At 37.8% G+C, this 133,865-nt stretch overlaps 4 protein-coding genes across 7 annotated transcripts; 2 read left to right on the top strand and 2 right to left on the bottom strand.

Moving 5' to 3' along the window:
* The first annotated feature begins 27,591 nt into the window (after nucleotides 1–27,591).
* On the top strand, nucleotides 27,592–44,626 carry CALB1 (calbindin 1). Its single transcript, XM_021543189.3, has 11 exons — nucleotides 27,592–27,771; nucleotides 28,040–28,116; nucleotides 32,504–32,578; nucleotides 37,222–37,305; nucleotides 37,394–37,450; nucleotides 40,342–40,419; nucleotides 42,629–42,684; nucleotides 42,781–42,820; nucleotides 42,908–42,961; nucleotides 43,093–43,164; nucleotides 43,579–44,626. Exons 1-11 carry the CDS (start codon nucleotides 27,690–27,692, stop codon nucleotides 43,690–43,692), a joined length of 789 nt encoding a protein of 262 aa, XP_021398864.1. The 5' UTR covers nucleotides 27,592–27,689; the 3' UTR covers nucleotides 43,693–44,626.
* A 6,494-nt stretch (nucleotides 44,627–51,120) lies between these two features.
* DECR1 (2,4-dienoyl-CoA reductase 1) lies at nucleotides 51,121–65,364 on the bottom strand. The gene is made up of 10 exons (XM_021543188.2): nucleotides 65,282–65,364; nucleotides 62,350–62,552; nucleotides 61,374–61,431; nucleotides 61,133–61,219; nucleotides 58,599–58,746; nucleotides 55,192–55,291; nucleotides 53,869–53,941; nucleotides 51,785–51,931; nucleotides 51,405–51,467; nucleotides 51,121–51,312 (listed from the first exon to the last, which is right to left on the bottom strand). Exons 1-10 carry the CDS (start codon nucleotides 65,345–65,347, stop codon nucleotides 51,253–51,255), a joined length of 1,005 nt encoding a protein of 334 aa, XP_021398863.1. The 5' UTR covers nucleotides 65,348–65,364; the 3' UTR covers nucleotides 51,121–51,252.
* A 2,033-nt stretch (nucleotides 65,365–67,397) lies between these two features.
* Nucleotides 67,398–91,165, top strand: NBN (nibrin). The gene is made up of 16 exons (XM_021543183.2): nucleotides 67,398–67,549; nucleotides 69,076–69,209; nucleotides 70,678–70,823; nucleotides 72,123–72,282; nucleotides 72,690–72,793; nucleotides 76,978–77,095; nucleotides 77,374–77,564; nucleotides 78,663–78,763; nucleotides 80,263–80,395; nucleotides 80,841–81,104; nucleotides 81,392–81,860; nucleotides 83,790–83,861; nucleotides 85,077–85,232; nucleotides 86,230–86,343; nucleotides 87,338–87,387; nucleotides 89,033–91,165. Exons 1-16 carry the CDS (start codon nucleotides 67,519–67,521, stop codon nucleotides 89,058–89,060), a joined length of 2,271 nt encoding a protein of 756 aa, XP_021398858.2. The 5' UTR covers nucleotides 67,398–67,518; the 3' UTR covers nucleotides 89,061–91,165.
* A 6,192-nt stretch (nucleotides 91,166–97,357) lies between these two features.
* On the bottom strand, nucleotides 97,358–113,720 carry OSGIN2 (oxidative stress induced growth inhibitor family member 2). Of its 4 annotated transcripts, none has more exons than XM_021543187.3 (7): nucleotides 113,673–113,720; nucleotides 109,733–109,822; nucleotides 109,095–109,249; nucleotides 104,469–104,605; nucleotides 102,687–102,878; nucleotides 101,923–102,014; nucleotides 97,358–99,962 (listed from the first exon to the last, which is right to left on the bottom strand). In XM_021543187.3, exons 3-7 carry the CDS (start codon nucleotides 109,159–109,161, stop codon nucleotides 98,915–98,917), a joined length of 1,536 nt encoding a protein of 511 aa, XP_021398862.1. In that variant the 5' UTR covers nucleotides 109,162–109,249; nucleotides 109,733–109,822; nucleotides 113,673–113,720; the 3' UTR covers nucleotides 97,358–98,914. The 4 variants fall into 4 exon arrangements, with proteins under 4 accessions (XP_021398862.1, XP_021398860.1, XP_021398861.1 ...); XM_021543185.3 differs by lacking the exon at nucleotides 113,673–113,720 and adding an exon at nucleotides 112,034–112,194; XM_021543186.3 differs by lacking the exon at nucleotides 113,673–113,720 and adding an exon at nucleotides 111,688–111,746.
* Between the last annotated feature and the right edge of the window lie 20,145 nt (nucleotides 113,721–133,865).

Below are 133,865 nucleotides of genomic sequence, written 5' to 3' on the forward strand. Positions count from 1 at the left end.
TTCTTGTTTATAAGAAAGTTTCATGCTGTGTATATCAACATATTATCAGGGTCAACAAGGGCAGGAGCCAATTTGATTTACAAACTCACCTCCTGCTAAACTAGGACTTAAAGCAAGTGGGCTTTGTCCTCCAGGTTCAAGAGCAGAGCCTTTGTCTCCTATAAACTTCAGTTCACTTTAAATCTTATCAGTTCAACTGTGCAGCAGTTTTCTGAGATCCCTTTTGGACCTGAAAAACTACACATGTAATCTCAGGATTCAGGGTGAAAGGCTTGAAGTAATCTAAATGCGAATGACAGAGGAAATCCTTTGCTTTAATCATCATCCAAAAGTTTTCACCATATGCTAGACAAATTTCTTCATCTTTTTTGGCAAGTAAGTAGGTTAAAAAGTAAGACCCACAGATTTAGTATCCAAAAAAGTTCATTTAAGAAGTTTGCATTATTTTAGTAAAGAACAGGAGCTCAAAATAATTGCCTCCTTTGCATTCTTGCTTTGGAGATAAAAATACTAGAAATCACACACAGTGCTTAGACTTAAAAAATTTCATAATTAAAAAAAAAAAAGAAGAAGAACTGGACTAATTTACTAGAAGAAGAAACAGTATAGCCTTGGCCGCTGACCAAAATGCCACCTTCTATTGGACTACCTTGCATATGTAATGCTTCTCCCCTACTCTTTTCACATCCCACAACTCTGATGATGGTGCTAACCTAAACTTTGGATATCATGCTATGCCTGCAGTCTCTGTAACTCTTTTAATACTGCAGCTGTTTTTTACCCCTGAAAAGAGACATTAGGGCGGGGAGAGAAAAATGCAAACACATCAGGTTCCTGTACATAAACCCTGAAAACTTTTTTAGCAGTGTAGCATGAAACTTTGTGTTAGAAGGTGAGATGGAAATCAGCCTTAGCTGTGAAGATTAAAAGCAATCAGGGTGTTATATCTTCCAACAGCTGTTGGATTCCCAAAATCTTATATCAAGAAGGGGCATAAACAACTTGGTACTCAGCTTCCCTATCTCATTGTGCTGATTTACTTTCAGGATGTAACAATTATTTTACGCTGGGTGAATGTGTGCAGATTGTGGAAGTATTTCACTCACAAATCCCTTAATAAGACATTGCATTCCCCAGCATATTGCCTTGTCCTGCATCCCATCCTGATTGCACATGCTTCAGCTTGAGAACAAAGCTGGAGCCAAAAAGGGAGCTTAACTTGTATTTTTCTCATTGATACTGTGTTTAAAACAGTTATCCCTTTTAGTGTGAAATTTCCACTGAAAAGAGGCTAATGAGTGAGTAAGAACATACATGCAGTTACTGCCTGGATGCATAAATTCATGTTCTCTATTATAAGAGCATTTCATTTGTTGATTTATTTCCTATTTGATTATTCCAAAGTGGTCTCCATCACTTTATGATTTATTTCTTAATAAGAATTTAGGGAGTCATATAATTTACACTCTGTGTAAGATTCTATATAAGATTCTAAACATTCTAAGCAAGGGTCTAGCTGTGTTCCTTAATGCCTTACACACGTTTTGCTGCCCAGGATCAAGGTCTGCCTGTGCTAACACCAGTGTGGGAAACTCCTGAGGAGGAGGGTAGCCTCCCATGCACTCCTGGGTCCCTGTGGGCTGCACAGATGACACAGCTGATGAGCTAATCACAAGTCATAGTTTGCTTCATTGTTTCAGCAAAGCCAAATGTCCCTGCACTTTCAACCCCTTTCTGGCCTCCTACTTGCCCTCTCTGGTATCAGCCTTTGTCTTTTTCCTGAAGGAATTCTTCCAACTTTCTCTTATGTGTGGGACCATAGTGCCTATTTTTCATCTGCACGTACCCTCTGGACAGCTGAGTTTTAACACCCATAAAGTGCTCCACAAAACTGCTCCCAGTGACAAACTCAGCATTTCAACCACTTTTCCCAAAACCAAACCAAGCAGGAACACAATGTATTACACCAGAAGAAGAGCACATCTTATTTAAAGTTTAACCACTCATCTTCTAACAGAGACTGAAAGATGTATTGCACTACAGCCAGCTATGTTTACACTAGAGTTATGCCATTTCTTTATCATGAAGCAGACTGTGACCATGGTGTTAAACAGCCTCTAAGACAAACTGTGTGTGGTCATGGAATTTGTGATGTCACTCTCCATCCGCATGGAAAGGAACATCTTACAGAAGTTGAAGCATTATCTTGTAGTAGTTTTAAGTACTGCTAACAAGAACTGGGTGTGAACCAGTTAAGGGACAAAGGGTTAGTTATATACACATCTATATGTTTAAAGGGGAAGAAAAACTTTGATTCTGCTTATCTGATCTCCACCTGCTTTCCTTGAATTTTTCACATGGCTGTGTTGAAGCAGGAATTTGCTGTCAGTCCTCATTAGAAGGCTGCACCAGCTAGTACATGGAAGGCATATGGTTTTTTGTAGTAGTACACTTTCTCCTGCTCCCTCTCTGCAACCAGATTGCTAATGAACTTACTGCTTATTCAGTTACAGGGCTCCTCATGAAAAGCTGGGAGGTGTTTATGGCTCCAAAGGCTCATAAATGAGAATGGTAAAATTATTCCTGCTGACTGTGCAGCAGGGCCCTGAGAATTAGAGCTAGCTCTAATAATACTGCCCAGACATCTCGTGCTTCCAAGTTAAAGAACAAACTACTTAATTGAAGCAATACAATGTCCAAGATAAAGCATAATATCCCTTAAAAAGGAGTTTCCAGTAACTTGTGTCCTCAGCAATAAGTAATTTACATGTACTCATAATTCTACTGTATTACTTTTTTGTAAAGCAGACCACTGTTGTTTTAACAGCTCTTGTTCTTGATGAAGACATCTCTACTATCCCAATTCTACTTTTTGGGAGGGATGTGGAGACATCTTGTGCTCCTTAAATTACTAACTTTTCTGAAACAGGATACCTAATAAATCAACATTCAGACATGATTTCTGAATGTCACTACCCTGACTGAGGGTTTTGCAGATCCACAGAGTTAACTGTAGTTTTGCTTTAAAATTTAAGAGCCCAATCTTCATGTTTAGCAGTGTTACAGACTTAGACTGTTCATGTTTTCTTAAAGGAAGGCAAATACACTAGTAGAGCACAAATGAAAACTCCCACTGTACACTCATAGAGACTGAAGACCATTAATTAAAAATCATGTAGAACTGATTAATGTTTCACACAACTGCAGCTGCTGCAATGTGAAAAATATTGCCATATTTTTCAAACCTTTCTGGAGGTTTGAACAAGATCAATTAAATCATGAGGCAGCAAAATATACTTAAATCTCTGCAGTTCCTTACATTTACTTGTAACACCTCAAAGTCAGTATTAAACAGGATTCAATAGGCTGCCAAGAAGTATTTAAATCATAGATTCATAGAATACTTTGGGCTGGACAGGGCTGGCCAACCTGGCCTTGAATGTTTCTAGTGACTGGGCATCTACCACCTGTCTGGGCAATCTCTTTTACCACCCTCATTGTAAAAAAATTCTTCTTTTTTCCAGTTTAAATAGACCCTCTTTTAGATTAAATCCATTACCCCTTATCCTGTGTGAACAGGTTCTACTAAAATGTTTGTCCCCATTTCTTTTTTTTTTTTTTTTTGTGCCCTTTAAATATTTAACACCCTCAATAAAATTTCCCCATAGTTTTCCCTTCTCCAGGCTGAACAGTCCCAATTCTCTTACAGGAAAGGTGCTTCGTCCCTCTGATCATCTTCATGGCCCTCCTCTGGTCCCACTCCATCAAGTCTATGCCTTTCCTGTGCTGAGGACCCCCAAGCTGGACACAGTGATCCAAGTGGGCACAAGGGCAGAGTAAAGAATCATCTCCCTTCACCTGCAGACCATCCTTATTTTGATGCAGCCCAGGACATGACAGGCTTTCTGGGCTGTGAGTGCACATTGCTGACTCATGCCCAGCTTTTCCTCCACCAGTATCCCCAAGTCCTTCTCCACAGCTCTCCTTGCAATCCCTTCATCCCACACCCTTTATACCAAAGATTGCCCTGATCCAGGTACATCACCTTGCAATTGGCCTTGTTGAACCTCATGACTTTCCCAGGAGCCCTCTTCCCAAGCTTGTCCAGATTCCTCTGGATGGTGTTCCATCTTTCAGGTGTGTTGACTTCAGCACTCAGCTTGGTGTTCTGCAGACTTGCTGATGGTGCACATGATGCCACTGTCTGTGTCACTGATGAAGATATTAAACCGTATTTTTCCAAATAAAGATCCCTGAGGGACATCCGGTGTCCATCTGGACATTCAGACTTTGACCACTACTGGCTGATGACCATCTAACCAGCTCCTAATCCAACAAATAGTTCAATTTACAAATCCATCCCTTTAAAGGGAAGGATGTTGTGGGGACCACATCTAATGCCTTACAAAAGTCCAGATAGATGACATCTGTAATTCTTCCCTTGTCCACTAATGTAACCACTCCATCATTAAAAGCCACCAGGTAGCTCATGCAGGATTTGTCCTTGGTGAAGCCATGTTTTGGTCATCATTTTGTTCATAATCAGTTTCTTGTAATTAAGAACATCCTATTGCTATGAGGAAGGTAAAAAAAAAATGTTCTACCTATCTGTTATTTGTCTTCAAACCATAGTCCTTTAACCTGTTCCTAATGGAAGTGACTCTGTGCAGCATTTTGGGATATATATGTGGATGACTATTTCCACTGAAGTAGTGGGACTTATGAACTGTAATGCATCTGTATGAATTGTGTGGGGCATGGTGGTTTTCCCATCCTTGGAAGTGTTCAAGGCCAGGTTGGGTGGGATATTGAGAAACCTGGCCTAGTGGAAGATGTCCCTGACCATGGCAGGGAGGTTGAACTAGATGATCTTTAAGTCCCTTCTGCCAAAGCTTTTTCTATAGTTCAATGTATATATATGATTTTAAAAAATCATTGCTGTTGCACATGGCATCTGGAATAGAACTCATGGTCTTAATATTCAGAATTCAGTAGGCTTGATGGAATAGCTCTTCACCCAGAATAAGGAGGCTACAAGCATGGCACCTTCTGAAAAGACCCATTTATACAAAACCAAAAAAGGAAATTTGAAAAAAGGATTTTGCATTTCTTTAAGCCTTTTTAAGAGTGTTAGAAACTCTGGACTCATTTTTTCCAAACAGCTGGGGCAAACTCTCCAAATCCTGCATTCCAAGCCATACAACAGCACTTCAAAGCCTTCCCTCAGCATGCATTAAAATGTCCCATTCACCAACAATATGCTTCAAAAATTTTGCTTTTAGATCTTTTTTTAAATAGCTTCAGGATGTGTAAAAGATTTGTGTTTTTTCTTATGTCGCAGAAGGATGTTTGGATATGGTAAATTAACTTCTGCTTCTAGTTCTCTGTTGCCCCTTGCTGGGATTAGAATACAAGATGCATGCTGCTGGCGCTTGACTGCTGTTGTAGATCATTCAGTTGTTTTCCTTCTTCACTTCAAGTTACAACTAAAAGAGAACATTTGTGAGAGAGGGACTGACAATGGCTAACATACAGGATGTGATATGTCCTGAAACCTTCTTACCTGTATTTTCAATGTCATCCTTTGAGGTGATCCTCTAAATCTAGAAAAGAATAACGTGAAAATAGCACAGAGCTGAAAAAGATCTCCTGGACACTGAGTCTTTTTTTTTTTTTAATTTCAGGCAGGGTGCCACATAAACTACCCTACTGAGACCTGTACCTGCTCTATTGCACCATAGTCAGCTGTCAGGCACCATCTCACAGAGCCAGCATTTCTCCCTTGCAACACAGTAAATGCCAAGTTTAAAGTCATAGGGATAGGAAGATATTTTCCTAGAAAAATAAAAAATTACAAAGGCATTGTGTTGCTTTTGCTACTGAAAGAGTTCACCAGGCTAACAAAAAAACCTAGTGCATTACTTTCTCCTCAAAATAAAAGTAGCAAACTGCAGGAAGAAATAAACATATTAATAAGGCCAGCAACAGCTCAATATCCAGAGCAGAACAAATCAAAGGGAGACAGTAGCACTGTTGAAGAGGAGGATTACATTTCTGCCACCTGAATAAGATGGTGAATTCAATGTGAGCCTGCTTGTTGGAGAACTGCAGAGAACCTCAGTGCTAGATCTGCTGGGATCACCTGGGATAACCTTGGCCAGTGCATCTAAAAGAACTCTTCCACCTGACTTCTGCTAAGTGCCCTACAGCAGGTGTGAAGTCAAAAGACATGTGGTCTCCAAACAGTGCCTCTAGATAATGAAAAATTTACTCTCCATTCAAATTTGTTTGAGGGTCTCCTCAGCCAGATGTGTCAAAAGTCTTCTGAACTTTTTGATAATTAACATTATGCATAGAAAAACAACTGGAAATGTTTGCAGACACACAGTCAAAGTGGGGTCTTTCACTGAGTTCCCAGTGAGCCAGGGTCAGCTTAGGGTTGGGGACTTCAGGGGCTGCCCACAGGGCCAGGCAGCCCCCAACCATCCCAGTACCCCAGCCAGGGAGCAGGGCAGCTGGGGCAGCCCCAGCCATCAGGCACCTCCCTGGGCAAGGCACAGGCTAATATGTCCTCTAGCAACATTCAGGAGGTCACCACAAGAGCAAAGGTGTTTGTGGGCTCTGCCTTCACCTTTCCCTCCATTCCCTTCTAAATGGCTGGGCCAATCCCTGACTGCTTCTCTGCAGGCTTGCAAACCTACTCTGAGGAAACACTGCAGGAAATGCTTCAGATGAGAGGAGGTGGGGTGGAAAGCATCACTCAGTGGATTCTACTATCAAGTCCTGCTTTCTCAGCCTCTTCATGCAGCTGAATCACTATGTAGCAGCAGCTCAGCTGGATTTAAAAAGCTCCCTGAGGACCTGAGACAGGCAAAGAGACCTTCACTGAGCTGCTCTTTGCAGAGCTAAGCTGAGGAGAGCGTGGGGTTGATATCCAAAGTGGAGTGATAAGAGATACTCATTGGTGAAGAGGAAGGATGCTAAATAGCTTATTTACAATATCACTTCCTCTTGACTTGCAGATGCTATCAATATTTGTGCATGTGTGATATGCTTCTCTATTTCCCTAAAATTATGTCCATTTTCTAATAAACAGATTTCATACAGTTAGAGAGAGATAGCAGTTGGATGTTCTGCCAGTACAGGGCACTGCTCAGTGATTTGGGACTGAACCTTGCTCAGTCACTTGTGAAAAGCAGTCTTAGACATACTGAACCTGGTCTTTTTTGCTACTATTAGTTACCTGGCAGAGAGTTTACAATTGTCCTGGTATGTTTGCCCTGACACAGTTTGATTCTGGACACCTCTGTAAACTCTGGTAATCAAGTATTGAAAAGAGCATCAAAGACACAAATTATTTCTACTCTGAAACTGCCCCAATCTTTTTAATTTGCTCTTAGACCAGCAGTAGTAAAACTAAGATTTGTTACAGAGATAATAGGAATTTTAGCAAGCCATCTAACTGAATCCTTTCAGGAAAGACAAAGTGGCAGGGCACAACTGAATGGCCCAATTAACCTCAGCATAATATCTTCAATTAGCAATATAAAAAGCAAATGCTAAAATTTCCTCATCTAATATCATTCAATCCTCTGCCATGATTACTTATATTTTAGAAATGACCAGAGATGAGATGCAGTTTATATAGTAATTCATGAAGCTTTTTTTTTTCTGTCAAAATAACAGTGGCAGAAAAAAATGAAATTTGAAACTAGCCCTCACTCTAGGAGAAATTCAACTTTTGGATATAAATAGCAGCAATACCTGCCTAACCTAAATGCTCATTTTCTTTTAAACTAGTTTAATTTAAGCAATAGAAGTTACACTTACTTTTAATGGGCAGCAGCTGTTCATTAAATTTATAATGACATTTGGGTACCCTGGTGATAGACATTCAGAAATATCATATACATAGAGACAGAAATTCATTAGTAGCACTACTGAGATGGCTTGGAAGTGAAATTAACTTGAAAAGAGACACTTGTTTCACCTCCATCTGCAGTTTGAAAACCTAGAGGGTTATCTAAGGCATGTAAATGCATCACAGAGTAGTATTAGCCAAAGCCCATCCTATAAAAAATCTGGAAAATTTGCACTGTGAAGACATACAGACATGTACAAGTTTTCTAAAAAATTATCATAGTACTACTACCACTTAAATATACATTGGTTTCACTTTCATTTATATACAGAGATATACAAATCTAATGCAGAGTTTTATATATTACCACCAAGGCAGTGGTAAGCGCATTAGAAGTTATGTATGTGATGGTATTTTCCTGTCAGGGAACTGCTCATTTCTGATGGACCCTGGCTCTGTCCTTCTGATGATAGGTGGATTATTTTTAACAGCTTTAGTAGACAAAAGAATTGACCCACACATTATGAACTAACACAGAAATTACAGAACTCTAGTAACAAAACAGTTTTAGTCTTTTATGAATGCTGTCTCTTGGTCTATTAATTATACATTAAAATCCATCTCCAATCTCTTAGCTTGAGTCTCTTCTTCATGTCAACTCCATTTCTCCTCTCTGAAATTAGTTCTGCTAGGATCTACCTGTACCATCTTACCTATACATATAAGGTAGATGCATTACAGCCCAGAGAACTTAGCAGGGGATCAGGACTAAAAATGTTATTCCTACTTGCATAAATAAGGCAGCCAAGGTCAAATAAAGCTGCATGTATGGACTCCATGGCATTTCAAATAGTCTGCAGTGAGACCTTTGCAACCTTTTTTACTTCAATGCGATTGCCAAATGTTATCTTTTGCATTTCATTAAGCAAGACTGTTGATTATACATAGGAATGGACTAGAACATGACTGAATTAGAAGAAAACTTGTAAAGTGGCAAACAAAGCCAAACAGCAGCTTTGTTAATTTGGTTCAGCAAGAATTGATGAAACAACCTCCATCTGTATTATTTAATTGTGTGGATCAGCAGGAGCAGATTTATAGAAGGAAAGAGTCTGAGAACCCAACATCCACACAGTAACTCTCACAGGGTTTTGTTTTGCCTTTGGCTCCAGAGCAGATCTAGTCCAGTCCGACAGACTGAAGACCTGTTTGTGGTTGCAAGGCATTAGCTACACTACTAGAGAGCATTTTCCCCTTCAGTTTCATGCAAAAGGAATCCAGTTCAAGTTTCACATACATGACAGGAACCAAAGCATGAGCAAAGACATTTGTTTCAAAACAGTCTTCTGATACAACATAGTGCATTAAAGTAAATAAAAAGCATATAAAGCAGGATTTTTTTAATATATAGAAGTGACAGCTCACACTGGAGCTGCTCTGAGTACTGCATCTGAATAACGCTGATAATTTAGAAGCATTATACCCTCACATAGTTCTCTGTGTATCATTCAAATTTTTTCTGTTAAGTAAGTCCTCCTGAGGCAGGAAACTCATTAGTAAATTCTTTGCTGAAAGTAAGGCTTATGTAAGTTGAAGAAAAGCACATTATCAGAAGAATGTTTTGATTAATTTGCTGTTCATTAATGATACACCTCTGTAGTTTAAATTCTCTTTTGAAGACAACTATAACAATTATACACAGATGTATTTTTGTAAGAAACTAGTGTTCTGAGAACATTTAATCTAAATGTTCAAACTTCTAACAAATGTTTGGTCTTTGTTTACTTCAGGTCCCCTTTTAAACTCTAGCACACAGTTGCAATATGACTGGTAATCTGAGGTCCCAGAAGGCTTCTTTCTGCTACAATTGCAGAGCCATAAAAAGTCTTCCTGGTGTTAAAAGGTGACCAGGTTTGTGTGTCTTGTGAACCATGAATCAGAGGTAGAGAACATATATCAGCTTTAAACAGAAAACTTACAGTAATTACTTTTTCCAGCAGGTCAACTTGGGTGCTTACTATGATGTACCTTAATCTGGATCATGCTTGCTTTACTTCCAATGTCATTGCAAATCCAAAATTTTGACCCTATTTCCTTAAGTGATACGTGGCTTTTTGTGACCTTTATCAGAATACCTAGCTTGTGTGACTGCTAAACTGGAGATATCTTTCTTTTTATCGTATTAAAAATTAGTGTTCATTGTGATCAAAAATAGTGTTTATTGTGAGGAAAAATTTAAAAAATAAAATGTAGTAGCTTTGCATTTTTTTCCCTGGGAAAAAAAAAAGTTTAAATGAGGGCTTTCTTTCTGTATTGCATCTGTGCACTTCTCCATTTTAAGGGGTACTGTGGTGATGAAGACATCTTGAGTGTTTTGACAACATCGACTAGCTACAGGTGTTATATCACTCCCAGTAAAAATAGCTGCCCTAGTAACAACACTGTGCCAAGCTGGTACTGGGTATTTATATTTGGCCAACATAACCTGCCACTAGATAGGGTGCAGTGCTACACTTCACTGCAGTGCTGCCATGTGTGGCAATAGAAAGGCCCCTTTCATTCACTTATTTTTTCTAAGGGTAAAGTGACACTGTCCTCACACACTGGGTGTATTTGTAGATCCCCAAAGAGCTTTATGATGCTTAGGATGAGAACATGTCTATAAACATAAGTAGGCATACTCTCATTTTCTCCACAGTTTGTAATCCGCCTAATCTTTTCAATAGGTTTGCCCAGAATATTTTTCTAGCACTTGGTTTCAGCTAAGCCTGGTCTGCTCAAAAACCTGCTCAAGGTTCACTCAGCTGCTGAGCAAAGATTAGCTGGAGTGACTTACCAGTTAATAATTGATTAAAAGAAAATGGCTCTTCCTCCCAAACATCATCTCACTTTTCCAGCCTGTAACATCAGATGAGTGGGAGTTGCAATGGTCTGCTAACACTGCTTCCATTCCTGTTTCTGCTGGAGCAAAGAGGGCAGAGTCCTGACCAACAAAAAGACATCAGAAAAACAGCATGGTATTAACATCTCTTGATCCTTAAGGAAAACAAGGGGCCATATTTCAGGCTAACAGCACAACATCTGCCAAAAATCTTCATGGAGCAGTTATAAACACAAATGGGTACTTTGTGAGCACACTTCAACCAAATAACTTGAGTGAGCAGGTAGTTTTCCAAATGCCTTCCCAGTTTTAATCCCAAGGCAGAATGCTGTGCACAAAACAAGCAGTCTAATTGCATTACCCTATGGAAATGTGTCCCCAGGGTCCAATGTTCCCTCTTCTTTCTCTAGTACCCCAAAAATTACTCCTGTTAAAACCAGAACTTGTTGCAGAGATAAAAAGAACTTGAGGAGCTGTGTCCTTACATTTTCACCAAATAAGAGGGAAGAAGTTCAAAAGCATGATGCACAGAGGAAGTCAATAGGAACATCATGGAGCTCTGTGGAACATTTCTTCCTGCCCTGCTGTTAAATCAAGTTAAATATTTATTTCATTTCTTTCTCTATAGACAGAAAAGATCTGAATGCCTTCAGTTTTGAACTATTGTTATAAATACCAGCAAAGGGCTAGAAACACAAGGGATCTTAGACAGCTGTCCTCTAGCCCTCCAATGTATGGCCCAGAGAGGGAGCCTGCCTGGCTTACTCAGACTGGCAGTAGAGCAGCATTTCTAAAGAGACAGGCAAAACTGGTAACCCAGAGGAAAGCCAGCTAAGTCATCAATGCAGAAAAGTCCCCAAGAGGTGTCTTAAAATCATCTCCTTTAGCAAATGTTAGCTCAAAATCTCCTCCTATACAGTAAGCACTGAGGTCCTCAGGAAGACAGAGTTGGCCTTTCGGGAAATGGTGTTCTGTCCTGACTGCAGGAGTTACACCGGGTGCTGGTTAATGCTGAACTGGTGCCACAGTGCTTGTGAATCTTGATGAAGTTTATTTCTTTTCTAAACTAATCATGACACAACCCTGTCATTCAACCCTTTGATGGGGATCTGCTTCCCCCGTTGGTGTCTGCAGCTGTCTGAGATGCAGAGATCTGCATTTAGCTTCTGCACCAGGGTTGAATTCTGAGCATGAGAGGGCCCTGTCTATGTATCTATCCCCATGCTTCTTTGTGGCCTGCAAAAAAGGCATCTCCTTCCTGTCATAAAAGCCATTCATTTTTTACAGAAGAGGGGAACAAACCTTTTCTCTGTCTAGTAGTTGAGGAAGTTTATATGAGAAATAAGACACCTGAGAGTTACTATGGGGCATATATAATTTTCAATAAAAGATCACCACAGAAAATATGAGGAGTTAATTTTCATAATTATTCAGGAACTAAAATGAGTTGGCTGCATAAAATATTTCACTTTTAGTATTTACTGCAAATAAACCAATTTTGCCTCAAAGTGCAGCACTTCACACTGACTGCCACAGCTTACCCAGCTTCCTTGGTCCCAACTGGAGCCACAGGAATGGCTCAGCTTTCTTTGCATGACACTGAACTGCATGGCATTGAACTTCCATTGCTTCTGCATAGAGGAACTTGCTCAGAATGGTTTTGCTTCCCATCTGAGCCACCTCACTGACTCTAACAGTCCTGCCAGCTGACATCTCCTGTCCTTGCAAAGAAAAGCAGGTATGCTTCATCAGAAGTGAGACCTAAATTCAGAGTATTTTTGTTCTGAGCAAATAATACAGGAATAGTCATGAGTCTTTTTGACTCTGCAGCCTACAGTCAGTCAAGTAAGTTCATTACTTTAAATACATATAATAATTTCCAGAAGAATGCAGTGAAATTTTCCAGAGGTCTTGAGAATGATTAGGGACTGTACAGTTTTGGAAACAAACCTTGTGCTTTCAAATAAGGTTTCTTATAACCTTCCATATTACAGAGCTGTCTTAGCATATCAAGGGAAAACAAGGGGGACTTTAACAAAAAAGCATTGTCAACTCTTCCAGTTTTCCCACTGCATTTCTTTAATCCATTCAGAAGAGACTGACCTTTTTTCTTTTGTATTGGTCTTCTATTCTTACTGTATTGCACAACTGAAAATCTGACATCCTTGGCGTCTCAGGTGTTCATTTTCACCATACTGCTCCAAGAAAGAAAATTCATGAATGGGGAATTGAAGCACCAGAGATCCAAAGAGCTCCCAGAGCCATTCAGGGAGCACTGAGTCCAGACCTCCTAAGTCTAACAGCAGGACCTCAGCTATTCAATCATCCTTCCTTTCAATTGCACCATTTACCTGTCCAGAGATCATTTTCACATAAGTCTTTTTAATTTAAAAAATACGTATATTTTCAGTGTATGTTCATAACAAGAGAACCAGAATATTTTTACTGAATTATGTTCATTCTCTATCAGTTATTTATGAATACCTGATCTGTCTCTCCTTATTCAATAAAACCAGTATGTATTAGTTTAAATTAATGCAAATAAGGACCATTGATTCCTCTGACCCCTTTAATTCATTAGCCAGGCTGATTAGTTTTTTAGATAAAGCTGAAGGGAAAAAATATACCCAAGGTGAATTTTGAAACAACTGTGTCAAACTGAAACTGAGCCTCGAGTGATCCTTATCTGCAAACTACAGGATATTTGTTCCACTGAACGTCAGAAGGATAAAATCTGTCTAAAGTCTCATGTTAGCAATGGACAGCCACTTAAGAGCCCTGCATCTGAGAACAGGCTTTACTTTATTGACCATAAAAGTAAACAGTGTGTTTTATCATGCTCCTACTTAGGAAGCAAAATACTCTGAGATGGCAAATTTCTAAGTTTTCCATACTGTAAGTATACAATTTTTAATGGGCCTTTGTACTTTAAGTACTTTAAGTACTTTAAGTACTATGTTGAAAGACAGTCCTCAGCACAGACCTTGTAAAACACATCCATTGCACCAGTAAATGTTCTGGCCACCTATTCTGATCTTTGCCTCCAGACTTGGGAGCTGGGAGCTGGACTGAGGCAGGGGTGAACATTCTTGCAAACCAAGTGGAAATTTCCAAAGTGCTCGGTCTGGTTGGGGCCACCCAGTCCCCATACTCACAGCCCCTAAATGCTGGCTGTGATAATGGGGTATTTTAAAGCATTTCTCCTTAGAATAGGTATGTCTCCTTTTAAAGTGTAAAGAACACATAAGAATGGGGCAGCCACAGATAGTACTCCTTCTCTTTGGACAAAGGAACATGCATCACACAATTCAGTGTCAAACAGCTGCAAGGACAGGATGAAAGAGAACCCCAGCCTGGAGTACCCCACCATATGCTGACTCATGGGCAGAAAGGAGAGGGCAAAACTGCTCTTTGCAGTTTTGGAGATGCAGGAAGAGAAAGGGGAGAAGCACAAATCCTGGAGCAAAATAGATTCCTCACCAGGATCCACAACAATTGGAGTGCACTGAAATCTGGAGCAATTGTAGTAATGATTCTCCTCTCCTAAGCACAACATTCCCCTCAGCAAAGAAAGAGGGATTTGAGGGAAACAAATAAAGAAAGGTGACATCTAGGGCTGCACTAGCAGGTGTCACAAGCTTGGGACAAAAGCACCAGGACTTTATATCTGACATTCAGCAGAAGACCTGACAACCTCTGAAGAGAGAATTGAGGCAGTGGACCCATGTGTCCCAGCTTGATGGTTGCCTTATGGTCATCCACTCTACACATCAGTACACATCATGGCTTACATTCCTTAGTTATTTAGCTCTGAATCACCCATGAAAATGGGAAAATATTCCTTGAAAAATTTACCCGTGGTCTTTATATACTTGTTTTCAAGTGTGAGTCATAGAGTCAAATGCCTTCTGGATTTTTAGGTTTGCAGAAGAAATTAAAGACAAGAGATTCCTGTGGATAAAGAGAATCTGTCACATCTATGCCATACCCAGCTGTCAGCGCTCAAGCCTTGGTAACAGGGTTATGAGCAAGTAAAACCAGCATGGAAAGAATTCTGTGTCCTTCATCAGATGCAGGTCACCAGCAAGAAGTTAACTTATACAATAAAAATTTAATTCAAACCTGTATTAAACAAACTGGAATTTTTCATGTCTAACGTAAATAATGTAATGTATCTTAGAAGACTGATTAATCCTTTCTTGCATTTCATATTGCCCAAGTGAACTATAAAATAGTGTCCTGGATGGTTTTAAGAGATACCTTTAGAAAGAAATCTGCACACCTGGGACAAATCTGCACACCATTTTCAATACATATGCATTTCAGGCTTCCCTTAAATTCCTCTGGAGAAAGCAAGATTCTTTTCTTCTGGGTCAGACTCTTGCTCTGCAGGCAACATTTGTACTAATATCTTGTAAAACAAAGTATTTCTAAGCTTTGCCTACATACATATGAAGAAAAGTAGGGTGCATCAATTTTGGAGGCATATTTACCACAGGTTCAAAAATCATCAATACTGACCCTACATGTCTTGAAGCTGTAAATGTCAAAAAAATACAAATCACAGCAACTAACATAAAAGTGATTTCCACTTACCACACTTTTCTGAATACCCTTCATTTATTAGATTATCATCTCTATTCTGCAGGAGCTAGCTTTCCCTCCCAGAACCACTTTTTTTTAAGAACAGGTGGGAACAAGAAATTGCCCAACTCATTTACAAGCAACTTAGTCACTCATCCAACATCAACTGTGGAGTACCATGCAGTGAAAAAAATTTAGGTTTCAATGCATTAACACAAATATATAGCTACAGGACCTATGGTGCTGCTCATCACTTTAGTGGGAAGCACTTAAGTGGCTTTAATGCCCTCTGGCTGGGTGTTCGCCCTTTTCCTAGTCTTCCCTATATGTCCTGTCCTGGTCATTAGAGATACTGAAGGATTTCTCTAATTACTGAGAGTAATTTGCTCACCTGCCCAGCTGCCTTGGTCCACCCAGGTGCCATGGCAGTTATCAAATGGATTTTTCTCAGTATCAAGGGTCACCCCAAGCTGGGGATCATCTGAAGGCCAGTTAATCTGATGTTAGGGCTGCTTTGTGTGGGTGATACAAAGCTGATCTAAGGGAGTGTTTGGACAAGAGTATTTGGGACTCCTTCCAGTGGTGTGAGATTTCTTGGGCATGGTGACCTAGTACTGGTAACGAGGTGCCTTACTGAGCCAAGACTGCAGGAGCTGGTAAAACAATTTTCTGCTAAAGCTTAAAGGACCTCTCTCCTCACCTTCTCCTAAATAAAACCCTGTGGGAAAAAAAAAAAAAGGAAAAGGAGCAACTAATTTTCTTGTTTTCTAACACCACAGAAACTGACACGTTTGAAAGTTTTTATTGTGTTTTTTTCCCCCACAAACTAACAAAATAAAAAAGACTGCAGAATATTTTCAGTTATGCACAAATGTTTGCTTAGAAAAGAAGTCAGGTCCAAAGTAAGATAGGAAAAAAACCAAACAAACAAACCAGAAAAGCTGATAGTGGAGACTGAAACCAAGGTACATCTCCCAGACTAGCGCTCCCTGACAGCTGACAGCATTTGCATGAGCAGTGATTTAAGTCATATTTTTATAAGCAACACATACTTAAAGGCATTAGAAAGATTTCAACATCATGAAGGAGAACTACTAAAACAATTGCACCAAATTCCATTTGCTGGTTCCAGATACTTTTACGTGCCAATATCAAATACTTATCAGTGGTCCCTCTGTAGCTGATTTGCCTGTGCTTTAAAGAAAGTGACTGTATAAAAACAATATATGCTACTAAGAGCAGGAATGAGAAATTTTACCTGGTAAGGACAACACCTTCTAACAAAAATAGAAACCTATATTTAGGTTCTGTTACTTCATGCCTGGTTAATCTGGAGAGCATGTCCGGGAGAGCAACTGGTGTTAACCAGTCTGAGAGCGTGATGCCTGCAGCAACACAAACTTGTTAATCTTAAGTTTAAAATAGATCTTCACAAGCAATTCAAGTTAACTATATCTGATCCAACTAGTTTTATCTTAGACTAGTCACTTCATTTCTTCTCTTCTCTTTGGGGCTGGGAAAATTTGATACAATGTCTTGATCATTATGTAGCCTGCCCTGAATTGTTGATGCCATATATTTGTGGAATTTCCAAACTTATAGCTTCAGGTCAGTGGAGTTAAATGAAAAATCAGACACCTAAATATGAATACCATTCAGGCACAGTTATGCTTGTTTCAATGGCCCTTGCAGTTGTAATCATAAATCAGCTATGGTCCTGCTAAAAAAATAAATTATTCCACATAGGAAATTCACTGCCTTCCATCTTGAGCTACAGCACACACCATAAAAAATCCTAAAACTGATAAGGATGATAATCTTTACCACTTTCAGGAAAAAATCTTCAGGAAATGATGGCAAGCATCTGCTGCTTCTAATGCTTAATAGTATCTGTGTGTATTTGAGTTTTGGAAAGTCATACAGTGTGTTCACAGGTGCCTAGAGAGAGACTTTGGAGACAGATACAAATCTCTGAACTGTATTGCCTTTATCAGGCAATTTGACTAAACAATATGTATTATTCTCTTGCCAAACTTTCCTCCTCTTAGGAGAAAGAAAGAACAACTTGACAAACTGAGGTGCAGAGCATTACATTTTTACTTGTTTTGTTTCACTTCTTAACAACTCTGGTTCCAAGAACAGAAAATCACATTGGGCATTCACTTAGCTCAGGGCAAAGATCCTGCTTGAACTCGGGCTGCTCCATGGGGGTCACCTTGGTGGGATTTCCTGGGCCATGTCTTCAACATGCAAGTGACAGATACTTTCTGGTTGCCAGCAGTTTAGCAGCACCCTATTGATGCTTGCTTGTGCTTTGCTGCCTTTTAATGATACAGAGAGAGAGGAGATCATGAATTGCAATTACCGGTGCTCTCCCCATGAAGAAGTGACCATGAAGAAAGCTTCCGCCGACTCTGCTGCCTAAAGAATCCAGCCTGCCCACTGTGTCTCCTGTGAAATCAAAGCCTCCTCCCACTTTCTTGAATTGTATCTGCTTTGTACATTAGTTTTAAGAACAAATGACCTTGAAGCTGTATGTGTAGCAAAAGGGAAGAATATGAGTCCTGTGTAAGAAACTAGGTAAGTATTATGGCTTTTATATCAACATGCAAAATATCAACCAGCCAGACATACACATGTGCATTGCGAACTAAAAAAAGTCCTGCCCTGGCATCCAGGGAAGATGCAGCATGCAGTAGTTAAAAATACATATTCAGGTTACTAGAAACATTACGTATAAAGAAGAAAGATTGATCCCACTCTAAGAACTTGGCTTGTCAATGAAAAATGTATGGTGAAAGAGATTGTTCTAAATCTTTAGAAACAGTACTGGAAAGGGTCAGTGAAGTTAGCAAACTTTTCTCAAAGATAAAGGCTCTATGTGCTTTAGAATCTGAAGAGCAGCCATGTGAAACACTCCTAATTCCTCCACTTATCTGTACACTAGAGAATATCACAGAGAAGAGGAAAAGAATCACCGCAAAAGGCATATAGGATATTCATGAAATAAAGGGAACAATAAAGTTTGGCAAATCAGAATGACATAAGAATGGCAAAGTAGAATAAGCCTGCTTATTCCCACAGTGCAAGATTTTGGTCAGACAAGCATATACTCCATTACCTACATGCAGGAATTGAATGCAGCTCACTACCAGAAAAAATATTTACTTTCTGGTGTGTCTGTCCTTTAGTCATCAGAGTGACTTCTAGAAGCTACTGGAGCTGTCTGCATCAGAACAGTTCATCTCCTTAGCTATGGCTGGATAGAATCACGCCCCCCATACAGGTGAAGGGAGAAGAATAATCCTTTCTTGGGTCATCCTTCAGGTCTAACTCAGGCTCTATCATGCTGCAGCAATGCTGGCGTTAAAGCTCACAGGTTCCACTATTTCTCAGTTGGTTTATTCATTTTTTTGTGGCTTTCTGGGATATTTTTCTCTGTCCATTCTGGCCACAAATTCATATATTTTTTTCAGGCTGTTTCACACTCATTTTGAGAGTGCAGCTTTTATCTATCACTCTTGCCTTTTCCATGCTTTTCCATAGCACAGAGGCAAGTATTTCCTTACCTTCCTCCAGGCTGTGGGAAGAGTAGGGATGTGATGAGAAGCAAATGGACAGACATTTCAAAATAGTCATTTTGAAACTGAGTGACTGATACAGCCAGTGAGACTGGCTGTATCAATTGCTGAAAATTTGTGGGAAACCTCTGGCCACTATTCACATTCCCAGCAAGTCTGGGATAGGTTCACTGCAGACAAATTTACATCTGAGAGCCAGCCGAAGCACCTGAATATGTAGGATTCCCATGCTTCATGTGAAGAGCCCTACTACAGCTAATGGTGGAACACAAACTAAACCTATGTAAAAATCCTGCTGGTGGGACTGTGGAAGACACAAGGCTTTCTGGAAGTGTCTCTATGATTCTCACACAAACTGATGTGGGACTAGAAACCTGGAGCTAGGTCAGTCTTGTGCTGCAATTGGTGAGACCAAGACTAAACCACCTAAGCAAGTAAGTTTGTGCCCTGAAAGTAGAGATCATTTAAGTATGAATGGCATATTTTTCCTGTATGATTGAGTGCAAAATGTCATTGTTTTTGCTTGGTTCAGAGCTATTTAAATATAGGATGAACTTTTCCTGATTTGAGTTGCTTCCACTTGGCCAAACTGGCAACGCTGCTGGTGGCCACAACTAGTCCTTAGCTGAGAAGAGAAAGCAAGCTCTTCAAAATCTTTCCCTGAAGGTACTAAATGCTCACATTCACTGATGAGAAATAATGCAGCAGGTTGGTCTGCACAGCCCATACACTTCTGCTGGCTCCCACAGCAGCAGTGCTGCACGCGGGATGGTGGGAATGGCCGTGCAATCCAGGTCGATCTCAATCAAAAAGTAACAAAGAACTTAGTGAGTTTGGAAAGAGGACAGTGAGGCTAAAGTTGTAAACTGATAACAGGCTGGTCACACTGTACTGTTGTGTTGTGAAAGCCTAATGTTTAGCTTCTGTTTGCTTTAACTTGCTAACATTTTCCATTCTCTGGCTGTTGTAAATGTCATTTCTTTCCACAATCATGAGGTGAGGCCCTGATCTTTGCTCAGAAAAGGGTCCAGCTTTTATATCAAACCTTCTAATCATAATTTTACTGCAAACCTTGGACAATTTTGATAAGTGGTTATGTTATGAATTGTTGCAAGGAAAGCTTCTAATCTTGAACTTGAGTGCAGGCATGTAGAATGGATCAAATTATGAAATAAAACAAAATAAATGCTTTTTAATGTATCATTTACAAGGTTCCAAGAAGCCGCTGTTCTTATCAGATGCTGCAATCATTTCCAGGAGCTACTTAGAAGAAGCTGTCAATTCCCTTCAAAAGTAATAAGGCTAAGAGAATTTAAAAAGGGATTCCTTACTAAATTTCTCTTTTTGAAATTTGAACTCATCTACAAAGTAAATTATTTAAATTTCTAAAGATCTTTTTTCTGTTTTTTTAATAGATCAGAGGGATGGAAAACAGTGTTCTGAAGTCTGCTTGCAGAGTGAAATATTCTATATTCTTTAAAAAACTCACATACATATTTTAATCTGTGGATAATAAAGAAGATAAGATGGTGGAAATATGAAATGTATAATAAAAGTTAAACATAGAAGAATGCAAAAATCTATGTAAAAAGAGCTCATATAATTTGGGAGATAAACAGCACATAGAAGAATAACTCTCCCTTTGATATACAGAATAACTAGGCACCGACCTTTAGTGAGAGCTGTTAATAAGAATGGAATTTAAAGATGAATTATAGTTATGGTGTTTGTGTGGAAAAAGTAAGCAAAGTTACATGCCTGCTTCTGTAAACTTCTAGTTGCAGTAATAATTGATCACACATATTTTTGTCCATACCAAGAGCTCACAATGCTTTGCAGCAGCATGAAGTGACTGAAATTTTTATTACAATGGCACTTATATCATTTTTGCTGAGCTAGTTTTGAGTTCAGCACAGTTGGAAGATGAACCTGTTCACCTTATAATATTGTTTGCTTTATTTATTGTTTTTTCCATATTACCCTTTGAGACTCTTACTGTGTAATTTTATGGCTTTGAAGTTGTGTGGGTTGACCTATAACTGTAATAAAAGAATTTGGAATGAGATAACACAAGTTTTTCCATTACTTACAAGAGGCTGAAGCTACTTATTAAACAACTTCATATTCTGTAACTTTGCTAAGATTAGTGCTTTTTCAAGCAGCTGTTATGTTGTGGTAGACCCTTGCAGCACACAGATTGTATGGGATAGGCCTGTGCTGTGAACCCAAACAAGAAAAGACTATGGTTTATGTTTTTAATTCAACCTTTATGAAGAACACTGCATTTCCTGGTTACAAATTAACAATATGCGATCATCCTACATAGCTACTGTGGTACACAGGTTGTTTTTCTCATGATTCATGCTCTTCTTTAAGAGCATTGAGTTCAGCTCAGATGATGCAAAGAAAACAGAGGAATATTTGTCTCTCATTCTGTCCCCAGGGCATTGACCCACCAAACTACTCAACATGGATCCCATCACATCTAATATACCCCTAAGTTCTATGCCTTTGGTCACACAATCAGCTTTTCCTCCAAGTGGAATAGTGCCCTGTGGATGTGCCTGGGCTGCAGGGCAGGTGTGCCCAGAGTGCTCCCCACAGCCCTGCTCCCCCACTCACCAGGACAGCAGGACCTGTGGGTGTACTATTTTTCCTTTCAGCTGTCAGCTCAAGTTTCTTTGCAAAAAAAAAAAGAAGTCAGTGCTCAGGAAGTGAGGACTCTGGGAATGGGGACCACTGACACACACCCAGCTCTCCTCCCACTGCAGAGCTAATGCTGCCCTGTAAGCTAGACAGTCTGAGTTCTCCAGGATGCAAAAGTCCTAAATACTCTGTAGGAGCTCTAAAATCCTCCAAAGAGGCAGGCAAACCTTCTAAATGAGGATGCTAAATTTCCAGCTGTCTTCCAGTAAAATGTCTCACAAGGCAGATCTCTGAAAGCTTTAGTAACTACCACCACTATTAGTAGCACTAACATCCCAAATAAGTACTTGCTAGACAATTAAACTCTGCTGAATTTGCTTGGAATTGCATGCAAAAATTCATTATCCAAACACTGGAACAGAAGAAAAGTCCAAACAAAAAGAAAATAAAAATCCAGTCTGTCATATAGTAACAGAAGCCACTAAAAATCCCACAGAAACTCACTTAAAATCAAGGTGAACACTGATGTTAGTGAACACTGGATTAGGCTCTCACAGATAGCACTGGGTCCAGTGACCTGCAGCCCATCCCAAGTCAGCCTGTGCCATGGAGAACACTCAAGGCAACAGCTGAAGGTCTCCTTGTGGCAGGAGTAGCTTTGGCCATAGCAGCAACTGCACAACACCTCACACACCACCAGCGTAAAGGTATTACGGGATTGTGGTAGGTGGGCAAGAGGAGCTGCTTTTCCTGGCAGGAGTTAGGTCATCTCCAAGCTGCTTTCTACTGGTATGAGTTAGGTCATCCCTAAGGCTCTTTTAAATCTCATAGTTAGACAGATACTTAGCAGTAAAATACAAAGTCCAGCATTATCTTGGGAAAACTGAGGCTAAATGCAAGAATGCTGCATGATTTCACTTGTTTTCTGTTTGGCTGTAGTTGGTCTATAATACTGAACTGATCATCAAACAGATCCCATCCACATCAGGGCTATTTCTGGTGGTACTGACAACCCAGTAAAACCTTGCCTGCATGAAAATGGTGCTGTGTTCCTTCAATCAAAAAGGCTGTTTCCCCATGTCTGGAGCCACAGGCAATCATAGTCCCTGCTCTTGGGAATAGCTGGGTTTGAGTCAGGTCAGTGCCACCTATGAGGTCTGTGCTGGGCATCCACTTAGTTTTTGAAGGAAGGGAGCTGCAAAGTACAGAATGAAATGTTCTGATGTCTCTGAGGATCTTACAGGGTGGGGAGATGTGGCAAAGCATGGTTGCATAGACTATTTGCCTTCTAATGCTAACAAAACTGTTGTTATGAATGTATAAAGATGTTCTCAAAACTGTTGTTGAGAATTGCCTTGTCATTATGCTGCTTCTTGGAAAGCCACAGATGAGACTGTAAAGACATAAAGTAGATTAGAAAGGGATGAATTAGGCCCTAGCTTCACCTGTCAGAAGGTTAAGTCTTGGATTATGCTGCAATCTGAATTCACAAATGACTCATCAATTTGCACTTTATATTAAAATATATTTTAAATCCTCAAAATTATTTTGGACAATTCTGTCTTATGCATGAGAAATATATTTCTGTCTCTATATAATACTGTCTGCAAAAACCAGCAAAGGCTTGTGTACTATTTACATAATATATTTCCTGTGCCAATAGTGGTTTACCATAATGACTGTATAATCCAAGGGCAGCTTAACACAGAGAGTGCATTTCAATGCTGTGGGTTTCTTTGCATTTTTAAAGAATAAAAATACTGATTGAAATGAAGATAAAGAAAAAGTAAGCAATAAACTATTCTGTAGTATTAGCCAAATATTCTGAAAAGACACATTTCCCCAGCCACAGGCAGCCATACTTGGTGGTAGTTGCACACATTCATTGCATGCATTCTAGAGCCAAACAAATTCTACCACAGTCCAAACCAGGCACCAACAGTGTTCCAGCTTCTCTGCGTGGTTTATGTGTCAGGGGTAAACCTGGGGATCTTATTTGAGTACGTGGATCAAAGATTTAAAAGAAAAAATCTTCCAAGGTTTGGGTTCCAAGGATCACTTTATAAAGCTTATTTATCATCTGGTTTGTACATCTGTCACCACTAAGCAGTATTTATTATGCCATGCTATGCTATACTCTGTATAGGTACAAGTGTTTTCCCTTTTTAAGAATTAACATCATCTTCATACTTTTTCTTGTATGAAACACTTCCAGTTATGATCTTTTTCAGATATGTATTTTAATGTAAGAGTGTAGAAAAGCAAGAGAGACCTTCTCTGTATCATGAAAATGTTATAATTAAAATCTCTGATATCACTTGCTTCAAAATGCTTCTTACTGTTATGGTTCCATATGGAAAAAACTGGCAACTTCAGCCAAAGACCAGGATTTCCTTCCACATCTTTCAGGAATGACTGTGCTGCTAATAGTCACTAAGGATCTAATAGGAAAGAAGAAATTCATAAGGCAAATCCAGCAACTCAGGGTCACACAAGAATGGGGCCTTTCAAAAGAGAGGTGTCTAAACAGTCCTTGCTTTTGATATAACTTCTGATGAAGGACTGAGAATAGCTAAGTAAACAACTTCTGTAGTCCTTGTGGAGCTTTTGTGTCATCCATGTCAGACTTTCATTTAGGAGTTCTCACATTTGCATCTCTTTTGATCTCTGCTCAACAAAATCAAGTTTGTGATGCTTCACATGATGCTTAAATTTTTGCATTTTCTGGCTGAGAATTACTTGTCCTGTTATTTATTTGGGGGATATTTTATGTTATAACTGCCATGTTGGATTTCTACTCATCTTCAGAAACCCTTGAGCTGTTATCATTTAATTCTTTCCTGAGAGTGAAGTCTGGTAGGCAGAGTTAAGAAGTCTCAGAAAAGCCACATATAAAATAAGGTATTAATGAAAAACATTTGAACAACAAAGAAAATCACCATCACTTAGATACTGGGTCAAATTCCCAGCTGGGTTCAGTGTAGTTCTGATTTCTGTTGGATATGGATCTGGCTCATGTAACTCATGTCAAAATGAACGACAAGCTTGGGCTTCTCAGTAAAGTAATTCATTAATCAATGTATGCTTATCACCATAAATATAATTTCTGAAAATGAGGAGAATTTTGTCCTTGCATAAAGCCCTCTAGAATCACTGGGAAAATTTGCATGGACTTCATTGGGTTATGGATCACATCCTGTATACATCTACATTTTTAAATCTTTTCCAGTGCTTTCTCTTTCAATGGAAATGAATAGCTTCTTGAATTGAAATCACCAGTTTCCAATTTAGTTTTGCATAAGCAGAGTCCAGCGGGATTAAATATGAATGTTGGCTTGGTTATTCATTAATCATAAAAATATGGTGTACAGTTAGTTATGTAAGTGATTATTTTGGCATGGAAATGTCTGCTACTTTTGTGCCTGTGCAGAAGGATCGTGTCAACTGCAGCAGAGAACTTAAAAATCCATTCACCTTGATATACTGTTTTATGAAGAACACACAAAGATGTATAAATGCTCTGGAGCCAATACTGATTTTGTAGATGTTAGCATAATGAGAGGTCAACGTGTCCAAGCATTTGCATTCAATTGTATGGTTATGGGGAGAAGCAGCACAAGTTCATGTGAGACTTCTTTTAAATCCTCTTGGCCACAGATGATCTATGTGAAATATTTCTTCCTGAGAACATTTAAAAATATAAACATTGCAGCTCCTGTTCATTTAAAAGTCTGAACAGTCAGATTAACAAGGTTGAGCTGGCCCCAGACAATGCTAAATTCTTCTCTCACATTCAGCTACAGTCTTTTGGGTCAAGGAAAAGGGATAAGAAGAAGATGTGATGTGCCATTGGAAAATAGTAAGCAGCAAGGAGTAAATCAACATCAGATGCAAGTCAGAGGTTTGTTGAAACAGGTTCAGTACTTGGTTTATTTTCCTGCAGGCTTGCTGGAAGCTGAAATTCTGCACTGGACAGGGTAATTCAATACGCTTGGCGTATAAGAAGTTGCCTCACTAGCACAGACATCTTCTATCTAAAAATGAAGGAAATGCTAGTTCCACCTTTGTCTCCTTCCAGTGTCCTTGCGTCACTGGCACCCCCTTGTCTTTTCCAAGTACAAAGAATAATCCCAGGCTTGATTCACTGTGCTTCCATTTGTTGAGGCCAGAGCTCTGCCATGTCTTTGCTCCTTGTAAAAATAAGCCTCATGAATTGTCTCTTTTCCAGTCCTTATTGCTACTTTATGGAAGGAAATGTGTTATGTTCAGATTTTTATTTTTAAGAAAAGATGTAGGCAGATTACAAAAGTTTCATTATATTGGTCCCACTGAAGTCTCCTCTTCTGAGAAAGCCATGCCTGAAAAGTAGTTCCTAGATGGGAAACTGGTCCAGTCGTGATTTTTCATTTCTTTTTTACGTGGCGAAACGCAGAGCCTGATTGTATGAAAATATTAAAATTTCTTCAGCCCTTTTGTAAGTATAATGGGTATTTGTGATGGTAAAGCTAGACTAAACATTTTTCACTAATACAAATATTTTGAGCTGAAGAGATTAATAAATTAATCTCTAATAATTAATTAAATCAATTTCTTGTGTCTTTTCTCTTACATGCTGCTTTGTTCAGTAGCTAAAAAACCACAGACCAGACTGGTGCATCTCTTGTACAACTCACAGCCAAACAGCAGCTTCAGAAGGAGAGAGGGCTGCACATAACAGGTGGGGAAACAGGAGAATGGAAAGATGGAAGGAATCAAGTATAAGGTCTCATGATTACTTAATCACTATGTCCACATCTTGTTCCATAATGCATACAAGATTTCAGCCACCCAATCTACTGAAATCCCTCTCACAACATGTCAGCCTTTAACTAAGCATCCCCCTCTCATCCTGATGGGTTATCCATTCCCATTGGCATTTTTCTGTCTTCTGCATTATCCTATTATTTCTTTATGTTCATGCTATTTGTGAGTCTTAACATACTATTGCCCTACTGTTAGTCATGCTGATCTCTTAACACATGGAGATTTCTGGGTTTCCCAGCTGTTTGCATCTCCCATCCTCACTCTACTACCTACTGCATTTTTCAGTGTCCTGTCAGCCAGGCATCTTGACTAACAAACCATTGGAACTCAGTGTAGTATCCGAAGGATACTGCTGGAAGGAGAAAGGCAGTTTCAGTACTTCAGGGTATCTAGGCAGCCCTAATGACTAAAATTAATCATCCCAAAAGGGACTTAGCATTATCAGCACAGCACCATGTTTCCCCACTGCAAGAGTAAGATTTTTGTAGGCTGCTCTGTTCCCTTCCTCCAACTCACTGCTTATAAGAGAGCAAGCCTCCAAAACCGGTCTACCAAAAAAAAAGCTCTTCCTCAGTCAGAGCAGACTGTACTAGTGTCCCTCATGCCTCTGCACAGTTTCTACGCTGTCTCAATAGGGATATCTCAAGATCCCATTATATCTCAGAAGGAATATCAGGTAAAGGGTTGCAGCTCTTCAGAGATCATCTCTGTGCAAAGCTGTCTGCACGTCTGGATTGGAGATGGAGCAGTGAAAAACGGGTTCCTTGCAGCCCACATGGTGCCCCAATTGGTTGTTTTTTATTTTGCTTTGTTTTGTTTTTCTTGTACCCGGACATCCTGAGATGCTGCAAGCCATACTCTAAAATTCAAGACCCTCTTCCACATGGAAACCCCACGTCTAAACTGGGAGTCTGTGCCCACCCTCTGTCCCCACGTCTCATGGGCATGCTCTCCACAGCAAGGGACGCGCAGGAGCTCCTGAGTGGGTCGCTCAGCGCCGCTCTCCCTGCTCTCCCCTCCCACGTCGGGGGGTGCCGGTTCCCAGGGCCCCGCCGCCGGGCTGGCCGCGGTGCCGCCGTCGGGAGACCCCGGCGCCCCCGCGCAGGGCGGGGAGGGCGCGCCGGGGCCCGGGAGAGGGAGGGCAGCGCCGGGGCCCGGGAGAGGGAGGGCAGCGCCGGGGGGAGTGGCCCGGCCGGGGCGGCCTCATAAAAAGGCCTCGGCGGGGCGGCGGCGGGAGGAGCCGTCGGAGCCGCCGCTGCCGTTCCGCGCCGGCCGCGGCCAGAGCGAGTCAGGACCGCGGACAGCGCCCGCCCCGCGCCGCCCCGCGCCCACCATGACGGCGGAGACCCACCTGCAGGGCGTGGAGATCTCGGCCGCCCAGTTCTTCGAGATCTGGCACCACTACGACTCCGACGGTGACTCCTTTCCCCCGGGACGGCGGGGGCGCGGGGGGCGAGGGGGGCGAGCCCGCGGGAGGCTGGGGGACAGCGCCGCTGCCCGCCCGGCGCCGGCCGGTCCCGCCCGCCGCCCCGGAGCCGCCGGGGCCGGGCCGGCAGCGGTGCGCGGGGAGCCGCTCGCCGGGAGCCAGCAGCCGGGTCCCAGATGCCCCTGCCGGCGCTGGAGAACGGAGAGAGTTGGAGGGAGCGGTGACGGCAGCCGTAACTCTTTCTGTTGTTCATTCAGGCAATGGGTTCATGGACGGGAAGGAGCTACAAAACTTCATCCAGGAGCTGCAGCAGGCACGGAAGAAGGCAGGCTTGGTAGGTTAATGTTTCGCCCCACTTTTTCATCTTCTAAGAGAAAGAAGAGTTTTCTTGAGCAAGCTCCTGTGCCGTGCTTCCTTCTGTTCTCTCTTGTCATCCCACGGTTCATGCGCCTGCCGCACCGGGCAAAGCTTGGTTAGAAAGGAGCAAGTTGCAAACCTGATAAATCATCTACTTTGGAAAGGTGAAACCAGGGTCCACCTCACTGATGAGCGGCTCCCGCTCGTAACTTGCAAGGCTGCAAGTTGACACTTCTGACAGTGCTCGAAAAGTCAAGAAATGTACGGATGCTGTCATTTTCTCTTGGATGGGACCTTATCCCATTGCAATTAATCTTATCTGATCCAGATATGTATTCATTAAAACTGGCGGGGAGGGGGTGGAAAAAAAACCAAACCTAACTCTTCAGTGTAGTTGGACTCTTAATTTCACACCTAAAGGGCAGCACGGGCTGAAATGCGTTTCTGCCCCTTGGTGGTCACTAAATAGATCTGCAGATTACTCCTAAACACTTAATGCTCTTCTCCGGGAATATGAGTACCAAATCCTGGCTGTTTAAATGGCTCAGAGAGACAGCGAAGTTTTTGACAGTGTTGTCAAAACATGTCTGTGTATGAATTATCGAAAAATTAATTATTAACTTCCTCCAACTTATACCCATGCAGGGGGAGAAAAGATAAGGGAGAAATAAAGAAAGAAATTAAAGATTCCATGTAAAAATACAGCCACTTTTAGCATCAAAGCCCAATATATAACTTAATTGAATCAGTCTAAATGAATCTATGCTAAAAGAATTCTGAAGAAACGCAAAAAATATAATTTAAGTGGATCATGCGTGCACAGAGAAAATTGATTAACACTTCCTAATAATAATGCCTCCAAATTGAGAAATAGCTTTTCAATAATTAACTGTGTTTTATATATATTTTAGACCTAGATGCAGAAAAAATAATTAATATGAACCTTAATTGTGTTTTGTGGAAAATTGTATAGTATAAATTTAAGAGTACAAACTTTACACATATGAAAATCTCTCTCAGCAATGCTTCTAATGTTACTGCAGTCTAGGTAGCAGTTAATTCTTATAAGAAACGTTGGTGTAGGCTCTAATTTTCCCGAGTGCAAATTCAAACTAAAATTTAAAATAAAATAAAGCAAAACTGAAGTTTAAAAAAGCCCAAAAGAAAACAGAATATTAGACAATCAATGTGGCTATTTTAGAAGGAAAAAATCAAATTTTTTTTCACAGAAAAGTTAAAGAAGTTCAATACTTTTCAGGTACTGCAACAGAACAAATTTCTCTTCTATGTCAAAGGGCAGGAAACTTAAGTTTTCTTGGTAGAAAGATATTAAAGCCTTTTTATATTTAGTATTAATTGTATTGTTAGTAGAAATGGTAATATATTTCTGAGTAGTTAAAAATTGATTAGATGCTCAAGGTAAAAAAATATTTATAATTTTAAGGTCAGGATCTTTTCTCTGTCAAAGCAAGTGTACATCTCTTAAAAATATAACATACTCAAAGCTACACAGAAACCCTTGCTGGATTATTCTTATCTGCTACGAATGTAACAATGTATGTGGGTTTTTTCAAATAACTTCTGCCAATATCTGACACTGTATTCTAAAAATGCTCAGATATTTTTTCTGTCCCATATCTCTGATTCAAACCTGGCTTTGGGGTGTTCTGCTGAAAAGAGCAATCTACAGTAGCAAAATGAAATTCAGCACCTTGTCTGTGGGCTCTGGAGTACAGCTATATCTCATCTTAGGTTTCAAATCTAACCTGATTCTTGCATTTGAAGGCTCATTTGCTAAACAAGCATCTCATTAGTTCATTTCTTGTCTCATGGGATACTAATTCAGTATATTTGAATATCTATTCTTTTTCCAGAAGGGACACATTGAGAAACTAGTGTAGGTTATATGTCATTTCCCTATCTGTCCTTCTTTTAACACCTCAAAGCTTCTTTATCATCATTAACTTCTGCATTTCAGGTCGTGCTTCTGCTCACTATTTTTGAAATATTCAATTATGCATTCTTCATAGCTAGATTTTACATCAGTCATGACATATGCATTAAAGAATCACATTGATGCTGTCATTGAATAGGACAGTTTAATATTTCCCAATATTCTTCCCAACTACAGAAATGTTCTAATTATGTTCTGATGCTAATCCTTGCATTAATCCACTCAGCAAGCCTGTACTTTCACAGCTGCTTTTTCTCAGACAGAGAGGTAGCATGCAGCTTGATTCAGGCTAGCCTCCCTGAAAGGGGGAATGTCTACTCAAAAGGTTTAGTGCTTGGGCTTTGGTAACATTAGGCCCTTTTGCTTCATGCGTTATGGTAGACACTGAATTGATCTGGTATAATTGGTCATGGTTCAGCCATGTTAGAACTCTTTTTTTAAAGATAAAAGCTACAGAAGCGTATAAACATAGCTTCCATTTATTGTGACCCGCATTTCTGCAATGCATTCTCTATTTGGGACTGCCAATTGCCAAAAGAAGCCCTGGGGTATAAGTGACCAGCACAGAGGTTGATAAAGTGTCAATAGGTGGATCTTGTCTGAGCTATTCCACATCCGTTTCTCATCTTCCCTGCCTGCATAGATAATGACAATATTTCTCCACAGAAGCGTGTTATTTATGAGTACAATTATGTGAGGGTTTCTGTAGTGCCAGTTATCCTTACATTTTCAAATCATATCAGAAAAAGCTGATTTTTTTCACTTATCAGAAAAGTATCTTTTCTGAGGTGTCTGACTAAGGCATGAAGGGCTAATTTCTTCATTTCAAAAATTGGGCACTGCATCTGTATCAGGTTTAGGACTAGACTTGGTTAAATTGAGGCAATTTTTTTGACCAAAAATATATATTTGAATAACATAACTTGAATAACTCTTCAAGTAGCTCATGAGCAGGTTAAGTGAACACCAAAAAACTCACCATAATTTCTGCATAATGAACTAGAGGATAAGTTTCCTGGTTTGTTTAACCTGTAATCAACTGTGCCTCCTTCAATGGCTGAACCCTGTCCGGCACTGCGGAGTGCTATTAGAAAGATTAGTAAAATATTTAACCAGGACTAATTAAAATCCAAGTGTCTAATTCTCTATTCCATCTGCTAAGCAAACTTGTCCCCACTTTGGGATCATTAGATGAAAGGTGACTTTGAAGTCCATTGTATTAATAACCACATCTCTAATTAAAGCCATGGCAAATTACTAACTTGCTATGGATGACTTTGACAGAAATAGGATACTAGGCCGTGCCTGTGTCAGCTACAAGGAACTGACATTTTAGTTAGCTTTGGCAGGTGAAATTTGGGACAAGCTACAACGGACTTTGTAGAGCTGAGAATCCCTGTGTCTCCAGTGAAAAAATTACTTAGGTCCTATTTAATCAGATCTATTATAACAACTAAACCTTTTATTTCCAAAGTCTGATATAACTTCATCTATAACTGTAGAATTGTCTTTTGCTTTAATATAACTGTAACCCTATTCTTGCCGAATGGTTTTACTAGCTTCCACCTCTAAGAAATATGATCAAAATTAAAAGTTTAATCAGTATTGAAGGTTGATGACATATCATATCAAAGAAAGGCAGGTCAAGTTGAAGTGTGAAATCAAATATTCAGATGTTTGCCCCAAGTCTGGCACTTTTGCCATAGCCAATGAGAATAGTCTTTAGAGAACAGATGTATAGCAGGCACCATAATTTATATGGACAACAATGATGGCTTTATTCTGTCAAATTTAAGGTACTAAATCTCCCTTTTAAGGTACTGTCTCCCTTTCTACATTTAAGCAGTGACATTTTGACTCTGTTTCCATGATAACCAAATACTAAACAGTGAAAAATACGATATTGTGATGAGATCCTTTAAGACTAAAATAGCATCCATTGTTCAGGAAAAATCCACTCAAAGACGTGGAAAGACTATTTTGGTGTTCAGATGTATTATACCAAAATTTTTTCCTTATTTTGAAAGAGTCTGCACTGCCTTCAAGTTACTAATTTAAAAATGAAAACTGAGAAAATGTAGTAATAAATGTCTATGAACTTCACTGTCACCATCTTAAACAAAGGAACTATTAGACACATCTTCCAACACATCTGTCTTTATAATTTTTTCATTCTGTAAACTAAAATAGTGTTCCAAGCATTTAGATGCCAATCATTCACACTGGCTATAATGTAATTCCCTAGGAAGTAAAATGAAAAAAAATTCATTTAAACTTGACAAATGTAGCTGCAATGTGTGAGTACTTCATTAAATGTGGTATATTATTTGGCAAATAATAGATTGTTCAAGTGTTTTTACATATGTTTCTTGTATTTTAAAGTAATGATTATATAATTGTAACTTTGTAGGATTTAACACCTGAAATGAAAGCTTTTGTGGACCAATATGGGAAATCTACTGATGGAAAAATAGGTATAGTTGAGGTAAGACTGTTACTTTGTAACTTCATTTGAAGAAAATACATTTAACACAGAACAATGTGAGCATAATATGCCAATACTTTGTATTTTTAGATACACAGAATATTTCTTCCATGCTTTTAAGGTCTTTTTTTTTTATTTTTTACTAATGCAACTTTTTCATTAACAAGTAATGTATTCCTTACCACATTCCAGACAATTCACAAGTCATTTAACTTTTCTCTCTTTATTCAATACAAATAAGTATCAACAGAAATTTAAGTTTTCTACAAATCAGAATAAAATTGTATTTCAGAAATTTAAATTAAAAAGGTAATTTGATGAGAAGTAATGTGATGTAGTGCTACCTGTGATTTTGAACTCATGCTCTGTCACCATTCTAATTAAATGTGATAACATCTGAGTGAAGTTAATTGAGCAGCCACTACATGTAGTCTATTCTAAAAAACCCCAAATATGCAACCCAAGTAAGTCAGCATGTTAATAATGGTTAAGAATTAATTTCTTAGGATTTCCTTGCTTGAGTTTTAACAGAACTGCAGGCAGAAAATTCTCACATTCCTTATTCCCATTTTCTGAAGAGGCTGAAGATAACCAGCTTCTCCTCCTCCAGCTGCTCAACAATTGTATAACTTAGACAACTTAATAGGAAGGGGGGAATCATTGTGTTTTCTCTGCATTTCACTCTTCAGCACTGCAATTCAAAAAGGAAAGTTTGTGGGGTTATAGGGTTACAGTTTGAGAAGCCACTTCTCTGAGCTTAAATCAACGACTCATTTATGTCACTCTGAGTGCAGTGAGACTGCCGTTTTATTATCAAATTATATCATAGGGTTTTTTCCTAATAATAAGAAATCTGACCTAGAGCTCATTAAGAAACAGCTGGAAACAAGCCAGGCCTGCAAAATTTCTGCAGTGACCAGCTTTGGGTCAGTATTTAATTTTAAAACTGAGAACTGAATAGAATCTGTAGAAGTCAATAGAAAGTATCACTGCTGATACAATAGATCATTTCAAGATACCTTTTCTCCTCTGTCGTATGTCTGAATTTTATATACTGCTTTAAAGGCATATGTAATTATGACTAAACTACCACAGAAATATGAACAATTTGTTTCACTTGCAGCCACAATTGATTTTTAAAGGTGCATCTTTTAACAATACTTAACATTGATCAAATAGCTTTGCATCTAGAAAGAAGTAGTGTTTATTTGGTACATTTGTTTTGGGCCAACAAATGCTAATTTATTTCTTATTGAAGAATTTTATTTAAATTAGTCTTTTTGAATATCTGTGGAGCCAGCACTGATGCAAGAGGAATGTGTGAACAGTGCCTGAAAAAGAATGTGCTTTTTCACTTAGGAAAGATAACTAGAAGTTTTACCTTTCAAATTCTATTTCTGATTCTGCTATTAAGTTAATGAGGGAAGATGAGCAAATCCAATAGGGTCTGATATGGCTCACCACCCCCAGTGAAGGGCCAAGCATGCTCAGCATTCACGGAAGCAACTGAATAGTGATAGTATGGAGTTCAGTGACTGAAGGGACTTTCTCCCTTAATATAGCAGTTTCCAAACCCAATAGCTGTATTTTGTTTCCCTTAAATCAGCATGAAGCTCGATTTGGAAACTGCTGATGGGACTCATGAAATGTGTGATATGTGCAGAGCAGTACGATATTAAAGTTGGTACTTGGACTTTACTCTCCTACCTTATATTAAAAAAAATATCCAGTAATTCCAGATTGTTCCCATTTACATGGTACATCAAATAGTTTTTCTGAAAATTGTGTGAACACTGTTTAAGAAAACTTACATAAAGCCATTCAGACTCCCAGCCCTCAAAATGGACACCCAGCATTTGACAAAGAATGTGCCAGCCAGTAATGAGTTTTCAGGAAAGGTCTGTTGACTGAGATAAAGAGGAGGCCTGGGTGGCTTCACAGAGGAAGAAGTGGATTTTCAGCTCAGGTTAAGCGTTGATTCTGTTTTGCAAGCACACTGCAGTGAGTTTGCTGGCTATTATCCAGTGTCCTCCAGCTAAAGGCAGAGCCTGACCTGCCCACTTTCTTTCCATTGTGTAAGAGACCTTTAATTCACCTTTTGTACTCATTGAGACCAATGCTTTTACTAAAATGCTGTTTTGAAACTCAAGGTTTCAAAACTCAGAACTGCAGCAATTTCACATTCAAATTATTTGAAGATTACTGCTGCCAACAATTCGACTACTTATTAGCCTAAAATATTCTTTGTACTCCCATGCTCTATAATGGGATTTTAAAAAGCAAATTCATTCTGTATCAGGCAAAAGGAATTTTAAACAACCTTAAATATCAACGGAATTTACTTAGAGAACAATGTCTAGAAAATAGTTCTGATATTGTTTTAGGTACTGAGAGTATTTTTTCTGCTAGGTTGCCTACAAAGACACACCTCAGCCTGCAGCTGACCAGAAAGGAGTCAAACCAGTCAGGCTTTGTAGCTGTCCTCTATTATTTGCGATCCAGAGACAACCAATCTTCTCCAAAAAAGCACCAAAGCTCAAGGCTCACTAAATTTCTATTGCTGCCATACACAGACTTGCAATGGTCTGCACTCTTACTCAAAGATTCTCACAAAGTCCCCCTATGCTTATCCCCACAAAGAAGTCATCACTTAAAATAGCACCAGGTTTCCATCTTTCTTCTTGATAGTGGTATAAAACTGGGACTGGGAAGCTGAACCAGTTTCCAGACCATCTACTCATCCCTTTAATACTGCAGAGTTTTTCCACAAAAAGCAATTTTTGTGGAAATTAATGCTTTCCCCTGAGACTTACAAAGGGTGAGAGGTATAGCTTAAAATAAGGTAATTTTCTTTCAGAGGTAATATATTCTGTGCCTCAATTACAGTTTGGTACTGCTAATAGGCTGTTAATAATCCTTTGGACAGTTGCTATTTTATGGTGCCCTTGTAAAATTCACAGGAGTTACCTATGTCATTGAATGACTTCTTATTTATATTTTTGACACAAGCAAATCTTTACTATTGTTATAATCAATCACTTCGCCCAAACTATCTTTTTTATTCTGAATATTTCTTACATTCAGCATTTGCTGAAGTTGTTAAACAGGAGCATACTCTAAAAATCAAAGCTTTTCTGACATGAAAGAAATAAAGACATTTTTTTCATAAATCAGGACTAAGTTACACACATTTAGCTATTGTGTACACATAAATATATACTTACCCGTAAGAGTATATGCTATTTATAATGGAGTCAGTTTTGAAAGCTGCTGACAAAAAAGCATTTCTTGGGTTGATTTTGATTTCATGTTCAGCCACTTAGCAAAAGCACTGAGAAGGCTCTGATGGTCCTGACAGCCTGTCATCAGCTGCACCATTTCTGTAAGGAGAGTGCTCTGGTGTGTCTTTTCAGCTGTACTAACACTAAAAGAATTTAACTGATTCCTTGCATATATTATATTAGAGAAACAAGAGATGTCTCCATAACTTTGTTGTGTCTGTGAGGTGAGAGCTGAAGTCACTTATGGCTCTGCTGGTTTCCAATAAAAAAGCTTCAGCAATTAGGCAATAGCACTGAAATAGGCAGAACAAAAGATTTGAGGGTGTGAAACGAAGGCAGAAAAACAAAAATTTGAATAAAAATTTTAAGATGAGACTCCAGAAAGTCTGCAGATGTCATTTTACATAAAAGAATGCAACTAAGAAATCTGTCTTGCTCCATTTTCTCTATAGTAAGCACAGCTGGTCTATTCTTCAAGTAAAAAGTTTTTTTTAATCAAAACGTATTTCGAACATTTTGAGGACAGGAAAAAACAGAGCTTTTGTTAAAAACAAATCATGATTTTACATTAAATTATACAGCGTACTTTCCATCTTCTACATTTGTCATTTGCCAAAATTGAGTTATAGTAAATGAACATTTTTAATAATCAGTACAATAATGTCTGATTTTTAAAAAGCCTTTTGTAGAGAAGAGGCATTGGAAGAACCATCCCTGGGTTTTGCAGGGCTAAAAGCCCTCTTGATTTCTTTCTGGTATTTATAGCTCTTTTTGAACACATCTCTGTGACTGACAAATGAGAACTGCCAACCCTTGCTCTCCCTATTTTCTGGGTTTTTTTCTCCTGGCTTTTCCTTATATTTAACCATTTACATTACACACATGTTCTTCATGTCGGTGTTCCTTTCTTTCTTGGTATACCTTTCTTGGTATCTGAGTAGTCTATATTTCTGTTTTCTAATTCATGGTCCTTCACACTTATCCTCTATGAATCCTTGTGCTATGCTTTCCCTTCATGCTGACTCCATGGATTTTAATATAGACTCTAATTCTGCATGGGTGAATTTTTTCCCCTTTCCCCAGCTACCCTTTTAGATTAAGTGTAGCTTTACTACCTCACGCCCTTCTCTCAGACCTCAAGTTCTGTTTGACCTTGATAACTATGACAAAGCTGCAGGCCAGAAGCCTTTCAGAAGCATCTTCCAAACACTTTAGCTAGCAGGAGGAAGCTTCCAAGCAGGCCACAGCAGCAGCAGTATGAGTACAAAAATTCCATCACTTTTAAAAATCTTCATGCTCTGTTACAGGCTCAGTTGGTCTGATGAAGAGCCAAAATTTAATCTTTCTTAAACTCTGTTGCAGCTTGCTCAGGTATTGCCAACGGAAGAGAATTTCCTGTTGTTCTTCAGATGCCAGCAGCTAAAGTCAAGTGAAGATTTCATGCAGGTACAATATGAAAAGTTATCTGTTATAAAGCCATCGAAGACCTACTTGCCATAAACATATGATTAAAGCATTCACATTCTGATTGCAGACATGGAGGAAATATGACAGCGACCACAGTGGCTTCATTGATTCTGAGGAACTTAAGGTAAACCAGTATCTATGAGCATGCACAATGTGAGAACAGGTGTTGGGTTACAGCCTTGTGCTGCTATCTTTTTCTTCAGATACATCCCACTCGTGCATGTTTTTGCATTTCAAACATGATAAAAAATGCAATACAATTAGCTGATGTTTTTATACCAGTGAATTATTTAAAGTGAAACTCTAATCTGATAAATGTTTTTTAAGCCATGTTTTAATTCAGATAAGTGTTGGCATCAAATGACTTAGGGTACCAGGTAGCTTAGAAGTAATAAAGATTAAGAAAGCAAGATGAGTCTCTAACAGCTATGTTGGTTATTTTTTTGGTCTCTTAGAGAAAAGAGCTGCTTTGTTTTTACTATTAATCACTATGCTGCTGGACAGTTGGTGTTGTCCCAGGTACCATGTAACCCTACAATTTCCTAACTCTAATACTGTTAGACTGACAAAATGGAATTGTGCTGCCTCTGCTTGGTTAACCTAGTACAATTTTGGTACCAGCTTTAATATACACAAATAAGAGCAGAATCAAGGTTACCCCATTAGGCATCTCAGCCTTGCACAGTTAAGAAATTTTGAAACAAGAGTGATTTTATTTCCCTAGTCATCAATCAACATCAATTTGTTGATGCTGAATTAGTGTCATGGAATCACAGGGAGGTTCTTAGGAACCTCTGGAGTTCATCTGGTCCAAATCCTCTGCTCAAGCAATACCACCCAGAGCCAGTTGCCCAGGACCTTATTCAGATGGCTTTTGCACGTCGCCAAGAATGGAGACTCTACAGCTTCCATGGGCAACCTGTCCCAGTGCTGTGTCATCCTTGCAGTGAAAATGTGTTTCATGATGCTCAGAGGGAACATTTAGTGTTTCACTTTGTCACCATTGTCTCTGGTGCTGTCAGTAGCCTAGCTCCATCCTCTTATCACCCTCCCTTGAAGTATTTATATACTTTGGTGATGTTCTCCTGAAGCTCCTCTTCTCCAGGCTTAAGTGTCCCAATTCTCTCTACCTTTCTTCATAGCAGAGATGCTCATATACAACATATTTCTGAGTAGAAAGGTGCCATTTTCCACAATTCAACTGCATTTGATTCATTATTGTAGCTTTACATTCAAAGGAATCAAAGCAATTCATAGCAAGAGAACTATCTGTGTTTGTCCATCTTATTTGGACTATTTTGTCCATATGTGGTATAAAGAAGAGTGATGTAAGTTTTTAATAAAGCACCAGGAGATCAAACCAATCAAAATCGTTCCTGTTCTTCTGCTCAGAAAAGAAATCCATGATAGAAAAATTCACATATTTTTTTCTTTTCCCTTTCTCTTTTGAGTTTGATGTCTGTGTGACATTTGCTGAGGATCAAAGCTTAGGGTAACCCTCAGGCACACAAGCCCATTCTTCTGCTGACTGGTTGCACCAGTCCAGTGTTTTTAAAGTTGCAGAATCAGGAAAAGGTAGCACTTGAGAACTCTCCAGCTGTTAACTGATGCCTGCTGACTGCTATATTTTAAAATAGATTTTAAAAGGCAGGGTTGTTTGAGGGCCAACTGAAGAATGAAGAGATTTTAACTGAATCTCTAATTGTTCATCTCTCTTGTGCTGTGAGGTTTCATTTGCCTCAGAGAAAGAGGTCATTTTAACACTGAAAATAAGACATAAATGCCCAGTTTTATTTTTAGATCAGTATTTCTTGGCAAGCCCAAATATTTTTAAGTATTTGCTATGGAACGAGTACACCCACTTACAACTTTGTAAGTGAAATTTAAGCTGGAAATAAAGAAAACTTTCTAACAATAGTAATGGCAGTAGAATATGTCCCCTCTAAGGGGGAGGCAGACTCTTCATCACTGCCTGTATTTAGGAACTGTTTGGCAATAGCTCAGATCAGAGACTAATTTAGGAACTTTAGATAGATAGAATCCTTTCTTGAGGCATGGACTGAATAGCCTTTTAATTTCTCTTCCAGTTCTATTTTCCATTGAAGCACGCAAGATTAAACATATTTCTGAAGCATCCATTCACAACATTTCAGTCATGTTCTTCATTATACAAACTACCAGGAAGGGCCTCCAGCCAGGAGGGGGCCAGGCTGCTAATCATGTTAGGGAGTGTTAGTCACACCACTATTGACATGGCTGCATTCAGGTCCAGGAATGCAAGCATATTTTCTTATAAGCTCTACCATTTTCTATGATGACAGAAATCAGGTCCTTCATCAGGCCTTGCAATGGCCTTGCTTTACAATTTGGTATCTTCCTTTTTTTTTGCTGTCACAGATCTAGTACAAAATTTAAAACACAGAATGGGTGGAAAAAAATCTTATTTTTTAAAGTAAATGTGGCTTGTATTTCAAGTCTTGGGACGTCAAATTCTCATTCAAAAATGCAATGAAATTGACTGCACACATTTAAAATACAAAGTAGGAAGAACTAATGTTCAGTTCTAGCATCAGGTAATGCCATAGGTAAGGACAAAATGCAATTAATCATTGACCTTTTCTGTAAAATTGTTCAGATGCTGCAAGAAGTGATTAGGCATACAAGTTTTCAAGGAGTCCCAAGGTTGATTAGTTTAGTTTACTGATAGTGCATATTAAGAAGCAGTATACTTGAAAGCCAAATTTTTTTCCAAATTCACAATACAACAAATGGCATACAATGCAGGAAGTTTTATTAGTTACTTTTTCCAAATAAAATGCAATATTCTTGAACTTACCAAAAGAAACATATACTCTTAGTTGTTAATAACATTTTTTCCTACTTGTTTGGAACTTCAGTAGTAAATACTAAAGTGGAAGTAAAATAGTATTTCCCATTACTTTAATCTGAAGTTAGCAAGTCAAATATTTTAAACTGTAGATAAAAATTCACCTATTACTCTATTTATTTTAACAGAGCTTCTTGAAAGATTTATTACAGAAAGCAAATAAGCAGATTGAAGACTCAAAGCTAACGGAATACACAGAAATAATGGTAAGTTTATTTAGAGGCATAATGGGTTAATGGGCAGTTTTCAGTGCTGTTCAAAAAGAAAAGTCCAGCAATTTTTAACCTTCTTGGTATCTATATAATATCATTCCATGCCATTGTATTTTACCTGTTTTGCTCTCTTGTGCTGCTACCTGTAAAACCAAAGTCTGCACATTTCACAGGAGCAAAATTGTTCTTGTCATAATTATATTGTTTAGATCAAATTAATTTGGTGTTACTTCCCATATTTTGCCTTCTTTCAGTGCTGTAGTGTCTCTTGTCTTAAAAGACATCACTGCATGGTGGCTTCCTTAGATTTACAAATATGCCACACTTTCCTTCTCCCCTTGCTTCAAGGAAAAAAATTGATATTTTAGATAAACACTATAGCAAAACTGTTGCTTCCTTGGTCAGCCCATCCTTTGAATCTATCCATCCCACTGTTATGTCACTCCATGGGTCCAGTACTGGCTTCTGCATGGACTTTTCAAGAAAAAAAGACAGAATTCTGGTCTTCAGGAAATGTATAAATCTACATTTTTTTACCAGCTTGTTTTCATCCTTAAATACTTCTAACAATTGAAAATGTGCTAGGTAGATGCACTTGGCCTCAAATTGGCTTAAAACTGGCTGAACAAAACTTGTGTTTTGCCTGGAAAAAGTCTGCTAGTTCATTGTACCAGTATAAACCATTTACATAGAAATGTCACTGTTCATTTGCTGCTGAAGATAACATTTTCATTCAAGGAGATTTTTGACCTCCATCCTAAAGTGTGCTATAAGTTCTGGCCTCTGCAGAGACACACACTGACAAAGAATTTAGTTAAAAGAGAAAAATAAGCCCAGCTCTCCAATCATCTCCACAGAAAACAGAAGCATAATAAAAAACACACAGTCCTGAGCAGCTGCTGGCAGGCAGAGCCAGCCACTAACTCATCAAAATACAAAATAAGTTCACTTCACAGATGCCATTGCTTACCTCCCACAAATGCAAATCTATTTTCCTGGGAAATGCACACAAGGCAGATGCTTTTATACAAAGGAAGGAAGTGTTAAAACGAACCATAGTGTTGTGTAGAAATAAATGTTCACAGAATTGGTTACTTTTTTCTGGTATCCTTTGTCATTTATTTTGTATTAACAAAGTGAAATTAGGTCTTTTCTCATTGCATCACATTAGCTCCCTCTTTAAAAGGATAAATGTTATGTATATACGTCAGTACAGGATGTTTCTTTTCCTCTTATCTATAAATTACTTCTAAAATTACTGGGATTGCAGGTGATGGGATGGAGTGTGGGTGGTGGTGTTTTCAATACTTGCTTTGTAGTCTGCTGCTTTTGTGACTCTTTTATACAGCAAGTGCAATATTATGTTTGAAAGTAGAAAAATGGAACTGTACAGACATAAATACTGGAAGAGAAAGTCCTATGCAGGATCAATATCTTCATCTACTTCTAGCAGCTATTATAAGCTCTTTGTGCTTTTCAGGTGGCAGGAGCTCATCCTTTCAAGGCTTTAAAGGAAAACCCTTTATTACTAGAGTTATTAATAATTATTAGAAATAATAATCACTTATTTTGTGAAATTATATTAACATAGTTATTAGTATAATTTAATTATGCATCTTTGGAGACATTTATTTTCCCATTTTCATACCATCAAGAAAATAGGATCATCTGCAACATCAACATCTGTTCACTTTTTTTTTTTTTTTTTTAATATATCACATTAAAAACATACTGTCTTTACTTAAATAGTTAGACCTGTTCAATTGAATGAAATATCTATTGTTTTTGTGTCTTAGGAAATGAATGCCTTGGATTCTATTGTACTTAACCCAACAGTTTTTCATCTTTATGAATAGAGAATAATGATTCTATTACCCAATCATGACATGAAGTCAAAAGTATTATCACATCAACATCCTCTCATTTATAAATAATTACATGTGCAATTCTCATACAGGACATTCATTCAGCAGTGTAGGCAGGCTAAGACCTAACTTACCACATCTAGTTTCTAATCAAGATTTTGCAGTAGAATTAATTACTATAAATTACTAAGTCAGTATTTAAATGTATTACACAGCAAATGTGACCTGGGGACATCATTTCAGGACAAAGTTAATTGGGTTTAAGTTTTCCAAATAAGTGTTTTCTTAATTAGGTTGATTATTTTTGATTAGCAATGTAAATTTCTATATTCTTTCAGCTCAGGATGTTTGATGCAAACAATGATGGAAAGTTGGAGCTTACTGAACTGGCCAGGTATGTCTTCTGTTTCTTTTCACAAGAAATATCATATACCAAGTGCTGTAATGGGAACAGTTAAATATTTTGACCTTTGCTTTTTTCTCTCCAAAGACTGCTCCCTGTACAGGAAAATTTTCTTATTAAATTTCAGGTATGAATATTTACATTCTTCAAGTAGTCTGTTACCATCACACATAACAGGTGTCATTAATAGATTTGTTTTCCTTTTGGCATTTAGGGTGTCAAAATGTGTGCAAAAGAATTCAATAATGCCTTTGAGATGTATGACCAAGTAAGTTTTTAAAAATGTTTTTATTAATGGTGTAGATTATCAGCACTAATTTTCTGAATTTGTGGATAATTAGCCATGATGTATGGAACTAAAAATAAACGCTTAAACTTGTCTTTAATGGTATTTTTCAGGATGGCAATGGCTATATAGATGAAAATGAACTTGATGCCCTACTGAAGGATCTCTGTGAAAAGAACAAAAAGGTAATCCTAGAGGACTTCTTTCCCCTTAGAGATTAGATTTAATTTGGATTTTAAGGACACTTTAATCCACCCTAATAAGATAAATATAGAGCTTCTAAGTCATAATTCCTGAAGTCAAAGTACAACTAAAAATTGTGTTGGAAATAATAGCAGTGTAAATCCTGAACTAGGGGAGTTGTGATTACACAGTCACACTGTCAAGAGCTTGCTTGCCTCTGAGACACCAGCTAGCAGCAAGCAACATATGGCTATCATATAATGGATAACATACAAATATATAAAAACATTTTAGTGTGTTACTGTCGGATAGGCTGAGAATACCTGGGATTTTCTCTCATTTCGTGCCATTGGAAGTAAACTTGTTCATCCTGATAACTAAACAGGATTATAAAGCATTATCTGTTCTTTAAATAGGAATTAGACATTACCAACCTTGCAACATACAAGAAAAGCATCATGGCCTTGTCTGATGGAGGAAAGCTTTACCGAGCAGAACTGGCTCTTATTCTCTGTGCTGAGGAAAACTAGATCTCTTCTATCATGTCCACTTAACTAGTGATGTACTCTACACAATAACTGTGCACTATAAGGGAGTAGGCTGTATTTTTAAACTGCATATAGAAAATTAGCCAGGATGTGTGGCACATTCCTTTCAGTTTGTTTCTATACTGTTTGTAATGTACAGTTTTTGTAACAATACGATTGATGAAGAGAATGTCAGTGTTGGGCCTGTCTGTATATTCAAAAGGAAACTAACTAAATATGTGAGGGTTGGTTTTGGTTGGGTTTTTGCTTTCATAAACACGGCTGGAGAAAAATTAAACCTGCTGACATTGCTGTGGTCATCATATCCTTTGACACTTGCAACATTTCTTGTTAAACTACATAACAAAAAGATCCACACATATGCACACATCTTTCCCAAAACAAATAAACGTGAGATTTTTAAATATAAAACCTGAATTCCAATAAAATACTATCTAGCTCTGAAATAGGAGACATTGGCATGTCTGATTTCAAAAATTTAATAAGGCATTAAGAAATATTTTCAGTTGTCAAACCACCCACTTACAGGTCTGTACTCTCTGCAGTCTTACAATTGCTCTTCTCATTATGAATTCATAGCATATAGACAAAGCATTTATCTGGAATAGATCTCCATACAGTAGTTGATAAAAATATAGTGTTCTCAATCTAGCTGTTTTATTGAATTTAAACATAGGCACTTCAGAAATAAATGCCTTTAATCTGTCTTGAAATCCTGGCTAAATGACAGGTAGTATAGTTAATACACAGATTAACATGATATTATAAGTGTACCTTTCATGACTATTGCTGTGTCAGAGAATATGACAATCCATTTTCTAAACTATTTTCACATTTTGCAGGTTATAATTATTCTAGTAAATTGCTGTTTTTACATCATATTCTGTGTAATCTATAATTAAATTTAATATCCTAAGATTATCGGTGTCTAGTTTGTGTATCTCCTGGATTCTTGTACCTGTACCATGTAAAGGACAAACTGACTATTTTAAAAAAAAATGTGCCTCCTTGGATCTTACACTGAATTACTAGTCTATCTCACTAGCATTAAAATTTGACATTAAATGAAGAAAAAAATAGTACAGATTTTATAACAATTTAGTTTACATGGTGGGCTCTGCTTTTTATTATATAAGAGATGTATTTTTATGGGAACTATACTATGAAGCAGCCCTATCTTCTTGCATCCTTGGGGTTTTTTTGGCCTGGCTCCCTTTTTACTTTACACCAATTTTATGCCAGACAACTTCATGAATGTCCAGGCCACTGCTCCCAGTAAGTACTAGAGAAGGAAGGAAATTGGGGTGCCTCTTAATGCCAATAAACCTATGCTGCCTCCATGTACAACTGTTTTGGAAGCAATTCCAAGTTAGCAGATTAGCTATATACAACTTCTCAGATGCATTTCTGCGTCTTATTTAACATATGGAAGCAAATTAATTTTATTTGAAATGTGTTTCAAACAATGAGGCTCAATCCTTCAAGATTACAGTCCATGAACTCCCACTGAAGTGAGTCCTTGAATTCCTCAGGTGAACTCAAGCAACCAAATACCATTTCAGAAATGGCCTAATGATCTTGGGCTCTCTCCAGCCTGAGCCTTGGAAAGTTAAGGAGTAGGTGGTGCTGGATGGGGTTTTGTTGGGAAAAAAATCCACACAAAGAACTAAAGGTTAACCCAGTTCATTCTCACTGTTTTACTCCCACTCCATGCACAGTGACTTAACATCTTACCTGCTTGTCTCCTCTTTTCTCTATGCAATGTGAAATACAATTGTGTACATGAAGGGAAGGAACAGTGAATCTGCCTATCAGTACAATAAATGATTGATATTGTTCATATTGTCCACTTGAAACCCTGGATTTTGCCTTATTTAACATTTTAAAAGGGTAAAAAAAAAAAAGCCCCAAACCTTCTGTGTAAGAATATGTTGGCTACATCATTACAGTGAGAGGTAAGGCTTTTAAAGTGTTTTGACAGAATCACCACAGACTCTGAAATCTGTCTTCCCAAACATAAGTAAAGGTACCTGTCTCAGATCTGTTCACTGCTGCTGCCCACCAGCTGGCTCTGCTGTAGGGCACAACCAGAATGCAGGTCTCAGTCACCCACAGGCAGGGTTTTTCCTGCAGTTATTTCACCGAAATAAAACTTGGATTAAAAGACAGAAGTTTAGAACCCCAGTTCTAGCAAAGGTGTCTAGTGCAAAAAACCCCAGTGCAAAGCAAATTGTGACAAGTATGGCTCAGTCAAAACTGCTGTAAAACCTCCAGGTTTTAAACTCTAAATCACACCTGGAAGACTGATTTTTAAATGTCAGGGTTGGGGCAGAACAAGGCATAATAATAAGAGAGGTGATGATAGGGAAGATTTCTTCTTCCTTCTGGTAGACATCTGGTGATCAAAGAAAAATTGTAGCATGCACAAAGATTAATTACATGATGTACTGCAGGTATGCCATATTGCAGCTTAACACAGAAACTGAAACAGAGCTACTTGGGATACTCTTTACTGAAGCTATTAACCATTTTGCTGCCTATAAATACATAATTTACTAAAATAAACATGCAAAGAAACACTCAAGCTAACAAATACCAAAACCCACTGTCCTACAAATGCCGTCAAGTATTTTAGCCCATTGTAGTTTAAATATGTACAGATTAAAACTTAACTAGGTATTCAAATCAAAGAAGGTGATCTTCTAGAAATTTTAAAGCACAAACCAGCAAACTTAAAGAAAAATAACAATAGCAACAGTGAGGCTCTTCAAACCCTTGGCATTATAAATGCAGTGTTTGCTGACAGAAGTAAACCTTAACTGTACCAGGTCAGACAGAGTGAGTGCCTGCTTCCCCTTGGGCCCACAGCACTGTCTGGGCACCTCTAGAGGCCATTAACACCACCCAGCTAACCATTATGGAGAATATAATGTGAATTTCCACCAACAACTTAATTATGATTGAACACAACCCTTGAAACAAATACTTTGGCTCTCCTTTGTTCGCTGCTTCACTATTCTATTATCAATAGTTCATGTGCAGTATCAAAGCACTGATCTAATCCTCCCTGTTTAGAACTTAGTTACCCACCTTTGAAAATACTATCCACACAAGCTAATGAAATTTCTGAACACCTTATTCCATGAGCAAATGTCAAATACAGATCAGGGTGCTGACAGTCATCAGCACTTTTATGCAAAATGAACCTTGTCAATGAATAAAATACATACACACTGGTGCTAGACTCACCTTAGACCTCAGTTAAGGCTGTGTTTCTCTACATAAGGTTTGCTTTTTCTGATTTTTATTAAGACCTCATCATAATCATGGTTATAGCCACTGGTTATGGAGGGCAACTGAAATCCACTCCTACTTACTGTGGCTTTGAAAAGATACAGAATGCCTACTTGGGCACCTGAATAAACATGGCCTGATTTTCTGAAGTGTTGAACACCTCCAATTCCCTATGAAATCAATTGAAGTTGTTCTTCAGCAACTAAAAGCAGGTCAGTGTACTCAAATCCCAAAGACTATTTTATGGCATATTAAATTATCACGTAAGGCTGTGGGGTTACCTTTGTTCAAGTAGCATTACTTATTTAGCAGTTACAATACAAGATGCTATACTGGAGGACTACAAACTTTCCTGCAGTTCAGCATCTTTAGTTACATGTTATTAGTATGGGAAAAAAAGAAAACATAAATTAACAGTTCACATGAACTTGGAAGCCAGCACAGTTAGGAACTCACAGTTCCCTCATATAGTATCATCCTCTGTTTGTAAAGCAAATCCTCAACTTGGAAAATAGAAGCAATATTCTCAACAGTAATTAAAATATTTAAGAGGAGAGAGTTCCCAGAACTAGGAGAACTAAAGACTTACAGCAGTTCTGGCATCATAGTGAGAGGAAATACAACAGATTTCTCTCATTTGCATCTTAAATGATTTTCACAACTTATTGATAAGCCCCTACTATAGCACAATAACACTTTTGCAGCACTGAATTAATCTAATAAATTGTAGCAAGTTCAAAGACAGTAAATCACCAGTAGAAATAAAAAGGATAATTTCAATATTTAATTAAGCAGACAAGATGTACTTTTCAGTTGGAAACAGACAATGAATCCCCTTTGTGGGTGTCTCCAAGTTAAGCTCATGGAAGTGGTAACACCTTTCATTGACAGACCATGCAAAAGTAATTTTTAAGAAGGTATTTGGATTTTAGGGAAGCATTCTTGTGACTCATGAAAATTAAAATGCCTCTGCAACCCTGACTCCTGTTGCAATCTCCAATGTACACCATCATCTTTTCTGACTCATTCCTCCTTGGTCCTGTCCCTCCAACTTCATAAAATGATTTTGCCACAAAGCAGTAATTTTTTTTTTATCCTTCCCTTTACATTTGGGCTCACTGGTAATCTCAGGGTGAGAAATGTAATAATCTCAGGGCAAATATGCCAGCCTAAATCAGCACAGGCATTACCTCTCCTCCCAGGATTCCATATTGTTTGGAATAAAGAAGCTGTGATGACTGTGCTTTATTTCAACCTGTGAGTAATACAAAGCTGTGGATTGGAGACCTCTTGAGTTTTAGCAGTATTTTATGCCTTTTTCAGGACAGTCTAATCCTCATCAGCATTTAGGAACAGCTTATTTTGGAATTTCCAAAAGACACTGCCTGGGTTAAGTAGTAGCCATAAAACTTCTTTTATCCTTTTCCTGAGTTCAGATATCATGTGTTGCTGCTTGAGTAACAATTACATTGTATTTAGGCAAAACATAAACTTGATATGTTTAGGATTCATGTCTTCATAGCAATGTTCCTTTCTTGTCCCTACCAAGTCTAACAACTCTTACTGAAGGAAATCTGTCCCAGCCAGACTATTCCATTCTCCTGCAGCAGTGGATGACAATAGATCAGTTAACGTTTTTTCACTTAACCAAGTCTATATATTAGCAAGTATTTTGTAAGTTAAGTAACATATAACTCCTAAAACATTATATGCCATTTCTAAAACCTGCATATTGTATACACCTTGTCAAGACAAAATGTTCAGCATCTAAAAGCAACTAACTTGTATAGTTTGAAATGGATGTCACTGGCATAAGCAAGATAAAAGAAACCCTATTCTTATTATAGATGCTCATTAAAACTTAAAATGTGCTTTCTGGTTACATCGCTTTAAAAATAGGTTTTTTGTCATTTTACAATTAATATTTCATTTAGCTATGAACAGTTAGTTAATAGGTAAAAGACTTCAGAAGCAGTACCCATTTCTACAAATTACAAACATTCTGTTAGTAAATAAATCCCCAAGATCTCTTTGCAAGACAGGCTGTAAGAGGCCTCCCTTCAATATTCTGACAATATCAGATGAAGCAAAATCTGGTATCCTATTTTTCTATTATTTTATACACAGGGAAGAGAGCTGTATGACAGGCAGAAGTGGTTCCTAGCCCCCAAAGGCAAACATAAACTGGATCCCAACTTCATGTTGAGACTTGCCTCTTTTCTTAATGTTTCCCACCTGTGCCCCACACAGGACGTATGTTTGTGAGCTAAAAGGAACTTGCCAGTCTTCTTGCTTCAGATGACCATGTCGGAGGGAATACTGCAAATACACCTGTCCTGCTGTTCACAGGCTACAGAAATAACTTCAGGTCACATGAAGTCTATGGCAATTTCAGAGACTGAAATCTCCAATCTCAGTCCAGTACTTCAACCACACAACACACTTAGCCATACTAAGTCACAGAAATCCATATACAGGAGACTGAGAGGAACTTATTTTTATTGACAGCCTGTCACCAGAGGATAAGCTACTAGACATTCCAGAGAAATAACTGATGTTAAAAATAATGTGAGATGTGAATCTCACAAACATACATTTGAATTTTTCTCTGAAGCACTTTTTTTTCAATTGTCAAAGTCTTATATGGAACTGTATCCCATACAAGAACGTGCAAAAAACAGTATATATGGACTTAACTTCTCAATTAAATCACTTTTTGGGGAAAAGACATAGCTGTCATGTCAGAATTTGATCTTGACAACATACCTACCAAACCCAAGCTACCATAAAAAAGCTTTACACTGTTCTCAAGAACACTTTGAAGGCTGCTCCAATAAACAGTTGATTTGTTTTATTATCAGTGCCTGTTCAATCCCACACAGGACCAACACTCCCAGGAGAAAGGCACATGGAAGCGTGCACTAATACAGTCCACACTTTCAGCAGAATACATCTTAGCTTGCTTCAGATTTGTAATAAGGCAATCAAGTGACTTCAAAGTCAGATGCTGGCGTATGTTAAGTATGCCCTGGATTCTGTGGAAAAATATATGACCATCACCAGCACCTGAAGGAAGACATCCTTAAATTGGTTCTATTGTCCTGATTCTTAAATCAATGTATTAGTCTCAAAGCACATAAAATTAAGTACATGCTTGTATGTGGGGACAGGCAGGAGCTCTAGTTAAACACCAAAAAAAAAAAAAAATTATTGACTCAGGTTGTAAAGGCCAGAGGCTGATAATTTCTTTGAAGAATTCCAGCCATTGTCTGAGGCATGAGGGACAAAATCTACCAACTCTCTAAATTTGGATAAAAGAGGGAGAGCAATTTTTTTTATCACCTGCTTATCTGAGATGGATAAATTGACTAGAATCAAAGGTAATGCTATCTAGAAGTTTTTTTACCAGTACCAGACTGTGAATGCAAATGAAACCAAGGGATTTTTTTGTATATTTCAACAAATGAGGTTTCAATACTTGCAGTCTCAATATACCAACATCCCTTTAACAGTCCCAAATAAAACACTTTTTATGGAGAGCTGCCATAGTCACACATATATAATAACAAATGATTTTTGGCTTCTCGGTTTCAAGAACATTAACTTCATTATGACAAAGAGCAAGCTCCTCAGAAAGGCACTGCATTTTTAAAGTTCAGAAAAAGATAATTAACAGACTGAAAATGTCACAAAAGATGAGACAAGACAATTAGGCATTTCAAGACTTCCTAAGTAACCACAGGAGTTACATCTTTTCCCAGTGTATGTAGTCCTGCTAATAATGTGAAACTGTATCTGCAAGTTTAGACCTTCAGTAAAAAGTGTGAAGATTAGGACTTAGTATTTTGTTTCTCGCTTCACATTAATGATAACATTCAGTTATGATAGTACTGAAATGCTATTTGTGTTACAATATTAAGTGACACTTGCATATATATGACAAAAAATATCCTCAGGAGATAAAAAAAAAAAAAAAGAAAAGGCTGATTGTAGATAATAGCATGGCTATGTAAGAAAATCTAAAGACCAATGAAATATTAGTGACCAACTATTGTTCACTATTGGCAACATAATAGATTTTACATTGGAAAAATGTACAAAATATATTCAAAATACCACAGTTTCAAAATATTTTATTAAATTAGCATAAAAAAGATTTTGAAGGCTACTTCTCAATTGGTTATTTCTAAATATAAATGAAAAAGTAGTGGTTCATTTCCAAGAATCTCCACCATAAAGTCATGTATTTTAGGAGCCTTTTGTTTTTCTAATCATTGCTTCCATCATATCCCACTGCTCTTTGGTAACCTAAGCAAAGAAAAGAGATTTTATTGTAATTTCATATAATACTCGCACATCAAACTATCTGAATATAAAATAGCAAACAAGGAAATTAATACCCTCTTCAAATCATTGAATTCTCCTGCCATAGAAACATATTCTCCACCATCCATTCTGATAACCTAGAAAGAGCACAAACAGTGTATTTAGTAATTGTGTGATTTCTACAGTATTCCCTTGTTATGAACTATGAAAATAAATTTTACTGATTTGGGTGAAAAATGACTATACTGAAAAAAAATGCAATACAATCACTTTTAAAAGTTCTTTTTAAAGGTGTTAACAACCATGCATTACACTTAAAAGATGAATAATACTTGTAAATAATTTTAAATCAAGATGCTTTGTTTCTATTCTGAATCCAGGGCTTTAAGAAAATATCAGCAATACTCACACTATCATCAGGTTAATTGTAAAAACAAGATCAACCAAAACTCACTGCTCCATTAACCCAGCTTGCATAGTCACTGCAGAAATATGCAGCAAGATTTGCAATTTCTTCTATAGTTCCCAAACGACCACAGGGAATCCTCTCAATAATCTTCTTTTCAAATGCGCCTGTTGGGTCAAGGCGGCTAAAGGCACCCTGAGAATTAAAAGGAAAATTTAAAAAAAATTATAACAACATCAGAAAATAAAACCAAACAGAGATTTGACTCCACATGTACAATATGGAAGTTAGTATTTGTAAGCTGTCTACACCCTGTCAGTAGCACAAAAAAGAAGGAAGTAGAAAAGAAAAGCAATTTATCCCTGTTGTACTGATATGCATCTATTGATGATAAGTTGGAATTTAATCCATTTGGGATAGTCACCTACCATCTATCTGTGGAAAACAAAAGGGTTTAATCAGCTTTTTTTCCTCAAACACCCTTGATAAACATTTGAGGAAATAACCAAGACTCAAAATTGCTGCATGGACAGAGGAGAGGAACAAGGGGAGAAGAGGAACAGAAAAGTGACCAGAAATAAATTATACATGACTGAGTAAATAAAATGGAAAAGAAAAAAACATCAAATTCGGTTAAAGTGCAGCAACTGCTAAAGGAAGTCATCGGAAGCTTTAGTTCTTGAATAGCTTAAAATGGCACAGGAAATAAAAGGGTTTTTTTTCCTGCTCCTCCACAAGGAAGTAACCTCACTCAAAATCAGAAATGTACCAGTAACATTTATGTTAAATTACTGGAGTTATGATTTAAAGCACATTGTAATTCATGTAATCATGGCTGCAAGCATGCCATTTAAGTCTTTTATTGCCATGTTTTTAATTGCCAGTTTATAAGCCTAACAGTGTTGTGTTTGTATGCCTTACTCTTTTCCCATCATGACTTAAAAACAGTATGATTTAAAGCCATGGATATTGCCCCTAAGGCAGAAAACCTTGATTTTGTGATATGCTGTTGGCCTTTTTATGCTTTCAGGAAAATTTCAAGTTAAAACCATACTCCAAATGTAGCATTTTATTAAGAATACACAGTATCTCAAGCAGATTATACACTATTAGTTCAAAAACGGAACATTACCTGGATGTACCACTATAGACATTTAAATCCCTTAACTTGCCAAATGTTTTTCTTCTACTGTTACTTAAAAATACACAAGATACAAGGCCTGGAGAACTCTTGGTCTGATCCTCTAAGTGTATTTCAACATTCTTATAATCCTGCTAATTCTGCCACTTATTTTTATTTCTAGTGAAAAGAGTCAAAACTAGGTTTTCCAGTGTAGCATCTAAAACTGACAAGAGGGGAAAAGGAAAGAATAGTAAATAAAACAAATACACAAAAAAATAAAAAATAACCAACTCTGCACCCCTATTCCCAAAAAAGCAGCAAAAACAACTGTGAAATATTTTATGGAAAAAGTAATACCATTATTAGTTGTTAGTGCTCATAATCCTAATAATTTGATCCAATGGGAAATGGATCCTCCTTTCTCTTCTTTCAGGACTGCTTTCTTTATTCTTCCTGTTCCAGCTGCTCTGGAATACTTCCTTCAAACCCTCCAGTTCTCCTTCTCACTCACTTCAAAGTTTCTCATCTCTTTGCCAACTTAGTTTTTCTAGTTTTGAGATTTTCAACAAAACTAGTGAGATTCTGTTCTCATATACCTAAAAGAGATTCTAAGATTTTGGAATGTTTTAGATGTTTTGTTTAAAAATATGGGGTTAGGCAGAAACAGGAACTTTACTCCAACAACTGTAAAAATTCACTCCACTTAACAACGTATACAGAAATATGAATCATCATTAAGAACTTTGATATATCAATTCTTTCAAACATTAAAAAAAAATTATTCTATTTATATCAAGTGTAGTAGAGGGGACAGTGGCAGGTCTCAGAAGTTCAAGAAATCCTATTTTATAAAAAGACTAAGAGGGAAGTGTGTTCAATATTCCAGCACAGTCTTGACTATCAAGGAAATCATATTAGAATTTACAGCTACAGAAAAGTTAGACTGTTGTGAAGTTAAGTCTGTACTACAAAGCATATTCAAGGCTGTGTTTCACTTCATGCCATGTACCTTTGTTTTTATTGGACCTGGTTGAATCACATTGAATCTCATGCCATATCTACCCCATTCAGCCGCAAGAGACCTAAAAATTCATTAACAGAATGCATCAATATTTTAAGAACAATATTGTAATCCTATTCAGAAAAAAAGAAATTAAAATTTAATCAAATGTGTAAATATTAGAACATTCCTGAAACAGACTATTTCTACTTAAAGGGGTTTTTTTTTTGTGCTTAACAAAATAATTTCAGAGAAGCAAAACAAAAATCTCATTTACCAACAGAGGATGATTGTAATCACAGGTAAAGCAGGGTGAAGGAGCAATGCTTTCTCCCTTGCAAAGCAGGGATGGTGTTGGCACCTTACCAAACAACTATTAGGCCATCATCTTTCTGTGGCAATTTAGATTATCCCACAAGTATACATTTCTAACATTTGCAACATAGCTCTCACATTATGTTTTGAAGTAAAACAGAGGATACATTTTAAAACAGGATCACTAGAATAGCTTTGCTTTATGACATTTTCTCTGCATGATGAGTACTTTGGATCTACTATGGTGAATGAATTAGCTGAGTCATAACATCTCTGAAAAGTACACATTTCCGTTACAGCTCTGTAGAACAGAAATCAAGACCATTACTCAGTCCCTCATTTTCTTACAGATAAAGAATTCTAGTTACTAAAAGGCTTTCAAACTATTCAATTCTTTCTGCTGAAGTGCAGAGAAAAGATCTATCTATGTGCTATGAGGGACTAGCCTGAAATTAAAATTGAGAGAAATCATTTTGTTTGCTGAGCAGCATGGATATGTCAACATGATACTGTTCTGAACTAAGTAGAACTGCAGACTTTAATTTTAAATAGTGACAGGAAACAAATTTGTTGATGAAACTAAACAGAACTGAAGCCACGCTATACTGCACCCATATAACAGACATGTATTTTCATCAGACAAAAGAATGTAGAAGGTGCTACAGATCTCAAATAGTCCCCCTAATAGCTGTTCACCTATGCTGGTTCACCTATGAGAATGCAAGAGAACCTGATTATCAAAACACCGTGAAACAAACTTTGGGACTTGCAATTGCCAAAAGAAGTAGTTTTACTTGTCCTTATCTCTGTCTTGTAAAAAAACCCAGTAGCAGTTAATACTTCCCTCTGTAAGAAGTTGGCAGCATACTAGTTTCTTGCTAGGACACTGGAGCCTGGATTGAACTCTTGTGTTACAGTGAAATATGGGGAATATACTAATGAGCTCCATTTTTATAGACCAACTACCCCATCCTAAGGATGTGGAAACCAAAGCACACATTTTGCTGTATTACTCACTTGCTCATTGCTTCTACACCAGCCTTGGCAGCGGCACTCGGCAACACAAATCCTGAACCACTCTCTGCATAAATTGTTGTAATAGCCAGGAATGCTGCTCCTAGAAGGTGCAAAAACATTTAAAAAACAACCCCCACCACACAAATCAAACAACCCTGAAGATCAAACTCTCAAGTTCAGGTAAAAGCAAGCTAAATGGTACAAAAGTTTTCAGCTCAAGTGGGCTCACTCTGGGCATGAAAAGGCATTTTAAAAATACAGTGTTTGAAACTTTCTTTTCAAGCCTTTTTATTTCAGTTCCCTCTTTTGCATGAGCATTAAGAGTTGCTCCAGGTAAGTGCAAATAGCTAGTGATTAGGCTCTGAAGGTCAAAGCCCTCAGACTTCCATAATAATGAACTTAATGCATAAATTAGTCTAACTGGAGTGAAGGCCTAAGATCTTACAGTGTTTTTTCAGAAGCTGCCCTAGTCTAGTTGTCACTAACCAGACATTTTGCGCTAAATTCATCAATTACTGAGTAGAGTAAAAACCCCATCAAAACAAAACAACAACAAAGACAAATCACAAAAAAACCCACAAAAAACCACAAAACTCCCCACCAAACAAACAAACAAACCAAAAACCTGAAACAAAAACCAACCAACCAAAAAAAAAAAAAAAAAAAACAAACAAAAAACAAGGAAAAAAAATCACCAGTAACAGTTAGGTTTGGCATAATCTGAAATTAACAGCTGAGAGCTTGAGTTAATGTTTATGCAGAAAAATAAAGAAATTTTCAGAAGCCTTTTCTGCAGCAGAGCCAATTACAGAGTGAACCTGCATAACATTTCCTAGTATTATCACAACAAACTCCATTATAAAATAACTACTGTCTTTTATATGCAATATTTTGTAACAGATTTAGCAAAAACATTCTAGAATATAATGGAAACTGCAACTGCTTATTTAATCTTTCTTTTATAGAATCCTGCAGATTATGTCTGATCAATGACTGGCATGATCATACTGTAGCTGGGAAATGAAGGACAAGGGATAACAGTTCACTGCTTGCGTCACAGTAACTAAAATAACTGTTCTACTTACTATATTTTAAAAATAATTTAATTAGAATAACTGCCCAAGGGATATTTCTAAAACAATATACACAACTGATAGATTGCATGTAAGTAGAGACTCAGATAAAAAAATTACAGTAATATTACACAAAAGAAACTAAAGAGAATCATAAGCACTAAATTAAATGCCAGCAGATATCCAGAAATCATGGGCCTTGATTATAAAAAAGGAGTCTTCACTGAGAGTCTTTGAAAGGCAAAAAACCATAGAGCAACTTTGAAGTTATCTAGAGATGATTGTTAATTACACATCTTGTAGAATTAAACCACAGGTTTTCTTTTTAAATATAGGTTAAATACAGGTAAGCTAGGTGAACCTAACACAGAAGCAAGAATAACTGAGAAATTTACAGCTCTGATATTTAAAGAACACTTCAGCTCATACACAACTTTTATTTCTAAAGCCTATACTCATAGAATGGACAATAAGTAATCAATTAGCTCCTCTCACTTTTTAAAAATAAGTAACATGCTAGCAGATTACAAGTTCCTTTTAAATACCATCACAAACTTGCAGTCTAAAAGCAGAGAACTTTTATTTACTACGTTAGACTTAATGTAGGTCACACTGCAGACCTAAAGGACATTGCAGTGTTCTAGAAACTGTCAGATTCGTAGTGTCCTCACAGACTGCTCTGAAATATTTGCACTAGATAGCATCACTTTAGAAACTAAGGTCTCTCCTCAAACTAAAAAAAAAAAAAAACCAAAACAAGCAAGTACAAAGAAAATGAAGGTGAGAAGACAAACATATGACTTACTTACAAAAACATGCCTTAAAGAAAGCCTTAAACAAAAAGTCTTATTTACAGATGGACTCCCCTAGAAAGAAGACATGCAAGTAATAGCAAAAGAAATTCACATGTTTTTGAAGCTTAGAAGTCAAAGAAAGAGAGACAAAATGAAGATGAATGGTGTCATGTCTGGATTTTACCAAATATGAGGATGGAAGTAAGGAAAGTAACATTGTTTTCATTCAACACCAGCAAAAACAAAAGCATGTTTCATTCAGTATTTCACATTGCTACACAGGCACACCACATGAACCTGGAAGACCATATTTCAATGGTCTGCCATAATGATACAGTAAGTCATAGCTGGGAATGGGTTTCTTATGTGGGAATATCAGCACTAGAATGGTGGAAATTAATTTTTCATGTGCTGCTAAAATATAGAGGGGCCATACTTGTATACTAACAAAAACTGCTACACACCCACTGAAACAACATTAACTTCATATTGTTATAATTAAATAGCAAAAGCTCATGGAATACTTTTTGGAGAGGATTTTGAAGAAATTCAGCTAATTCAGAGGTTAAAGAAATACCAGGATAAATACAAAAAGTAGTATTTCAACACAGTGGCTGTACCTAGAAGACGGGATTCAGTAGTGACGGCACATGGAAAACTGTAATTATATCTCACTGCTTTTAAATGAATTTGATATTATATTACTCTGATCTCATAAAATGAATTCCTTGTTTTTCAGTTTATAACTGGAATGTAAAATGAAAGCAGTTCTTTGTAAATAATCTGTGATATAACATAGAAGGGCATACATCACCTTTCCTTTTAAAACAGTAAGCTGGTTAAATAAATCTTTGGCTAAATAGTATATAAAAGAATATATTATATATATGCCACGGACGTGTATATATATATATATAATATTTTACAGAATAGTATATAAAAGGAAAGAGTATTTTAAGGTGAACCTGTGATATTGAATTAAACTTCTAGGTAGTCCAGAATTAAGAACTAAACTTGGGAAAATAAAATCTATCACTGATTTCATTTCCAAAATTCTTCTTCAAATTATCTTAAAGGTAATATGCTTTAGTACTATTAGTCATATAGCACAGCTGTAAATTTTATTTTAATGTAGGACGAAAACGGAAAGAGATATCCTAACTTCTGGTTCATTTAAAGAGGTATCCCATGTTCAGTTTAATTAAATTAACATACATAGAGAAAATTCAGAAGAAATAACAGGGGTTTTTTTAAAAACACAAACCTTTATTTTTTTTAATTTTAAAAATGTTTTACAACTAGAATTCTGCAATTAGATTTTTCTATTCGGCCTCAGTTGGCCTCTGGGTCCAATTGCACAATGAAGTAGTTGTTAGCCAGATCTACTGTGTGATACTTAAGTACAGCTTTCACTGAAAAAATTCCTCTCTAGAAGAATGTTAAAAATTGTATTTGTCTTCTCACATGAACTCTCAAAACTGGCTATAATAACAGTAAGGCAAGAAAAGCAGGTAATAGTATGTCACAATGCTAAAGATACCTTTTTGTGCTTTAATGAGCTCCTTTCCTATTTCCAGAGTTACAAAAGCAGTACCATTAAGTACAATATCAGTTATTGTTCTCCAGGCATTAGCAGAAAGTCGTTCAGAAGGGGAAATAAAGTTTCCAGCTGCGTTGTTTATCACAACCTGAAACACATGAAGGAAAAGAGTTAATTCAAAATAACTCTTCTTGAGACAAAAGTAAAGAATTTACAAGGAGCTTTTTAGTGTTTCCAGGGACAAAAGTAAAAATACCCTCTTTGAATGAGGTATGAGGGGCAGGGGAAGAGGGAGAATAATCTAGGAGAAATCTTGTGATTTCCAGCACAGATAAAGTATCAGTAACAGAAAATGAGCGGTATTTCCAAACTAGTATACTAAGGACCTGTATAATGTAGAGGCTGACTTAAGTCACTATTTTCCATAGTGTCTCAAGTGCATCCTAACAGAAAAGTTTGCCCCTATTAAATTCCAGCATCACATCTATTTAATATAACAGACCCATGTGAATAGAAACAAAAGGTGCCAACCTGATGACTAGAGTCTGGATGAAGTGACTCCTGTGTAACAGGAATTCAAACCAGTTGTAATGAAAATATTATGATACAATCAATGTACTGCAAACAATACTACAAAACTTTTGTTGAATAGATGTACCTCCATTGCTTCCTATAAATAATCATCAGGTAGAGGATACTTACACTTCAGGGGACTAAGCACACATTAGCAGTATTTAAACCAAAAATTATGTAGCCAGATCTACTGTATTTAATAATATAATGTGTTGAAGACGTAAACAATGTACTGTTAATGGAATGGCACCTTGATTCATGTAGGTTTGCACATAAAACAAACTATTTGTCCTGAAGAACTTCTGGGCTAAATTCTAATGAAGATATTGGAATTTTCAATATCAAAATAGAGCACAGTACATATTACATGAATGTAACACTAATAATATATGACAGCCATTAATTATACATATGTACAGCAAATTAAATTTAAAGGCTTTCCTGAAATCTAAAGGAATAAAAATCTAAACACCTTGAGATACTAACGAGATTACTCCAATCATTGAATAAATACAGGAAAGACACAACAATAAAACTAGTGAACTAAGAAGTGCGCCATATGATCTTTTAGGTATGTAGGATGGCCAAAATAAGACATGACAAAAGAATGATTGCTTTCTAATTGTGAGTAGCATTCTTGGAAATGGAATGAACAAAATAAAGCTGGAAGGACTTTCAAGTTACTGCCATTAACTTCTGTCTTTGAGAGCTCACCTCAAACACAGTATGGCAGTAAGTGATACCCAGGATTCATAAACATGTTTACAACAAAGAGAAAAACTGGACAAAAAGAACAGAATATTCAATTTACTATGCCATCTATCTTAAATAGACAGAATATGTGAAATTAAAGAGAAAGTAAATGATTGCAAAGAACAAGTCATGGGAAGCATTTATTCAGAAAATTATTGGTGCTCTAAATTTGTACTATACAGGAAGAAATCTCCTCCCTCTCTGCACACACGTAAAACCTGACGATCATGATTTTGACTTTGGCCAAAAACTGCCTTAACTAACAGTGAAAATAATCCAGAGAATCTTGTCTACAAATCAGGACAGTGAGCTGCCTTATTTCTAGCACTGTTATAGCATACAGCTATACAGTTGTATAGACTACAGTTTTTCTACTTCCTACAATATTTAAAATTCAGTAGGTTCTCTACCACACCTATAGGAAGTTCCTTGTGAGTGCAAATTGTCTATAACACACACAATTTTAAATTTAGTGCAAATTGTATATAACACACAGTTTTAAATTTACTGTAAACAGTTTTAAATCTGACTGTTCTTTACAATGATGCTACATCATCACACTTTCTATCAACAAGCAGAATCCAAGTTGTTATCTCACAAATCAGAATTTTATTATTATTATCCTTCAGACTGCACCAGATCACCTTCCTCACAATCTGATATAAGGAGCTCTGTTGCTTTGTGCCAAACTATTAAAAAGCAGATGCTTGGCTTGACAAATGACTTTTTTCTTCATTTTATGAGAACTTAATCTGCAAATTGGAACCTTCTTTGTGTATATTAATAAGCTAAGCAAGGATCAAAGAAGACATTTATGGTTCTTTCCATTCCTGTTTTGTGAAGCATTGTGTTAAGGTGTAATGCAGTAAACACAGGTAAATCACCTTTTCAGGAGGATTTAAGGGCAATATTCCATTCCCTTACTTCAATAGTCCAGAATTGTTCCATTATTTGAAATGAGACATTAGACCTCAGAATAAGGGTAAAAATGTTTCGTCTACTTGGCCCCTAAATATTTTAAGAACCACAGGAATAGAGTAACTGATCTAACTGTGAATGTTAGCTTTACCTTGAAGTATTGCCACTGTTCTGTCTACTGTCTTTTTATATTCCATTAACTTTCTATCTTATTAAGTTTCTTCATACCCACTATGCAAAGTATTTTCAGTAATGAAGAATAAGTTCTTTCCTTTCCCTAGAAGACTTACATCAGGGAGTCCTGCCACTTGGATTGTTTCAGCAACAGCATTCTTAACTGAAACAGGATCTCTCACATCACACTGGGTGGCATGAACCTAAAGAATAATGGAAAGGCAGTTTTAAGACTTAAAAACTATATCATTCATACATTAAACAAGTCCATAGAAGCATACAAATGCAAAAAAAAAAAAAATCCAATAAAATGTAGAGCATACTACGTAACACATTCATAATTCTGCAAAAATTTACCTTATTCCCTGTTTTAGAAGAAATTTCGTCTGCTGTTCCTTTCAAAACATCCAGCTTCCTAGAAATAATTATTAACATCCCTTATGTCAGTTAAATGCAATTACAATTCAGATTACTAAAATCTTTTTTTTCTGAGCAAATATGAACTACAACTTAAAATATGTGTGTGTACCCATGCATGTTGCTGATTTTCATCAATTAAAACTCATTGTTTTAAACATAGTAGAGTAAAAGTATGCTTAACCACTAACTTTCTGAAAGAAAACTTTAAGTAATTTATGATTAGTGCTACTTTAAAGCAACTCAGAAGTGACAATGTAAGAGACTCTAAAGCTAAACAACCTGTGATAAGCCAGAAAAAAAAGCACATGATCATAACAAAATTATTTTTAGCTACTACTCTACTAGTATTAATAACATATTCACATTTAAACTGAAAAAATTACTGTTAGGATGAATGTCACAACACTTCTGTTTATTTTGATTTAAAATAGATTGTTTTTCTAGACTTTACTGAAGTGCTTCTAGACTCTACTGCAGTTCTTAAGAGCTGTAGAAAATCATCATTAAAGGAAAATCAGGGCTCTTGTCTTCTGAGACAAATGGATTTAGTTCTTTACTGTAATTTAAATCTGTATCAAGAACACCTGTAATAACATTTATTACTGTTCAAAACTGCCCACTGCAAATTTTTGTTCTCTTTAAGGCTTTAGTTGAATTTATGACTAATATTTGAGGTTGTTTATTTTGATGTCACATTTCACGAAAATGTGCTTAGTTTATTTCTTCATACTGATTTTTATACCATTAAACATTTGCAGATAAATCTGCAAGTTTCTAGAATCCACACTGTAATTTAAACATGTATTGTAACTGAATAAATTGAATAATTTTTTTTCTGGTTTGTAAAGAATAAAACAACTATTCAGCAGTCAGGACTAAATTAAAGTTCTAAAACATCTTCATCAATATTTACCGGCTTGCTATAACACACTTGGCACCTAAACTGGACAAAGCTGTCGTCATCCCTTTGCCAAGCCCAGTACCTCCACCAGTTATAAAGGCCACTTTCCCTTGGAAGGTATTTGGTGGCAACATCACTTTTTGAAGAGGTGAGAAGAATGCAGCTTGTGGTGCACTGCTGTCTTGGTGCAGCACATTTGGCCCACGGCTGAAAAACTGAAAGGAAAAACCCAGAAAAGTTAGTTTATTATACTGCAACTAGAGAACTACTGAAAAAATACTTCAGTCATGCTTCTTGCTACTTCATGCATTTTTTGTATCTATCAGTTTTTCTAAAAGCATGTGGGAAACCATTAACAAGTAATTACAGAAGGACTTGGGCATCAGCTTGATATATGCACTGTAATTTATGCATAAACAAATCCACGTGATTTTATGTTACATATGTATGTATTTACAAATTTTAAATCTTCAGTAATAGACTCATGATTTTGATCCTTTACTACTGCATCCAACTGAACCTTCTCTACTGGAGAACAGGACAGAATCAAACTTCACAAGACCTGTCCTAATGGCCATTGGAGCTGCTAAGGAAACCAATGCCATTGCCCAGACAAAACCGGGCAGGGTTACGTTATCAGCATCACACCCTATCCCCCTTATCCCAGCAGAAATACCATGTACAGTAGTACATTAGCCTCAGAAAGACTGGTCCCTGCAAAAAGAAACATGATTGGAACACGTTTAAAAACAGACATGAAAAAAGAAGGAAATTCAGTATTATATCTAGAAAACTATGCTAGTAAGAAAATACCCCACAAATGTACTGAGAAATTTGTGATGTCACCAAGGAAGTTGCAGCAAAAATAGCTAACAAGATATTTCTAGCATCTTAATATGCTAAACTAACTCAAACCCTAATCTAAGTATTGAATTAAATGCCTTGGGACAGAAGCACTACAATAATAATTGTGAAATTCCCTTATTTAAAATACAAAAGTTACCATAACCTGAAGCTGCAAATGCTTCCAAGTATGACAAAACTAGATTTGCTTTATTTTTGATGTGCAAAACAATTAGAAGACTGAAAGTTATACTTATTTTCTCTGGTTTTACCTTGTACTTGTGCTTATTTTAATAAAAAAAAAAAATCTAATACAATTTTGTGAAAGAAAACTGAATGGTTACTGTTGTATGATCCTGTTAAAAAAACTATGCAATTGTTCAATAGACTGACATGAAGAAGAAAGGTAGTTTTAAAATAGTAAAAATATTGCACCTTATTGTTCTGTTTACTAATTCACATTTTGAACACTAAAATTAAGAGACAATGTATTTAGTGGTAGATGATTACTCCGGACTTCCCACAGCTACAATGCATTGAGAGTTTCACAGAGTTTGAAGCTGGCCTGCAGAAGTGTGCACATGGATCCTTCTGAGTGGTACTACATATATGCATAAGTAACTCAGGAGAACACAGAGAGAACCACTATGGAATCACACAGACAATTTAATACAGCTTAAAGCATGGTGCTTTAAGCAGGAAAGGGAAATGTGAAGGTTCTCTTTTTGGATTTAGTAGGCCCCTACTCATCCCTCTTCAGGAAAAAAAGCTCCCTCTGGAGAATTTCAGCTCATGGAAGAGACTGCAAATCAAGACAGCATTTGGACTCCCTTCAGGACATGGAGATAATCCTTGTGAGTGCTAAGACTCCCTTATCAGGTGCTCTAGTAGTGATAGACACAGCCCAGTCTTCTTGCTCTCCACGAAAGAAACACTGCAAGCAGCTTTCCTTCTGCTCCAGGGAGGAAGATAAGGACATGCTATAACAGAAGGAAGCAGAAGGCTGCACCAAGACTGATAAAGTATGGCAGTGATAACCAGCCAGTAAAGTTGTTATAATTGAGCAATCTTTTAGTCAGACTGCTTCTCCTTACTGGCTTGCACAAGAGGCTTCTATGACAGCATCCATGCAATTTAATCATTCCACTGCTTAAGGCTGAGATTTAAACTTAAATCTCAGGTGTAAACAGAGATATAAAGAAGTCAGTAAACAGCTTTAAAAAAATAAACATCAAACAACTAACACACAAATCATTGACAAACAAAAAACAACCCTCACCCAAGGGGTGGAAGTGAATTGTGAAATTACTGCAGAAGGCCATCTCAGAAACACAGAGTAATCACTGGAAAGAAGTACCGTGTTCATGGAGAACTGACTAGACATGGCCTCCAGCAATACCCACCTAGTCACAGAATCACAGAATGGCTTGGACTGGAAAGGACCTTAACGATATTATCTTGGTCCAACCCGCCTGTCATGGGCAGGGACACCTTCCACTGTAACAGGCTGCCCACAGATCCATCCAACCTGGTCTTGGACGCCTCCACAGATGGGGCATCCACAGCTTTTCTTGGTAACATGTCCATATCTAACCCAAAGCACCCTCTTTCAATCTGAATCCATTCCCCCTTGTCCTGTCACTACATGTCCCTGCCATATTTCTTGCAGGCTCCCTTCAGGTACCGGAAGCCAGCCATAATGCCAACTCGGTCACAAGTCAAGCCACGCCACTGCTTGGACAGCAACATTCCAGCCATTTACCGAAATGGATGGCCCTGCACAGCTGTGCTATCGGGGCCAAAGGGCGACAGCACTCGGGCGGGCGGCACAGCGCCCGGCGGTGGGGCAGCAGGCCGTGTGCCCGGGGGCTCAGCCCGGGGGCTCCGCGGCGGACAGCGCCGGCAGCTGAGGGGAGCCGAGGGCCGCTCCCTTCCCGGCAGCTTCCCCAACCCCGCCGCGGGGACCGCAGAGCCCCGCCGTGCCCTCCCGCTGACGGGACAACGGCGCCCGGGCAGAGCCGGGGCGGCGGGGCAGGAGGTGCGGAACATCTCCGCGGCGCCGCCCGTCCGCCCTCACCCCGGCAGCGCGGGAGCGCCTTACCCGCCCGGCGCCGAACGCGCGGGGGCCGCGCACCCCGCGCCGCCACAGCCGCGCCGCCGCCGCCATCTTCCCCCGCCGCGCTCTGCGCCTGCTCCGCGGGGAGCGGCCGCGGCAGCCGGCGGCACCGCCCCTGCCCCAGGTGCCGCAAAACGAGAAGGTGTAAAAAATTTGTTAAGAAAGGACGTTCTTTGATGTTTGATCTTTGTATACTTTCAAGCCTAATCAGCAAGAAAGGTGCAAACAAGCTCTAAGCGATGTCCAGGTGAAAAACAAATTATTTGTCGGTGGAATTGCCTTGCTAAGGCTTAGGGCTTGACATGATTCAGTAACCTCAGAGCTAGAGAGAGAGTAACAAAACTTGGAAAGAGGGATGTACTACTGACAGTGGACACAAAGAATGCAGGATTTATGGGCTACCAAGGGCATTTGGCAGAATCCCCACGATAAACAAAAACTAATAAAGTCAACTCCGCAACTTCGCTCAGGTCAGCTCTGACTGGGTATTTCTGGTGGGGGAGATTGCCCACTGACCCAAAAGAAGAGAATGACTGAGTGTATGGACTAAGCAACATGAGAAGTGAGAGAATCGCTTAGATGATAGAATGCTAATTAGTAAGAGAACTAGGTAACTGTTACCAATGAACATGAATACCCTTGTTTGCTAAAATGTTTAAATAGTGAAAAGTTTTGGTTTCCTTGTGCTGGCCTTGTGGATTTGTGACTCAACATGCCTTTCTGCACAGAACTGTTAATAAATCAAATCTGGTTTGGCCTCTTGCACACCAGGTGAAAGCACCTATTTTGGAACAGCACAGGAGCGCCTTCTCAGCCACAGCCACTGCCCCGGTGCCTTCAGTTCTAGCTGTGAGAATTGGAGAATGCTTGATTTATCTGTGTTGAGCACAGTGACCGACAGATGGAAAAAGTAATGACTGACTGATACCCACCCATTTGCACAGCCTTGATAACCAGGCACAGAAACCTACAGAGTTGTGTCTACTCGTAAGGAAGGGTAAGGGGCTGGGAGAGTAGCACAGAAGCTGTAAGAACCTACAGATTTAATAAAGCTTCAGGTTTTGAGGGGAGGACATCACACTTGATGAATCTATTCAGTTACAAAATTTGTCATGAAAGACAACAAATCTATCAGTGGGTCTGTGCTATCAACTTTTGAGCTAAGAATTCCAGGCAAACTGATTACACACTGCTGTGGGAGTTCAGAGGAAGCAGAATTTAAATCCTATGGCTTAGTCATAATTGCTCTGTGTAAAAATGGTGAAACAGCTATTTTCTCAAAATGTTCAGCATTTAGGAAAAAAATAGTTGATGCTCTGTTGGTTCAGCAAGCTCTAGAGTAAGTAACATCTTTGTAAGTTCTACACACAGTCTGGCAAGCATCGAAGCAATAGTGCCACACTGTTGGGCAGTAGTTGCCACATTTATCATTAAAGCAGCATATGGAAAATATCTGGTAAGAGTTAGGGAGTTGCTCTAAGACTTACATAGTAACATGCCATTACACACAGTTAACTCAACCACACAGAGTCTCGAGGCATTTGTAATCACAGAAAAACAAAACAAAACCGCAACAAAGAACGAACCCCAAGAAATAAACAAAAACAAACAAACAAACAAAGTTGGAGAAACAGAGTGTATATAGTTCAAGGGAAGCTTTTACCATGCCAAATACTCCAGAATTTAGGAAGCTTCATCGGATCAATGCTAGCATGAGGAAACAAACGACAAACCACGCACTGGAGAATACAAATGTGCCAAACAGCTACCTGTGAAATAATCATTGTATTTCTATGGTGAAAGTGAACACGATGATACGACTGAATGTATTAGTTTTCCACGGCCTGGGTTTTGGTACCGGGGGGGGGCGGGGCAAAGAGCGTGGCTCCTGTGAGATGCCAGCCCCAATTCACTCTGACACGGGGCGAAGGAGACCGGCTGTGACATGGGCACAGACGAAACCCGCGGGAGAGCGCCCGGCCCGGCCCGGCCCGGCCCGGCCCCGCCCCGCCCCGCCCCGGCCCCGCCCCGCCCCGCGCACGCGCGCCGGCCCACAGCCGCCGCGGTCGCGCGCGGCCGGTAGGCGGCGCCCTCTGCCGCGTCCGTCCCCTTAGCCCAGCCCGGCCCGGCGCGCGGGGCGGCGGGGGCGGCCCATCCCGGGATTTTCTCTGCCCGGCCCGGCCTTGTGCGGGTCGCCGGGGGCTGCCGGGCGGAGCTCCAGGATGTGGAAGCTGGTGCCCGCCTCGGGAAAAGGTGAGGGAACGCCAGGCCGCTCCGCCGCTCCTGCAGGCTGGGCGCGGGCAGCGCGGCCCCTCCCCGGGGCCCGGGCGGGCCGCGTTGGCTTCCCCGGCTGGCTCCCGCCGCGCTCCGGTGCCCGCGCTGCCCCGGCCTGTGGTGATCTCCGTCCTGGGCGCTCGGGGCGTTCTCCACGGCGAAGCCTCCGTGTTTCACTGGTGCGCTGCCGACCACAGTGGCTGTTAAACCTAGCAGGGCTTCTTCGAACCTGTGTGGGATGCCCTGGGGTGCTGCAGGTTACAGAGTCCTGCTTCCAAATACCTCTGAACTCTGAGGCAGCAGCCTCAGAAACGATCTGTAACTATTGTGTCGATGTTTCAAGGACCAAGTGTTGAACTTCATGGGGATTCTTGCATGAAGAGTTTTGAAACTAAATCGCCTCTTTATTGTTCTTCGTTTTCTTGTCCATAGAAGCTTTAATAGTATTTATATAATACATATATTTCTTATTAAGTGCTTATAAGGTGCAGACTTAAGACAACTGCATCTGCTCTATTTCCTGTTTCACTGGGAGGAGATTTTGGATGTTTATTTCCTGCTGGATACAGCACCTAATCATGTTGAAATGAGCTGACTTACCTTTTACTACCTGGAGAGCTCTTGAGTGAATCAAAACACTCTCATTCTATTCAGAATGATCATTTCTGCGCAGTTCATATTTGGAAAGTTATTTGCCAGGGTTGATAACTGGAATTTGTCTGTGTATACTCATGTTCATCAAGAAACATTTTTGTTTCTGTTGACCAGTGGTAGCACACCTTTGGGAAAGGGTCAAGCCATTCACTGGGAAGCCTCTATTGGGTCCAGGTGGCAGGTACAAAGCATAAGCTAAAGCATAAACATTAGTCAGAGACTGAACTTACTAAGTATCAATTTGATTTACAGGAGGATCTCCTTACATTCATTAGGAGGACATTTTCCTCTGAACATCTTAATCAGATATGCGAATAAATAATTTAACCTCAGAAAATTATGTATCCTTACAAAGGTGTTTTAGAAAAATTATTTTATGTTGTGGGTTTTTTTTGTCTTCTAGATGTTACACTTAATCTTTAAGAAAGTATTGGTAAAAATATATTGTCCTTGAAAAAAGTGTGCCACCACTTTTGAAACTGAATTGTTTATCATAAAAGTTATCCTTTTATAGTGGACAGAGCAAGGGAGTAAGAAAGAAAGAAATAGGTTTTGTCTATAAGCAAAATAGATAATTCTAATTAGAATCACAGAATTCAGTCACAAAATATTCTAAGTTGGAAGGATCATTGAGTCCAGTTCTTAAGTGAATGGTACATATGGGGATAAATCCCACAACCTTGGTATTATTGGCACCTTGCTCTGACCATAAAATGATGCATAGCAAAGCTGAGATTTAGATGTACTACAAACTTCTCAGTGTCTCTCCCATGTACTTCAGGCATTTTGGTGGTGTGTTGTTTTTTTTTTTTTTTTAATTGGTAATTTTTCTGTCTCTTGTTTGTTTCCAGGGGAGCCATATCGACTTTTAAGTGGTGTAGAATATGTTGTTGGACGCAAAAACTGCACAATTTTAATTCAGGATGATCAGTCTATCAGTCGAAGTCACGCAGTTCTGACTGTAAGTCAGCCTGAAACAAGCCCTGTAAGTAGCCACCATTTTACTGCATTATTAATGCACTGTGGGGATAATTCAGGCTGCCATGACCATGCATACTCTCATTTTGCTCTCAGCAGTTTTATGCTTGGAGTAGAACCATTGATCACCTGTCTTTTTTTTTAATCTTGAAATTTATTGTTTCCCCTTAGGTTTTTTGCTTTCATTGTAGAATTTAGTGGCATAATTTTAGTAATCCAAGCTTCCTTTTATCCCAGAGTGAAGATTCACTAGGAATTTCTATTAAAATAATAATAGGAAAATGATGCAATTAAATTTAATTACACAGACAAATTTTAGGTTCTGGGAAGTGCTTCAGTTGTTTTACTTCAGACTTAGTTTCTGTTTCATTTCACATCATTAATTCTGTATTTGCTTAGGGCACAGAAAATAAAAACATAGCAAGGAGAATTAGCAATCAGCAATTTACTGTCACTGGCTATTGAGACATTTATGGATGTTTTGAAGCCAGTCAGCAGAAATTTAATTTATGTAACCTTATGTAGTGTTTAAAATAAAACATGTAAAATATATTTGTCCTTTTAATACTAAAAATATTGAGGGGACCTTATCAATGTCTATCGTAGCTGGTAGGGTGTCAAGAGGGTGGAGACAGGCTCTTCTTGGTGGTGCCAAACAGTAGGACAAAAGACAATCACAGAAACTGGAACACAGAAAGTTCCACCTGAACATGAGTAAGAACTTTACTGTGAGAGTGACTCAGCGTGCCCAGAGAGGTTATGGAGTCTCTATCTGGATACTCCAAAGGAGCCTGTAGACAGTCCCAAGTTGTGTTCTATAAGGAAACCTGCTTCAACAGGCAGGTTGGATTAGATCACCTCCAGTGGTCCCTTCACACCTTACCATTCTCTGTAGTAGCATGTAACTTCATGGCAGAATTTCATAAAAACAAGCTGTCAGTGTTTTCATTGGCTTGTGAGCCACTTGGGAAATGTGATAGTATCTAACCTCTTCTCAAGAAATGTTGGTGTCCCTAGCATTCCTCATGGAAGGAAGCATAAGAAGGTGCCCTCAGGTGACCTTAGGCTTTTACTCGCTATTCAGCCCAATGCTCAGGGTAGAACTGAGTGGTAGGTAAAAACTTAATACATCTCAGAGCCTTGCTAAATTGCAGTAGCTCAGACTTTGAGCCAATGAATGACTGCCATGCACAGTCTCCAGAAAGATGAAGTGCTATCTCCAAAAAGACTAAGTGTAAGAAGCACTAAAGTTCTAAAGCTAAAAACATGTATATTTTCTCTATTCTGCTACAGCAAAAAACAGAAGATAATTACATATAGCAAGCCTGATTGTCCAAAGTCTTTATTTAAGATGATATTTTATGGGCTCCTTCTTATTTATCCATTGCTTTGATTCACAGTGTAGTAGTAACTTGTTTCTGATAAAGCTGTCTCATTCTGATAAACCATAATGACTTACTTACGTTTATTTTCAGAGTCAGTCTCTCTCAGTACCTATATTAACAGTAAGAGATACATCCAAGTATGGTACTTTTGTTAATGGATCAAAACTCAATGGTACTTCAGTGTCTTTGCAGTCTGGTGATAGAATCAACTTTGGAGTCTTTGAAAGCAAGTTTAGGTAAGTGTTTTGATTATAAAATTTCAAGTAAAAATTAATTTTTAGAAGAGTATTTTAGCACATTGTGCAACTTTGCAAATGATACAGCAATGATTAATTTTTAGAAAGCAAAGAAGGTAAGTAGTATTATGCCTGTGTTCCACACCTGCTTCTGAAATAGTTTTCCATCATATTTTTACATAATTTATTTTGACACTAGGAGATTAAAACTGTAGATAATAAAACATTGGCATTTTAAAAGATAACATGTTGTGTACAGTGAGTATATTCAGGCTCTCTTAGGCAAAGAACAAAATCCTACACCAAATGAGGAAAAGGGAGAAAGGTTTAGAGTTTGTTGGAGCCCTTGTTAGCTGTTTATAATGTAATAAGAAAAGACCTGATGTTGCAGGAGGATGTGAACCTGATGTTGCAGGAGGATGTGATTTTTTTTTCCCAAATTTAACATGGCAGCCAGTGCTATCTGTTTATTTGTAGGAAGCACTTCTAGAAATGTGGTAACAGATAAATAGAAAAAGTCTAATGACCATTAAAATCAATGTTAAAATAACCGGAAGGTGGCTTTGTGCCTTAAAATTTTATTCAGTTTTATCAATGCTTCTGGTATTGTTTGTTAGAAAAAACCTTGTCATTCTTCTCCAGTTAGTACAATAAATTATTTTAAAATATTTTATGTAAACATACCAGAAACTTGATATGGGAATCACATCATGAGACTTGATACATCATGGCTATTGTACTAGAAAGTCTACAAAGTGGAAAGAAATTTAAAAAATCTAAAAATGAAATAATTTTTGATATGGAATTTGATATGGAAGATCTAAAATATATATAAATGCTTATGGTCAAGGATAATGGAAATGTTAGAAAACTGTTACTTGAAATTGCATTTTATGACTCTTGTGTTTTTAAGTATTGATCTGTTGGTGACCTGTCCTGTAGAGCATGCTTTTGCTTTTGGAGGCACACACTCAAATTTCTATTGCTATTCCCAGACATTGCACTATTCTTGATGTACTAATTCTATGTGATGTCTGTAAAAACCCACAAGTCCATAGAAATAATTCAGACATCAGGTCAAATTGTCATTATTTTTTCTAAATAAAAATCAGTGTTTTGTTTCTTCAGGAATTTTTAAAGCAGGAAGATTTTACTTTGATCTAGATTCGAGTACATATCTTTAATTTTTTTTCCTTCAGATTTCCATGAGATACAAAATGTGATAGTTAAGTCACCTGTGTTCATCATAATGATTGGCTGAATTAACTTAAGCAATTATCTTTTACTTGTTCTTTGCAGAGTGGAATATGAACCTTTGGTTGTCTGCTCCTCGTGTTTAGATGTAGCTCAGAAAAATGCTCTAAATCAAGCCGTCCAGCAGCTTGGAGGCCTTGTAGTGAATGAGTGGACAAAAGAATGTACCCACCTTGTAATGGTATCAGTAAAAGTAACTGTTAAGGTATGTTGAGCTTTTGCCTATTGATAGTATTGCTTTGCAGTTTTCCTATGACTGCTAATTAAATTCTAGACCTGTTCAAGATTTTTCTCTCAAAAACTGTAGTCAACTCTTCTTTTTCTGAGTTTAGAAGATGTGTATGTCAACAGGAGGTTGAAGGGAAAGGAAATAAAGCCAGTTTTAGAGACTTAGTGATTTTCATCAGTTGCCTTCTACATTTTCATAACTTCAATCAAGATAACAATTAAAAGCTAAGCTGTTAGAAGCAAACAATCCTAGAAGCAAAAATCAGGATTGCTTTATTTGTTTGATATTTTCCACATCTTAGATCTTAAAAAGCTAATGTCAGTCAAACCATATTCTATTTGAACTTTTTCTGTGCAGTAAATTTGCATTTTCTGATTTTTCAGACTATATGTGCTTTGATTTGTGCTCGACCAATTATAAAACCAGAGTTTTTTCCTGAATTAATCAGAGCTATTCAGTCCAGGCAACAGTTGCCAAATCATGAAAGGTAAGTTGCCAAATCATCATGTTTACTGTGTTGCAGAATGAAACTTATGGGAGTTGGATTATCAGATAACTACACATTTATCTATAATTTTTGACATAATACACAATTAATAGTAATTTTATTTGCAGAGGAATGCTTAATATTATAAACATTTTAATATTCCATCAATTTTATTCTTCTCATCTCTAGAGTTATAAAATGAGTTCTGGAGTTGGCTTTATGCTTAGAGATGTTACTGTCTCTGAAAAGGAATTTGTTTTGTTGGTATCTAAATGTTGTTTCAAACACTTCTGGGAATGGATACATAAAAATAAAGAAATTACACTTTTATAAAATAAATTTTATCAAGTTTATTTCATTATGTAGACGTATTTTCCCAATGTGCTGTTAGTTACTGAGTTGACTGTAATCTTTGGTCAGAACAGAGTTAACCTGACTGTTGAATTCTCTGAAACAGAAGAGGTTTCTAATTATCTGTTGGGAGTTGAAGTGAGACTAACATGCATTGGCTTTCACTAAGTGAGAATGAAATATTCATTGTTTTCATGGTTAAATTAACTTCAAAAGGGAATTCTTATTTTGGAATCAATAAATACTGCAGAATAGGTCTTATTTTCTCAATGTGAGAAAATGTAAAATAGTCACAATATTGTATGTGACAATTTCATCTGAGCCCATATTGCTACTCATTTTACCTTGAAAATATTTTGTTTGAGGGTTATGGTTTTAGGTTTTTTATTGTATGAACACATGGTTTATACAGGTAAGAAATTCCCACTATGTATATACATTCATATGGGGATAAATACATATATGTTAGGAAATAGCAATTTATTTTGTTCAGTAGGTATGGTAGTAGTCATTGATGGAATAGTTTGAAAACTGAGGCTGATACTAAACAAGCTTCTGGTACACACATGGAAATAGAAACAGAACAAGAGGATTCACAATAAGCTGTGCTTGAAAGCTGGTAAAATATATTTCACAGAACATGACACTACCTTGTTACAAACATACAGATACCAATCTGGAGCAATTGGTAGGAAATACTCCTTAATTTATAGAAGCTGTTTTACATTAGCAGGGTTATGTAATATGTCAAATCAGTCATCTGTGAGTGGCTTAAAACTAATTTGTTCTTCAGTTTCAGAAGAGAGAATCTGAATGAATTTTCCTTCTACTTTCCCTTCTACTTAAATTTCTGCATTGTTTTCTGAGGATGTAAGAAAACTAAACAAACTATTTACTACTTTCTGAAATACTTGTGAGTTTTTTTTTTCTTTTGTAGTACAGGTCATATAAGCCATCAAAAACTAGTGATTGGTTGTACAACTTGAAATTCTTTGGTCAAATAATGCCTGATGGTAATGGTGCTGTTCCTGTCTGTTACAGGAACAAGTAAGCAGTGTCTTTGTCTTACAACCAGGATGTGTGTCCATTTAATACAGAAGTGGCAGTATAATTGGCTTTTAAGTGCTCCCTGAAAAAGAAGCAGATGCGTATGTTTACCTTTCTGAAATATTTTTGCTAACTTTTAAGATGCTGAGAGGACCTGAATTGGCTAAAAGTAGTGACTCTAGCAATATACACATTATATAGCTTACAAAGAGAGTTCTGCATCAAGCTAAATGAAACAGCTGATTTAATACACAGATCTATGTTTAAAATAATTGCTGTATTTTAAATAGGTCATGTTTTTGAAATGTTATTTGTGGGAAGATGCTGAAAATTTACTTAGCAACTATTTTCATTAAATTTCCAAAAATACTTCTCACTTTGATTGGGCTTCTCTATATTGTGCATTGTAGCTAGAGCTGACCTGATCTGGTATAGCCACAGGACACCAGACAGCTTCAGGCAATAGTGGTTTGGGTGTGAAATAGAAGTGTATTGAGATAGTAGTAATACTGGGTGATACTGTTAATTATGTCTGTACTATTATTGTAGAGCTGGTCCCTCCCAAAGAGTCTAGGGAAAAAATTATCTTAAAAAGAAAAAAAAATAATTAAAGAGTGTTTTTTGATTGCAGTAAGACTTCATGTAATGGAAAACCTGCAGTTCCTATATGAGTGTGAGACTTCTTGAGATTTTTTTTATGGTGTTACCCCAGTCCTCTGGTACTCTCTGACAACCTGTACAAGGAAGAATAATAACTGATGATTTCACAAGTGGCTGCATGAGCACAATCCTGTACGAAATAATGTGTTTTATTACTGCAGGCCAGTGTCAGTAGTGCAGGGCTTTGTAAAAGAAGAAAAGTAACAGTTTTAAACAGAAACTCACCAAGAATCAAAATCTATTTATTGAGAGGTACAAGGTTGTAGAGGATCTTTTCTAGGTAACAGTGTTACTATTAAAAGCTTATGAGGCCAAATACGAGGAGCACTTCAGAATCCTGACTGCAGAAGACTGTTGTTGCCCGTTGAGCTTAGATCAGCATTGGATAAGAGTTTATAAGGAAAGTCAAAGGTTGTTTTTTTTGGAGGCACTAATGAGTTAGAGTTGCATGCTGGAGTTAAAAAATGGAGATTTAAAAATATATTTATAAAGATACTACAGTCCAGTTTCAAAGTAGTGAAAACTGCTGGTTTTCCATTTTTATTTGTTTTTTCATCTTTAAAGATGACTTTGTCCCTTGTATTTATCTTAGGTTAAAGTGTCTATAGTCTATAGAGTCTCTAAAAAGTGGCTCTGTAGTGTCTCTATTGTGTCTCTTAGGTTTAACTGTCTCTGTAGAATCCACTATCAGAAATCTTCTGGCATAATAACTAAAGTCTGAATTGCCCTTCTTCTACTTGAAATTAGTAGGCTTTATCATACCTGTTCATTTTCAATGCAAAAATATTTTTGTAAACAGATTTGAACAGGCTGCTGAAATAGATCAAATACCCACCTTTCAAAATCTGGTGGATTTAGGTTGCTTAATTGTCATTGTGTACCTAAAGTTTAAAGAATTTATTGTGAAGAATGAATAAGAATGAAGATTACTTAAAAGCACTTGTAACTATATAGCCTATTCATAACAGATTTTAGCCTATCATTATTGAATTGCATATTTTGATGAAGTGGAAAATTCATGTGCTTACTTTTGTGTTCAGCTTTAAATATATGTTTACTTTTTGTGTTTGAAGGATGTTTTTCTGTTTACATATGGTTGATTTTTTTTCTGAAACATCAATATTTTAGCATTTAATATATTTCTTCCTTAGAATCTGCCAATCTTTGCTGTTGAACTGAATTTTTTTTTTGTGTATTTGTTTGGTTTTTTTCCTGTTATAGTAGTATGGAAAGGTTATCTAATCAGCTGTCAGAATAAAGATAAGTAGTTCTGTGATCAGCCAAACTTGTTTGGGTAGTAATGTCGTATAGTTTGGTTAAAATTGTCCTATAGTTTCCATACTTTCTGTCATATGCCTTCACCTTTGGTATGCCAGAACTGCTGTAGCAGTGAATATATGGCTCAAAGATCTTATAAGTATCCTGAAATTATTAGTTAAATGCATGTCCCAACTCCAGAGGCTTTCTGTGCTCTGGGCAGGCCATCATTAACTGGAGCTGAGGTCACAGGCTGTGACAAAATTTAGGGCTTCAGGGAAGAATTTTATTTTTGCCTAATATGTTTCCCAGCTAAACTCTTGCTCACTTTCCCTGTATTGGGCAAAATAATAATCTGCAGAGTGAAGCCTCTCAGTTCTCTATCCCACCAGCAAGAAAAGTGTACTTGTCTGCTGTCATAGGCTGTACTTGAGTATGGTGGTACACAACTTGACACAGTAAAGAGAATGAGGGGTGACTGTCCACATGCAGAGGGTAGAGGAAGCAAGATGATTAATTTTGTGTGGATTTTACTATTATCTAGATTAAGTGCAGAATGAAGTTACAGACTCATTTGTCAGTATTGTTAGTAAGAACGTGGATGTGTGTACAGCACTTTGGGTGAATGCATTCCTTAAAAATGTTTTTTCTTAGTTACTGAAGTAGAAAGTCTTGGTCTTATCTTTGATGTTGAGAAACTGGGGGCTCTGTTTCTTCTTAACAATCTCTTGAAAATGATCTATGTAAGTAGTTTTAACAGAGAAATGCAGGATTTTAACTACAGAACTTTATTGTTAAACAGAAAGGACTATGAGTCAGTACTGATTAGGGAATCTGAATTTTGTAACTATAATTTTCTGTTCTTTCAGCTTTTATCCTCCAGTTGATGAGCCTTCCATTGGCAGTGAAAACCTGGATTTATCTGAGAATCACGAAAGGAAAAAAATATTCAGTGGAAAAACTTTTGTATTTCTAACTGCCAAGCAGGTAATCAGGCTTTACATTGCAGAAATATTGCAGGAGTATCTAAGTACAGATTTGTTCACTCTGAAATCACACTCATTCTGGGTTCATCAGGAAAGCAGGATTTCTGTGTATTTATCCTACAGTATAGTGGCCTAAACAAGATAAAATGTAGAGGAGGAACAGAACATATTACAACTGCAGCAGTGCATCAGTGAGAAGCACTACGCTGATAGTTCTGTATTCTCATACCTCTGAATTGGCTGCATTCTAAGATTTTTTTTTTTTCATTCTCTTTATAGCACAAGAAACTGGGTCCAGCAGTTGTTCTTGGAGGAGGGGAAGTAAAGTTGATGACAGAAGGAAGAAAAGAAATGGCTTTACTACTTTCTCCTGAAGTTTGTGTAGTGGATGTGGGTTTGGCAAATTCTCAGATCTCAGGATCTGACTCTATGACAAACTGGACTGATTCCATTCTGACTGTCTTGGAAAGGTGCAGCATCGTTCTCTTGTACAGCAGTAGGGTAATTTCAGAACCTCTACAGAGTCTTGGTCATGTTGTTCGCACACATATTTAAGCAGGAGACTGCTTATAAAGAGGGCATTTTTACATTGTTATAAGTATTTAGCAGACTAACTAAAGCTTCTTGAAGCAGTAAAGAAAGAACTTGGCAGTTCTGTGAGGATTTGATGGAATTCCCATTTTCTTGTCTTTTTATTATTTTTTTGTCAAACTCAATTCTACAAAAATTCATTGTAATGAAGCTGCTTTAAAATTACAGCCAGCAAGTAGTTTGTCTTCTACTATTTAAAAGGCATTAAAATTAATATATTCTAAGAATTCAAAACAGATAATTCATGATATTTCATTGATTATATGTATTTCATCAAAAGGAGATGACACCTTCAGGTCATGTTGTTCACTGTTGTATAATTATTTGTATACAGTGTTTTTGAAGAACAGCTTCTGTTTAATGAAAATTGCTTTTTTTTTGTTGATGGCTTTGTTTGAGAGGGCAGACTGCATATATTATAAATGTTAGGATTGTCATTATGCAATTTTATTAAAATAATGAAGCAAAATCTCAATCCTCACACATAAACCTAGTTCCCCTAAACCTAGTTTGCTGATAGGTAGAGAAGACAGTGCTCAATTGCTCCTCATGACTGTAGTACAGAAGACTGGGGAGGGGAAAGGGTGCCTGACTTTTAAGAAGTGGTCAGTTCTTTCAAGACTCTTTTCACACATTTTTGAATCAGAGGTAGAGCATAATTGGTTAAGTGCCCAAAAATCAGTAAAGGAGAGATATATGGGCCAGATTACTGAAGTTACACAGTGGATACAGCAGCAGGAAATATAGGAGTTCATACATATAGGACATGGCTAGTGAAGGGTAATTGTGCTGACTTACTATATTGAGAAAAATGGTAGTGGTTTTTGGAGGCTGATTTTTTTTTTTTTTTTTTTTTGGAGGAATGGAACATTTTGTACTTTGCCATACCTGTGGTCATTTGCCTATTCATCTTTGAATCTGTGCTGAAAAACTGAAAACCTTTTATTTTTTTTTTTTTTTAATTTGTATATTAACAGCAAGAATCTTAGGGCTATTCCAGAGGCAGAAATTGGATTGGCAGTTATCTTCATGTCTACAGAAAAATACTGCAACCCTCAAAAGCAGCATGCTTCCAAAGGTAATTGGAAGAAGGGTAGTAATAAATTAACCTCAAAGAGGCAGTATTTCTTTCTGTGTAGGAGCATCAATTATGATGTTCAATTTGTTCTGTTTTTCAGGACCACTAAAAAAGAGTGACATTCTGTGAAAAATATATACAGCTCCAAAGGGGTAATTGGTTTTTAATGGTCTTGCAGTAAATTGCAATGAAATTTATATGACTCTTAGGTGTAAATACAAAACCAGACCTAAAACTAGCCTAAAAGGCAGACACATAGAATAGTGACCTTGAAAGGAAAGGTACTTTAAAAACATCAGAAGTTGATATTTTTAGTGACCACTGAATTCATATATGGTAGTTTGAATTCCATGCTATTCTGTCTTTTCCTAAAAGACCGGGGTAATCAGAATGTAAAATATGACTGTCAGAAATCAAGAGAATAAGAATAGAAATAATTTGTTAAGTCTGGCATTTTTTTTCTTTTTTTGTTCTTTGCTCTAAACAGATTTTGCTTTAGGAAAATACAGAATACCTCCTGCACAGTTCAAAACTAAAAATAATCTTTCCATAAGTTAAGACAATGAGACACGATCACATTTGCTGAAGTAATAGCTTGGGAGTGGAAATTCCAAGTCTTGACTTGAAGCTTGTACTTGCTAATGTGGTAATAACAAAAGTCTTTGAGAGACAGAAAGAGGTTTTGTTTCTTTCTTTTCATGCCTCTTCATATTATTCTATATTTTGTTGCTATGAAATTTTCATAATTATGTTTTATAGATTCTGGTTTGTTCTACAAAATGTTGTTTCAGGTAGAAAATCCTACCATTATTTAAAAAAAAAATCAAAGAACAAACCCCCTAAGTTTCTTTACATGCAGGAACATTACTTAATTGAAAATGTATTTTAAATAAAGACATATGCAATACTGGCAGAGATGCTGATTCTTGTTTCCAGTCTGAAAGGTTCAACTGTCTAAAAGTTAAGTTGTCTAAAATTGTGTAAACAGACAGTTACACAGTTATCAGTTTAAAGGAAGCAGTGTTTAAAATTGAAAAACCTGTATTCCAGATACAATAATCAAATTAGAGATCATCATAAAGGAATAAATATAAGGAATTTTGCTCTCTGACAGTTTTGATCTAGATATTGCATGATATATATTTTATTTTTTTGCATAAAATATATACCACATGATTTTTTAAGTACATTATGTACACACAGGTATATGATTTCTTACTATGCTTCATTTTTATTTAAGTAGAATTTCATTATTTAATCAGTAGAATATTTAACTAAATATTGTAGAATATGGTCCTTTATTCCAGAATATGATCCTTTAGAACTATTTCTGTCAGTTTTTTTATAATTAATAAATCTGCTTATTTTTTTAATGAAAACTGCTTTAAGAGCATTTTACAAAGATGTCACACAATCAGGTAGTAATGTGCAATAGCACATGCAAAGAAATGCAGATTAGATGTTAACCTTCTCATTCTTCTCTCGCGTTGGTCTTGCAGCTGTACCTGAAAGTTCTGCATCAGCTGTCGTAGGCCGAGCCATTTCCCAGAGTCTGGCTGTGGATGAAACCGTAATGCCAACTGCTGCAGATAGCAGCACCTTATACATAGCTGATACAGAAGAGCAGACATGGTAAAGTATTCATGGCAATTTCTAAGCTAATACTTGCAAATTAAGCAGTCTTTTGTGGCAGAGGAACTGTATCATTGCCATGGGGAAAGATACACAGGGTTCGAAATGCCATTCACTAAATTGCTGTCACTTGTCTGCAGTGAGATAATTTTTACTTTTGAGTACTAGATTACAGAAAGCATCCCATAGGATTCAGATGACTTTCAAATGCACATGGTAGATACTGCATATCTATGTGACTGTCTTGACTGCCTGAACTGTTAAAAATGTTTGAGCCATTTCGCTATTATAAAAATGTATTGATCATAGCAGATTCTACTTTTTTTTTAGTACATTGTTTATAAGTTCATTCAAAATGAACTTTTTTAAAAATTGTATATCTGATTTGGTATATCTCTGGTAACCTCCTTTGTGCCATTTAGTATTTCTTTCCTCTCTAATCTAGTATGGAGATAGAGAATACTTCCCAGGTACATAGACAAAGGAAAATGGCTTTCCACGATACAACTGCCATAAAGAAAAACAGTGGCACAAGTGGCAGTGTAAATGCAGGAACATCAATACCTAGAGGGAACATAACATCTGGGTTCAGTCAAAGAAGTCAGCCTGTCTCACCATCTAAACTTTTAGAAGCTGGCAAACCTCATGGGAGTGCTTCACGTCACCAGTCCAACTCAATTACAAATTACTTCCAGGTTTCTAGAAAAAGGTATGTTGAAATGTTCTTGACATTACTTCCCTTACTGATATGTTTGTGATATTTCTGGAGAATTTTAACTCAAGCAATGTACTTTGTACATTTGACACATGTATTTGACACATACTTAGAAAGGTAATTTTTAGATCAAACTCCTAGAATGGAAAGTTTTTCCTCAAGGATACTTTAAATTTCACAATGCAGTCCCTAAAACCCCAGAAGCTGTTAAGTTGTGGGTACAACTAATCATACTCAAAAAGGGTTTTGTTTCTTTCTTTTGTGATTTATTTCTGGCTAAGGGAAAGAGCTGAAGAAGAAGAAACATCTGTACCCAAACTAGCAAAACTGGAGGAAAGGTCCTCGCCTCTTCCCAAGTGCACTGAATCTACAACTTCATTAATCCGCAACACTGAAGCAAAACAGCATCAAAAGAAAAATAACATTCTTGACCCAAACCCAGGTTTTGCAGAAGACATGAGTATAAAGCCTATGAGGGAAAGTGTCAAACTAACAAGTGATAGAACAGACACTGAAACCACTTCTAGTGAAAATCATGCACCAAAAAGGAAAAAGGAATTAGATGATTTATCTAAAGATACAGAAGCACTAGAAATTGTGTTTGGAAGTGGAGACATGGACTGGGAAGGTCAAATGACAGATCATGACCAGGAAGCTCAAAGCAATAAACGAAAAAAACAATGTTTGGAAGCCAAAGGAAGCAGGATTCCAGAAGTAAATGTAAATCAGCGTGAGGAGAATAAAGTCTTGGTAAGTTTTATATTCTGCTCAGGTGCCTAATCTTGAAATTTGAAACTTTGTTAGAAGGATGTAATTAACTCCTTTAAAGAGGAGGTTGCCTGCCTATAGAAAGTGGCTTTGTAAAATTTGTTTGCTTAAATCTCACACATCAGTTTTACATGTGAACATTGCAGTTTAACACCTACCTAAATGTTTTTTCATTCTTCTGGGCATTTTTAAATTTGTTTATTGAAAACTGCTTGTATTCTGAACTTTTCCTCCTTTTTTTACTTTATATACTGTAAATAGAATAGGAGAATATATCCCTGGTCCAAGAAAAATTTCTCATACTGCTTGTTGCTGTTATTATTAATTATAATATTGTTATTTATACTAAGATAGTACTCAATTACCTTTTTGTAATTAATTTTCAAAATAAACTTCTAGTTGACCTCTTCTGTTGACTACTACAGTAGTGTCTAACATCTTTTGAGTCTTTTGATATTGTATGAAAAGATTATTAGAATTCCTGTATGAGAAATTTTAAACCAAAACCAACAAAACAACAGCAAAACCAAAACACAGCCTCTGTTTCGTGATTTTGACACTAAGGAAATTTTCTAAGAGGTATGAAGAAAACAATACACCATGAGTTAACAGTGGTCACTTTGTTGAAAAGAAAGGAAAAGCAGGTTTGTGAAGGAAAACAGTATTGAGAAGTCTAGAATATTGACAGTACAATACGAATAAGAGCAAAACTTATTTTTTTTTTATTTGAAACATATATTTTAATGCTTACCTATCCAGTCTGTTTACAGTGTAGGCAATGTTTAAGTGTTTAAAAGTTTGAATGCATGATTACTGAAATTTATAAGATTCCCTAGACCACATAAGAATTAGTAATTTTCTATGCATCCTGAGTTCAGACCAGCTTGACACCTTGTTGATGCTTTACTGGAGCTTGCTTCTGGCAAAGTGTGAACTTTAACTTCATTATAATACTCTTTTTTTGTGTGTGTTACTAACACGCAAACTTTAAAGGACAAGTCCTATAATTTAGAGGATTTTGTTTCTTGCTTTTTATACTATCAGACAGTAGGTACTTTTTATTAGGTCTGAGCATACTGATGGACTAAAATTGGTGCTTAGAATAGTCTATTGAATTTTGTTGCTTGGTGCTTGGAAAGTTTTTCTAGTTTAACTTCTTGTCAGGATTCTGAAGGAGAAAAAAATCTTTATGTGATTAAACTGGTACTTTAGTAGTTATGCACTTAAAGATTTCTGCTGAAAAGAAGTCTTTTCATAGTTTAATAATTACCTACTTTATTCATGTAAAATACATTTCCAATGGACTAAGAAGGAGATGTCATGATAAATCTTCCCAGGCAAATTTGATAACTATTTTCTCTAAGTATGGATGCACCTTGTGTAAATGGCAAGACAAAGAATGTAAATAATTGACTCAAAATGTGCATGGTGCATAAAGCTGATTTGGTATTTTATCAATCATTGAAAACAAATTATGTAATGCAAATCTAGTTTTAAACTATAGTTTAAATCAACCTGCAGGAAACTTTCTTGTCCTGATAATGAAACGTCATTTTTACACACATTTACACTTCAAGTATCAAATTTAAAATGTTACTTTTTATATTCAAAAGCTGTTACAGTTTTCCAGAACCTGCCAGAACTTTGAAGATTATACAGATGGACAAAACTTCCCAGTGTATAAGGAAGAAAGAAAAACCCAAGTGAACAAATAGTAGTGATTTTTTAATAGAGAAAATTTCCAACAATTGTTACAGTAAAATCATAAAAAATTTAAAGTACAGGGCAGATTCTTTGCTGTCTAAAAATATGAATATGTTTATTCTACAACAAAGAGCAGAAAACAATTCTATGTAATTAAATTTCCATTTCATTTCAGTTTTATATTTAAAATAATTTTTAATCAAATAGAAAGAAGAGGAGCTTGGATCAGTTCTAACTTCAGAAATGAAAAGTAATATCAAGCAAGAGTCTCCAGTCTTGGTAAGGAGTCAGCTAATTGTAAGTTTGAACAGCAAACTTTAAGAAGCATTACAAAAACACATCAAAATTTTGCTCTTAACAACATAGTATTTTTGGATCCTATTTCAGGGTAAAGGAAGTTTGGAAGATTGTACTCCTTAACTTAATCATATGTAAATTTGAATAGTGCAGTCCACTTGTAGACTGTGGGAAAAAAAAAAAAAACGTAGTTCATCTGTGTGTTTCTGTAATGGCATTTGGGCGGATACTTAAAGGTGACTGAAACTACATGTAATTGTATTAACTCTTTGATGTGGTTAATACTTGTACTGATGATTTTCTTAGATTACTACTTAAAGACCTGCCAGGGATGTAATCTTGTCTGCTTTAAGATCACAGCTAAAATGGAAGAGATGGAGCATTGGGAAAATAGATGTCATATACAGTGATCAACAGTAGATAACATGCTAATTTTTGTAGGTGAGATAAAGGAAGGAGAGGAGAATTGCTTGGAGTGGCAGTGAGGCAGAGGAAAAGGAGACTAGGCTGAATGAAACTGAAATAAAAAAATTCTGAAGAGATAGAGTGTAGCCAGTCAACAAGGGACAGAATAATACCATTTCACCTACATAAAAAAACCAAAGAGGCAATGCTGAGCAGGTATACCAAACTGCAGGGTCAGCTCAGATTAAAGAACTTCTAGATATATTTTACTATAAGACAACTGTGCTGCATCTGACCATAGTTTAATGTTATTTGTGAACTTGACCATAGTTCAATGTTATTTGTGAACTTGTCCTGTGCCCAAACATCCTTTGGAATCCACATAGATGTAGCCCCAGGCAACAAAGGTTGCATGCAAACTTGCTGGCATATGAACATTCTTATGGACAAGAAAAATTTGATTCATTAATCTAATTCAGTTTACAGCCCTAGAGTTGGGTGGATATCTGTAGGCTAGAATTGAGCTGAAGATATTAAACTCTGTCTGCCATGGAGTATTTAAATACATATTTAAACTCAAGTGAAGCAAATTTACTCTATTCATGGTATATAAGGATGCTGAGAAGTTCAGACATCTTAGCTTCTAGCACTGCTGCTGCTTTCCCTCACTGTTTTGTAATCCTAACTTTTGCTTAGCTCTGCTCTTGATAATTTCTCTACAGTTTGTACTGTTAGGTATGCTCTATGTCTGTTCACACACTTGAATACTTCTTCCTTTTCTTCCCACGTAAGAACCACAGCAAACTGCAGGATGACTCCAGCAATCTTCCTAGCAGGCTTCTGTTGACAGAGTTTAGATCACTAGTTGTCAGCCATCCAAGACAGAAGAGTCATCTTCCTGGAAATACCAGCTATGGAGGAAAGAAAAATTTCAAAATGTTCAAAAAGGTTAGTGTGTTTTTTAAATTGCCACAAGATGGCACTCTTTAAAAATATTAAGTGTTGCCTTCAGATTGTAGAAATATGTTACTGAAGATCTTTTATAAATTGACAATAAATAAAGAAAGAAATAATTTAAATACCATATTATACTGTAAACAGTATTTTGTTAATTGAAGAAGTATCAAGTTGACAAAGGCCTACCTTGTGCTAGATTATTTAGGTGCTTATACTCTCTATATCCCAAGCTGTTACTTGGAATAAGTTGTAAGTAATAGCTACCATGACTTCAGGTTGTACTTCCAAAAGCTAGCAATTCCACTTCTCCAAAGACCTATATATAATGTGTAGACTGATTCAGAATCTTCCATTTTAACTAATAAACCTTGGATTTCTAAATAGAACTAAATCTGTATCATACAAAAGTAAGATGATTGCTTCCTTGGGTCCTGAAGACAATTGCAAAATGATTCTTAGTGTTCAGTGTAAAAGTACCACTTCAGCTTAAGTTAAAAATAAAATAAAAAGTAAAATCATATGGTATGAGATTAGTAGAAAGGCACTTCAGTAAAATACTATGTATAGAATGTGATTGCATAATACTGTTCCTGGGAGTATGCTCTCATTTTTAGATAATGTTTTAATTTTCTGATAATAGTTTCTTTTCCCACTGTTTTGTAACATATGCTTATGCAGTCTGACAATAAAATATTAACTGATTTTTACTGATATTTCAAACTCCACTTAATGCACTACGAAATTTATTTATTATATTTAACTTACCAGATGTGGTTTTGTTTGTTTCTTTTGGTAAAAGGAGGAAGTTAATAGCTTTCTGTAAATGCTTTTATAACTTCTGTCACTTTCAAATATGATCTTTGAATGTTAATCAAAAAAGGACTGCCTGACTTTCTTCTGTGATATCTGAATAGACTTTCTGAATTTAAAATAGATATTTTATTTGCACTATGCTTGCCTTGGTTTTTAAGAATTTATTGTCCAACAGGTAGCTTACCCTGGGGCAGGACAACTTCCACACATTATTGGAGGATCAGATTTGATTGCTCACCATGCTAAAAAGAATTCAGAGTTAGAAGACTGGTTAAGGCAAGAAATAGAGGTAATAAATTAGTTTCTAAAATGATAAAATAAAAACTTGAGTAATGTAAGTGATCATACCAACCTGTGATCATTACTGGAGTTCTTCAGGATTTTATTTTTTTAAATAAAACCTCAGCTGGTTAGCCTTCCACACATGCTCATGGGAGTATGTACAGTATTAAAATTACTGAATGTCAGAGGTCAGTGGTAACACTTATCTTTTTCTGGTTATTTAAATTCATTTTGCATGCAGCACTCATATAATCAGAAATATTTATAGAAAGCAAAATCAGTAACGTAAATGAGAACAATCTTTTGATGAGTAAAATAAGTGCTGTGTAAACATGTGACTTGTAAAAATGTGACAGGAAGCTAGAAAGAATTTCTAGATGGCTAACTGTGTTCAAACAGTTCTACAGTACAGTTGATATTCTGCTTTTAAATAGAACAGAAAATGCATGAGTAAAACTCTTTTGGAATATACTGAAGAGATGTAGTAAGAATAAATTTCATATTTCTTCTTTTGTACACATCTTAAGTATTTTTTTAGGATTTTTATATCTAATCATGGCAGTTCTCTAGCACTTTCATTTTCCGATAGTTTCCTTAAAAATACTTGCTGATGAGTCATATTGTTTCCAGAGCCTGATTGAGATGCAATTGCATCAGCACTTCTTACCTCATTTTTTAAATTCCCGAATATAGATAATGCTAATTAAAATTCCCCTTATATAATCAGATTAAAAAATTATACTTCTATAATGGTGCTTAAAACCTAAAAACCATACTTCTGATCAAAATAGACATGTTCCACAAACTATTCAATTTCATTAGTTGGCAGCAGTAGCCAAATTGGGTAGTGAAATAACTTGTCTAATGTGAATATGCACTAAAAGAAGTACTTAGAGAGAATTTACTTTTTGGGGAAAACTGTGTTAGTGCAGGAGTATTATTTTTCTAGATGTTTCATTAGAATTATCCTTAACAATCAAATATTAAATCAACTTTCACAGGAACAGAACCGACATGCAAGAGAGGAATCACTTGCTGATGATCTCTTTAGGTAAGAGTTTTATGTTTGTACTTAGAAAAATGTGGGTTTTTGCATCACTTCTTTTTTTTGGACAAATTTTGACTTTGGAAAAGATTACTTTGACTATTCTTTATAAAATTTCATTATTTTCATATATAGAATATAGTCAAAGTGATTCGGCAATTTCCATGGAAAAAACTCAATCTGTTCAGGCTTCATTTAACATTTGAAATGAGAGGAGGTGAGGTGGAGGAGATAACATGACAAGATGTTCATGACTGTCAGCATCTCTGTAGCCACTCACAAACAGGGTTGAAGCTGCTGTTCTTCTGATGTGAGATTTCCATCGTATCATCTCCTGCTCCTGTCTGCTTTATCTCTCCACTCCTCCCCTGCCCATAGAATCCATAGATTCTAATCCATAGACTCACCCGTAGAATTTTCTGTCCAGAAGACATTAGGCGTTAGAACAAACATATTACAATGCTATAAAAATAAAATCAAATAACTGTTTTGAGAGTTAATACAGGGACCTCATTTTGTTTAGCAAAAATTCCATTACTTTCTATGTTTTTTATGTGAAAAAAAAAAGTGACCAGTGTTTGACTTCTCACCTCTCATAAATTAACTAACACCAAAAGTTGTGCATTTAGGTAGAAAAATGTATATGGTGAAGAAGGATTTTTTGTCTGGATCACTGTCAAACAAACATGATACTAATATATCAGTACATGTTAGAGCCATCCAGAAAATCTTACTGCATTAATAACTTGCTCTGTTCATTAATAGTTAATAATGGAGCATTTATTTTAAAGGGTATACATTTAATTTTTAAAGTCTTAAGTTGTACAGCAAGAACAGTGGCTACTAATGCCTTTGTAGATATGTGGTGATGTAATTTTGCTCACAAGTTGTCACATTTTTCTGTCTAAGCATAAAGTCTTGATGAGTGAAAGCAGAATTAGTGGAAGTAAATCTGTCTTATCATTCAGTTCTGTCTGTAAGATTTTCATGCATGAATAGAAAACACATCAGAATTTTAAAGAAATTACAGGAATTTGGGAGATAAAGCACAAATGGAGAAGGCCAAGGGATAGCAGTGTCAAGTAGAGTCAAATTGTAAGCATATTTCAGTAAATCAGTTAACTATTTAGTATATCCAGAAAGTAGCTCTAAATTTCTAAGTCAATCAGAAGCTGTATAAAGGGCAAAGTAGGGCAAGGATCTGCTTTATGTTGGAGTAGGAAGCAGCAGAAAGGTTTTGTCTGAATGACTTGTGCCAAAGGTACATCAATGTAAGCATACAGGACCCCTTTTCCCTCCCTCTTTTGTTTTTTGTGGTGTCCTTTCCCAGTAAAGAGCTTAGTGTTGGGATATTAAAGACTTGGAGAAGCTTGTTCATGCATCAGATTTAAAGGTTGTAATTAATTAGGAAATATGAAAATTTCAATAAAGGTTATCTTCAGTTCATACAGAGGTTCTACCTTATGCATCCTTCATTCAAATAGTAGTAACTGTAGTTAATTATAGGAGTGTAGTCGGGGGAAGGACTGAACACTGGCTATTCCCTTGTTATGAATATATAATAAAGCTGTTTGCATCACATTGTATATCTATATAAACTTTGAATATATTGTTTTACTTACTTGTGACAGATTTATTTTTTTTGTTGCAGATATGATCCTAATGTGAAAAGAAGATAAATTGTGACCTGGATTTACAGCGTTTCTCTGGCAAAACCTGATTTCTGTTCCTTAGGTTTCCTGGTTACAGTGTGTATGATGTTCCTATATATGACTATTTGAATATCTCTTATTGTAAGACATGTTTTGTAAGTCTTGCTTTTATTAAAAAAAAAGGAAAAGTTCCTTTCATGGCTTGGTACTTAAAGATTGCACCATTGTCAAGGCCTTCCCATTATTTACTTCACAGTAATTCTCAGTAAAATACTGTAGATATTTAGGATTTCATTTTAGGCTATTTCTAATATGGTTATCAGTACTGTTTTGGGAAAAAAAGGAAGTTAGCATCAGACTTTTTTTTTCAGAAAGGCTTTGTTAATTAGGTACTTTCAAGAGTATTGTCTTAAGAACTGAAAATCTTTTGATGCTGAGATACAACTGGTATTTGATCATTATATAAGATAATATCATTGATATTATCATTATTATCATTGTTGATAAGATATAATCATTATATGATTCATAATGAACCACTTCTCTGTGGTTCATTTTGTAGAGCATATACTATTGTTACTGGTACAGAGTATCTTGGAATTGAAAAAAATAGCATCTTTTTCTCTTCCTTAAACGTATTTTTATTTACACCTTTAAATCAGTGTGGTTCATTTGTTCATTTGTTAAAACCTACTTTGAAGTCAGACAAATTCTTAAAGAGCTGTTACACTCCAGTTTGGAATTTTAAATTATATGATCCATTTCTTTCTCTCATGCATTTACTTTTTGCAATCACTGTGTAAAAATATGGCCTTCAAAATAGTTTGATTGACAGCAAAAGATATGAAACAACTACATGTTTGTGGATTAGGAGAGCTCATCTTAATGATCTGAGAATTGCAATTAGTGAGATTACCCTGGAAGTACGGTGAGAAAAACTTTGCAGACTTCCTGCTCAGGTGTATGAAGTCTGTCTCACATACAGATAAAGATGACAGATATCACATACAGATTAAGATGGACAGTAGCTCTATTGCATCCTATTTCAAGAGGGAGGATCTCCTTTCTCATGTGAGGAAGTGATCTGGTTGATGTAATTGAATTGACACAAACAGAATCACTCCCTCTGCCAAGAGCTCTGAGCATACAACCAACATGAGCTGCAGCGTCTGAAGCTGCTCCGTTGTGTATCAGATCTGAGGAACGGCGCTGTGAGATCTGTGCATGTCAAGATAGCAGATGTGCTCAACTCATCATGGTTACAACATGCAGAAAATATTTGGCCTTCCAAAGCCAGTGTTTTCTCTTGGGTCTGTCTTGGTATCTTCTTGCTGGTCAGCAATGTCCAGAGTGATACACAAAGTGCAGCCCAATGCTTCTGAGCTCCACAAAAGCTGTGAGAGTGTTTGCATCAGAGCACATCAAATCTTATCCACCAAACACCTTTAAAAAGACTTAAACAGTTCTTAAGCAGTTGAAATTCTTTCTGAAGGAGATATACTGACTGTTCTAACCTCAGGTGAGTTTTTCTGCTGTCACTGTGAGAATTTCCAGGTTTTCTGGCTGAAGACCTACTGGTCCAACAGCTCTTGAGACTGCTGAGGTTTTGGACTGTTACTAAATTCAAGCTAATAGCTTGGATAGCAGAGTATCAATGAACAACATTCTCCAGAAAGGTTGTATTTACAGTTGTAAAATACAGCTGGAGAATTTCTGAGGTGAAAGGGCAAGACATGCAATGTCTACAACAAAGTAAAGGTTAAATCCTTTGTTGCTCACACTGCAGTCTGCTAGGGGCTCAAACATCCCTGGTGGCATAGTTGAGAGCACTCTTTTGTTCATGTTTAATGATTTAGGACTCTTCAAATCCAGTTCCCCAGACAGCTGAATTAACCAGCCTTGATACTTTTTTTTTTCATTTAGTATTTAAGAGGTGTGGGTCCCTTTCAGCTCAGAATATTCGAGAATTCCAACTTGAGGGTAACCTAGTAGGTGATACAGGTGATATAGTTTGGTTTGTAATCCAGTTTCAAGTGCTGTCTAGTTGATGAAAAGCCTGCACATTAGTGCACCTGTTCTTCTGCTATTTCAATATGTAGTTAGGCTTGCATTAAAAAGCTTAGATGTACAAACCCCTTAACCATGGTTTTAATTGTAACACCAAATTCATGTAACAAGTCCTATTTATTATTCTGAAGTCTTCCTTCCATTTTAACTTATTGTTATGATTTTCACCTCAATACATTAGAGGAAACACACTTGCTGGCTTACTGGTTTGGCCTTCTGTTACTGAAGTGTCTGAGATAGATGGTAAAGGACACAATTACACAATCCAATAAATTTAAATTTCCAGTAAATTACATCAATATCTGCCTTAGCCCAGGAATTAGTGCAATAACTTCAACTGGTATTTCCTTTATGGTATAGAACATACTGTTGTAGGCTAACCCCATTAGGCAGCTAAGCCCCATGCAGCCACTCTCACACTCCCCAGCAGGATGGGAGAATCATGGAATCAGAAAAGAGAAGGATGGGTTGAGGCATTTTTACAAGTAAGGGAAAGTTTGTGAGCACAGGCCACCAACTTAGAGATTCTGCAGTTTAGAAATTTTGCTGTGTGCTCTATTTTCACTGTGCAGCTTGTGCTCCCTAGTTTCAACCATTCAATTTCTGGGAGAGCTTGTTTCATGCTATATTTCTTTAGAAGGTTAAAAAAAGTTCAGTAAATCAGAGAAGATACCTAAGGTTTCTTTCATCTGCCACACTCATGGTCTGCCATACCCACCTTTTTAATAAAGTTATGCTCTTCACCTTAAAAATGCTTCTAAGAAGAAACTTCAGATCTTGTTTCTTACATTATTTTGTGTGTAGCGGAGTTTGAGGGTTTGTTTGGGATGCTTTTTTTCTAACATTAATTACCTTTGTTCACACTGCTTACAGGAAGGAGATGCACACAATATATAAAGTAAATATACTTTTTATTAGCAAGGCTCTTAACATACAGTCTTGCATTCAGCAGCTTAGCTGATGAAAACAGTTTAAAGTTTAAAGCAGATTGAATTACTCTAGGTACTACTAAAACCATGGATAGGTGCTGTATCCCTGCATGAAAACATGTTTAATTTTCAGTTTAACTCACACCAATTTCAGCTGCCTTCCCACTTTCTACAGCAGCTGGGGAAGCCACAGGGTTTGTTTTGGTTTGGTTTTTGGTGTTTTTTTTTGTTTTTTTTTTTGTTTTTTTTTTTTTTTTTTGAGAAGACTACCAAGATATTTGCACTGTCAAAGTGCGATTTCTACTTCTGTCCCTTCACATCTGAGTCTGTCCTTTTTTCTCCTACCCTTAACTCCCCAATCTTCTCCCAGAATGGTGGAGGTTGTGTGTCAGAGCTGGCCTCTCCTTTGTCATTGCACCAGTTCCTGTATGTGGAAACTGTGTTTGCAGTCAGCTTGAATTCCTTCATCCAGCCACCTCCCCATCCACTTCCTCTCAAATGCCAACTCCCTTCTTTGCCTTCATTCCTGATGTGTGATAGTCTTTATTCCACTTGAATTCCTAACTGAGACAGTAGCTGAAGCTTCTACTGTAGACCTACCTCTAACCCACTCACCCATCTTTCTCCATTCTGCATTATACAAATGATTTCTCAGTCCTGTCTCTCCCTCTCCCATAAAACTGGAGGGAGTCTTGCACCTTCTTTTGCTCTTTTCCATTTCTTGAATCAATGTTCAGTCACATTTGGCTGCATCTGGTTTGAGTCACAAATTCCCAAACTGATTTTTGTTTGATTTACAAATTCCAATTCTGTTCAGGTATCTCCTTAGAATTCAAGCCAAATGTGCCAAAAAAATGAACCCTCTTCCTTACCATCCCTCTTGCAGTCTCTGATCGCCATCACCACATTCCATTGAGATAGTTACAAAAATGCTACACAATATCCCTAACTAGCAACTCTCCCTATCACTTGCTTTAGCATCCGCCTATACTGCTCTGCAGCAGCTTTTACTATTGGAATCTTTCAGTCATTGTTTTCAGTACTAAATCCATGCAAAACACCTCTCCCTCATTCTGAACACTGCAGCTCTTTGAATGCCTTTTCCTCTGTAGTTTGATCTTTCATTTGATTTGAGTTCCCTATTTCTCAGAATAAAAATAACTGACTTCTAGGTGACACTACTTAAATTTTTTTGCCTTCAGTCTACAATCAGTTTTCACATATTAAGATAAAACAAGCCCCAGCATGTAAACCACAGGAATATTTATCATCTAATCAAAAGGGAGGTTTTGCTCACAAATTACTTACAGAAAATGTTCTGTATATGTTTACATTGCTCATCTTAAAAAAAAAAAAAAAAGGTATGATGCAAGCATACTCCAGCAAAAGATGAAAACTGGCACTGCTACACACAAAGAAATTATATTTACACATATCTCTAAGTTCAGGTGCATTGTGTGTGAGCAAACAGGTAGATGAATATAGTCCTTTGTGTAATTTCAAACTGGAATTCCAGCATACAACCAGCATAGCAGGTCTAACAGAAATGGGCAAGGTCAGAGTATTGACTCAGTAAATTGTGCCAGGGAGATGTAAGGTAGCAGGATCAGCTCTTGAACAATGGCTCCATGTTCACATAGCAGTTGGTCCTAGCATCCAAACCAATGAAAAATATTCATATATCTAGTTAAAAGGACAACCTAAAAAATGCCAGGATTCTATAGTATTTTGTCCCTATATAGACCCTCTATAGCAAATCTAGTCATTAATTTTTTTATGTAAGTCTCCAGAGGGTGTCAAGGACAGTTTATTGAAGCATCTGCTGTAGGCTGCTACTTACACATTGACAGTGATCTCAGAATAAAGAGATGGAGGAGGAAAGTGCAAATTAGAGTTACTTAGTCTTCAAAACAAGTTATTTCCTGGTTTTGATGACTACTAATTACACCTAGGTTTTAAGAGTTTTAAACCAATTGGTTTATGATGCCCTGAAAGTACAAAATTATCAGTTAGAAAATTACCTAACATGCAGACAAGTATAATATGAACTCAAGTTCAAGGTATGCTTGCGCTGAAATGTTCTAGTGTCTATAGATGAAACCATCTTTAAAACAGCACTTAGGTTCACTATAGCTATTGTATAACACTAGAAATGCTTTCCCCCCGCCTATAATGCTTGTTCCTTACACCAAACTCATCCTTGATGACACAATTCTCCGTGTAATTTAGGCTTCAAAAATAAATCAAACTGAAACTCCCAGTGTACCATATTCCCAAAAACACACTCTGTTTCAGAAAAAGAGCTGTTTATAATTCCTTACTTCAGATTTGTATTCATAATATCACCAAAGCCTTTCTTGTTCTGTCAAAGATGCTTCAATTTCCATTCTTTCTGCTAAGTAAAATCAACTGTTACAGTATTTCAAACAAAACTTTTCTTTCAGGTTGGGCAAGGGGAAATGGGGAAAATATTTATACAAAAAGCTCTCACATCTATTGAATGCTCCTGTCTTGCTCTCTCTCTAAAATAAGAACCCACCCAAAAATTATGACAGAACATTGTTATTGTAAGGTTCTAATGCATTATCTAAATTAAGATATAACAATATAAACCTTTTTGGCATTTTTGGTTCCCTAACTTACTCAAAATCAGATCATTAGTGTATGGATTATAATAAAATCAGCTGCCTTTAAAACATATGTGCACTACCTCTTCCTATTTATTTTCCTATTTATTTAGAAATGTCTGGGAGCACTGTCAAGATCCTGCTATTACAAGAAGATACCTACTTGCTTTTCAGAAGTAGAAAATATGGTAGCAGAGTAACAAAGCCTTATCTCTTGGCACACTATGTTGCTGATCTGGTCCTACAGCTTTGTCAGCAAAGACAATTTCTCATACAGGTTGCATTCTGTGTACTTGAGTTAATGGCCAGTTACAAATCCCCAGCCGGGTGTTGGATGAGCAGCTCCCATGCAGAGCTCTTGTCACAGACCCAGATCTCCCCCCAGGAGGATGGGACACCCCCAGCCTATTGACACTTCAGCACCTGTATGTCTGCACTTCATCCTACACATGTTCTTCACTGCTTCCCATCATCCCTCACTGGTCATCACTTGTCAGCAGCAAAGACTCACTGCTAATTTTATTGCCTTTCATTCTCTTTTAAGAGCATTTGGCCTAAAAATGGCCCTTCCTTTCACCTTGAGTATGCATGTCAGGCCTGTCTCAAAGCTGAGATTTTAGTTTTATTTCCTCCAGCTTTGAGTAAATACTCTGTACTTCTGGCTCTAACCTTCTTTTCAGTTCTTGAGCTGTGAGAGAAAGAAGCTATAGCTGCCTCCTTGTATAAAATTAGTATTTTTCATTATGCAAACATCACTGTATGCAATCATTAAAAAGAAGTTGCCTACATCCACCAGGCCAGAAGTAAAATACAAGAATTTCCTAAGTGCTGAGGACAAAGGACCTGGAGCTGTGAGATACACTTTGATGTCTCTTTCTCAGTGCATAACCACTGTTCCTGCGAGCCATACTCTTTTCATGCAGTCACTGGCAAGCTCAGGCTTCTAGTCCAAGACAAAGCACTTTCCTGAGAGAGAGAAAAATCCAGTGTTGTTGTCACCACTCTCTCTGGATTACTTGCAGAAAGGATTCCTGTATTTACTCACTTGGGTGAAACTTAGGCTTATTCCTTTGTGGAAAAAGTTTTAAGCACAATTCAGTCAGAAGAGATACTGGAAAGAGGCAGATTGTTAGGAAAATCTAGTAGGAGAAACCTTACTCCCAGTTCAGCATCTGGATGCTACTTGAAATGCTCTTAGCAAGAATATAACTGGGAGACACATTCACAGCATTAAGAACCAAATCCAAGTGTAAACAGTGTTTTTCCACTAGCCTATCAGAAAATACAAAGTATGGGTTAATACAGCTTTACAAATTCTGTAAATCCAAATTAACTTACTTCAGCTAAAAATTATGTTTTTCCTGTTTGAATTTTCATGATAAATCTTAAACACTAAGTACTCTTTTAAAATCCACAATGTTTAAAAGTTTATTCTTCACAATGAAAGAAGAGCTGAAAGAAAGTCTCTCTTCTGTAAATGATTATATTACACAGGAAATTCAAATGCTTGAGGTTTTTTTTAATTTGAGAAGGTGTTTCCCCAAAAGACAAGTATTTAGTGCCAACATCTACTTAACAATAAATGCAGTAGGTAAAACTATCTTAAGGCAAAGCCCGAACTTTATTATCACCTAGTTCCTCAAAATACTAAACAGGAGAGAAACAGAAATTTCTCTCAAAATCAAAGATGTGAAAATGAAAAAGTCTAGGTCCAACTTGAAATCTAGCAATTCCTAGAAGACACAAGATGATCTTTTAGCAAAGCTTTGGTTGAAAAAAGTATCTTTATACTGGCTTGATGAACATGACCACTGAGATTTCTCTGCCCAACTAGGGGGTCTCATATGCAACTTTTTATCTCAAAAATACTGGCAAGATTGATGAAAAAAAAAAAAAGCAGTTAAACCTCAAGGTGCTGTAAGATTATACCAAAAGATATTTGAGTAAGAATAGGTCAAAAATCTCTGCTACAAAATTGTCACTACTACACACAGAGCTTGTGAGTAGCTGCAGCAGCTGAGGCTAGAAAAGGGGCTGAAGGGGTTTTTCCCCTTTTTGCAAAATAACTTCCAATTTTTTTTGTTTTTGTTTTTGTTTTTGTTTTGTTTTTTGTTTGTTTTTTTTCTCCTGGCATTTTAAATGTCTCCTGTGACAAATTAAAAAGCAGTAACATGCCATATGTTGTATCAGTTATATTGATACAAAGCTGCAGGAATTTAATCCCAGTGCAGATGTATTCTCAATAACTAAACTGAAATACAATTCTATAATAAAGTATTTAGCATTTATAACAGTTACAATTATTAGGTATCAGAGGTTTAAATTGGTTGCTATATACAGAGTTTCTTCCAGAGAAGATAAATTGTAGAATCTCAATTAAAATATGAAGAAAACAAGCTTAGATTTTATTGGAATTAAAATCAGCTCAATATCAGTATAAAAAAGTACCTTAACTAGTACTGACAATGTATGGCTAAAGCAGAAATTGATTGAAATGCTCCTTTGTTTGTGTTTATGCTCTTAAGCGTCTCTAGACTAAAATTTATTCTTAGCAGTGGTATAATTTCATAAATTATTTTGGACTTCCACTGAAAATAGTAATTTTAATTCTTGCATTCTTTAGCTTTTCAACTTCTATGTCCAAATTCTGAGCAATTTACTCAGATGCATAAGGACTTGAAGTAGCCACAGAACCCTGTAATTCAGTAGGCAGAGAAAACAGGCATTTATTGAATACAGCTATCTACCATTTATGAAAGTTAAGACAGCTGGGAAACCAGCAACCACTATCAGTTGCACAAAGCCTGACTTCCTTTTTAAAATCTGCTGAAGTTCAATATGGAGATTTTTAATCACACAAACAGAATATTTGAAACTAACACAGCATTCTTTAACACAAAAAACCCCAAACTGAAAAATTACACTTTTTCCATCATATTGGACCCGAATTAAAACATTTGGTAAAGAAACAGTTAAAGCCAATCACTTGTCTATTGGGAGTTCTGGGAATTCACTTTCCTAACTTAACCTCATGCTGGTAAATATCCTACTAGTGTGTTTAGTTGAACTAACTAATGCAAAACACAGCAAATGATATCTAGGTCTACATTATGGAGCAGAAAGATGAAACTTGGATTCAGAGGTAGGTACAAGTTAAGTCTTTGTCTTTCATTAAAAGTTTTAAGATTTAAAGGAACTATTGCATATTAGTTTTGAGATTGGTTTGTTTTTTAGGTGTCTGTAAGATATAAGCCGTTCTTAAGTTTCAAAAACTGCAGGCTAAAATATTTTACTATCATGTGCTGCTCTAGAAGAAAAAAGGGAACCAATTTTTGGTCAAATGGGAGATGAGAATATCTATCACCCACCCCACCTTCATCAGCCAAGTGATCCCATTCAGTCTTCCTGAGCTTGGAAGCAAAAACCCCTTAATTTTCTCATGTACCTAATTTTTCAGTAGTACACTAGATATTCATGATATTGACACTGTAATAAGAGCACTTACATCAGTACTTTATTGTTTATGTTAATGCATTTTTTCAGAAATTTACATATCACTGTAGGGGAAAACCTCATGTTAGTCTTTGTGCACTCACCCAAGTCTAGGCATAGTGTGAAGAAACATTAATGGATTGTGTCAAATCAGTAAAGACTAAATGGGAAAGCTTATTCTTCTATTCCAATTACCAGGATAATTTAAAACTTGAGGGATACTTCTTGCTTACAGAAGTCCTTCTTATAGAAGAAACCACTTTACTAAGTGCTCATTCCAAGTATTACTGTGACAAATAATTAAAATCTTTGTTTCAAGCAGAAGGCTCCAAATTTGCTTTGGGACAAAGAATCACTTTGTACTAAACAAGATTTCTGCTTTTAGAAGTTATTTCAATTTCATGGTAAGAGTATTCTTGTCGCATTTGACATGAAAACGTAAAACCACTCTGGTAGGTATTGCCTTTCACAGATGAAGTCTGCTCTTGTAATTGAGCAAGAGATGACAGACAGGCAGGCCAAGAGAAGTTAGTCTCATTTTCTGTTTATCTGGAAGCAATTCCAGTTGAGATCAGTTGAAATAGCAGATCATTTTTTTATGTTTTAAAGAGTGAAGTATCGTAATATCAGCATCCTTTACCAAGCAATACAAGCGCAAGTTACTTGTACACAACAGAAATATGACTGCTATCAACTTTTGCTGCCAGTGAGTTTTCTGTTAAGACTACATTTGTAATCCTGGATGTGAGAGTTTCTAATGTCTCGTTTATGGTACCCCATCACCTCCTCCATCCCCACTTTCAATCAATTCATGTTTCTTCTTTTGTCTTATTGCCAAGCACCGTGCAATGCCCAGTGCACCTCCTTTTAAAAACCGTACAAAGTTGTCTCCCACCAGAGGCCCTAAAGCAAAGAGGTTGGCTTCTTTAGTGCATTCATAAGTATATGGATCAATCTCTATAGGATTCCCCTTGCATGTGATGGGCTGATTAGAGTGATGACCTATGCTATGTCCTTGGTCCTTTAAAAAGAAAAGATTTGGGTGAGAACCTATCAGAACTAAAGCTACAGAAAACTTCAAGATTTTCTTCAGTCCAGAGGCACTCTGAAGAACACATTTCATCTCAGGCTTGAAGGAAAGTACATTGTGTTCAGGGAAACTAGTGTAAGCAGAATGTTGATTAGAGTCCATGGTATGAGACTGAGTACACATCATATGATAGACCTTATGGTATTCAGGGTAAAGCTTTTTAGGTAACTGTTTGAAAATTAGGCTTGTGTCAGTAACTCTTCTACGAAACACATGGACTACTGGGATGTTGTTGTTATAGGCACATAGTACTGCATCAGCTGCTGTTAGTCCAGCACCCACAATCAACACAGGGTCTGCCTTCCCACGTAACTTTCCTTTGCTGATTGCAGCTCCGAAGTCAGACATGGAATGGAGGACAAAAGGAAAGTCTTCTCCCTCAACTTGCAGTCGGCCAGGAGAATCAAAGGTTCCAGTTGCAAGAGCCACATTCTCAGCAAAGAGGCAGAAGGGCACATGAGAGCCATCTGTTGCTCGCTGATAACCTCTGACTTCCCAGTTTCTCTTAATAAGTGATTTCTGTCCATCTTCAATTTCCGAATGCTGTGTTTTAATATCTTCATTTTGGTGACTTCTATCTTCATCATCCTTTTCTCGGTAAAGCCTGGATACTGATGTTATGTAAACATTGTCTCTGAAATTCTTTTGGAGGCCCATGACTTTAACATAGTGTTTATAATAACAAGCTATTTCCTCTGGCATTACTCGATCACTCTTTATATTTCTGAAAGAAAATGGAATGGTTCCAATTAATAAATAGACCTTATTGGTAATTTAAAAATCAGATCTGACATACCACATGACAGGTCAAATTTATGAGGACTTAATCTGCTCAGTGTAAATGACACTGAGTTCAGCATCTTTAATGGCCTTTGATTTATTTATTCTCTTGTTTCCTGATACACAAGACCAGCTAACTTCTTAAATATAGTTTTAAATCTTTATACAATGTAAATTGCTATGGTGATTAACAAATTAGGTGTAAGAGAGCTCTGGAGTATCACAGCAGCTCCATATGGAAGTGTTTTACAAAGTTTAACATCCCAGCTATCAACAATACAGTACTGGCTAAACTTGTACCCAGTGAGAATACACTTACTTACAATCTAATTAATTAAATGTCATAGTTAAGTGCTAACTTTGAAACTCTACGTTCAATATGTTACTGGAACCAAGTATTCATTATACTTTACAAAAGACCTCTCCCTTGGGTACGGTTAAGTTCACTAAGTATCAAATGAAGTAGTTCCATGTCACATGAATGAGCAAAGCAAACATGATACAGAGTGTTAATGCAACTATGTAAACAGAATTGTGAGGTTCAAGCATTCAATAAAAAACATTTTTGCCCTGCAACCCTGCTATTACATCTATGCTTTTCTCGTGATTATTGCAGTCTCATTTATAAGAAAAATAGCTGACAGTGTAATTATTTGGAACAGCTGCATGAATTTTGCCGCTTCTTTAGAAGTAAGCTCCAGGAAGAAGGCAAAACAAACTGTATTGAACATCAGGATTGCCATTAAATTACACTTAAACCATATTTACAAGTAATCAGGCTACTCATTTTCTTAGACTAACAAGATATTACCACATGTTCTTTTAAATGATCAGGTTACTACTCTGAAAATCCTCATGAGATATTTACTGAAGAGACTAATGTGACAGTGTGACACCTCTTGCAAGGAAACTTAGGAAACTATTCTACATAACTAAAATTTTACATTATCACCAATCCTTTTATATAAGCTTGTTTAATTGTAGAATAACAGGTCAGCATTTCTGGTTTTACCATAGTTGAAAACTGTAATACATAGCTTCAGATAATAAGCAGGATTTCAGTTAATAAGGAGGCAAGATTGCTGTGGTTATCTAAGAAAAGGATTAAAGAACACAGCTACAGTTTCCTCACTTCAAGGGTTGCCCTGAAAGAAATAACAGTCTGCCCTTAAAGACATATGCTCAAGTAACTGTACTTCTTCTTTTCTCATACATGGTACAAAACCAATTTCCTTTAATTTTCCTAAAACAAAGTAAAAAAAAAAAAAATTAAAATTTTAGAAAAAGCTCATGTAGAGTGTTCCTAGGTTCATTTGCTGACACAGACCTTTATGAACTGAAGTAAAACCAGTGAACTTGCACAAGAGTAACTTTTCTTCTCAAGTTTTTTCAAGAAACTTATTGCTACAAATTAACAGAGAGATACTGAATTATTCTCTTAAAATTAAAATTCATAATTTCAGATGCTGCAGCTGTGCCTGTAAAAGCAAATGCTGAAATATATAACTTCCTGAATTGCAAGAAAGCTTGTGTGCGCAGCAACTTCAGCTGCATGGGTGTTGAAAGAGGAACTTGCAACGCCTCCCTCAGTGGATTCCTCCATCTTCCCTCACCTCTGATCAGAACTCCTTTCAGCAAGTTTCAGCCTCTTCCTGAAGTGCTGCTGGAACACACTGCTGCCTGTATGTTTTCTTTCAGTGCACTCACCAGCAGTTATTCTGCCTGGCCATTGTCAAGTTTTTTTTCCATCAGAGTACACACAGCAGAAAAATTTCCAGTGCCATCAGGCAATTTAATAAACTAAACAAGAAGCCCTCCTGTGAACAGTGAAGTTTGAATATTTTCCATTTATCTGTATTTTTATAGCCACTAGGATTCCCAAGTGGATTCTGCAGTATCTTTACCTGCGTTTGCTAGCTGCCCACTCCTTAAAGCTGAGGCCAGGCAATTCCATCCAGTCTCCAAAGCTGATGGTTAGCATAGAGCCCTCCATGGACTATGGAGAAAACATGAAGATGCATGATCAGACACATTTCAAATTCAAATTTCAATTCAAATGTAAAATGTAAATTAAAAAAAAATCAAATGTAAAAACCAGTGAAGCTGTTCTCATTGTATGCATTTAGAGCAACAAAATACCAAAATACAACATAAAACCAGGACATTAAATGAAGAACTGAACTATTTCTGAGTTACACTTAGATAACAAGCAACCATATGAACTAATAAAGAAGGTGAAGAGAGAGCATGTGAAAGGGACACTAAAAGCAAGTTATTTGAAATACAAAAGAGGAAGGAAACACAAAACATGTGAAAGCAACATCATATAAAGACACCAAAATTTAAGATTGTGTATAAAAGTACCTGAAAACAATGCAAACGAGAAAAAAAAGTTATAGAAAATACTCTTCATTATAATTAATTAAATGTGAGCTAGCAAAAAACCTGGTAATATAAGACAGCACTCATGGTCATAAACCCCCAAGTAAAGGGCAGCTTCCTCCTTCCTTTCTCATATACCACACTTACTTGGGTTTTGCTAATGAACAGCTGAAACTGCAATTGGCACTACCATCTAAAACAGCCCTAGGGTAAGGCAGTAAGAAAAATCCCAAAGTACAGAATTATCAAGTTACTCTAGGAGTGAGATGATGAAATTTTTACTCACATGCCAAGCCCCACCAGGTGGTCCTTTCCCAAGCACTATGTGGGGAATATAATTATGTTGTTCTAACTTCCAGTGCAGAACAGGTGGGTAGTCATAGCCAAAGTCAGCATCAGGGTGAAGCAACGTATCAAAAAGCACTGCAACTGGGTTTGAGGAGCGTCCTTCCAGGCCTTCTGACAGATACTCCAGATCCTGAAGGATGACAAATATAAAACTTTTAATGTTCGTCATGCTATTCTGATGTGTAGAAGTTGAATTGCAACAGAAAACATAATTCAAATTGCCTTTTAGGTAAAGGTATTTAATGTAGAGATTCAATCAAAACACTTTTCAGAAATAACTGCTATGATTCAGTTCTTTGTAACTCTGAATAGTACATTGCACCCATTTAAAAATTACATGCTAATTACAGTATTTCTGGGGCAAGTCAGTATCTGTAGAACAAAGAAGCATGTGGACAAATAGAGATCAGAGCAACTTAGTAACACTTACATTTATAGACAGAAGACTGCTTTTAACAAAGGATAGCTAATATTTCTAAGAGTCCCATTTTGATAAAGCAAAATTAGAATATAAAAACATTAAGCTTTAAACATCAAGTAGAAAAGGCTCTTTGGACAGCTCTTAGCTGGTTCCAAGACTAACTGTACTATATCTTAAAATAATAAAGATAAAATAAGCATTATCTTTAAAAAGTAAAATTAAGATTGTTTTACACACCAGATAATGTTGAGAAAATATTCTAGAACTTTGTAAAATTCACATTTCAGCATCAATTAACCAGTCTTGTTCTAAAAATTGTAATGATTGCAAAAATCATATAATAGCAGATATTTGAAGAGAAACTAGAGATTTGAAGAAAGAACTGGACATAAGACCAATTTTTGCTGAAAAAGTCAGTACAGCTTAGCTTCCTAATCAGGCAAAATATCAGGGGACTGGGAGAGGATGAAGTACATGAAACACCTGCAGCCAAAAGTTAGGCAATTTACTCTCCTGCAAAAGAAAAAGCCCTTGAGACCTAGGGTAAACATCACATGCAAATAGCACAGCACTGAAACAAAAACACCCTCCAAAATCCAAAGCCAAACAAACTCTTATTTACCCCCTACAAATATAAATCCATGTTTGTATTTCAAATAAATTAGTCACAAAGGCAATACAGTGATAACATTGTCAGTAATCCCTCAGGAGTACAGTGAGGTGAGTGAAAAACAGTGTTAACATGGCAAACCAATGGACAACTGGAAAGAAAAATGTTGGAGAAGATTTAACTAATCAAATCAGACAGAAAAATTGGGCGTATACATGGCTAACAACTATCATTACAACAAAAACACTGAAGAATGCATACTGTTCCAAAAAGAAAAATGGATTGTGTTTATAGAGGATATATGTCCCCTTAGTAGGAATTTTAGTATTTAAGAATATTTTAACCTGAACTATGTGTACTTTATGTATGTTAGTAGCACGTGTTCCCTGGTGATAGTGCCCAAACATCCCAGGATACGACAACTGGAATTCCTGCATCAGCCACTGACTAAGTCCTGCTTAATCACTCCTGGCAAGTAGTAAGAACACAACAAAGAGCAGACTGTAAAACCAAAAAAACATAACAAACTAAAGGCCTTCAAGATCCACAAACAACACTACACAGCCTAGGTTTGGATCTAATGGTCATGAGTTGATTCTATTTAAATTAACAGAATAACAAAATAACTTATTAAGGCACTAATGCTCACAGTAGGAAAAGAGCTAGACAAGAAGGCAACCAAAGCTTACTTGGTCAACAATGGAAAGATGTCGAGCTTCTTCTAATTTTGTATGTAAGATGGGGTTTGGATGTATAGCTTCAGGAGACAAATAAGGCCTGTATCCAGAGAGCAGGTAAGAAAGGCAAATTCCTGAAGGTCCATTTCCTATTAAAGAAAAAATGTACTGCTTTAGTAAAAATGTTTATAACCTACAGTTTGTTAATCACTAAATATACAGCAACAAAATAATACTGAAGTAGTATAATGCCAGATTGTCTTGATTTCAAAGCAGCTTGTAAACTTTGCAGTAAAATAAAGCTTTTTATAGGACCATCCTCCAAATGAACAGAGCAAAATTTTTTTCAGTTAAAGAGAAACAAATGCGTGACTTTTACACCAGGAAGCCAAATGGATATAAAGAAGTTCCCTAATTTACTATGTCAAATTCACTATTGTGTGAAACTGGCCTGACAGATAATGGTCTGCCTGTCAGTCACAGTGATAGCTGAATATAATTGCCATCTTACAACTTTGCATTCCCACAGGTACTGTACATCTCAGAGCAGAAAGACAATCTGGATTATATGTTCTTCAGGTCTGTCCATAAAATAAAGGGAAGAGACAAGCAGAAAGCTTAAGGCTGAAAGTCAGATGAGAAGTTATAGACGCTGCAAAGCAGCAACATAAAAGCAAAGTGACCACAGACCTGTGGGTAAGTGGATGAGAACAAGAAACTCATGTAAGGCCACATTCATTACTCAGGGAGAGTGTGAAGTCAAACACTTTTACCAGCTTTGTAGCATTTTCAATTTGTATATGTGTATTGCTGCAATTTTAATAGACAATTATTTTTAAAATGTTATTAAAAGTATGAGATATATGGGACCAAAACATTACCATAATGTAAATATTTCTATTTATTTGACTAGCATTAAAATAGGGGACCATATTTATCACATGCAGATACAGAAGTAACATTCGTATTGGAAAGTCAGACATCAAGTTACAGAAAGCTAAGTAAGAATTGTATGTGCTATGATACAAAATTTAAAGATGTGGCTATATGTTGTTATTTCTATAGCTCCTCTTACTCATTAACTGAATGAAAAACACAGAGTTTTCCTAATGAGCCACTTGTCAGTACTTTGTCTTTGTTTGGATACATGGTATTTAGCACTCACTATGCAAAGTCTGGTTTTAAGTTACTAATTCATTTATACTTTAATATAGCAGGCATTGTTGGATGTTTGTTCTTACTTCTAACCATTTCATCTCTTAATGTCAAGAATTCACAGGTCATTTACTTTTCCCCATCACCTTTGCACACACTATTTTCATCACCTGTTAACAATCCCATTTCTCCAATGCCTGTCTCCCTTTTCTGATTCCTCAGTACTAAATCCCTCATTACTTCGCTGAGGCCCTGTTCATTCCCAGTTTCTTCATACATTGGATCTCTTTTTCCTCTTTCACCAGGCTATACTCACCTGGACTCCAGTGGCAGAATAGCCCATACTTTATTATAATGCTGTGTACATAAACTGGTCACAGCCATGAGCTACAGGAAATCATCTAAAGAACCTAAAGACAAAGTTCTTCCTTACTCTCACACTGTTCTGCCCTCCCACAACATAAGATAGCTAGATATGCTTCAGTCCAGGAATTTAAAGCTTAAAGAAGATGCAAGCCCCTCCTGTCACCCATTTGCAGTAAAGAATTTTTTATGTTTATACAAGTGCACAGATAGCTTTATTTTCTCGCTGGGATATAAAGAAAGCTCATCCACAGTGGAAGGAGGAAAATATGTGCCATAGCCAAGGATGTCATGTTAATAATCACTCCTACTGGATAAGGCTACAAGAACTAAATGGTTAACAAATGTCACCCAAACGACTGGCAAGGGCCAAGGAAATTACTGAGGATGGGATGGATGGGTTATGTCTAGGGCTTAAATGGATCACTTCACAAGGCTCCATCTTCACACCACTGCCAACTTTAACCAGCTTCACTTCTCTCTGAATGGAAATTTGTTGAGGTGAAGTCCAGCAGTCCTTGTGGCCAAGAAGGCATCCTGGCCTGTATCAGGAATGGTGTGGCCAGCAGGAGCAGGGAGGTCATCCTTCCCCTGTACTCGGCACTGGTGAGGCTGCACCTTGAGTGCTGTGTCCAGTTCTGGCCCCTCAGTTTGGGAAGGACGTTGAGATGCTTGAGCACGTCCAGAGGAGAGCAGCGAAGCTGGTGAGGGGCTTGGAGCACAAGTCCTGTGAGGAGCAGCTGAGGGAGCTGGGGGTGTTCAGCCTGGAGAAGAGGAGACTCAGGGGTGACCTTATCATTCTCTACAACTTCCTGAAGGGTGGTTTTAGTCAGGTGGGGGTTTGTCTCTTTCTCCAGGCAGCAACTGACAGAACCAGAGGTCACAGTCTCAAGCTGCACCAAGGGAAATATAGGTTGGATATCAGTAAAAAGTGGTATCATGGAAAGAGTGATAAAGTACTGGAATGGTCTGCCCGGGGAAGTGGTGGAGTCACCATCCCTGGATGTGTTTAAAACAAGACTGGCACTCAGTGCCATGGTTTAGTTGAGGTGCTAGGGCATGGGTTGGACTCAATGATCTTGAAGGTCTCTTCCAACCTTGTCATTCTGTGACATTAAGGTGAATTACTGTCACTGAGTTCCTTGAACTTTTCTGGGACCATCGAGAGAGCTGATCCAAACCCAGCTCCTATTCTTTAAGCAGACTGAATCCGAGGGAAAGGAAATCCCTTGACGATATGCTGTTAAGAACACACAGGGTGAAGGTTCAGCTGCAAGGTCTGCCATTAGACTTGCTACAGTTTTCTTAGAAAATTTTTGGGAAAAAGAGAAAAAAATACTTTGAAATGACAAAATTTGTTTTTTATTTACACACGGTGCAATAAGACCACCTTCAATAAGACCTCTGACTGCAATTAGAAGACACTACTATTACACAAACTTTAGTTGTACAGTTAATATAATCTGAAACTCCATGGCTCTGTTCATTTAAGAAGCAGTTAGAAGTTTGTTTGAATAACAGCAAAATCTTCTCTTGATCAATAGCAAATAGTACTATCATCTTTACATTATATGTCTAAATTTAAAGCAAATACTCAACTTCAAGTATCATGACAGCCTTGTTATTTGGAAAGGAAGTGACAACATTCCACATAGTAATGATCAAAACTAGTGCAGAAGATAAAAATGTTTAGCACAGAATATGTTCTAAACTTAAGAGTTTCAGCATGAAATTGTTCAACCCTGATGGAATATATCTGTTTCTTCCCAACACAGGTATTGCAAAAAAGTTATTAAACCAGTAGAGAGTGTGTTCATACATGGAGGGGCAGAGGGAATGACAATTATTTCCATACTCCTCTACTACATTATCAAATAATTTTAGATCCCTTTCAAGGCTCTTCAGTGATAATAGGCTGCCAGTGGAGAACATCAGCTTGCAAGGTGTCTCAAATATATCTGTGAAGAAGCATTTGGATGATGGAGAAGTGGTCAATGCAGCTGTGTTTGGTGTCAGCACCTAGAAAAGTGCTCTAGACAAACTAAGCATTGAGCACAGGTATTTGCATAACACATATTTGCAAAACAAAACAGTGGAAACTGAATCATAAACCATATGAGAAACCTATACTAAGGTTGACAAAATGCCAGGATACCATTCACTTCAACCATGATGCAGAACTCATGAAGTGATTTATGTCTGTCACATACACCTAAGTCTGTTCTATGAGCACTATTTTAAACTATCATAAAGAGAGCTTTGAGAAAAGGCACTGTACAAACACTGGCTTTTCAAAGTTGTGGAGATACTGTGAACACATTTATTTTGCAACATAGATCTCCAAAATCTTTGCTTGTTTGCAGGTAGGTACTTGCTCTAGTCCCAACAACTTTGGACTAGATTATTGAAAACCCTTTACTTCAAATCTTTTCTTTATCCACTCATGAAGTCAGGGCAATAATGAGCTGGTGACCAGCTGTTGTTGAAAAACCTTGGTGCATTATGCTGGCACTCTCAATTAAGTTGTGTACCTATGAGCCTCCTCCCTCTGTTATCCTGTCATTTTACAAGTATGTAAAGTGTTCAATCAAGACTACAATTTGTTATTTTAAACTAGCTGAATTGAGCTGGATTAGTTTTGGAAAAGAAAGGAGAATATTTAGATATTAGTGATGGATGCAACAGAAAAAAAAGCAATTAATGAGAGGTTAGCACCTAACCAACACAGAGCATACATTATGCTTTTCACTCATCCACATGACCCCAGATTTCTACGGGTGTACCACTGACAACCTCCATGCATACAGAAATAGACGTATCACATTAATCAAACCCTATGTTATCAACACCAGAATCAATACAGTTCTTCCATTAATACTCCCATATCTGCTGCCAAATAACACAGCTGATTTTTTCAAAGCACAATTTAAATTCAAATATACTCCAACAAGTCCCTTAACATAATGTAATGCTACTGTTGTTAATTATAACAACTTTATTACTCTAATAAAGATCTTCACTGTAAGGATTCTAAGCATTAGTTGTTTATTGATAAATTATTTCATGCAGCAGGTCTACAAAGGCAATGGCAGTGAATCTTTAAAAAGGCAAAAAACTCACCTATTATTACTACTGGAAGAGTAAGAAGGGAGTCCCCAGGCAGAACAGTTTCTTCAATTAAAGGCATTCTTTTAATCTTCCTCCCAAGGCTATCACCAAAGTACTGAACAAAGGAATCCAAAAGCTGTCCTTCGGTTTCAGTGCTGCTGTAAGTTCTAATTAAGAAAGACAGATGGGAGAAAACTAAAATGAAACAGTGAACTGTTGTCAGAACAGCCTCTTGAAAAATAGTCACTTTTGATGTTTTACTTTAAAAGGTATGAAACTGGCAAAATCAAGACCAAAACAGATATGTATCTACACAATTTTACTTTTCAGCACAGCTTTTCTAACAGAAGATTTTTTAAAAGTCTACTTTCTCCCAGCAAGTCTACAGAAGGATAACAAAGAGGCACAGATGGCTCTGCAGAAGTGCAGATTTCTAATCTCAGTTTATACAAAGCCAAAGTATAGCCACAAGCATTATTTTGATCCCACACACAGTAGAACTCATTCCTCATTATCCTTATCAAATCAGGAGATACACACTGCCTAGCCAATTAGCAACATTAAGGCCAGACAAAGCCTGAAAGAGCAGCTAAGGTAGAGCAGCAGCATTCAAATCCCTTCCTGCTGGCTGAGCAGCACACAGGACTTACCTCAACAAATTTCCATTCAGAGAGAAGTGAGGCTGGTTAAAGCTGGCAGTTGTGTGAGGATGGATCCTTGTGAAGTGATCCCTTTATGCCCTAGACATATATATACACTTAAGTTTCTCTTCTAACTCTTCACTGTGTAGATGTGCTTCTAAAATACAAAGACTTGTCTTGTAATGTTTTCTATTTAATTATTTAGGAGTCCTTTCTGAAACCTTTCCAGGTGATTGAAGAAGCACAGAAACTATCAGTCTAGCTAGAAAGACAGGGTCAAATTAAAAAGTCTGTTACTGCAGTCATTTTGTCAAGTCTTTTGTAAAGTAAGGACAACCAATTTTTAACCAAAAATACCGGTACCAACATGGGGATATTTTTATAGAAAAATTTCTAAAAAATTTTCTCTTTATAAACATGGTTAATTATAAAAAATAAATAAAAGCACTCTTGTCTATTTCCTAAGACTTTGCATATCTTAAAGCTATTCTAGCATTTCAGCAATTATTTTCTACACAGGATCAAAACTGTAAGACACTGATCCAATTCCCAGGGCCTTCAAGAAGCCATGTAAACCACATACTCCCTCAACTCCCACAGCACCCAAGATTCTGTTTCAAAAGCCTTTCCTCTGTGGGGAAGTCTGAAGTAAACTGGAGACAGAGCTGTGCAGTAACAACAGCAGTAGCACGATCTGTAACTCATCTCTCTGATGGCATTGTTAAAAAGGGTGGGGAGCTATTCTGAGGTTGCATTTATTTTGGAAAGTACTTGATATCACTATTCCCTGCAGTACAAGAGGAAAAAAAAAAAAAAAGCAAATTACTTGCTTACTGTTTCATTACATCTGCACATTAGTTCTTGCAGACACCTAACCCCCAAACAGCATGAACTAGATGAAAACAAGGAGTCAGAGAGGGGATATCTAATTATCATACTGATTTTTTCACCTCTGCTTTTAGAAAGGAGCAGGTAGACTATTTTATTTTCCAGCCTTTGCTCAAAGTTGACTAAGTCAATACTACCTTATGTTTTGCAAAAGACAGGCTTAAGGGGAGCAGGCATGCTTTAGTGTGACTTTACTATACTTGCTGTGCTTGATGGAACATAAAACCAAAGGAAACATTTCAAAACTTCTTTTAAGAGATATATGCACAATGCTGTAGGCTACAGAAGAATCTTTTAACAAGAAAAATGTTGCTTTTATGCAGCTTAGTGTATTACAAATTACCACACTAGTGATTTTGCACACAATGTGCAGTTTCTTATTCTGCACACAATGTACAGTTTCTCATTCTTTGCACAAGAATACCTGCACACAAAATGCAGTGCATACGAAGGAGTGTTGTTAGCAGCATGTTCTTCCTTTGCAAGAACATCATACCAGACCCAGCAAGATCTGAAGTTAGGGGCCATCACCTTTCTAACCTCTGAGCATCACTGAAAGCCACCAAGTACCAGCAGTTTTCACCTTGATAAAACTTACAGTAGACAGCTTTGCAGTGGTGGGGACTTGGCACAATCACCTACGGCTCTAATCCTGCAGACATGTAAGTGGGCACAAGATGAGTCAGTTCCAACACTAGTGCCTAATTTATCTTATATTGGTCACTCAAATAACCTGGGGAGTTACATTCTGTCAATCGCCGCCCAGATTCTAAACATATGCAAACAAAACGCAACATACACATAACAGTTCTTCTTCCATTTGAAAAAGCTAATAATAATAATAATAATTTTATAACAACTCGTAATTTGTTGCAAGTTATTAAAATAAATACGTTTTTCAAGCAGCCGTTTTGAAAGATGCTAGAATACACTGCGTACTGTTAGGGGGAAAAAAAGAAAAAATAAAAAAAAAAAAAAAGAAAGAAACGGACTGTGGTAGGCGGTTAACAGAAAACCCGTTATATAAAAGGAATCTGAATTTGTTCTCAACCTGACACTTCGAGAAGAGAATTTACCGCTGCCAGACTGTCGGATTTCGTTCAGCTCAGCGGGCGGAGCGGTGCCCGCGGGGCCGGCATCCCGGGCGGCGCGGCGCTGCGAGCCCCGCAGCGGCACCGAGCATCGGCGGGCGCGGGCTGCCCCCGGCCCGGCTGCGCTGCCCAAGGTCACGGCGCGCCCGCCCGGGCCCCGCCGCCGCCATCCGTCCCCGGCGGGGCCGTGCGGGGCCGGGCAGCGCCGCGCTCGCCGCCGCAGCCCCGCGGAGGCCGCGGCCCCGCCGGGATCCCCGTCCTGCCCGCGCCGCCCCGGCGCCGCCCGCGGCCCGGCTCCCGCGCCGCCCCGCCGGCCCCGCCGCCGCCTCACCTGAAGTGACCGGCCAGGGAGCAGCGGCAGCACCACACGGGCATGGGAGCGCCGGCGGGGCCCAGCGATGAGGCTGCGGGAGACTCCGCACGCCGGCTCCCGCTCCTCCTCCTGCCGCCGCCACTGTGGGACCGCGCCGCGCCGTCCCTCCTCCCCGCTCACATGCGGCACCGGGTCACACGGGAGGAGGAGCCGCCGCCAGCACCGGCAGGGAGGAGGAGGGACGAGCGGCTTGAGCAGAAAGGAGGAGAGCAGAGACGCGGAGAGAGCGGGGAGGAGAGTACCGCTTTCCCCTGCTGGGCTGCCGCGGCCCCGCGGCCCCGCTCCCGCAGGAAGATGAGGGATGCGCCGCCTCCCCCGGGGAGGGCGGGCAGCCCCGGCCCGGCGCGGGCAGCCCCGGCCCGGCGCGGGCAGCCCCGGCCCGGCGCGGGCAGCCCCGGCCCGGCGCGGGCAGCCCCGGCCCGGCGCGGGCAGCCCCGGCCCGGCGCGGGCTTGGGGCGGGTGGGAGGCGGCGCAGCAGCGCGAGGCAGCTCCGCGGCCCCGCGAGGCGTGTGCCGTTCCAGGGGACTGACACCGGGCTGGGACCCGCACTGACACCGGGCTGGGACCCGGACTGACACCGGGCTGGGGACCCGCACTGACACCGGGCTGGGACCCGCACTGACACCGGGCTGGGACCCGGACTGACACCGGGCTGGGGACCCGCACTGACACCGGGCTGGGGGCCCGCACTGACACCGGGCTGGGGGCCCGCACTGACACCGGGCTGGGACCCGGGACTGACACCGGGCTGGGACCCGCACTGACACCGGGCTGGGACCCGCACTGACACCGGGCTGGGACCCGGACTGACACCGGGCTGGGACCCGGGACTGACACCGGGCTGGGGCCCGGGACTGACACCGGGCTGGGACCCGGACTGACACCGGGCCGGGACCCGGACTGACACCGGGCTGGGGCCCGGGACTGACACCGGGCTGGGACCCGGACTGACACCGGGCCGGGACCCGCACTGACACCGGGCTGGGGCCCGGACTGACACCGGGCCGGGACCCGCACTGACACCGGGCCGGGACCCGGACTGACACCGGGCCGGGACCCGGACTGACACCGGGCTGGGGACCCGGACTGACACCGGGCTGGGACCCGGACTGACACCGGGCTGGGACCCGCACTGACACCGGGCTGGGACCCGGACTGACACCGGGCTGGGGACCGGGACTGACACCGGGCTGGGGACCCGGACTGACACCGGGCTGGGGACCCGGACTGACACCGGGCTGGGGCCCGCACTGACACCGGGCTGGGACCCGGACTGACACCGGGCTGGGGACCCGGACTGACACCGGGCCGGGACCCGGACTGACACCGGGCCGGGACCCGGACTGACACCGGGCCGGGACCCGCACTGACACCGGGCCGGGACCCGGGACTGACACCGGGCCGGGACCCGCACTGACACCGGGCTGGGGCCCGGGACTGACACCGGGCTGGGGGCCCGCACTGACACCGGGCTGGGGGCCTGCACTGACACTGATGATCCTGGCTCGCAGCATCCTGCTGTGCCCCATCGGGTTTCTCATGAGACGCGCATGAAGAAATTGACAGAAATCAAACAATTAAAAATTTTTCTACATACCTTTTGACTAACAGCCACCTGTTCGGGAGCAAGGCTTCATATATGAGCGAGTTAGTTGCTTTGAATTGTGTCTTATAAATATTTTGCAGGAGTGGCAATCTGGGGAGAAAGCATTCCTTCCCTAGTCACACCCATCTCAGTGACTGTGGTTGGCAAGAGCTCAGGAGGTCATCCAGTCCAACACCCCGCCCAGGCAGGGCCATCCTGAGCCAGCTGCCCAAAACCAAGGCCAGGTGAGTTTTGAGTATCTCCAAGGATGGAGATTCATGACCTCCCTGAGCAACCTGCTCAGGTGTTTGACCACTCTGACAATGAAAAAGTGGATTTTCTTGTCTTTCAGTTTGTGCCCATTGACTCATATTCTTTCCCAGGGAACTACTGAGTTCCCTCCCATTTTCTAGTTGTCTTCTTCATCCCCTCCCTTTTATAGATTAAGGATCCCTCCAACCGTTCCTCTTCCACAGTCTTAAGAGTCCCAGCTTCCTAAGCCTCTGCTCATAGTAGTCAGTCTGCTATCTGAGACACCCATGTCTTACACTGCTTTTTCTCTCTCAAAGTCTACCAAACAATAAGAGTGAATGCCAATAAATCTATCACTATTAATTACACAGTTTCAGCCTTCCGCACAAAGTTAAACTTGACAAGTAGATATTTCTTCATTTTGAATCTGTTCTATAAATCCACAATACCAAGATCTTAACAAAGCTGTGGAGTTGCTGTGTCTGAAGTAGCTGTTGGCAGCTGACAGTCCCAGTTCACCTCAAGGTTGTTCATTTAACACTGTCATGTGAGAATATTTACAGAGAATATTTACTGTTTAATAGTCTGGTCTGGTCCCAGTACAAAGGAGGACTTTATTAGATATGTGCTCAGTAAAAGCTTAAGGTAAAAGAATACAGGAACTGAGCTGTAGCAGGAAATACAGAATATTGATATAACCCCCTTTCCCGTCTGAGGGGCAGTCAGCGGGTGGTTGTTGCCAACAGGCACAGGGCTGCTGCCGTCTCCCTGACACCCCCTGACCTCCTCTCTCCCATTGCCAGGACAGCAGTGGCCATGCCACTCTGGATCTTTCCCGCAACCTCTTCCCTATGCCCAATATCCAGTTACACGCCTCCATTTAAGGTTTCCCCACAAAATGACGCTGGAAATGTGGCTAACCCCACCATTTGGTCTCCCCCATATCCAAGTTTTCCTGCCCTTATGCCTCAAAATGGCCACTTTCCCACCTCGACCCCTCCTTTTCCTGCACCTCCCATTGCACCCTACTCCCCTCCCTGCATCGTTGTTGGGTGTAACCGCGTTGGGACCCTCCCCTTCCATCAGGAAACCCCACCCCGTCACAGACCCTATCCATGCCCCCATCCAGCCTGAGCTCCTCCCCTGATGGCCCCTCCACTTTCAGTTCCCACAACACCAGGACCAGAAGTCGGGATGACGGTGACTGGGAGGAGGCCATACTGGCTTCCACCTCCTTCCACTGGCTTCCACAGCCTTACACCAGCAGGCAAACTCAGGTCACTCAAAGCAGCCCCACACTGTTATCAAGCGCCCTCCATCCCCTTCAGAGGATGAGAGCAGCGATTCCTCGGACTGTGAGTCAGACCTTGAGTATGAGGATTGCTGGGCCAAAATTCAGAGGGAAACCACTCAGGCAGGAGACTCAGCACTGCAAAAAAGATCTTTGCTTTCCCAGTTGTAAGTAACATAGTTGGAGGGCAGCAGCCATTAATTTGTGGGAGCCCCTACTCTACGGGGCATTAAAGGAGCTGTGCAGCTGTGCAAAACAGCTGAGGATCATGGTCGAGGCTCACGGTCAAGGCTCACATTTTTTCAAAAACCTATTTGAAGCCACCTTCACCACTCATGTTATGGTGACAAATGATATTAAAAATATAATGAACTGCCTTTTTTTCCTAGCTGAATATATGCTGTGGGAAAGGCAATGGAAAAATCATCTTAAATGATTGGCAGATGCATGCACTAAAGATGCTAACTCTCCCACAAATCTAACTTTCCCACAAATGGTGGGAGAAGGTGACTTCCAAAAGCCTCAAGACCAGGCCAAAGACTTAGACAAAGCAACTCTCAAAGGCATTGCTACTGCCACAAAAACATCCCTTCTTATAATCCCAGATGACATTGTGCCAACACAGCGCTTCACAAATATTAAACAAAGGATAAGTAAGTCTTTTATTAAGTATATAGATAGACTAAAAATAGTAATTTGAAGACAAGTAGAGGCTCAAAGGGAATTAGTAAAAATGGCCATGGCAAATGACAATGCTGAGTGCAAAGGAATAATAAGAGCTTGCTTGACCACCAGGTGGTCCCTCAAATGCCTTAATTCTCAGGGACACCTTTTATGGTCCTGCACAAATTTATGTAGTCTCTGAAGTGCAAACTGTTAACCCAGGGGAAGAAATATTAGTACAGTTTTGCTGCAGAGACTCACCATTTTATCTTCCCAAAGGAACGCCAATTACCCAAGCTTTCGTTTTGCCACTTAACTTCCCAGAACAGGTTGCCTTCAACCCTACCACAATGTGTGCTCAGGGTGTGGGCTCCAGCAAACCCATTGTGGAGTGTGGCCTGTTCTGCAATGGGGAGAAGATTCACCATCCAGGCATGCTGGACACAGGAGTGGACATCACCATAATTGCACATTCCGAGTGGCCAGCCAACTGGCAATTGCAGCCCATCATGGGAATGATCTTTGGGATTGGAGGAGCTGCAGTCTCCATGAAAAGTAAAAAGAATATCATGGTGGAAGGCAAAATAGCAACCATCAGGCCATTTGCAGTAAGGGCACCGATAACTCTCTGGGGGAGGGATGTGTTACCACAGTGGTGAGCCTCTCTGCAAATCCCTAGTAGAAATTTTTAGTGGGGGCCACTGAAAAATGTGTGAAACCTACCATCCCCCAACTCACCTGTAAACAACACCATCCAGCATGGGTTGATCTGTGGCCCCTGTCTGATACCAAATTACACCCACTAGAGGCTCTCATGGAGGAGCAGCTTGCCAAGGGCCACATTACCAAGACCAGCAGCCCTTGGAACTCCCCTATCTTTGTTTTACAAAAACCAGGCAAAGATAGGTGGAGGTTCCTCCATGATCTCAGAAAAATAAATTATGTGATGGAAGATATGGGTCTGCTCCAGCCAGGCATGCCATTGCCCTCCATGCTGCCTCAGGACTGGAAGTTAGCTATCACAGACATTAAAGACTGTTTTTTTAACATCCCCCTCCATCCTCGGGACACCCCGCTGTTTGCATTCTCTGTTCCCTCCCCAAACAGACAGGAAGGTTGCAGCATCCTTTCCACCACCTGGCCACCACAGCAATTCATACTATTTGAATATTCATACTGTTTTATTAATCTTGTGTTCCGCTTTTCAATGAGCTGCAGAAAACTACAGCAGAAATTGAAAAAAAAATTTTTTTCCTTTCACATAATAGTTTGCTCATAGTCAGGACAGCCTTCCCCCAGATACAAAACTCCATGTCTTCAGGACCTCAGATTTTAAGGAAACTGGCTATAACCAAGCAAAAACTTTTGGGGTTTCACCAGTTACTTTGTGGGAACATCAGATGACATTGACTTCAAAATCAATGTATTAAGGATATATTTGGCTTTAAGTACTGCCCTTATTCCTCCCATAAACAAATCTGGCTATCTAGAATATAACACAGAACCTCAGCTATACTGGTACTATTATTAGTTTGTGTTCTTATCTTTATGTATATAAACTTGGGAAGGAAAGCAAACACACCTGTGTCCATGTCTAAGATTGGGACATGTCTTCCCCCAGTATGCTTTCACATTTAAAATTAAAAGATTATATTGGACCTTATGTTTGTGATATAGAGAGGGAGTTTGGAAAAAGTACTAGTGGGGCCTCCCTGGAAATCATGTTCTACATGTATGTCCCAATTTTCAGTGAATTATATGTTTCTCCCAGAAGTAAAATTTTATGTTCCCTTTGAATTCTACATATTAATGTGGATTTTTCAAATATCTTAGTTTTGTGGTTGGGATTTATTTCAATTCTATGTCTCAGAATAAAATATATTTTCTTTAGATGTACCTTTGCATTAGTTTTTTTCACTAAGGTTGGAACAAAAAGGTAGAGACTGAAACACATCAAGCCACAGCAAACATTTCCTCACATTTTAAAGGGTTCTATTTTTTCCTGTAGAGTTCCTTTTTGTAAAAAGATTCAGGCAGTTATTGTCTGTTAGCTTTATTCCAAATCTTTAAATTTTAAACCATGCTAACCAATTAGCCAATTTAAATCTCCTTTCTTTTGCTAACACTCACTATACTAACGTAGATAACAAAATTGTACATTTGTTCAAGAATATTTTTTTTTTCAAAATCAAATTATTAATTTGAAAATATTTTCCCCAAGTATTCAGGAAGTCATTACCTCAACTATTGTTGTTGGGAAATGCATTAAACAGCGTTTTTCTAAGCACAAGGGTAGTTTTAACAAAATTTGTAGTTTCTCCTGGTCAACTGACTAAATACTTTCATACTTGATGCTGCAGAATTCTTAAAAATCCTGCCTGTGGTGAGAGCATCAGAAGAGGAGGCTGTTGTCTCAAATCAGGATACACAGCCTGGGAAAAAAGGACTTCATCCTCTTCTGTAGATGTAACATGGTCAGTGAGTAGCTGAAGAATGACTCCAATTGTGTGCTGAATGCAACCTGCATGTTGTAATACAGCATGGGAAACAAGGAAAGTGACTGCAACATTCTGGTAAGATTCCCAGGCCCCCACCCACTGCAGTATGAGATTAAAGTACAAAATAAGTAGAAAATAAACCTGCAAGGCTTCAAATGTCACTACAGGACTATTATCAACTCTGTCTGAATGAAGAATGCAGTATCTCAGTTCTGGAGCTTACCCAGGACAGATGTCTCATCGAGAGCAAACTTGCTCCATGTGACATCAAATGGATCCAAAAGATATGTGAACTGCAAGGCTCAGGAAGTGACAGAGTAGTGAAACATTTTCTGGGATGTGCGAAGAGAAAGTTTGCCACAAGCCTGTGACACTCAGCCCAAAGCACGAGGTTTGAAAAAAGGCCAGGAGAGATTAGAAAGGGTTGAGCTTATTTGCTCTCTTGTTAAGCAAGATGGCAAGTAGACAGCCTAGCTACAAAACAACTTTCTGCCTGGCCAAGTTAAAAAAAAAAAATTGTAAAAATGGGGGAATCTCAGTGAAGAAGTTCTGTTGCAGTTGTAACAGATCCTGTCAGAAAATCTACTTGTCAAGAGGCACCGAGAAAAGATGCCTATAAAACTATAAAAAAGGAGTAGGTCTGTGAGGTTCCTGGGATATTTTCATCACCTGTGAATAAAATTATTGTCAGTGGTCCTTTTCAGACATTACTGAGTGCTAATGAAATAATACTTGCTTGGGAATAAATATTCAACAGTTTCTGTGTCAAATAATTATTTTACTAAATTAGAAGTTTTGACAGGATGGTTTTATGGGCCTTTTTCACCTCAGGGTGCAATTTGCCTTAACATCCCAAAAGATGCCTGTGTAGTATTCTGTGATTAAAGAAGATACAAAGAACTCTGCCATTGGTTTAACTTAGTCTGGAAGCTGAAACACCACATAACCACTTGCTCACCGCCCCCAGTGTAACGGGGCAGAGAATCAGCAAAAAGGTACAGCTCACAGGTACATAAGTACACTTTCACAGAACAGAAGAGGAAAGAAAAATAATAACTATAAAAGAATATAAAAAAGTCACTCTCTGCTCTCCAATGCCAAGCCAGTTCCTTAGCAGTGGCCTAATGTTTTATTCTGTAAATAATCCCATGTAAAATCATTGATGATATTGATGCTAGCAACTAATAATTCTACTTTATATCACATGTAACTATCAAGAAGCACATACATTTCTAGGGAAGAAATTTGCAATTTTTAATTAGAAAAGACTTCCTATTGCCTCAGAGTATTTACATTTACAAAAAGTACTTTTTTAGAATAGAATTTTCCCCTCCCAGTTTCTGCCAGGTATTTCTTTGTCCTTGTTATTTTGACAAAGTACAGCTCCCAGAGATGAATTATTATATAGGCTACATCTAATCCTCTGTCCCCAAAAACCTGCAAAATGTATCTCAATAATATTTCTGATTATGCAAAAACCTTGTCAAAAGTAACTTCTTAGCTATAAATTAATTTTAAATCCATATTTTTGTAAGTCTGATTTATAATTTCTTAAATAAGTGGGCCTATCTCTGTTCTGTTGTTTTGCTTTCTTTTAAATGTAGCGCTTTGTTACTAACAGCATTGTTTTTGTAAACATGAGAATGCCCAGCTTGCTTCTGACCGTATCCAGTGTGGATGCGTTGTGCTGCCTTCTCAGCCAGTGGGGCACACTTTGTAGGGGACTGAGATGTCATAGGAGATGTTGGAAAAAGGGTAACATAGTTCTAAAAGTGTCAAAACTGCATTTGGATTCATGTTAATATCAGTTTTCTCAGTTCTCATGTTTTGAAACAGGGATTGTTCCCAGCCATTGCCCAAGCTACCTGTTCTGAAAGTCAGGTTACATCTCCTGGGGATACTGCCAAATCCATGGGGAAGCTTTGTGTACTCTCATGGATGTTTGAAAAGCATAAGCAGAAGATTGTATGCCAAGCAAACTGGTCAAGGCTGGCAGATACAAAGGCCCAAGGGATTTGAAGAATATTATAATGGTAACAATAGTTCTCAAAACAAGGGCAAAACCTCAGGGGTTGAAAGGGCTGAAATTATTCAGTTACTGTGGGTTGAATTTATTGTACTCCAGCCTACTGAAGGGTTTTTGTGGTGGCTTCTGCATTCCTCCCTCCTTAATCTATTCAAAATCCAGCTGTCATAAATATCCTATTGCTTTTTCTACTTCACACATTTCTTTAAATCACACTTGGATTGTACTGCCAAAGTGGGGAGAAGGAGATTATGGGAGAGGATATAAAGTAGAGATGGAGCATTCAAAAATAGCTCTTAAAGAAATTTAATTAAAAAAGAAAATAAAGGCTTTCATTTACTAGGCCTTAGAATAACAGCTGTTGTTTTTTTTTTTTTTTTCTTTCCTGCTTTTCCTATTATCTGCAAGGTCTATTTGTAATATTTTATTTCTGATTGTGTTCTTAAGAGAGTGATGTGTGTTTGGGTGGGCAGTGCTGTCCCAGAGCCTTGTTTCTGATTAGGCCTTTCAACTTGTGCAGTAAACCAAATTCAGTAAGTGAGAATGAAAGAAACCCACAAAACAGGAGATGACGAAAGTATTTTGGTGAAAATGACAGTTACTGCTGATTTGGAATTTCACTAAACCTTATGTAGCAGTCACTTTTAGTGTAGTTAAGACCATCAGTAATTTTATGATTCTGCTGTAAGACGATCAAAATGCTAGTCTCTGTTTTTTCTAATACACTCATTTCCTAAAGTTGACCTATAATAATTAAAAGTGACAAATGTTAGATTTTTTCCCATCTATTTCCAGCGATTTGCAGCTTTGTCACAGAATGGGAAATGCATTTGCTGAAAATTATGAGAAGTCACTTCTCACAGTATCCAACATCCACCATATGTTATTTCAAACTTTCTGCCTTTCCTTCCATTAGGCACCAAAGGAAACAAAAGAACAGCCATACAAAATTTTTTAAGTCTTTAAATACTAGATTTGTGTATTCTAAGAGCCCAGTGCCCACTGACAGCTTGGTTGTAGCTGCACCTCTGTAGCAACAGCACTTCAACCATACTTTGCAGTTTATATCAACATACCTCGTTATTTTAGGTCACATGGTTTTAATTGTCACATCTGTTAACTGCATCCTGTCTTTAAAAGGCATATGACTGCACAGACCTTGGAACTGAAGGGGTGAAATAAGGTATGACCAGTCTGTAATGAGGTAAGTAGGTGGAAAACAGAGAATGCAGGTTACAGGAGAGGGAACCAAAAGGGTGTTGTCATGCATGTGGCTATCTGAACTACACATAGGTCTCCTAAAAAGAATAAAAAAATCCAGCCCAAAAAGAAAACCAGCCCATTGACAAGTATTGCAGAAAGCTCTAGAAGCAACAGGATGTTTTGCTCTGTACCAAAAATATTATCAAGCCTCCTGTAAGCCTGACTAGCCATATTTTTTCTCATTCTTTTGTTACCCAGTCTTTTGTTTTGTGTTGTCTTGTTTTTGCAGACAACAGGAATGGTGTGCAGTTTACTTTTGGCTTTTACATGATCTTGATGATAGTATAGGGTGGTGACTTGGCAAATTTTTTGGAAGCATATACCAGTAATAACTGTACTCATATATTGTTTGTTTTTCTAAAGAAAGTATGTATTGTACTAGATGGGCATTTTTAAGGACCAATTTGAGGCACATAAATAAATGAGAACTTACTATACGTCTTCCTGTCTGAGAGTAAATGGATTATTCCACAATCATTTTTTTTTTAATCTCTCTCTCTCTCTCTCTCTGATTTCCTTGTATATGAGCTAAAGGATAATTTGATTGAAAGTGTGATTATTCCTTTCTCATTGCTCCAAATTCAGCAGCAGTTTGCATAAGATGTCATGGATTCTGATGTGGTTGTTCCTTTTTTTGTTAGAGAAAATGCAGAATGAAATACAGCTTCAAGGACACATTTTGAGATAAACACAGACCTCTTGGTGTGAACTAAAACACACCATGGCTTTAGGCTCTTATGGCTAAGAGCCATAATTTTTTTCATATGATTTTGCTTCTTAGGAAATATCAAAATTTGGATCCAGATATTGTCAGTTTCCATTTTTAGATTTACAGAGTAAAATTTTCAATCACAATTTCTAAAAGAATTCATATATATGTTTGTGCATGTGTGTGTGTTTAAGTAATGAGTACATCTGATGTGGTGTGATATAGATATGTTTTTTAAATACTTTAATTTAATTTTATAAAATTTTATCTTAAAATTGTATTTTAAAGTCTTCATGTTTTAAACCAGCTGTTAAAAACCAAGCAAATTACATGACCTAATATTGTTATGGTCCTTTATACCAAAGGACATTTCATTTTAAAGCTGAGGAGCGGCAAATGCTTTTAAACTAGAGAATCCATATGATGAAGAGAAAAAGATAGAATGTACTGAGTTGAAAGGAACCCATCAGGATCATTGAGCCAAACTCCTTGACATAATGGAATAGTAGGAAATATTTGCTAAGGTCACCTTTTCTGAAACAGACAACTGATCATGTCACAGATACCTGTAATAGCTGTGATGAATTCCAAAAAGAAAACTTTAAAGAAACTGCTCTTTAGATGCTTTTAGATCAGTATTACATAAGGACATTAATTCCTCAAAGAGCATTTCTGTCTGACAAAATTAGCAGCTTCACCACTGCAAATCTTTTTTTTTTTTTTTCCAGCAAACCGTAAAACAAAATTAAACATTTGGCCACCTCCTACACATTTCACAGCTGAAACGTGTGTGCTTTTTATGGAGTTAGGGAGTCTTCAACTGTGGAAGAAGTGAAAGAGGTGTAAGCAACCTCCTGAACAGGCTATATAATTTTTTTTTTCATTAAGTCTGCAGGAGTAACACAGTGATGATGGAATTAGATAAGAAAATACAAACCATCCAAATGAACCATGATGCATTACCTGAACTCAACAGTAAGACTTGCTTCACCTTAGCTAGGTCTGAAGGAAAACAATAGCAATTACTTTGAGGAGAAAAGTAGGGAAATAAAATCTAAGGGCTATTTAATAATAATGCTTTAAAATGTTTATAACATTAGTAGTTCTAGATTTCTAGTTCTTACAGGAGGACCTTCATCACTTATGTCTTTTTTTATTGCCACACCAGTACTGAATTCTACAGAACCTGAGGGAAAAGTAATGTTTTTAATTTTATTTCTACAGCATGAAGTGCTGTTATACTGTAGTCTGGGTTGTAATCATTGGGAATACTACAATATAAAGGCATATTTATAATTATATTTTAAATAAATAAGCAGTGTTCAGTACCAGGTAAAAGCAGATGCTATTATTCCCCACCCCTGAAGTTTTTATCTCAGTAGTCAAATATACTTTCCTGGTGACCAGACGTACTGATTTGCATCTTCAAGGAGTTTTATTGCTGAATGCCTGATGGAAATAAAGTCATCTACCTCCTAGCTGGGGTTGCATGAAAATCTAAGGAGATAAGTTGCTGTGAACAATTGGTTCACAAGCAGACAAGACCCTTAATTTTGCTTGTTCTTAAGTGGCTTAGTGTTTCTGGTATCTTTGTTTTGGGCTCAGCCTCAGTAATGCACATAGGTCCCTGCATTTGCTTAAAAAGCCCCATGCTGTATTCCTGAAACAACAGATGGAAATCTCACTGATAATAGCTTTATTCAACCTTGCTGAAAATGTTAAGTCTAGCAACAATAAAGGCTTAACTGTTCTACATGCCAGCCAACTGGCCCTTGCATATTACAGAAAACAATTGCAAGCATTTAGCATTTCAGTACACATTCAGTCCAGCTACTTGGGAATGTGGGATCTGAATACTTAGCCCTGATGCACTTGCACTGCTGAGTGATCAGTATTGGGGACCTCTTCTTTGGAAAACTATATGCTATATGTATTTCAATTTTGCTGTCACATATTCAGTTGAAAGTGAAGATACTATTTTAAATTTTCTGAAACTCCAGGGACTCTAGGACAGATTTTAAGCTTGCTCATTTTATACTGATCTGGCAGGGTAAGGAAGGTGTGAGATTCTAGTAACCCACCTGAAACTGGAATTAGGGATGATTTCTGGCCGCTGCCTGCAGAGCCCAGTTAGGTGAGCAGCTTGCGTCAGCTGGAGCCAGTCAGGTCTGCTTGCTACAGCTGGATCAGATGGCTTTGGGAAAAGCATCATCTTTCCTATTTAGTGTTGACCTATGCAGCTCTTCTGGCATGCAAAGGCATTGATAAATTAGCAAAGGATTTTTAGCAAAATGTGATGTAAATAGTGTAGAGTCTCTTTATTTGCAACTGTTTTGGGTCCTTGATGTACTCATGCTTGTAAATTCTCCATTGTAAAGCTGGTGCAAAACACATTAGAGACAAGAGAAATAGAAAAGCCATGCTTTATATATTTTGAATTTAGTTTTTATGATTCTTTTTCCCCTGAGTATACATCACTAGTTACAATTAAAATCATTTCTCTTGATAATTTTTAGTATGAAAAGCAGATTCTTTCTGGTTGCCTTTTGTTTCTTGATTGCATGGTTATTATATGATTATTATATAATTCTGTTTTTCTGATATGCACTATTTTTTCACTCTTCAATTATGTTCTTTATTAAAAGAAATCTACTTATCTTCAGCTGTTCATGACTTTGGGTTAAATACTTGAAGATACTTATGACACTTTCTATTTTAAATGTCGGATATACTTTCCTTCTTCTCTTGGTTTAAAACCATTTTAATTTCTCCAGACTCTTTCCCCAATACTTCATACCTCAGATCACCAGCATATGAACCTCAGTGTTCAGGTTGCTTGTATTAAACTATTTTCCTACAGGACTTTTCTTTGTGCTAATGCCTTTCCTTTATTTGCTTTTATTTGTTGTGATTTATCTAACATACTGTTTCGAAATGCTTCAGCTGAGAACAACCAAAACTCTATCACTATAGGAAATTATCTTAGCAGACTATATATAATTTCAACTACAATCTAAACCTACAGGACTCTTTTAATTAGTTCTTAGACTCTTTCTGGGCAGTTTAAAATCAATCCACCAGCCAAAATTTTACCTTTTGGTGTGATGTTACTTATGGCAGCAGTGGGCTACTGTGCTCAGTATGAAACAGTGACAGAAAGGCTTCATCTCAGGAGATGATAGATCATGACAGAGCTTTTTGCATGAAAGATCACCAGAGCTTTTAATACATTAAAAGCAATGTATTTTCGTAATCTTCCTTTCAGAAATTGCTGAGTTGTAGTCTAGGCATCCTGTCCTGGCATTCACTTACAAAATCCATTGACTTCATAGTCACAAACTAAAGCCCTGTAGCTTTGGCCATTTATTCTTTCCATAGTGCCTAATACCAGCCCCCTGGAAGTCAGAGCACTGTGTTCATAGTACTCCTGACATGTTCAGACTGGCAATTCTGAAGTAATTTTAATATTTTTTTTCAGTTGTGATGCAAAGATAATGTTATGTTAAGCAAGTAGCTTGCTTTAGAATACTTTTTAAACTTGCAGTAACAACCTCTTTTTGGAACACGGTTCCTTGTTTTCTCCCAGTTATAAGAGGTCTCTGCTGCATATTTAGGGTACTAGTTTAAGGTCATTGGAGTTTTTAATTTTGTTTGATGTCTTTGCTTTTGCTTTGAGAAAACCAAAAGGGCTCCTGTAACTAGCTTGTGTCACATTTCTGATTAAAAGCTTTCCATTATGTGAAAGAAAAAAAGTATTGCAGTTGCCCAGGCTAAATTCATCTAATCTCCTAGGAAAAATCACTCCATAGCTGTATCCCAAAGAGAAAGAATGCTTTGCTGGGATCACATGCTCTGTACTGCCAGTGTCCTAATCCAAGGCAAACTGAAATGTTTCATAGCATCCATAAAAGACATCACAGTGCTTGGGGCAACGAGGCATTCAGCCAATGCTTCTAGAATCACTTTTTCTATTGCAGCCTCTTTGTTTTAGAATAAAAGCATTTCTACTTTTAGGGGTGTATGGCAATATTTTCAAAGATGTCCTTTTTAACTTTACTTTTGAAAAATTATCTGCAAGCAGAAGCAGTAAGTCCACCAACAGTGTCCCCTTAAACATTGCCACATATTTGTGGCGTTTGGGACACATCCTGAACAGCTCAGCTGCCTTGTCACATTGAATGATTGGAAGGCATTTTGACATCATTTAGCCTCTGACCTTAAATTTCACTCTCAATAAGCAGAAACTAAAACATACCCCACAAAACACTGAGAAAATAGAAACTGTGGCTGTGTCATCCAAAATGAATCCCTATCACTACAGATGAGACATTTCCCCGCTTTCACACAATAGATGCTTTTATTTGTTACCATCAAGACTGGAGCCAAATCGAACAATCTCTCTTTGTATACAGATACTTCTTTTAATTTGTTAGTGAGCTGATCCTTTTAAAATTGCTAATTAGCTGAGCTGTTACTAATGTGACTCAAATAACTGGAAAATCTCTGATTTTTTGATCATAGGGCTGTTCAACTGACGGGTCCACAAGTACCCCTCGTTCACCTTATAATTAAAGTAATGTTTAGCCCAGAAAGAGAAAACCAGTAATACATGCTGTTCAGATTGCCAGTAAAAAGAGTGTTCTCTCTAAATATGGCATTTTAACACTTCACATACTTGACTGAATGCTCAATTAATTTCTTTATCAAAATAAGCACAAAACACTTATTACAAAATAAATAGGTAATTTTTATGCAGAGGACACTTTGTTAATTTCCAAGGTTTCTGGCACATATTGAAGCATCTTACTTGCAGTGGGAGTTGTTACTGCAGAATATACACCCTCATCTGTATTTTGTGTACTTTTTATTACACTGTTAAGTCCTTCCGTTTCCTGGTGTCAATCATCACACCTGTGTTTTCAGTGTGTAGACGCTGTTATTAAATCTAGCTTCACATTACTGTTGTCTGATGCAATTTACAAATAAACTCTAGCATACTTTGCTCCAGCTATTATTCCTCCCTATGTTAAATTCCAGGTTTTTTTTTCCTAAGTCTTTTGCAAAAAAATTTATATAATTCTTTCTCATTTTATTTACCTTTACCTCCTCTGCAGAACCATTCACCAAACCACTGACCCTATCTTAGTATCTAACAGCCAGCTGGGGAGCAGAGAGTATTCCTTCTTGCCTGTAAATCAATTTGCTGTCAACAAAGTTAGCAGAGTTCAGCTTAAATTACCGTATCTGGAACTCGTAGTAACTGGCATTTAGCCAAACTTTTTTTTTCCCCTTGAATCCAGACCTTCTTTTGGTAGAAACAGTTGGAATCTGGTTGTTTTCTAAAAATGCTATCTGCTGAAAAGAACTATCAAATTGGAGCACAGATCAATGGGGAAAAAGTTACATTCAAGCTCATTTTAATGGTAGATTATAGCTCCATACCAAAATTTACTACCACTAATATATAACTTAAACTGTTTATTCAATCAGATGATAAGTTTACATGATACAAAGCATGGGCTGGAGGTGGAAAGTCACCCTTGGCTAGGTGAAAAATATTTCAAGAACATATTTTATTTGTGTAAAATTGAGCAGTGTTATAAAAATTAAGTCCATATCAGATTTGCTAGTCTAAGCAACTACATTTTTGCAAGGATTCTCCATCTGATCAGCTTTATTGCCCTCATGAGTCTTACTTATTATGCTTGTACAGGATGTCCTTATTGAAATTGCAATATTTGACTATGTTCCTATTTTCCCACTATTTTCCTATTATATGTAAATATTATTTTACTGATTCTCAGTTTTAGTGCTTTGCCAAATGTGGGGGGAAAAGCCCCAAACATTAATATTGCATAACACATCTCCTGTCACTGTAGAAAAATAAAATGCTATCTCCAGATAGGCAGGTGGTAACTGATGTGTTTGCTCTGCTTGTAGTCTGTGTGGCAAGATTTTAATTCTGCTCTGCTCTGAAAGCAGAACAGTTGCATAAATGACTGTCTAAGCACTGCTCTCCAGAAGATTTTATCAGCAGAAGCACAACACTATTCTAGTGATAAAGTCACACATAGCCAAGTAGGAACCTGATAACAATGAACTGTCTGCACCCATCAACAGAGCCTAATCATAAGTTATATTTCCAATAAGAAATACAATCTAATTGGTAAAAGCATTGTTGCAAGGTTTGTTCATGGCTGGGAACAGGAATGGGATGACAACTGTGCATATGCTAATACCAAAATATGCTGGTGGTGCAAATGTTTTCCAGTTTTAGTTTTCCACAAGGCTTATTTTTATGTAAGACTCCTGTTCATGCCAACAAATTCATCAAAATGAAGGTAGGAAAGCTGTAAATTGTAAGTCTCTTCTGCAAGTATTACTAATAATTCAGTTTAGAACAGAAAGTGATGAATTTTGAGAGTGAGGACATGTTCCACTGCAAGCTACTTTTTTTCTCTTGTCTTTGCAGCAGGTTTCCACTGCAATTCACAGACTTATTGTAATGGTCTTTTCATCAGAGGCCACATTATTACTGTTTGAACAGACACTACTTGCAAAAAACCCCAAAACCTACATCTGTGGTTTTTTTTTTTTTTTAAACAGGGAATTCACTATTGTGACTTGGCAGTCTTACTTAAGCACAGTAGTCTTACTATAAATGAGCAATTCAATGAGCAAGGAGAAATTCTCTTGTACATTAATTGCTTTAATGTGTGTCAATCAAGAAAGAGCTCATACATAAAATGAGTTTTAGGTAGTAAAGGATTTTACCATGTTGCCTGAGCAGAATTATTTTGGTCATTTGTCACAGTTTAAAGATAGAAATTATTATAAAAATAAATGCTACATAGTAAAAAAGTTTACTCTATTGGCTGAACTTTTACTTTAATTTTATTTTAATTTCTATAAATATTAAATTACAAGACTGTCCAACATGTAGATATACAGTTTTAACAGAGATACTAAAAAGCAAAAAATTGTTTTGTTGTTATTTTTTCTTTTCTTTTCTTTTTTTTGATAGTACTTAATGTGAAAATTTTGTAAAAAATGGTCTGAATTTGAATAACAAATTTACCAAAATAATTTTGTTTTAAACTGATATAATGCAATCAGACTTTCCACTTCTATAATAAACTGATATGATTGTTGAATTCTGGAAGTAAATAATACTTGGAATTTGAATATAGCATTTTTTAAACTTGGTTGCTAGGTGCACATATTTCAGATTACAAATGAACTCAGCTGACACCTCATTCTTGAGAAGGAAAGCTGCTGCCCAAGTAATTCATTAATATGATTACATGAACAGAAAATTAAAAGCATGACCAGAAAATCCAACAGGAATTCCTATGGAAAATACATAAGTAGACTATTAGTAGAGAAAGACCAGAATGCAAGAAATAACAGCATTATTTTAGGAAATTAGATGTTTTTCTGCAATGTGTCTGTATCTTTAGGAATTTTTGAGTGTCTTGAGAAAAAACTGAGTGGTTTATATTAACCTACTGGTGTGGTTAGCTCAGTTTTGTATATTTCAGCAAGACCTCTCCTGATGATTATCCAAGCTGTGGAAGAATTGGACTTGTGACATTAAGGTTGAGGTATTTTGTATGTTTTTTATGTGATTTTTTTTTTTTTAGCAGGAAAAATGTAAACTTTTAAAAAGTAAATGGGATGCAAGAGAGTTAGTAAGCATGATTTGTATTTTGAAATATAAATGAGAAATGAAAGCAAACTCCTCATAGTTCAAAGGAATATGTGAGAAGGAACAAGATCAAAGAAAAAGGTCACTGTACCTGAAAAAGTGAAAAGAAACCACAACAGGGTAACTGAGGACCATTATCTTGCAGAGGAAAACTAATGCAGAAAATTTTGTCACTGTACTATGCTCTCACTGCCCAGCCCAGTGTCTTTTTCAAGACACCCTTTCTGCTGTTCAGATGGTGTTGGGGAGCTCAGGACTTATGCCTCAAATACCCTAAGGAAGAGCACAAATTAGGTAATGCAAATCTCAGAACTTTTGTTGAAAGTTCCATATCTTTATGGAGTGGAGCACTAACAGGCATTCTTGACTTATCCATGTTTTTTAACACTGACAATTAAGTATAATTGCACCTGGATAGAAGATGATGCTTAGAGATAAATTCTTATGCTGAAATTCAGATGTCTGGTTGTTATGACTGTCCTTAGAGAAGGCTGAAGAATGATTGTATGACTAAAACTCTGATGGATCCAAGCTGGAAGTCTGAAAATATATATGAAGATCACCCCACTCATTTCTTTAAATAGACATATTTTTCAAGGAAATATGTACTTGGAAACAGGTTGCTGTTACTCCCTGAAAGCAGTACAGTAGTCAATGAAAAAGATTGATGTGACAATGTTTGCTTTACATTTAGCACATCAGGCATTTAATAAAGTAAACTAATCTGAATATATGAAGCAGTTGTCACATTTAGAAGCAGAGTTTTATAATAAATGCTGTTGTTTGAGATTGTGTTAACATTTTATAACAGAAATTATGTGGAAACAGTGGACAAAAATCAGTTTTCTTGAATTTTTGTTTCTTATGCATAATTAGTAAAGCTATTTGTTCTGTTTCTTTTTGCTGAATGGTATTTTATGGAGGTTACTGTGCTGCCACAGGAATCATCTTCCTCTCTTGTTGATCAAGCTGTGTATCATTCCCCTCTGTCTCTTCACAGGTACTTTTGAGCTACATCATGTTTCTAAGAGTCAACAATCTTTTGCATTTTGGACATCTAGTAAAAATATTTGCATCTCTTTTGTTTTCTCCATTTTCCTTTTCCTCAGTGTGCTTTTTCAAACAGTCCTGACTCCTTATTTTGCTTATGTCCTTTTTCACTCTATGCTTGTATTCAGCCCTGTATTTGTTTAGCAAATTATCTCCTTCTCGTTACATCTGTTTTCTTCTCTTCTGTTGCTTCTCAAAATGACACTCCTGATAGATGAGTCTTTAACAGGAATAAAAAGAAATCTGGACGCAAAAGAATTCAACCTTACTGTATGATTAAGAGTAACAGTCAGTTTAATTCAACATTATAAGTTTTCCACAAATAATATTGATTTAATTAATGAGTTTTCTTGATCTTTAGATGTCACTGGTTGAACATATCTGTCTGTTATCACAATACTGTGGTTCTTAATTTAATTTTTTAATTCAGGTGTTTGTATATGTCTTCTGAAACCACAAGTTTCCCTACCTCTGCCCCTTCCTTTCCCACACACACTTTCTGTCTGAATTATGACTCTGCTGGTTGGAGTACTATTTGTAGTGCTCTCTCCTTCTTTGAGCCATCAGTCTTAAAAAACCCCACTGCCTGGTTTATTTTAGCTTAATGGATCAATTATGGAAAGACAGAAAATATCTACTGATTGACTGTGTCACATGAAAAATAATGGTGGTGATGCTGTTGTTATGACAGCCTAAAGACATAATCAAGACAGATTTTCTTGCTGAAAGCAGTATCTTTTATTAGATCAGCTTGTATAAATGGCAAAATTAGATGAGTTTTGGGCATGTGAGTCCTTTTTCAGGTCTGAAATAGAAGCAGAAGTCTTCAAAGCTAAGTACAAGTTGAGCACATTGTCACATCAGTTGTGCTCAGACCATCTCAAATGGAAAGTTAAAGGAAGCAACAGTGAGGGAAAGAAGAGTCTGAGGAAGAGATACATCAAGAGGAGGGTGGGGAGGTTTTGTAGCACTGACTGAATTAATGGGTTTGGTATCCATCACATTTGTGAAAGCACCCAAGCTCTTCTTTGGAAAATGTTGTAGGAATCCTCAAGAGTCTGGCCTAAGATACTCAAAATGCAGTGATTATCTTGTGAGACACTCTCCCTGATAACTGGGGAACTTCTGTGCTTTAATTGTGAGTGTTCATTCTTTCAGCTGCCCAGTAGTTGCTCAGTTTCACCTCCATGGTTACCTTGAGAGCACTCAATGCACCTGATGAAAAGTCCCCAGAATTACAGGCATTGGATTTGATTGTTCTGTGTTAAGGCATATTTGTTGTGCTGACAGTGATGTTGATGTTGGTTAGGTTTTGTATTTGTGAAGGGCCTATATACATTTAGTTTGTTTTGGCCACAGGCAACTTGTCTCTTCTAGAGAGTTTAGTGAGGGTGGGGCCTGTGCAATTGGAAGGGAGGATCTGGAGAGCCCCGTTTCAAAAGAGGATTATTTTCTAACACATCTTTCAGTGCTTGTGTGTGTTCCAGCACATGAAATTGCGAGTGGGAAGCATGTACAAGGGCTTGATGATCTACTACCACTACACTATTTCAACATTGTTCATGTCCTACAGTTGGACCGGTTTTTCTACTTGTAGCAGTCAGTCTAATAAAATATATTATTAATAATAGAAATGCATATTGTTAATAATGATTCACCCTTGCTTTTTAAAGAACAAGTCCTAAAATAAAAAAAAAAGAGAGGATAAATGATGGTAAGATTAGATTTTGTACAGTCATTGTTTGCCAAGAATGTTGATTGCACTGTAGTTAAAACAATGTTTATGAATCACTCCATGGGGGAGGATTTGCTAGTAGCGTTACATGTCACCTTTTCCCTAAATCTTTTTGTTTAGGAAGGAGTGCAACATGATGATCAGGGTGTATGAGCCTTGTTAACCTCATCTTCATCAGCCTTTTTCACTTCTGCTACCAATGGTCTTGGTGACAGTGCTGAAATACTTTGTCCATGCAGTCCATGTGAATAGCCTACACTGTTCTGTTCACTGTAGGGAATCCAATCTTTGTCTAAATAACCAGACAACTGTGCCCCCTCTATTTGGGTAAAGATTTGCAATGCACTTCTCCCTGGTTTCCCATAAAACTGTCTCATGATATCTTCTCCTTCAGCCAAATATTTTCCTCAAATGCTTGTTCCCCAAAGCTCCAGTTGTATATTCTGTCCCTACATGACCAAGTGTTCCACAAGAGGGAAGTCTCTAGAGTTTCATCAAGTACATAGTATAGGTGGCTAATTGGCTTTTGTGTTGTTTGTAACATGAGTATTACAGAAAATAATATCAGCAATATTATTTAGTATTAACCATTGGAAAATGTACAGAAGTGGTGCTATGAGTACTTGGAGCTTGAGTACTACATGCTACAAGTAGAGATGGAGATGACAGTGCTTTTCAGGAAAACTTCCACAAAGCATCATATTTCTTAGTGGAGCACAAGGGAAAAGAGCTTGTAGTTATTTGGCAAAGAGCAGTGAAGATGTTCTCACTGTGTCCCATCTGAGAGAAGGGTCTGAGGAACTTGCAGTTGGAGCTGATTTTTTCCTAAGTGTTCATTGGTTAAAAACAGTGGAAAGGAGGGATGACATTCAGGCAGACCATGAGTTTTGAGAAGATAAAGGTAGCACTTCTCCATGGGAAAATAAAATAATAATAGTAAAAAAGGAGCATGGAGCATTGCAGCAGTTCTTGATCCCCAGTGCTTCTGGAACTTGAAGTTGTTTCTCTGT

This window comes from Lonchura striata, chromosome 1 (genome assembly GCF_046129695.1).
Source record: "Lonchura striata isolate bLonStr1 chromosome 1, bLonStr1.mat, whole genome shotgun sequence".
In the NCBI taxonomy this organism is placed as follows: Eukaryota; Metazoa; Chordata; class Aves; order Passeriformes; family Estrildidae; genus Lonchura; species Lonchura striata.

Excerpts from the sequence above, each read along its gene's own strand:
- CALB1 (XM_021543189.3), top strand. The coding sequence starts at position 27,690 with ATGACGGCGGAGACCCACCTGCAGGGCGTGGAGATCTCGGCCGCCCAG. Across the intron at positions 40,420-42,628 it reads CGGAATACACAGAAATAATG|CTCAGGATGTTTGATGCAAA; the intron begins GTAAGTTTATTT and ends ATATTCTTTCAG. Across the intron at positions 42,962-43,092 it reads CCTTTGAGATGTATGACCAA|GATGGCAATGGCTATATAGA; the intron begins GTAAGTTTTTAA and ends GGTATTTTTCAG.
- DECR1 (XM_021543188.2), bottom strand. The coding sequence starts at position 65,347 with ATGGCGGCGGCGGCGCGGCTGTGGCGGCGCGGGGTGCGCGGCCCCCGC. Across the intron at positions 58,747-61,132 it reads AAGTGGCAGGACTCCCTGAT|GTTGTGATAAACAACGCAGC; the intron begins GTAAGTCTTCTA and ends CATGTGTTTCAG. Across the intron at positions 55,292-58,598 it reads GCTCATTAAAGCACAAAAAG|GAGCAGCATTCCTGGCTATT; the intron begins GTATCTTTAGCA and ends TGCACCTTCTAG.
- NBN (XM_021543183.2), top strand. The coding sequence starts at position 67,519 with ATGTGGAAGCTGGTGCCCGCCTCGGGAAAAG. Across the intron at positions 86,344-87,337 it reads GGTTAAGGCAAGAAATAGAG|GAACAGAACCGACATGCAAG; the intron begins GTAATAAATTAG and ends CAACTTTCACAG. Across the intron at positions 87,388-89,032 it reads CTTGCTGATGATCTCTTTAG|ATATGATCCTAATGTGAAAA; the intron begins GTAAGAGTTTTA and ends TTTTTGTTGCAG.
- OSGIN2 (XM_021543184.3), bottom strand. The coding sequence starts at position 112,077 with ATGCCCGTGTGGTGCTGCCGCTGCTCCCTGGCCGGTCACTTCAG. Across the intron at positions 109,250-112,033 it reads TCCCTGGCCGGTCACTTCAG|AACTTACAGCAGCACTGAAA; the intron begins GTGAGGCGGCGG and ends TTTCTTAATTAG. Across the intron at positions 99,963-101,922 it reads TGGGCAGCTAGCAAACGCAG|AAATATAAAGAGTGATCGAG; the intron begins GTAAAGATACTG and ends ATTTTCTTTCAG.